This window comes from Etheostoma spectabile, chromosome 9 (genome assembly GCF_008692095.1).
Source record: "Etheostoma spectabile isolate EspeVRDwgs_2016 chromosome 9, UIUC_Espe_1.0, whole genome shotgun sequence".
Lineage (NCBI taxonomy): Eukaryota > Metazoa > Chordata > Actinopteri > Perciformes > Percidae > Etheostoma > Etheostoma spectabile.
This window is the reverse complement of record NC_045741.1, coordinates 33,645,071-33,768,441: the sequence shown is the minus strand read 5'-3', so window position 1 is coordinate 33,768,441 and position 123,371 is coordinate 33,645,071. Positions and strand designations below refer to the sequence as shown.

At 40.2% G+C, this 123,371-nt stretch overlaps 12 protein-coding genes and 1 long non-coding RNA gene across 15 annotated transcripts; 7 read left to right on the top strand and 6 right to left on the bottom strand.

Annotated features, from left to right (window-relative positions):
- Window positions 1-30,171: 30,171 nt before the first annotated feature.
- On the top strand, window positions 30,172-35,644 carry LOC116695358 (butyrophilin subfamily 1 member A1). The gene is made up of 7 exons (XM_032525575.1): window positions 30,172-30,472; window positions 31,595-31,730; window positions 32,208-32,315; window positions 32,705-33,043; window positions 34,000-34,281; window positions 35,189-35,310; window positions 35,498-35,644. The coding sequence occupies exons 3-7, from the start codon at window positions 32,240-32,242 to the stop codon at window positions 35,510-35,512; spliced, it is 834 nt and encodes a 277-aa protein (XP_032381466.1). The 5' UTR covers window positions 30,172-30,472; window positions 31,595-31,730; window positions 32,208-32,239; the 3' UTR covers window positions 35,513-35,644.
- Window positions 32,204-32,828, bottom strand: LOC116695385 (uncharacterized). The gene is made up of 2 exons (XR_004333447.1): window positions 32,574-32,828; window positions 32,204-32,304 (listed from the first exon to the last, which is right to left on the bottom strand). It is a non-coding gene; the product is annotated as an uncharacterized LOC116695385 (long non-coding RNA).
- Window positions 35,645-38,851: 3,207 nt separating the features above from the next.
- Window positions 38,852-43,133, bottom strand: LOC116695353 (low affinity immunoglobulin gamma Fc region receptor II). Its single transcript, XM_032525567.1, has 8 exons — window positions 43,099-43,133; window positions 42,309-42,368; window positions 41,758-42,021; window positions 41,431-41,679; window positions 41,250-41,294; window positions 40,192-40,296; window positions 39,115-39,192; window positions 38,852-38,984 (listed from the first exon to the last, which is right to left on the bottom strand). Exons 1-8 carry the CDS (start codon window positions 43,127-43,129, stop codon window positions 38,878-38,880), a joined length of 939 nt encoding a protein of 312 aa, XP_032381458.1. The 5' UTR covers window positions 43,130-43,133; the 3' UTR covers window positions 38,852-38,877.
- A 1,754-nt stretch (window positions 43,134-44,887) lies between these two features.
- Window positions 44,888-48,242, top strand: LOC116696245 (butyrophilin subfamily 1 member A1). The gene is made up of 5 exons (XM_032527076.1): window positions 44,888-44,907; window positions 45,427-45,544; window positions 47,208-47,549; window positions 47,785-48,053; window positions 48,156-48,242. The coding sequence occupies exons 2-5, from the start codon at window positions 45,433-45,435 to the stop codon at window positions 48,240-48,242; spliced, it is 810 nt and encodes a 269-aa protein (XP_032382967.1). The 5' UTR covers window positions 44,888-44,907; window positions 45,427-45,432.
- Window positions 48,243-49,258: 1,016 nt separating this feature from the next.
- Window positions 49,259-50,927, top strand: LOC116695351 (myb-like protein X). Of its 3 annotated transcripts, XM_032525565.1 has the most exons (3): window positions 49,259-49,439; window positions 49,710-49,915; window positions 50,201-50,927. In XM_032525565.1, exons 1-3 carry the CDS (start codon window positions 49,264-49,266, stop codon window positions 50,761-50,763), a joined length of 945 nt encoding a protein of 314 aa, XP_032381456.1. In that variant the 5' UTR covers window positions 49,259-49,263; the 3' UTR covers window positions 50,764-50,927. The 3 variants fall into 3 exon arrangements, with proteins under 3 accessions (XP_032381456.1, XP_032381455.1, XP_032381453.1); XM_032525564.1 differs by having other exon boundaries at window positions 49,259-49,910; window positions 50,196-50,927; XM_032525562.1 differs by having other exon boundaries at window positions 49,259-49,915.
- Window positions 50,928-52,432: 1,505 nt separating this feature from the next.
- LOC116696244 (lamin-L(I)) lies at window positions 52,433-65,517 on the bottom strand. The gene is made up of 16 exons (XM_032527074.1): window positions 65,484-65,517; window positions 65,096-65,198; window positions 63,808-64,149; window positions 62,757-63,050; window positions 62,079-62,198; window positions 61,655-61,773; window positions 60,780-60,887; window positions 60,394-60,543; window positions 58,646-58,762; window positions 58,272-58,427; window positions 58,073-58,180; window positions 57,658-57,777; window positions 57,229-57,321; window positions 56,812-56,919; window positions 56,441-56,560; window positions 52,433-52,873 (listed from the first exon to the last, which is right to left on the bottom strand). Exons 1-16 carry the CDS (start codon window positions 65,502-65,504, stop codon window positions 52,820-52,822), a joined length of 2,133 nt encoding a protein of 710 aa, XP_032382965.1. The 5' UTR covers window positions 65,505-65,517; the 3' UTR covers window positions 52,433-52,819.
- Window positions 65,518-66,866: 1,349 nt separating this feature from the next.
- On the top strand, window positions 66,867-69,367 carry LOC116696243 (sialoadhesin). The gene is made up of 6 exons (XM_032527073.1): window positions 66,867-66,897; window positions 66,999-67,043; window positions 67,325-67,579; window positions 67,755-68,000; window positions 68,889-69,134; window positions 69,214-69,367. The coding sequence occupies exons 1-6, from the start codon at window positions 66,867-66,869 to the stop codon at window positions 69,360-69,362; spliced, it is 972 nt and encodes a 323-aa protein (XP_032382964.1). The 3' UTR covers window positions 69,363-69,367.
- Window positions 69,368-72,917: 3,550 nt separating this feature from the next.
- Window positions 72,918-75,721, top strand: LOC116695354 (butyrophilin subfamily 3 member A2-like). Its single transcript, XM_032525568.1, has 5 exons — window positions 72,918-73,014; window positions 73,871-74,206; window positions 74,688-74,972; window positions 75,074-75,205; window positions 75,524-75,721. The coding sequence occupies exons 1-5, from the start codon at window positions 72,921-72,923 to the stop codon at window positions 75,697-75,699; spliced, it is 1,023 nt and encodes a 340-aa protein (XP_032381459.1). The 5' UTR covers window positions 72,918-72,920; the 3' UTR covers window positions 75,700-75,721.
- A 196-nt stretch (window positions 75,722-75,917) lies between these two features.
- Window positions 75,918-82,800, top strand: LOC116696242 (lamin-L(I)). The gene is made up of 12 exons (XM_032527072.1): window positions 75,918-75,950; window positions 76,413-76,520; window positions 76,755-76,904; window positions 77,958-78,065; window positions 78,339-78,455; window positions 78,674-78,829; window positions 78,921-79,028; window positions 79,325-79,444; window positions 79,747-79,839; window positions 80,149-80,256; window positions 80,517-80,636; window positions 82,547-82,800. Exons 1-12 carry the CDS (start codon window positions 75,918-75,920, stop codon window positions 82,715-82,717), a joined length of 1,392 nt encoding a protein of 463 aa, XP_032382963.1. The 3' UTR covers window positions 82,718-82,800.
- A 4,644-nt stretch (window positions 82,801-87,444) lies between these two features.
- Window positions 87,445-97,916, bottom strand: LOC116695355 (butyrophilin-like protein 1). The gene is given in 7 exon segments (XM_032525569.1): window positions 87,445-88,041; window positions 88,143-88,262; window positions 88,354-88,641; window positions 89,856-89,996; window positions 89,999-90,196; window positions 90,613-90,709; window positions 97,832-97,916. Coding segments are annotated over 6 exon segments (993 nt in total). The 5' UTR covers window positions 90,701-90,709; window positions 97,832-97,916; the 3' UTR covers window positions 87,445-87,883.
- Window positions 93,797-96,765, bottom strand: LOC116695350 (butyrophilin subfamily 3 member A2-like). The gene is given in 6 exon segments (XM_032525561.1): window positions 93,797-94,451; window positions 94,571-94,690; window positions 94,782-95,069; window positions 95,515-95,607; window positions 95,610-95,855; window positions 96,653-96,765. Coding segments are annotated over 6 exon segments (1,353 nt in total). The 5' UTR covers window positions 96,741-96,765; the 3' UTR covers window positions 93,797-93,933.
- A 1,187-nt stretch (window positions 97,917-99,103) lies between the features above and the next one.
- LOC116696241 (coiled-coil domain-containing protein 18-like) lies at window positions 99,104-107,536 on the bottom strand. Its single transcript, XM_032527071.1, has 7 exons — window positions 107,518-107,536; window positions 104,727-105,149; window positions 102,045-102,146; window positions 101,704-101,840; window positions 101,276-101,393; window positions 100,472-100,585; window positions 99,104-99,540 (listed from the first exon to the last, which is right to left on the bottom strand). Exons 1-7 carry the CDS (start codon window positions 107,534-107,536, stop codon window positions 99,137-99,139), a joined length of 1,317 nt encoding a protein of 438 aa, XP_032382962.1. The 3' UTR covers window positions 99,104-99,136.
- A 2,366-nt stretch (window positions 107,537-109,902) lies between these two features.
- On the top strand, window positions 109,903-117,962 carry LOC116695352 (uncharacterized). The gene is made up of 9 exons (XM_032525566.1): window positions 109,903-110,087; window positions 110,196-110,258; window positions 111,068-111,337; window positions 112,247-112,669; window positions 112,843-112,905; window positions 114,236-114,292; window positions 114,450-114,524; window positions 115,142-115,217; window positions 116,493-117,962. The coding sequence occupies exons 1-9, from the start codon at window positions 110,069-110,071 to the stop codon at window positions 116,509-116,511; spliced, it is 1,065 nt and encodes a 354-aa protein (XP_032381457.1). The 5' UTR covers window positions 109,903-110,068; the 3' UTR covers window positions 116,512-117,962.
- Window positions 117,963-123,371: the final 5,409 nt, after the last annotated feature.

Genomic DNA, 123,371 nt, shown 5'->3' with positions numbered 1-123,371 from the left:
TTCAAAGTTCCTTGTGTGGCTCATTCTTTAATTTCAGTACATATTTATTTAGGAAACTAAAGAAATAGATAATAGCTCTGTTTACGTGGTGTTTTTTGCGACGTGCAAATGTTCCAAACCAAGTTCCTGACAGAGTCACCGTCACTGTGGCTGGAGCTTAGCGCTGAAATAGACTATTGCAATCCTTTGAACCAGTCACTAAGAGTTTTTCTCCATCTAGAATTAAAAAACTAAAAAAAAAAAAAAACTAAAATGATCACAATTCTACTTTGTGTTCACTGTCAGGACATATGGAAAAAAAATAGGTTTAATGCAGTGACTGGTTAATTTTAAACAAGCTTTTGTGCAATAACCATGAATCAGGGCTGCAAAATGTCAAACTACCTCAAGCTCACCCGGTTCTTTCATGGTACTACCGGAGCTACCTCTGCTAAAGTATCAGAAATTCAACACTACAAGAATACATTTGCTGAGGCCCCTTTTAGTCCATGACCCACCACATATCAATTAATTACCAAAGAAAGTACAGGACAACAAATTGCACAAAAATATTTTGTATTAAAAGCCAGGTACACTACAAGCATAATTCATGAACGGAAACAAGAAAAAAGGTTTAAGACGACATGTCTGTAAGATTCTAAGGTTTGTAGTGCACCAGGTCCTCTACACATCAAAATACATTTGTATTATTTCTCAATACCAAATTCCATGTAAGTTATCAAAGTACATTGTTAAGTAGGGCAGGGTATCAAATGATATAATTATCTTGTTACAAACTCTGATTGAAAAAGTAACTGCCTTATTTTGTGTATATGCAGTAATAGCCAACAATGCATAGATTAACATAGTTGGTGCTTTCCATAATTAGTTGGTCACAAACATGTCAGCAAGTGGATTAGAATATGATAAAACATGCATTTCTTTAAGTCCTAAAAGTAATGTCAAACATTCTACATGGGCTAGATGACCATCATTTTAACACATTTTTCATATTTCATGATGTTAACCAGTTCTTCCAAAGATCCAACTTGACATTGCGTAGTACTTCCAAGAACTCCTGAGGCTTGAACCTGATCTTTAACACCAGCACAGGTCTAGAGCCAGTTCCAGTTGGAATGTGTAGTTACAGTTATGGGAGGGCCATCATTTACAGTCTGAAAACAGCTGTTGAAGTCCTAAACAACATCTCCATGTGCTCCATACGTCCAAGACAATGTAGAGAATCTTGAGGCTGTTCCTTTTCCAAAAAAAACAGGAGGTAGGCTAAGCAGGACCAGTTTTCTGAGGTCTTCATGGTTTCCCCGCTTCTAAAAAAGAGAAACAGACAAATGAATACCAAGAAATCCAGTTGGATTGTGTCTGACTCAAAGTGCACATTTGTTTTCATGTGCACAAGACGAACTAAACGTGCATCAAAAATATGTATCAGCCCATGAAATCCTGGTCACTTGAAATTCAAAATTCACACTTTACAACATATTTTTAACAATTTAAGTGTCCATATTAAAAAAAAATAAAATCACCTTTCCTGGGATTCTGTTTTTTTTGTCTTTGGTGCTTCCACATGCATAAAATGTTTTTAAAAAGCAGTTCAAAATCTCCATGGCAAAGATAGTAAGTAAAAATGTCTCACTCTGCAGCTAAAAGAGACCTAAATACACAGAGTGAAAACGGGATCTGCAGCAATGTGCAGTAAAAAAAAAAAATTACAATTTGAAAATGAAAACCATGGAAACCTATTCTGGTACAACCTCAAATTACATGAACCTGAAAATGAGCAGATTTTGGGTGGGATGGTTTAACATACTAGAAACTACAAACTACTTTAATTACCTTCATTAGGTTGTCAGTAGCATCTGCTGGCTCACTTGTTGCCCTTGGATGTTGAAGGTTGGGGTAACAGGTGAAGCAAAATGATGGCAGCCACGTCAGAGCCTCGTACTAGAGAATGAAAATTAAGTACAGTTACTTAAGGACGAGTTTTTTTTCATGTTTAAACAAGTCATTAAAAGCATACAGAGCAGTTTTTCAAAATCACATTGTGGCCTTTTGGATTGATTCATTTATAAATTGTTTGCACCTTAAAAGGCCACCACTGGTGAGGTAGTGTGGTATGAAAATAATTTAAAGACATGCAACGTGTTGTGCTACCTGCGAAAGTCTTAATTCAAATAAGTGTTTGTATGTGTGTTGCACACACCTTGGTTAAGCGGAGCTGGGGGGGCAGAGGGAGTAGCCAATGGTGACAATCTGCTTCCTAAGTGGAGACTGAAACCAGGAGAGCGCGATGGAGGGCAGAGACCGGAAGGATTCTTCTGTGGTCTTCAACATAGGCCGGACTTCTACGATGAAGGTGAGACCCCTTTGCAAGGCAAACAGCGACGAGACCTAAAGACTGTCAGGATCAGGAGAAACTCTACAGCAGTGGCTTAATAAAGTGACATTGGCAGATTAGGAATATGAAGAGCACTGCAGTTCAAGTACTTAAGACAGCTGCAGCTCAAAAACTTGTGACTGCTGTGGCAAATGGGTGGAGCACTTCTGAGGAGGGTCAAGACGCGGTCATGTAGGCAGGACCCCTCTGGAGGTCGGCACCAGCGCGTTACAGCAGAACAATTACTGGTGTTCATCATTTTCATCAATAACTTTACCTGAGTTTGAAAGCTGTAACTTTGAAGAATTTTACTGGCAATGAACATGAAAGTGGTCTTAGCCTTGGACAAAAGTTTTGAGGCCACATTCAATGAATAAGCAGCAGGAAGTTTGTTTCTTACCGAGAAAGTCCAGATGCCATCTGGTAGACAGGAAATTGGAAAAAGGCAACAAATCTCAAAAAATGATTAAGTCCACATAGGAGAAATAAATCAAGGCAGACTAGGCTCGCTTTGGATGGAAATGGCAATCAAATCCTTCTTGTGAACCAAGAAAGTGACACGACACGCCTGGAGTACAAAGCCTGGATTGAGCACCATCTGGAAAACAAAGATGGGGATCAGACACCACTGGAAGGCCAAAACCAGGGAAAAAACTGACAGCATGAGAATAGGAACCTGTGGGTAACTGGAGATTTTTAGTGCTCAGGAACTGGGGAGCTTTGCAGCTCAGAAAGCAGTGACTGCTGGTCTGAAGCAGGTCTAGAAGGTCAATAGGGTGCAACCAAATCCCTGGCAAGAATATTACAGTATTAGTCTGGATGAGGCTCAAGGGTCAATGACAGACAAGACTGCTCTGGAGTTCCATGACGTAGGAGATACCTCTGATGTTTACCAATATGGGCAGGACTCATAGTGCTCAGTAATAGACGCAGGAAATCTCAGGAGTACAGAAAGGGTGATTAGACCATTCTGGAGGACAAATGGAACCCATTGGGAAGACAATGGGTCTTACCGAAGATCTTACCGAAGGGGCTACAACGATACCTCACTGGAAGGTGGCCACAGAAACATAACTTAATCAAGGACAACCTATGGACTTATTATGTGGAATGGCAGTAGACAGAACCAGGGAAACTGAGACTGCTGGAGCACAGAAAGTATTAATTGTCACAGCTACAACTCAGAAATAGTAGCAGTAGTGGCTCAGGAACTTTCAAGCATTGCAGCTAAGGAACTTATGATTGCTTTGGCAGATAAGAGATTATTTGACAGGTAAAGTCACTATACAGGATCAAGAGATGAGGTCAAACTGGACCATAATGGAGATTTGCATCGGAAAACAATCCCTCTGGTGGTTGGTGATGGAGGGACCTATCTGGAGGAGAAAGGAGGTGATGAGACCACACTGTAAGGTAGGGACTAAGATGGGACACCACTGAAATGCAGCCACAAAAATAAACCGTATTAGAAGGCAGCCACAGAGACGCAAACCCAGATCAGGTACTGATGACAGCTGGAGCTCAGAAACCTGTGATAGCTTTAATTTGGAACTTGTAACAGCATCGACTCAGGAACTGGGGAGTGTTGCGGCCAAAGGGGGACTTGACTATTGCTGCCACAAAACCTGTCGGACAGGCAGGACGACAATTAGATGGGTGGAGCACCTCTGGAGCAGGATCAAGTTTCAACAACGTAGAAAAGATCGCTCTGATGGTCTTTGACATAGGTCAGATCCTCTGTGGTGGGGGACAGAGGAGTGATCATTTTTGAGGACAAAGGCAATAATGAAACCCCTTCAGACGTGAAGGCGGTGGTTAGAGTCTCCTGTAAGGTGTCCAAGACATTTCCATAGAAGGCAGCCACAGAGACATGACCCCACTCAACGACAGCCTGAGGACTTGAGATCAGGAATGGCAGCCAGTGGAACCAGAAAAACCAACTGATGACAGCTGCAACTCAGGAACTGATGATTCTATTATATCACAAACTGGGGAGCACTGCACCACTACCCACATGAGGAGACCCGGTGGGATTTCATTTCAGGAATGGTAGCCATGGAAACGATAGCTGGAGCACAGAAACTGATATAGTAAAAAAACTTGGGACAGCGGTGTCTTAGGAACTTGGGAATGCTGCGGCTGAGCAGATCTTGAGGGTTGCTAGGGGGCCATAAAATCTCAGGCAGGACAAAAGATAGAAAATAGAACACCTATGGTTGAGGATATAGGTTAAGCAAAGTAGACAGATTTGCTCTGAAGGTCTGATGTAGGAAGGATTCCTTTGTTGGTTTACGACTGGCTGGAACCCTCTGCAGGACAAATTGTTATGAGATTGTTATGTTACCCCTCTAGAGGACAAATGGCAGTGATTAAAGCCCCATGTAAGGTGGCCACACATACTTAACCTCACTGGAAGGCGACAGAGATACTTACCCACTTAAAGACCGACTGGAGACTTGAGATCAGGAATCACATCCAGTGGAACAAGGAATAAGGGAGAAAGTTGGAGCACAGGAACTGATGACAGCTGCAGCTGAGGAACTGAAGGATGCTGCTAAGGAAGTTTTGATGGCAGCGCCTCAGGAACAATAAGGAGAACAGGCAGGAGGACGAGCACATGGTAGAGCATCTTTATTAATAACTAGGGTTGCCAAAAAACCTCTGTAGGACGGGCAGGACAATGGTCAGATGGGTGGAGCACCTATGGAGAAAGATAAGGTTTCAACAAGGTAAAAAGGATCGCTCTGGAGGTCTGGGATGTAGTTCAGATCCTCTGATGGTCAGAGAAAGAGGTGTGATCCTCTGGATCAGAATGATAATGGAACCCCTCCGGAGGACAAAAGCAGTGACGAGACCCTCCTGGAAGATGTCCACCAAGACATTACTTCACAAGAAAGCGGCCACCGAGATAAGACCCCACTCATGGACAGCCTGTAGAATTCAGATCAGGAATGGCAGCCAGTGGAACAAAGTAAAAAAGAAACAGGAACTGATGACAGCTGCAGCTCAAGACCTTGTGACAGCTGCAAATCAGGAAGAGATGATTGCAATGCATCTCGAACTTTTGACAGTAGCAGCTCACGAACTGAGGATCACTGCACCACTACCCACTTGAGAGCCAGGGGATTTTCATATCAGGAATGGTAGCCATGGAAACAAGAGACAGCTGTAGCACAGGAACAGATGATGGCTGTAGCTCAGAAAATTGACAGCAGCATCTCAGGAACTTGTGACTGCTGCAGCTGAGCAGGTCTTGAGGGTTGCTAGGGTGCCACAAAATCTTAGGCGGGACAAAAGATAGATGTAGAACACCGATGGTTGAGGATATAGGTTCAGCAACGTAGACAGGTTTGCTCTGAAGGTCTGATGTAGGGAGGATTCCTTTGTTGGTTTACGACTGGCTGTAACCCTCTGAAAGACAAATGGCAGTGATTAGAGCCCAATGTAAGGTGGCCACAAATACTTAACCTCACTGAAAGGCGACAGATACTGACCCACTCAAAGACAGACTGGAGACTTGAGATCAGGAATCACATCCAGTGGAACCAGGACTAAGGGAGAAAGTTGGAGCACAGGAACTGATGACTGCTGCAGCTGAGGAACTGAAGGATGCTGCTAAGGAATTTTTTATGGCAGCGCCTCAGGAACAATAAGGAGAACAGGCAGGAGGACGATCACATTGACAGAGCACCTTTACAAATGACTAGGGTTGCCACAAAACCTTTGTAGGACAGGTAGGACAATGGTCAGATGGGTGGAGGACCTATGACGGAAGATCAGGTTTCAGCAAGGAATAAAGGATTGCTCTGGAGGTCTTTGATGTAGTAAAGCTCCTCTGATGGTCAGGGAAAGAGGTGTGATCCCTCTGAATGACAAAGATAATGGAACCCTCCAGAGGACAAAGACTGACGAGAACCTCCTGGAAGATGTTTACCAAGACATTACCTCACAAGAAAGCAGCCACAGAGATGTGACCCCCCCCCCAAGGACAGCCTGTGGACTTGAGATCAGGAATGACAGCCTGTGGAACCTAGTAAGAAAGAAACCAAACTGATGACAGCTGCAGCTGAAGACCTTGGGACAGTTGCAACTCAGGAAGAGATGATTGCAATGAATCTGGAATTGTGACAGTAGCAGCTCAAAAACTGAGGATCACTGCAACACTACCCACTTGAGAGCCAGGGGATTTTCATATCAGGAATGGTAGCCATGGAAACAAGAGAGCTGTAGCACAGGAACAGATGATGGCTCAGTTCAGAAAATTGACAGCAGCCTCTCAGGAACTTGTGACTGCTGCGGCTGAGCAGGTATTGAGGGTTGCTAGGGTGCCACAAAATCTCAGGTGGGACAAAAAGATAAATGTACAACATCTATGGTTGAGGATGTAGGTTCAGCAACATAGACAGGTTTGCTCTGAAGGTCTGATGTAGGGAGGATTCCTTTGTTTACGACTTGCTGGAACCCTCTGCAGGACAAAGGGTTATGTGACCCCTCTAGAGGACAAATGGCAGTGATTAGAGCCCAATGTAAGGTGGCCACAAATACTTAACCTCACTGGAAGGCGACAGATACTTACCCACTCAAAGACAGACTGTGGACTTAAGATCAGGATTGGCAGCCAGTGGAACCAAGTAAAAAAGAAACAGGAACTGATAACAGCTGCAGCTAAAGACCTTGGGACAGCTGCCACTCAGCAAGAGACCATTGCAGCGAATCTGGAACCTTTGACAGTAGCAGCTCACAAACTGGGGATCACTTTACCACTACCCACTTGAGAGCCAGGGAGATATCAGATCAGAAATGGTAGCCATGGAAACAAGATACAGCTGTAGCACAGGAACAAGTTTCAGCTTTGTGGAAGGGATCCCTCTGGGGGTCTGTAATGTAGGTAAGATCCTCTGGGGGTCAGGAACAGAGGATTAATCTATGTTGAGGACAAAGGCAATAAAAGGAACCCCTCTGGAAGATGAAGGCTGTGACGAGAACCTCCTGCAACGTGTTTGCCAGACATTAACTCACCAGAAGGCAGCCACAGAGATGTGACCCCACTCAATGAAAGCCTAGGAACTTGAGATTAAGAATGGCAGCCAGTGGACCCAGGAAAACAGGAACTGATGACAGCTGCAACTCAGGAACAGGACCCCACTGCAACAAAGCTATTTAGACTGGATAGATGGCAGCCAGTATAACCAGGTAAAAAGCAGACAGCTGGAGAACAGGAACCTGTGGGGTTTGATTATTATCAGTGTTCAGGAACTACAGAGTGTGCAGCTCAGAAACCAAGGAACGCTGCAGCTCAGGAACTTGCGACAGCTGAGGAAGTAGTAACAGCAGCAGCTTAGGAACTGGGGAGCGTTGCAGCTCAGAAAGTTTTCACTACTGTTCTAAAGTTGGTCTAGAAAGTGACTAGGGTTCAACGAAAGCTCTGGCAGGAATATAACAGTCCCTCTGATGGCATCAGAAAAGGCTGGTGACGAGAACTTACCCGAACCGTGACAATGTTAACAGACAACCCACCTTAAGAACAGCTTGGGGACTCATGATCTGGAATGGCAGCCGGTGGAACCCGGGACAGAGACAACTGGAGCACCGGAACGGTTGATTGTGACCGCTACAGATCAGCAAGTAGTATGAGCAGTGGCTCAGGAACTTTGAAGCATTTCAGCTAAGGAAGTTAGGATTGCTTTGGCAGATAATGGACAGACAGGTAAAGCAGCTTTAGAGGATCAAGCACTGGACCGCACTGAGATTGGCATCGTAGAAAGATTCCTCCGGTGGTTGGCGACAGAGGAAGGACACCTTTAGAGGACAAGGGAGGTGACGAAACCACACTTAGGGCAGCAACTAAGATGGGACACCAATGAAGGCAGCACCACAAACTTAATCTCATTAGAAGGCTGCCACGGGATATGAGATCAGGTACGGTTGACAGATGCAGCAAACCTTTGATAGCTGCAATTTGGAGCTTGTGACAACAGTAACTCCGGAAGTGTGGAGCATTGCGGCTAAAGGACGAAGTGTATAGGGTTGCCACAAAACCTCTGTAGGACCAAATCAGATGGGTGGAGAATCTCTGGAGTAGGATCATGTTTCAGCGATGTGGAAAGGATCGCTCGAGGACAAGAGGAATAATGGAACCCCTCTGGAGGATTAAGGCTTTGACGAAAACCTCCTGGAATATTTCCACCAAGACATCTCACTGGAAGGCAGAAACATGACCCACTCTTGGACAGCCTGGGGATTTCAGATCAGGAATGGTAGCCATGGAAACAAAAGTCAGCTGTAGCACAGTTACAGATGATGGCTGTAGTTTAGAAACTTGAGAAAGCAGCGGCTGAGAAATAAGGTAGCATCCGGCTCAGGAACTTGTGATTGCTGTGGCCAAGGGACTGAGCAGGTCTGGAGGAGGGTTGCCACAAAATCTAAGAAAAGTAAAATAGATGGAACACCTATGGGTAAGGATCATGGTTCAGCAACAGTCAGGATTGCTCTGAAGGCCTGATGTAGGAAGGATTTTTTGTTGATGCCCGGCAGGAACCCTTTAAAAAGACAAATTGTGATGTGACCCCTCTGAAAAACAAAAGCAGTTATTAGACTGCAATGAAAGGTGGCCACAAAGACTTAAACTCACTGGAAGGCAGCAACAGATACTTACCCACTCAAAGACAGACTGGAGACTTGAGACCAGAAATCTCAGCCGGTGGAACCAGGAATAAGGGAGAAAGCTGGAGCACAAAAACTGATGACAGCTGCAGCTGAGGAACTGGTGGATGCTGCTTAGGAATTTAACAGCCGCAGTGCTGGGGAGCATTACTAAGGAATGTGACAGTGGCAGCTCTGGAACTTGGGACAGCACCATCTCTTGAAGCATTTCAGCTGAGGAAATAATGATTGCTACAGCTGATTAGTGAAGCAGGTCGGGAGGGTTACCTGAGTTCTACACAACCTCTCAAGGACAGGCAGGAGGATGATCAGATGGGCGGTGAAGTTCTGATGCAGTATCAGGGCGTAGGCAATGTAGGCAGTCTCGTGAAATTCCCAGCTTAACTCATGCCATTTATGTTCAGACAGTAGTACCCAGGTGTCATTCATACATTACCTGTATCAGGCAGAGGAGTTTCACTTGGTGTCCTCATTGATAATGTAGGCTTAGATAGGTGTATGATGAAAAGGAGCTTCTCATCCAGCAAAGGCCATATAGAAAGTAAACATTTTGTCTGTGGCACACTTAAGTTTAAAGACACCTTCAGGAAGACAGGAACTTCAGAGAGTTGGGGAAGACACTGTACAATAACAGTTCAACCGTACTGGTCTACCTTATTCTCAGTTGAGAATTAAATGCTTCTGTTAAGGCCAAGTCTCCAGAACTTTCTTCAGATAAGTAAATTTACTTACTGCTCATGAGTTTTTCCTTAATAGGCAGGAACCATCTGAACAAGGAAGATAGCGGTAAGACACCACGAGGAAAAGCCGTTGAAGTCACTCGAAACATTTGGAAACAAAGATGGCGCCTCACTGTAAGGTGATAAAAAGGGCCCTAAACACGGGCATAAAGAGACGGGACCCCAATCAAGGACAGGTTGCGGTGATCATGAAGAGAAGGAACTAGAGAAACAGGAGACAGCACAGGAACAGATGACGGCAACAGCTTAGAAACCTGTGATAATTAGCTCATAATAAAAGAAAAAATGGGTCCAGAGGAAATCAGGCAAAACACTGCAGAAAAAGACGTAATCCAAATCTAGCAAGAACTAGACATGACACTTTGGGAGAAAAATGACAAGGAATTGATCTCTTCATTGCACTCATGCCTCTATATTGTTTCTGTTTAGAGTATGTATATATTGTGTATATATTAGTGTGTATATTTCTGTTTCGGTTGATATGTATGTATAAGCACAGTGTGAGTAACAATGCTCCAAAGACAAATTCCTCGTATGTGTCCTCATACCTGGCGAATAAAGCCGATTCTGAAAGAAAGACTAAATGGGGGGGGTACAGAGGGATTAGACATGGGTGAAATTAGTCAGGGTTAAACAGACATTCACAAAGGGACAAAAGAGAAAGTAAAATACATTACACATGAGGTTTGTATGATAAAATGTAAACATCCGTGAAAGTCCGGACGGTTGGTTTGGGTTGCAGACATATATCAGAGGATTGAAAGTTCTGGAAATTAGATTTTCCAATTAGTAATGAGGTTTAATGCATGAAGTCATTTGTAGTTTAGTAAGAGTGACTTGACTGTGATGCAGGAATTTAACCAGGTTAGGTGGGGGTGATTTGTTGCCAGGGCTTGGTGTAAATGTAAACCCTGGCAGCTCATCCTCAGATAATGCAAACCCAATCTTGGACATCAACTCAATTTGATTTAAAGTGTCAAAGACAATGAGTTGTCTCAGGACACTTTACAGATACAGTACATCTAGACCAGCAATACCCCCTTGAGAGCAAGCATTTGGTGAAACAGTGGCAAGGAAAAACTTATTTTTAGAAGGCAGAATTTAAAGGCAAACCCTGGCTATTGGTGGGCAGCTATGTGAAAGAAAAACAAGAGGAGCAACATTCTGCATTATTTTTGCTCACCCAAGCGCAGAGCGGTTTTACCACAGATTTGTAGGCGGCTTAATAGCAGGACCTCGTGCAGGACCATGGCAAACAATCCAGGTGCCACCACAATCCAAAGAGATCTGTGAGGTGAGAAAGCACAAGGACTCTGGGGTAGAAGCTCAGTTAGTAACATGCATTCATGGCACACAGATGGATTAGGAAAGGAAGAGAGAGGATCTCCGTTTCTCATAAGAAGTCTCCAGTAGTCTAAACCTATAGCCGCATAACTAAAGTCTGGTCCCAGGCAAACCTGAACCAGCATTAACTCAATCAGTAGATCTCATTTTGAGAACCACTTCAATAAATATTAAAATATTAAGTATTTTTAATACTGGACTGATGGCTATACCATGAATCAATTTTTGATTGGATGAACTATAATTTGCCTAAAACTTTGTATTTTTTTCTGATTGATGCTTGTGTACATCAGACGTTACTCAACAGTTACTCACTACTTGAGTAGTATTTTCATCAAGCACTTTACTCTTACTCAATTATTTGGATGACTACTTTTACTTGACTACAATTTTTGGCTACTCTACCCACCTCTATTAAATATAGATCTATACTTGTGCCGTTACTGTACCTTCATGGCCGCAGAGGATCCCTAGAAACAATAGACAGAATGCATGGTAAAATAGCGAAGACATGTTAGACAATCTTGCAATAAATTTGATCATGTCGACCATGATACAATGAATTAAATCACAATAGACATGCATGTAGGAGCTCACTACCATAAAATATACTACACAGCAAAAAATAATTGTCTGGTCACTTTTAACTTCAGTTATGTTATGTAAGCATATGCAAATATTTGCATTAACATTGAAAGATTTAACTAAAACAATTTTCACAGACGTGACAAACCGAAATGTAATGTGGACTTGAACAAATGCGTAGCTCTTAGTGTCTGGTGTGGCCACCAACTGCAGTGAGTACTGCAGTGCATCTCCTTATGGCGGCCATGTTGCAGACAGAGACGTGGCACAAGGGCCTTGATTTAGAGAGAGAAAGATTGATAGAAGCAAAAGGTAGGCACGGTGGATAAAAGGCAACTTTGTCTAAAATGAGATGAAGTAAAATGATAATGGCACTTACCATTTGTAGATCTTTCTGGAAAGGAAAAGTTATTGCACAGCTACTGATCCAAGCCTATTACATAGTCAAGGCTCATCGACCGTGATAGAGATATATAATTTATCATTAATTCACCTGCTATACATCACGGTCATACCGATACTGTCAGCTATTCTACATTGACTATCATGTACAGTTTATATTGATACTCAAGGGTTATTAGAGTCTATATTTTGCGGGAAATCATGAAAAAATCTATTCAATTCATTTCCCATTTTGTAAACCAAAATCATTACATTTACTATGCATTTAACTATGCAACGTCATTTACTTACACTTTAGATTCAGTCAGAGATGTAACCTCTAAGTTTTTTTCTTTGACTATCTGCTTGCTTTAATTTATTCAATCTATTTGATCCGTAGAACACAGTCCACACCCACACACCCCGTCCGTCTGCCCGTCCACACCCACACACTGTGGAAATAAAAAAGAAATTAAGAACCAAAAACAACTCACACTGATCATAAAAAACTTAAGTTAAAAAAAGTTATATCGAGTATGAAAACTCTTGTTCATTACATTTTACTTCATAATTGCAACCGCATGGGTTGTATTTATTGTTGCAAAACTTGTTCTGTATATAGTTTGTTACCATGATCTGAAGCTCAATGCTGATGCCGTCATGGAAATAGTTTTCTAATCAGCAATAAATATAACAATTTCTGATCAACCCATATCACATGCTTAAAATAACACTTGTTAAAGCCCCACCCATATTAAGACAACCTGACCAACTTCCGGGTTAAATCCTGTCCAGTTCTGGGTTAGGCCCAGTCCCAATACAGATACTTCATATGGTAAACAGATACAGATAATGCTGTACTCTCTCATCCGTAATATCAATACAATTTGAAGTCACCCAAGTGGCATAGATTTTGTTAGTACTAACGTCTTCAATATTCTGTATGTTTTATGTACTGTATATAATGTTTGGTAATTCTGGAGCACCTAACATGAACTATATAAAAAAGTGTGTGGTAATAACAGGTGGTGTGGTTATATTTTTTTCTAGAATTCATAACTACACATTGAAACAAATTTTTATTGTTTCACATCGTTCTATTGCTGGGTTGCATTCTGGAGAAAGGCACTAGAAAATGTCACTATGTTGCACTGCAAATTAATGTACATCTGACAAACGGTTTTGATTTGAGAAAGAAAACAGTGGCCAAGTTGGACTGACAGCAAAAAGCAACCAGTAGGTGCAACCCCAAAATTGTAAAATTTCAAAGTGTTGTCAAGTATCTTCAAGCTGTGCGACATGCACAAATGACAACAATTCCATAATCAGCATATTTCTTACCCATCCATCTTCATCCACTTAGCCGGTATCGTGTCGCGGGGCAGCAGCTCCATCATGGGACCAAAACTTCCCTTACCCGAGCCACATCAACCAGCTCAGACTGGGGGCGTTCCCAGGCCAGGCTGGAGATATAAGCCGTCCACCTAGTCCTGGGTCTTCCGAGGCCTCCTCCCAGCTGGACGTCCATCTATCTAGTCCTGGGTCTTCCGAGGTCTCCTCCCAGCTGGACGTCCATCCATCTAGTCCTGGGTCTTCAGAGGCCTCCTCCCAGCTGGATGTCCCTCCACCTAGTCCTGGGTCTTCCGAGGCCTCCTCACAGCTGGTTGTCCCTCCACCTTGTCCTGGGTCTTCCAAGGCCTCCTCCCAGCCGGACGTCCATCATCTAGTCCTGGGTCTTCCGAGGCCTCCTCCCAGCCGGACGTCCATCCATCTAGTCCTGGGTCTTCCGAGGCCTCCTCCCAGCTGGATGTCCCTCCACCTAGTCCTGGGTCTTCCGAGGCCTCCTCCCAGCTGGACGTCCATCCACCGAGTCCTGGGTCTTCAAGTGCTTCCTCCCAGCTGGACGTCCATCCATCTAGTCCTGGGTCTTCCGAGGCCTCCTCCCAGCTGGACGTCCCTCCACCTAGTCCTGGGTCTTCCGGGGCCTCCTCCCAGCTGGACGTCCCTCCACCTAGTCCTGGGTCTTCCGAGGCCTCCTCCCAGCCGGACGTCCATCCATCTAGTCCTGGGTCTTCCGAGGCCTCCTCCCAGCTGGACGTCCCTCCACCGAGTCCTGGGTCTTCAAGTGCTTCCTCCCAGCTGGACGTCCATCCATCTAGTCCTGGGTCTTCCGAGGCCTCCTCCCAGCTGGACGTCCCTCCACCTAGTCCTGGGTCTTCCGGGGCCTCCTCCCAGCTGGACGTCCCTCCACCTAGTCCTGGGTCTTCTGAGGCCATTTTTGTGGACCTAATTCATCTTTCTATCCTTAAATGACATTCTAAAAAACAATATTACTGTGTTTTATTGTTAATAATTGAGTAATTGACTGTCACAATTGAAGACTGGAGCGCAAAACTTTGCAGAAATAAAATTAAACTGACAACCGCAAACAAACAGTGGTTTCTGGGTTGAAAAGTAATTATTTCTACAATGTCACCAACGCGTTGTCCATTAGCGCAACGAGTGTTACTATAGAGTTGTCAAGAATCATGAAGCTAATTAAAATGCACAAATGGCACGTCTTTTCAATAACGGCCTACATCAGACGTGGCACAGTGGCCATAATAAATAGATCGAAAAAGTGAGGGGGTCAAATTAAAACGATATTTAACATAAAAATGGCACATTGCTTGCCATGTACTAGCCACAAACAAAATGATTTGTAGCATTATGTTAGCATGGTTACACCTTGTTCACAATGACGTTAGATTTCACAAGTAAACGTTGTCTCGTAATACACTAACAAATTAAATTCCCATGCCATAAATAAAACACTCTTCTATATGGACCTATATCTTAATTTATTAAATCTTGCGGTTTTTAAAACCTTGGCTAAACCAGTATGGTGCGGAAGCGTAGTCTCTCGTAATAACTTCAGAATAACTACATCCCCTGCCATACATGTACCATTGTATGATTATAAACAGCAACTTTGAGTAAATTGTTTTACTTTAGTGTTTTAAACTTACTTTATCTACTATTACATTGCAATCTGGAATAAAGCAGGTAAGAAGTTCACCATTTGTGCTGATAAAGTTGTGTATGTGAGGAAAAACTAGATTAAGATGAAATATTAAGACATGTTGCAGACAGAGACGTGGTGCAAGGGCCATGATAGAGAGAGACAGATTGATAAAAGCAAAAGGTAGGCACAGAGGATAAAAGGCAACTTTGTCTAAAGTAAAATGATAATGGTACTTACATTCGTAGATCTTTCTGAAAAGGAAAAGTTATTGCACAGCTACTGATCCAAGCCTGGACTTGGAGCAAAAAGTAACCAGTAAGTGCAACCTAAAAATTGTATCTTCAAGTGGTTACACATGCACAAATGACACAACATTTCTATATCAGCATGTATCTTACCCATCCATCTTTCATCAGCTTATAAGATATCGGTAGCAGGGGCAGCAGCTCCATCAGGGGACCCCAAACTTCACTTCCTAGCCACATCAACCAGCTCAGACTGGGGGATCCCGAGGCGTTCCCAGTCCAGGTTGGAGATCCCTCCACCTAGTCCTGGGTCTTCCGTGGCCTCCTCCCAGCTTGACGTGCCTGGAACACCTCCCTAGGGAGACGCCCAGGAGGCATCCTTACCAGATGCCCGAACCACCTCAACTGGCATGTATCTAAAGCAAGTTATTGCACCACTACTGAGTCAAGCTTCTTACATAGTCTTGACATGATGAGCAGGATACATCATTCAGCCATGTTACATACTGTTTTGCTGATATAACCTATTCAGCATAGTTTCTCATGTACAGTTTATATTGATGTTCGTGGAATTCATACGGTTGTATGGTTTATTTTTTCAAGAAATAACTCATTAACAGTCAATTTGGTGTTACTTAAAATTTGTGTGGCTCCAATTCATCTTTCTATCCTTAAACATTCTAAAAAAACATTACTGTGTTGTATTGTTAACAATTGCGTAATTGACTGTCACAATTGAAGACTGGAGTGCAAAACTTCACAAAATTAAAATTAAACCGACAACCGCAAACAAAGGTTTCTGGGTTGAAAAGCAATTATTTCAATTAGCTCTGCAATGGTACCAACGCTTAGTCCATCAGTGCAACGGGGGGTACTTTCAGTGTCCAGGATCATGAAGCTAATTAAAATGCACAAATGGCACGTTGTTTCTGTAACGGCCTACATCAGACATGGCACAGTGGCCATAATAGAAAGATTGATCGAAAAAGCAATGGGGCAAATAAAGACAACATTTTTAAAAATAGAATGGCACATTGCCATTTACTTGCCAAAAACAAAGTGATTTGTAGCATTATGTTGGCATAGTCATACATAGTTCACTTAGAAGTTAGATTTCTGCAGTAAACTTGCAACTCGTAATGCACCAACAAATCAAATTCCCCTGCCATTATTAAAACATTCTGTATGGGCCTACATCTTTATTTGATTAAATCTTGCGGTTTTTTAAAACCTTTGCATAACCAGTGTGGTGTGGAAGCGTAGTCTCTCATAATAACTTCAGAAAAACTATATGCCCTGCCATACATGTACCATTGTAGGATTATAAACCGTAACTATGATTACATTGTTTTACTTTAGTGTTTTTAACTTTATCTACTTTAACATTCCAATCTGGAGTAAAGCAGGTAAGAATTTCACCGTTTGTGCTGTGAAAGTTGTAAATGTGAGGAAATATTAAGACATGGCGGCCATGTTGCAGACAGAGAGACGTGGCACAAGGGCCGTGATAGAGAGAGAAAGATTGATAAAAGAAGCGAAAGTGCAGCAGCAATAAAACCGCAACTTTAAAATGAGATGAAAATGGTACTTACATTCGTAGTTCTTGCTTAAAAGGAAAAGTTATTGCACAGCTACTGATCCAAGCCTTTTACATAGATAGTCAAGGCTCAGCCATGATAGAGATATATCATTAATTCACCTGCTATACATCACTGTCATACTGATACTATCAGTTATTCTACATAGACCATCATGTACAGTTTATATTGATAGTCATGGGTTTTTACAGTTTATATTTTGCAGGAAATAATGAAAAATCAGTTAATTCACTTTAATTTTTTAAACCAAATTCATTATTACATTTACTACGCATTTAACTATGCAACATCATTTACTTACACATTGGATTCAGTCAGAAATATAACCTCTAAGTAACTTGAGAAAAAATAAATCCCCCTTCCATACGCACAATCATATATGTTATACACAGTTTAACTATGATTAAATTCTTATTGTTTTACTTTAGCGTTGTTAGGTTGCAATCAAGAGCAAAGCAGGTAGGAATTTTACTATTTATATGGTGTAGGATTGTGCATGCAAGAAGAAAACTACGTTAAGATGAAAAACTGGCATGGCCATGCTGTAAACAGACATTGCACACGTGCCATGATAGAGAGATGGATTAAAGAGAAAGGTGGGGGGGGCGGCCAACCAGAAACAAAATTGTATCTTACCTTTGTAGATCTTCTGAATCCGCTCCGGTAAAAATGCAATCGATTTAAGTAACAGCGCGATGGGACTGAGGATGAGCCGATCTGCTCTATAAACAGTACTAACAGCGTTAACATTGTAAAGCGGTGCAAAATGGACCAATGACACGGATCCAGACTGGCCTACATCGTAGTTTTTTCCATCTTACTCCGCTCTTAAAACCCCGGAAAAACAACTATGTTGGCATAGCTGCGCATTGTTGTACACTTAAAGTTAGATTGGTGCAGAATCGTAGTCTCTTGTAATCACTTTAGACAAATCCCGGCAATATATCATTGCACACTTTTCTATATCAGCCAGGGTTTTAAAAGAGGAACAAGTTAAAACAAAGTAACCCTTTGTTTTTTTTAACACCAGTATGTTCGAACGGCTACGCATCAACGTTTCCTTCAACTTTGTAAATGTAAATGTGCTGTATTTATATAGTGCTTTTCTAGTCTTAATTACTCAAAGTGCTTTTCACGTCATTCAGGAAACATTCACCATCACACACATTCATACACTGTGGCCGAGGCTGTCGTACAAGGTGCCACCTGCTCATCAGATAAACACACACACCCATTCACACTCGATGCGCAGCATTGGGGCAACTCTAGGTTCAGTGTCTTGCCCAAGGACACCTCAACATGGCACTGCAGGGCCAGGAATTGAACCACCAACCTTCCAATTGGCAGGCAACCGCTCTACCACTGAGCCAAAGCCGCCCCTTTGGCTTCAGGCAGAAACATAGCATCTCTTAACATAAGAATTAAATCCTTCTGAAATACAGATACCATTGAATATGATTTTACATAATTTAATCTGAGTTGTTTTACCAATTTATGTATTGTTAGGTTTTAATCTACAGCAAAGCAGCTAAGAATTTCACTATTTGTACTGCGTAGGATTGTGCACGTGAGGAAAGACTAGATTAAGTGTAAACATGGCAAAGCGGTCATGTTGTAAAGAGAATGATATCGAGAGATAGACGTTGCACATGGGCCATAATAGAGAAATCAAAGTGAAAGTAGGCACGGCGGCCAACCACATGAACTGTAAATTTAAATGAAAATGGTACTCACCATTCGTAGATCTTTCTGAAAAGGAAAAGTTATTTCACAGCTACTGATCCAAGCTTATGTCACTGTTGCAATATCTTGAACTCTTAATTAATGTCAACGTGAAAAAAATCCGCTCTCGGGTAAAAAATGCAATCAAAGCAACAGCGCAATGGGACTAACAAATTGCCGATCTACATTAGACAGTACTAGAGTTATAAAGCATCGTTAAGTGGTGCAACATGCACAAATGGCGCGGCTATAGACAAGCTTACAGTTCAATGTTATCTTTAGCTAAAACTCCAGCAAAACGTTGGCATGGCTACGCACCGTTGTACAAGATATTAGATTAGATAGAGCAGAAACGTAGTCTATCATAGCAAATCGAATAATCAAATCCCCCTGCCAACATTTAAGATTGTATAGTTTTGGATATTGGCCTAGATCTTTTGTTTTTATTTCACTTAGTAGTTAACCCAGAGAAAACCAGAATATTAGCATGGCTACGCATTGTCGTTCGCTTACACTTTAGATCCAGGCAGGAACATAGTATCTCTTATCATATGAATTAAATCCCTTTGTAATACAGATACCATCGTATATAGTCATAAACAATTCATTACTGATTAAAATGTTTTACTTTAGTATTTGTACACTTAATCTATTTTCAGTTTGTAATCGAGTGCAAAGCAGCAAAGAATTTCACTTTTTGTACGGTATAGGATTGTGCATGCGAGGAAAATCTCTTAAGATGAAACATTACGGCACGGCGGCCATGTTGTAAAAACAGACTTTGCACACGGGCCATGATAGAGAGAAAGTGAAAGGCAGGCGCGGCGGCCAACCACAAAAACAACTTTGTGTAAATTAAAATGAAAATGGTACTCACCATTCGTAGATCTTTCTGAAAAGGAAAAGTTATTACACAGCTACTGATCCAAGCCTATTCCATAGTCTGGGCTCGGCGGCCATGATAGAGAGACATGTTATTAATTCACCTGCCATACATCACTGTCAAACTGATGTCAGCTATTCTACATAGACTACAGTTTATAGTGATACATTTATTAAACTCAGTGGTTATATATTGTTTATTTGTTGCAAGAAATCACAACTACTCATACAAATGTAACTACTCATTGTTCCACTTTATTTTCTAAACCAAATACATCTTACTACATTTAGGAGTCGTTATAAAGGAAGCCACAACAATCTCCCTCATCTTGTACTACGATTGTCTACGTGAAAAACCATTCACTCTTAAAGGACATGGCACAGCAGCAGAGTACAGACAGCTAAAGTAACCAGAGACCTTAATAGTGATACAGGTAGGCACGGCGGCCATCCAGAAACAGTAGAAATAAAAAAATAAAGTCGCACCTTACCTTTGTAGATCCTCCAAATCCGCTCTCTGGTGAAAATGAAATAGATTTAAGTAACAGCGCGATGGGACTAACGAATAGCCGATCTTCGTTATAGACAGTACCAACAGCGTTGTCAAGCATCGTAAAGCGGTGTAACTTTACAAATGGCGCGGAGCCAGACTGACTTACAATTTAGTTTTGGTTTGGTAAACTTCCACTAAAACTATGCTGGCATGGTTAAGGTACATTTGCACAGAAATGTAGTCTAGTAGTAAGTTAAGAATCTAACCCCCCTGCCCTACATTTCAGACTGTATAATTTTGTATTTAGTTTTACATCTTGTTATCTTACTCTGCTCTTAAAACCCAGACAGAAACACTACGTTAGCATGGCTACGTATGGTGGTTTGCTTAGACTTTTGATCCAGACAGAAACATCAAATTAAATCCCTCTGCAATACAGACACCATTGTATTTGGTTATAAATAGTTCAAACTGATTAAATTGTCTTTAGTAATATTAAACTTCCAAGAATGATGGCATGGCTACGAATCGTATGCCTAGACGTTAAATTGGTGCGGAAACGTCTCTCGTAATCACGCAAGAAAAATCTAATCCCGTCGTTAATGTAACTTGGCACACTCTTCTGTATCGGCCTACACCTTATTTATTTTTCATGTTACTCCACTCTTAAAACCTCGGCAAAACCAGTATGTTGCTTGGACACCTATTGTCCAGTTAATGACTTTAGATTCTGACAGCAACGTAGACTCTTAATAACTTAAATCAAATTTCCCTGCCATACATATAGTTTACTGGTTCTAAATGGTTTATTATATTGTTTCTTTTATACTTAGTGTTTTTAAACCTAATTTTACATTGTTCGGTTGCAATCTAGAGCAAAACACGTACGAATTTCACCATTGGTGATTGTAAATGCACAGGGGGAATTTGATTAAGCTTTGCAATATGCAATGGCTGCCATGTTGTATAGAGAGACAGGAGTGGCACACGGGCCGTGATGTAGACAGGAGTGGCACACGGGCCGTGATCTAGACAGGAGTGGCACACGGGCCGTGATCTAGACAGGAGTGGCACACGGGCCGTGATCTAGACAGGAGTGGCACACGGGCCATGATGTAGACAGAGCAATCAAAAATAAAAAACAAGGCATGCACAGCAGATGTACCATAAATACCTTCAAAAATAAAAATGTACTCACCATTCGTGGATCTTTCTGAAAAGGAAAAGTTATTGCACAGCTACTGATCCAAGCCCATTACATAGTCGGGGCTCGGCGGCCATGATGGAGAGACATGTTATTAATTCACTTGCCGTACATCACTGTCAAACTGATGTCAGCTATTCTACATAGACTGTCATGTACAGTTTATATTCATACATTTGTTAAACTCAGGGGTTATACTTTTTTTTAATTTAGCGGGAAATCCTAACTACTCATTGAAAAAAGATTTTAAACTGTATGGACTGTAAAAGGGCATGGCACAGCAGCAGAGTTTTACAGACAGCTAAAGTAACCAAAGGGGCGGCTGTGGCTCAGGGGTAGAGCGGTTGCCTGCCAATTGGAAGGTTTATGGTTCAATTCCTGGCCCTGCAGTGCCATGTTGAGGTGTCCTTGGGTAAGACCCTGAACCCCGAGTTGCCCCCGATGCTGCACATCGGAGTGGCAATGTGTGTGAGTGTTTATCTGATGAGCAGGTAGCACCTTGTATGGCAGCCTCGGCCACAGTTTATGAATGGGTGTGAATGGTTCTTGTGTGATGTAAAAAGCACTTTCAGTAGTTAAGACTAGAAAAGCGCTATATAAATACAGCACATTTAGATCCTCTAAAAATGGGTAAAAATGCAATCGATTTAAGTAACAGCGCAATGGGACTAACGAATAGCAGCTCTAGGTTAGACAGTACTAACAGCACTGTCAAGCACTGTCAAACATGCACAAATGGCACAGCTTCAGACAGACTACATTTTAGTATTTTCATTTAAAACCTTGGCAAAACAATTATGTTGGCACGGCTACGCACCGTTGTGCAATTAAAGATGTTAGAGTCACGCAGAAACAGTCTTGTAATATAGAATCAAATGCCCCTGCCTTACTGTATTTTGTATATAGGCCTAGATCTTAGTTTGTCTTATTTTGCTCTTAAAACCCAGACAAAACCAGAATGTTAGCATGGCGACGCATTGTCGTTCTTTTAGACTTTAGATCCAGGCAGAAACCCATTATCTCTTAACATAAGAATTGAATCCCTCTGCAATACAGATACCATTGTATAGGGTTATAATGGTTCAATCTAACTGAAAAAAATGTTTTAGTATTTGTATTTCACTATTTATAATGTGTAGGATTGTGCATGTGAGGAACGACTAGATTAAGACTAAACATTATGGCACGGTGGCCATGTTGTAAAAACAGACACTCAATATAACATGGCATTTTTTTTCTGTATCGGCCTACACCTTATTTTGTTTCTTATTCAGCTTTTAAAACCTCGGCAAAACCAGTATGTTGCTTTTAATACTTGTGGTTCAGTTAATGACTTTAGATTCTGGCAGAAATGTTGACTCTTAATAACTTTAATCAAATTTCCCTACCATACATATATTTACTGGTTCTAAATAGTTAAATGTTATATCGTTTCTTTTTTACTTAGTGTTTGTAAACTTAATTTTATATTGTTCGGTTGCAATCTAGAGCAAAACACGAACGAATTTCACCATTAGTGATCGTAAATGCACAGGGGGAATTTGAGGTTAAGCAATATGCAATGGCTGCCATGTTGTATAGAGAGACAGGAGTGGCACACGGGCCGTGATCTAGACAGGAGTGGCACACGGGCCGTGATGTAAACAGGAGTGGCACACGGGCCGTGATCTAGACAGGAGTGGCACACGGGCCATGATCTAGACAGGAGTGGCACACGGGCCGTGATGTAGACAGCAGTGGCACACGGGCCGTGATCTAGACAGGAGTGGCACACGGGCCGTGATCTAGAGATGATCAAAGTCAAAGGTAGGCGCGGCGGCCAACCACAAAAACAACTTTGTAAATTAAAATGGTACTCACCATTCGTAGATCTTTCTGAAAAGGAAAAGTTATTACACAGCTACTGATCCAAGCCTATTACATAGTCGGGGCTCGGCGGCCATGATAGAGAGACATGTTATTAATTCACCTGCCATACATCACTGTCAAAATTATGTCAGCTATTCTACATAGACTATCATGTACAGTTTATAGTCATACATTTGTTACTCAGTGGTTGTGTTTTATATTTTATGGGAACTCATAACTTTGATTAATTCTTTAAATTTTCTAAACAAATTCATCTTACTACATTTAGGTTACATTACAGAGGAAGCAACAAAAATCTCCTTATATCTTTTACTATGTATTAATGTCTACGTGATTAAAACCAATTGACTTTAAGAGGGCATGGCCCAGCAGCAGAGGCCATCATAGCAGTGATACAGGTAGGCACGGCGGCCAATCAGAAACAGTGGAAATAACAAAAACAGATCCAGACAGGCCTACTTGTTTTTTTTGCTAAAACCTTGGCAAAACATGATGGCATTGCTACGCCTCATACTATTAAAGACGTTAGATTTGCACAGAAATGTAGTCTCTCGTAATAAAGAATCCAAGGCCCCTGTACTACATATAGGACTGTATCAGTTTGTATTTTGGACTACATCTTAGTACTCTGCTCTTAAAACCCAGAGAAAACTAGTACGTCAGCATGGCTATGCATTGTTGTTCCCTTAGACTTTATGTTCAAGCAAAAACAGTATCTTTTAACATAAAAATTAAATCTCTCTGCAATACGGACACCATTGTATATTATAAATAGTTCCAACTGGTTAAAATTGTTTTAACTTAATTTCTTTGGTTGAGCAAAGCAGCTCAGAACTTTAAAATTTGTACTTTGTAGGATTGTTCATGCGAGAAAAAACTAGATTAAGATGAAACATGGCAAGGCGGCCATGTTGTAAACAGACAATGCACACGGACCATGATAGAGCGGTATAGATAGATCAAAGTCAAAGGTAGGCGCGGCGGCCAACAGCAAAAACAACTTTGTAAATTAAAATGGTACTCACCATTCGTAGATCTTTCTGAAAAGGAAAAGTTATTACACAGCTACTGATCCAAGTCTATTACATAGTCGGGGCTCGGCGGCCATGATAGAGAGACATGTTATTAATTCACCTGTCATACATCACTGTCAAACTGATGTCAGCTATTCTACATAGACTATCACGTACAGTTTATGTTGATAAATTTTTAAACTCAGTGGTTAGATATGGTTCATATGTTGAGGGAAATCATAACTTCATCAAAAATTGATTGTGTTCCACTTTATTTTGTAAACCAAACTCATCTTACTAGATTTAAGTTGCAATATAGAAGAAGCCACGACAATGTCACTATATCTTGTACCATGGATTGTCTACGTGATAAAAACATTGACTGTTAAAGGGCATGGCCCAGCAGCAGAGTACAGACAGCTAAAGTAACCAGAGGCCATAATAATAGTAATACAGGTAGGCACGGCGGCCATCCAGAAACACTAGAAATAAAGTTGCATCTTAACTTTGTAGATCGTCCAAATCTGCTCTCAGGTAAAGTTGCAATCGATTTAAGGAACAGCGCGATGGGACTAACGAATAGTCGATCTTCGTTATAGACAGTACTAAGCGTTAGCAAACAAAGTGGTGCAACATGCACAAATGGCGCGGCTTCAGACAGGACTACATCTTAGTTTTTGTAGCTAAAGCCTCGGCTAAACAAGTATTTTTGCATGGCTATGCACCGTATTACAAGTTGTTAGATTCGCACAGAAACGTAAATAAATAATCAAATCCCCTGTCCTACATTTAAGATTGTATAATTTGTTAAATTGGACTAGATCTTTTGTTTTTACTTACTCCGCTCTTAAAGCCCAGAGAAAACCAGTATGTTAGCATGACTACGCATTGTCGTTCGCTTAGACTTTAGATCCAGGCAGAAACACAGTATCTCTTAACATTAGAAACCTTAAATCCCTCTGAAATACAGATACCATTGTATGTTAAATAGTTCAATCCAACTGATTAAATTGTTTTACTTTTAACTTAATTTATCTAATGTTTTGCAAAGCACCTAGGAATTTCACAGTTTGTACGGTGAAGGATTGTGCATGCAAGGAAAAACTAGATTCAGATTAAACATTATGGCACGGCGGCCATGTTGTAAACAGACGTTGCACAGGTAGGCACGGCGGCCAACCAGAAACAGAAATAAAAAATAGTTGCATCTCATCTTTGTAGATCCTCCAAATCCACTCTTGGATAAAAATGCAATCGATTTAAGTAACAGCGCAATGAGACTAATGAATAGCTGCTCTGCTCTAAAGACAGGACTAGAGTTATCACGCATCATAAAGTGGTGCAACATGCACAAATTGCACAGCTCCCGATTGGCCTACATCTTAGTTTTTATCTTACTCTGCTCTTAAAACCCAGACAACAGTTTTCAGCATGGCTACGCATTGTTATTTTAGACTTTAGATTCAGGCAGAAACATAGCATCTCTTTAAGAATTAAATCCCTGTAAAAATACAGATACCATTGTATATTGGTATGAACTGTTCAATCTAACTGATTCAATTGTTTCGGTTAACTTACATGTATCTAACGTTGAGCAAAGCAGCCAAGAATTTCACAATTTGTACTCATGCGAGAAAAAACTAGATTAAGATTAAACATTAAGGCACGGCGGCCATGTTGTAACCAGACGTTGCACAGGTAGGCACGGCGGCCATGACAGTACCAACAGCTTAGTCAAGCATCGTAAAGAGGTGCAACATGCAGAAATGGCACGGCTCCAGACTGGCATTTTTTTTTTTTATCTTACTTATTTTTTAAAACACTGACAACACCATTATGTTGGCATAGCTGCGCATCGTTTTACACTTTAAACGTTAGATTGGCGCAGAAACATAGCGTCTTTTAATATTAGAATTAAATCCCTCATTAACATGCCATTGTTTACCGTTAGTTTTAACTGATTAAATGGTTTCATTTTAGTATTTGTAAACTTAATTCATTTATTTTTAGGATGTAATCTAGAGCAAAGCAGCTAAGAATTTCACAATTTGTACTTTTTAGGATTTTGCATGCGAGGAACAACTAGATTAGGATTTAACATGGCACGACGGCATTGTTGTAGAGAATGATTTAGAGAGAAAGACAGATGTGGCACACGGGCCATGATAGAGATAGATGGATCAAAGCGAAAGGCAGGCACGGCGGCCAACCAGAAAAACAGTAGAAATATAAAAAATAAAGTCGCATCTTACCTTTGTGGATCCTCCAAATTCGCTCTCGGGTACAAATGAAATCGATTTAAGTAACAGCGTTGTCAAGCATCGTAAAGCGGGTCAACATGCACAAATGGCGTGGCTCCAGACTGAACTACATTTTAGTTTTTTTTTTTTTTAATCTTACTCCGCTTTTTAAACCTTAGTAAAAACCACCATGTTGGCATAGCTGTGCATCGTTGTACACTTTAAGATGTTAGATTGGTGTAAAAACGTAGCCTCTCGTAATATCATTGCATACTTTCTATATCAGCCTACATCTTTGTTCTCTTACTCCAATCTTAAAACCCAGACAAAAACATTTTTTTAGCATGGCTACGCATTGTTTGCTTAGACTTTAGATCCAGACAAACAAATTAAATCCCTCTGCAGTACAATGCCATTTTATATGGTTATACATAGTTCAAACTATTAACTTTTTTTTAGTAATTTTAAACTTAATTCATCTGTCAGATAAATTAGATGCCAGCCAGAAACAGAAATTAAAAAAAAGTCGCATCTTACCTTTGTAGATCTTCTAAATCCTCTCGGGTAAAAATGCAATCGATTTAAGTAACGACGCGATGGGACTAACGAATAGCCGATCTTCGTTATAGACAGTACCAACAGCGTTGAGCTTCGTAAAGTGGTGCAACATGCACAAGTGGCGCGGATCCGGACTGACCTACATTTTGGTTGCTTTGCTCTTAGAACCCTGGCAAATAAATTTTGTTGGCATGGCTACGAATCGGACGTTTAGACGTTAAATTGGTCCAGAAACCAAGTCTCTCGCAATAAAAGAAAAATCAAATCCCCTTTCATTAATATGACATGGCACAGTTTTCTGCATCGGCCAACACTTTATTTTTTTCTTACTCCGCTCTTAAAACCTCGGCAAAACCAGTATGTTAGCATGGATTAGCATGGTCGTTCAGTTAATGACTTTAGATTCTGACAAACGTAGACTCTTATTATCTTTAATCAAATTTTCCCTGCCATACATATCGTTTAATTGTTCCAGATAGTTTAATGCAATTAAATTTACTTTTACTTTGTGTTTTTAAAGTTAATTTATACATTGTTCGGTTGCAATCTAGAGCATAACACAAGAATTTTATCATTTTTAACGTTTATGATCATAAATTTAGTTAATTATTATCGTAAATGCGCGCGGGGGGGGGAGAATAGATTGAGATTAAACAATATAACATGGCTGCCATGTTGTACAGAGAGATGTGGCACACGGGCCGTGATCTAGACAGGAGTGGCACACGGGCCGTGATCTAGACAGGAGTGGCACACGGGCCGTGATCTAGACAGGAGTGGCACACGGGCCGGGATCTAGACAGGAGTGGCACACGGGCCTTGATCTAGACAGGAGTGGCACACGGGCCGTGATCTAGACAGGAGTGGCACACGGGCCTTGATCTAGACAGGAGTGGCACACGGGCCGGGATCTAGACAGGAGTGGCACACGGGCCGGGATCTAGACAGGAGTGGCACACGGGCCGGGATCTAGACAGGAGTGGCACACGGGCCGTGATGTAGACAGCAGTGGCACACGGGCCATGATCTAGACAGGAGTGGCACACGGGCCGTGATGTAGACAGGAGTGGCACACGGGCCGTGATCTAGACAGGAGTGGCACACGGGCCATGATGTAGACAGATCGATCACAAATAAAAAAAAAGGACATGCACGGACGTTTGAAAAATATCTTGGTCTGAAACCAAAATGAAAATGGTACTCACCATTCGTAGATCTTTCTGAAAAGGAAAGTTATTGCACAGCTGCTGATCCAAGCCTATGCCATAATTTATCATTAATTCACCTGCCATACATCACTTATTTTTTGTCAGCTATCCTGCATAGACTATTATGTACAGTTAGTATTGATCCATCATGTTATCATATGAAATATATGATAAAATGATGACATCACTACAAGTTGTACTGATCTGATTGGAGATTGACTGATGTGACACAGTGACAGACATAAAGAAATAGTTTAGTCCAAATACAGTTTTTAAAAAAAAAAAGGCTGTCACTGCTGGTGTGTGTTAGTCATCAGGGAAATTAATCCAATAAGTGAAGATTTTAAGTGAATTCCTGATAACTTACAGGCAGGTACTGGGAGGCATGCAGCAAACACACAGGTGCTGTTCCAGTGGCTTCACCAGAGTCCTGAAACCAGGTGGAACAGCACCTTGGACAAACAGAGATCCCCTGCAGGGAACCTGAATATGTCCAGCTGGGCTAATCAGGGCAAATGGGAAGCAGGTGAGGAGGGGGGCGGGGAAGGTCTGTCAGGGGGAAGTGGCTAGAGGGAGGTACAGAGAAGCAGAATCTCAACATGTGCTCATCTGCTTACTCTGGCAAATGTACATGAAAGTGAAAACATAAATAAAAATACAACTTTATATTAACCCTTGTATGGTATTCGGGTCAAATTGACCCGTTTCAGATTTTTACAAGAAGAAAAATGGTCCAAGTTCCATGTTTTCTACCTAAAACCAGCGTCCTTTCCTTATTTCCTGTGATTAACATGTATTCCTGACTCAGAACATTATTCTGGATATGACACTCATGTTGTTTCCATAGTGGATTTTTAACATGAATAATAACCTTATGATGAAAAACTAACCCCACTTCCATGTTTAATAGTGTGCTAGTAGAGACTGATGCATTCCCTAAACATAGATGTTATCTCAGAAATTGAGTATTAATTAATTGAATATTTGTTAAGTAAAATTTTATTTCAGAATTGTTTTTTTAAAACACCAAAAAAGTCACGGGTGAAGGAGGGTAATCTGTTTCAGCACCATTCAGTGGTCCTATGTGTGTGTGTGTGTGTGTGTGTATGTGTGTGTGTGTGTGTGTGTGTATGTGTGGACAACTTTCTAAATTTGACAACACAGAATTTAGAAAAAAATAGAGAAATGTGCTACAAGTAGCAAACATAAAAAATATATTTATGTTACTATTTCCAGAGTATGCAGACATAGTCAAAGTTAATAAAAGCATTTATTAGTTTTAGCACACGTGTCACACTGTAGAATTTACATTGACTGTTGTAAATACTGGTGTGAAAGACTGTAAAGACAGTACAGTCAGTGGTATGCAAATACTGTACATGAAACACTAAATACACAAAGTCATAACACTTTAGTCTGATTAATTGATTCGTCTGTTATATATTGGCACAGTTGACATAAGATATTACTAACTGGCCATCTTTGGACTTAGACTTCTCTTTATCAATCCTTTTGGGATGACTCTCGCAAGGGAATTTCCAGCATCCGTTTTAGCAAGAAAAGAAAAATGACGGACTAAAGATAAGCAAAATAGCATTAATAATAATAATAATAATAAGAAGAAGAACAATAAGAACATTTGTCAATAATAAGACATAAAAAGACATTTACCATAAATTATGAGTAGAAAGTGTCAGTGTTGAGCCAAGTGTTGAAGTTTGTTTAATAATAATAATAATAATAATAATTTATTTGACAGGGACAGTGTACATTAATCAACATTGCTGTAAATGCACCAGAATTAGCCAAAAGGCTATTTTTCATCCGTTGTCCCTGGACAGATCTTAAAATTGTCTCCCTAAAAAACAACAACAATAAGAAAATGACAGTCAACAATACAAATAAAAAAGTAGTAAAACAGATAAAACTCTTTACAACACGTTGATAAATACAGTGCACAAATGTAATACAGACAGTAGGGGAAATAAAAATAAAAAAGATACTACACAATAGAGACACAAGTTGCAGCACGGTTGGGTAGATGCATGAGATTTCAAACTGTGTAATCAGCATATTTTCCCAGACATACTGTATGTGGTTTAGCGGGCTCTGTGATCCTGGAGAGTCCTGTCCTCCTCGTGATGGAGGGGGAAGCGGTGACTCTGAGCTGCAGACCGAAGCAGACGTCCACCAGTCTCACCACTCAGTTCTTCAAAGATGGTCACTTCATGGAGAACAGCGTTACAGGAGTCATGACCATCCACAGTGTGTCCAAGTCTCTCAACGGACTCTACGGACTCAGAATCTCTGGAGTTGGAGACTCACTAGAGAGCTGGCTGGCTATCAGAGGTGAGACATGACATTTTAAAACACATCAAAAGATGGTGTGTACCTCTAAGTATTACAAATGACCACTTGTTACTGATTTCGACCTGCTAAATGGCAACTGTTGAATGTTAATTGAGGAATGGACATATGTTTAAGTACCACATTGATTTCAACAAGCATTGTTTTTCCACTGCATCATGTCTCATATGCAACACATTGCATTATCTCTCCAGCAGCTGATGAAGAGCCTTATACTGAGTTACAAGATAAATCCTAAGAGGCTTTGTACCCTACGTCAAGTGCTATGTTTTTAGGCTTGATACAAGTATTACTTGAAACTGATTCCAGCTATGTGACATTGCTAAGATTTGGTTTAAAATGTAGTTACAAAAAGCTTAAACTCTTACAAACCTGAAAACCTTGGCCTTAGTATCTGATGCATAGTTTAAACCAATTTTATTTAAAAATGATGTTTTGACTGATGTCTGAGGATTTCCTAAAGCTAACATCTTTTTTGAAAATTGGTAAACTAAGTAACTGACAAAATAAATGGATCTAATATGTTTGAACCCTCATAACCCTCCCTCGGGTCAAATTGACCCGTTTTCCTATATCAATGTTCTTTTTAATTCCCCAAAATAACATGATTGATTCCAACGCTCTTTGCCAAGTACACATCTCTACTTTCATTAATTTTGGGTCTTATTATATTTTATAGCATTGTAAAACAAATGGAAGTGTTGTTGAAATAGTATTGAGTAAAAGTTGACATATTCCAGTCTGTGATTATCATCAACATCCATTCCTTTAATTTTAGTCTCAATAATTCCTAATTTCTGCTTTTCTAACTCCAACATTAGGTACAACTTCCTATAAATGAGGTTTATTGACCATAAATTCCAAAAATAACTGTAAAACGTCAAATGACAAAAAAAAAGATGGGAAAAAAAGTATCAAAAGTGTTAAAAAAAGGAACAAAAACGTAAGAAAGAGATAAAAACATTGATTAAAACCGTCAACAAATTTGTGGATTTTCAATTTTGACGGGAAGACAACACGAGGGTTGAGTATTATATTAAAATCAACAAGCATGTATTTCAAAACATTCAAATGCACCACATACTGTGCACCACATCTGTCCAGGAGCTGATTCTACCTTTGGTATAACCAAAACTTCAGCATGGCATGAAAGACTGTATGGAAATATTTAGTGAGACATGAGAGCTGCCAGTTGACGGAGTCTACACATAAGCTGAGGACTCTTTTTGAACTACAACAGGTATGTTGTAATAACCTACACCACCCAGACCTGAGCTATAGTAGACGTGCATCTATCTGTGATTGATTTAAACAGATATTCTTACAATATTAGTTATTTAAGAGTTTGTCACTGAACTGTAAGCAGCTGTTGCTCTTTACTGTTTAAGTCTACTGTTGTTCTACTGAGAGTTGGTTACTGCGCATTTAAAAATGCATATATTTGTCCATTACTTTGCAATATTATGTTTATTTAAACTTGTTCTTGACAATGTTGTCATTGAACCACAAAAGGAAATACTGTAGTTGCAAACACTGCAGATCTTCAAGCTGCACATTGCATTAAAACAAACCGTTATTTAAGTTAAACCTGAACATTACACATTCTTTCATCTTATTTTGTGAATGTAAAGTGAGGCTGAGGGACGTTAAATATTTCATTACTTTGTGAGTCACACTGTTTTATTATTTGTACATTTACATTTAACATATGATTTAGCTTTCAGAAGCCCAGGATGTCTCACCTGAAAGATGGACCAGGTCTTAAGTCTTCACACAGTTCTCTTACTGGTGGTGTTTGTCCTTCTCTCAGCACCCTGTTTTGAAGGTAACATGTACACAAAGACATTAGCAACAGCTAAATGAAGGCAAAAGAACATGTGATCATTTCAGTGTAACATGTAACATGAGCGGAAACATACTGTCATTTTACATTTCTGTGAGGAAAAAGTCACTTTTTTAGATCAACTTTGTCTGGAAAGCACAAGCTTCCTGGATTTCTTCAACTGTCACATGCAAATTTTAACAGTTTTGTGGCTCTAACTGCAGTAATGTTTAACGACACATTTTATCATTATCTACTCACCTTTTACTAAGCAGCAGTCGGATGTCAAAGTCCACTGAGCTTTTAGAGATCCTCAGAAAGGATTTTAGTCACAGATATCGCAAAAACCACAACACGCTGCTCGAGTTGAAACAGATGGGTATCTTCCTCAGGTCTGGTGCATGTAGTCGGTCCGTCTCGGCCAATAACGGCAACCGTTGGGGATGAAACCGTTCTGCCATGCCACCTGGAGCCTGCCACGGCCGCTTCAGGCATGACCGTAGAGTGGGCGCGACCGGACCTGGACCCCAGGTTTGTCCATGTGTGGCGTGACGGTGTGGAACTGGAGAGTAAAACCCACCCGTCATACAAGAGAAGAACGTCGGTGTTCCCTGACAAGCTGAAGCTCGGAGACGTTTCACTGAATCTCTCCAAAGTGAAACTTTCTGATGGGGGGACGTATAAATGCTTCATTCCAGGACACGGTTACTCGTTAATTCAGCTTGTTGTGGGTAAGAACATGTTTTATATTGATCCACTAAATTATCCCAGTTATCTGGTTTTGTTTATTTCTTGCAGTACTAGTAAGATATATGTGACTGTCTCAATGAAATCTTTACATACTGGTGGGACACTACCTTAAATAGGTTTTTTGTCTGGAGACGAGAGAGTGCTGTAACACCTTAGCATGGATCAGATAGCAGGCAAATTATGTCCGATGTAAAAGCATTTGCAAAAGTGCAGTATACTGTCTCCGTTATGAGTTCAATAATAATTTAATAATAACAATAATACGTGTGAATGTGTATCGATGACTATGTTTACATGCACATATTACGTGTTTGCCCTTATTCCAAAAAAGACAATATTCAAACTAAGCTGTTTAGATGGCTAATGAGAATGTATATTTAAATATTCCTGTTCACATGCAGCCGTAAAAGCAGGTTTTTTCCACTGGTGGTGGACGTACGAACACGAAAAGCTTGGCGTTATGTCATTTGTGCCTAAACCTTCAAAAACCTGTTGATGTCCAAGTCTTCATAATGTTTGAATGTAGCTGTAAATGTGTTTCATCTTTTTTTCTTTTGGCCATGCATCTGAACCGCAGCCTTGTAAAGTGTTGGCTGGTTGGTTTGTGTAAAACAACCATCGCAATGCACAGAGCTGACCGTGAGCTAGAAACAGGCAGGAGGCCACAAACTGGAGCAAACTGCAGTAAAAACCCTTATTGAGACACATATTTTAAATGTACAGTGTGCATGTCCCAAAAATTTATGATAACTTCAAGTAATACCAGCATAGCACAAGTCTTAATCTGTTAAATTCGTAAAAAGGCCTTATACGACATATCCAAACGTAATATGCTGTGATAATAGTGGAATATTTCTGTGCACATAAAGGTAGTCAATAACTCTGTATGTACATGTATGCTTGTTCCATTTCATGTTGTTCCTCTCTTTATTTTAAGGTGCTGTTAGCTCACCTTTCATAGTGAGTATCAGCAGATCCTCCAGTGGCGTTGCTCTGCAGTGTGAGTCTGGAGGCTGGTACCCAGAGCCTGAGGTGTCGTGGCTGGACGCTGAGGGAAACCTCCTCTCTGCTGGACCTACAGAGACCGTCAGAGGTCCTGATGATCTCTACACTGTCAGCAGCACAGTGACTGTGGAGAAGAGACCCAGCAACAGATTCACCTGTAGAGTCCAGCAGAAGGACACCAACCAGACCAGAGAGACACACATTCAGATTGCAGGTACAAATACGAAAGGGCTGAAGCCCCCACTAGCAACCCCCTTTACAGACAAGAATAACAATTAGCTATACTTTACGAGTCGTGGGTCTGTACATATAAAGTTTGTTCTTAGGTTGGTGCTAGAGGAAAGTAGTAAGAAAATGACTGTGCTTAAAGAGGGTGGCTCATTCATTACTATGTGACTTTTTACAAGAAAATGAATCAGGTTTTCTCGAGTGTATTCCGATAATAAAAAGGACTTGAATTTGCTGCAAAGCTCTACCTTGTACCTAAATGGACTGGTTTGTCCTAATTGGGGCGTAAGGACGCTGAATACATGTAATGGAAGTCTGCCTATTTTATGTGATATTAAACCAGATGGTGACAAAAGAGAAATGGTCAAAGGGTCACCAAAGTCCCTCTAATCCTCCTGGGGACCATGAGTAACTGCAACAGATTCTACAATAGTTTTTGAGATTATTTTACTTACCTTGCAGGGCAGCTAGATGCTCCTGATATCACAAGATCAGACAAGAATCCATCTAGTCAAGCTTCAAGCAGTGCGTTTGTTTCCAGTGTCCAGTGAAGGATCTACTGGAAGCTAGGACTATGGTTTAAGTGTGATGGCCACAGTTTGTTTTAAACAACAATGGCAGAAGTGATGATTTATCCTATTATCTGCCAGATCATTTTTGAGGGTGCCTGCCCTTTACCCAACAGCTTCCAATGACTTAGATGGTTCTGTGTGACAAACCGTCTCCCTAACCCTAACCATGGGCTAATCCTAGTCAGAGCTGCCCAGGACTGTGTTGGCTGTTAATGACTCAAATATTTTCTAATTTAATTAAATACTCACTTTGATAGTTCTTAATAACTGATGTGCAGTTTGACGTAAGTGACGATTGGTTTCTGTGTTTTATCATTTCAGCTGATTTCTTCACGGTGCCACCGAGTTCACCTGTTCGGGTCAACATTGGTGTTATTGCTTTGGTCATTTTCATTCTGTGTGGTCTGGCAGGTGCCTTTGCTTGGTGGAAATGGAAAACATCAGTGAGTTGTTAATTTATTGATTTCACATTTGCAACCCTGCCTTTTTGTTCATGTTCCATAGTAGTTTAGAGAAAGTATGTCACGGTATTCAAAGTTTAATAAAAGGGCATGTAAGTACTGTTTAAGCTCTCTGAGCACTCCATGAACTATGACTTTTAACTCAAATTTCTTTCCTGTGTGCACACAGAGGCAAACCCTGTAACTCAAGTCTGGGATGGAACCGTCACGGAAATGAAGGACAAGAAGAGTTGGTTATAAAAATGTATAGGTCATTGTTCAAGCAAGTACTACACTGAGGTACTTGACCTTCTTCCTGCGATTGTAACTTACCATCGCATACAAAATGGCCGTACATGATATTCAAACAGGTGTATTTATGCTGTGTTTATTCTGCAGAAGCTTTGTCATTCTTAAATGTAGACACAGTCACAGGTATTATATTGGAGACACTCAAGTGAATAAAAACTACTCTGTACAGACTGTGTGGGTTCAAAACACAAAATTAATTTACGTCACATTTGAGAGCTGTCATATTTATATATTCCCAGTGCAGTAGAGACCTACTAATAGACCTGCTTATAGACCTGCTTATTCAAACTCATTTTATTTAAGAAGGAAATTCAGGGGGTTTTCTACATCTGCTGGGTTCACGCTAGATTTCAGGTTAACTAATGGGTAAACACTGTGAATAGATTACAATATTTAAAAGGGTTTTGAATGGGTGTGATCTCCATTTTTTTCATGCATGGGCAAAAAAACTAAACAGCACCAGTGTGATGCAGTGGGGCACCAACCTGTAGAAAGTGGTTTAGCATGTAGGGAACCCTGTGTACAGTGGGGTTTGAAAGTTTGGGCATCCCAGGTAAAGATTTGTATTAATGTGCATAGAAAAGTTTGAAAAATCTCCAAAAGGCATCAAATGACAGATTAGACATTCATATAATGTGTCATAAAAAGTTAGATTTTATTTCCGTTATTTACGCTTTAACTTAAGGGGCCAGTACAAGGCTTTAACTCTGCAGGGGGCCCAAACTTTTGCAGACGCCATGTTTTTGTTTTCTGTTATTTTGAAAGTGTAAATAAAATCTAACTTGTCATTTTGTCATTTTGGAGATGCTTTGAAAAGCCATTTAATGTTTATAGTATCCCATTCTGAAAACACGTGTGAAAAAGTCACAGGTTCCATGTAAATTATTTGTAAAAATGTACTTTAGTAATACCAAACACACCTCAGATATCAACATAACCATACATAACATTATAAGACAAAGTACAACCTTATTTTGAAATGACAGGTGATGCTATTTGTAATGCAGTCTATTCTTCCACATTGCTTAGTTTTCAAATACTTCATGGTTTTAATTTCTTTACTGAATTTATTACTAAAAACTGACAAAATTGTTACCAAGTTGCAGTTTTCTTAGCTTTAAGTTTTACAAATAGTGACAGATACAAAGTACAAATGCATTGCTTTCATTTCCAAATGTTTGATCCAGCAGAGAGATTACAACACAAAGAACAAATACTACTCCGAATCCGAATCCGAATCAGAATCAGAAATACTTTATTGATCCCCGAAGGGAAATTCTGTACAGTAGCACCAGTAGTAAGAAGACAGAGACGGAGCACTGCAACAGGCAGCATGCATGTTAGCGAATGCACACTCTTCACTTCAGATGCATCAGAATCAGAATCAGAATCAGAATCAGCTTTATAACAACACAATGCACAGGACAACACACAGTAGGCTACATGTGGTCACATGAAGGGATTTTTTGAGGTGACTTGGGAGGATGGAAAAAACAAAAAAAGGTTAGAGAGGCAGTCAGTTGGAAGCGGGGAGGGGTAGGACGGGGCATGTATGGTGTGGAGTAAGATAAGGAGTGTGTGTATGTGAAGTATGAGGCGTCAGACGGTCTATGTTGTTACAGAAAGTTCAGTTCAGATCGGCCTTGTCCTTGAGATTGACCCCGTACTCAACAAAATATATGTTGTATACTGGAGAGAACCAAGTCCACTACTAAATACTGTACCAAAGGTTCCAGCAGAGTGTATTTGATGTCTCTAAACTTTCTTGTACATATAGCATGCTGTCAGCAGTTTCTCCCTCTCCTTTAGTAAGGTGTTTCTTCCTCAGTAATCTGTCAGACACAGAAACCACATCATTAAATGATGTTTATGTACAAGATGGTGCATTAACCCTCACGTTGTCCTTGGGTCAAATTTGACCCGTTTTCAGTTATTTATTTATTTTTGGCAGAAAAAAATGGGGCCGTCGAAACAAGCGCTGAAAATGTCAACAATAAAAATATCAAAAAACTTTGGCAAAAACATCACAAAAAGCACCCACAACATTGAAAAAGTGACAAAATGTTGTTGTTTTTCATGGTTGATGGGAAAACAACACAAGGGTTAAAGAGTATCTAAATCCCAGCTGCAGGCTGAAGTGGCCAAACAGTGGAATTACAACTTCTGCGTCTGTCACGTGATGCCATGGAGAAAGAGACGTCTGTGAATCAGTGGATTCATTTTTTCAAGCGTCACCCCATCAGTTGACTCATTTCAGATAGTTGCTTTAACTTCACAATGAGCATTAGGTTACCTTCTCTGTCTTTCTTGGCCTATGTGTCGGTAATATAAAAGTCTGGCGTATTTGATTAAAATTAAATATAAAGCCAGCGTTACTGTGAGCCCTACCTCCTCAGCTGTCTGGATTAAATCATATTCGGGCTCCTGGTCTGTAAAAGGTGGGTCTGCTACTGCTGACGGCGCTGCTGTAAATGTGAAGCTGAAGACTCGTGGTTCTGGAAATATGGAAACAATTGAAATTGTCGTAGCCTTTGGTAAGATGTGTTCATCGTAGTGAGCAACATTTTAAAAACTCTGACATGTTTTGGGTCGTTGGCTCTGTCCCGTTACTGTTCTTGTAACCCTGAGGAAAGGTGATGGTGTCTCAGGGTTGTCCAAAACAACCCATGTCCCAATAATGACCCGACCCAAACAGAGTCTGTGGTAAATAATTAAATAATAAATAAATTACTAAATTACCATCACCGGTAAAAGTGGAGTGAAAAGACAGAGGCAAAGGTTCATCATTATCTGAAAAAAAGAGACACAAAGTTAAAAGTTAAAGACATATTACATTGAACCAGAGCTGTGGTACTCGAGTCCGGGCTTGAGACTGTTTTTCTATGGTCTCTGACTTGTCTCTGACTCGCTAGTATTTGGACTCGGACTTGTCTCGGTCTCAGCCACTGGTCTTGCCAAATATGGCTTTTGGTCTGGACCGAGTCCAGGTGTCTTTATGATGTTGATAATAATATTGGAGGGAAAGAGAAACCCAAAATGATTGTCTTCATACTGTCATGCATGAGACCTTTTTAAAGTCCTGGACTTGGTCTTGACTCGGACTCAAACCTTTTTGGACTCAGTCTTGTCTTGGACTCGACTAGTCATGGTCTTGCACTTGTCTTGGACTCGACAAAGGTGGTCTTGACCACAGCCCTGAACTATAGCATGGTTCACCTTTAAATAAACACCGGTTGGGTTTGAGCTAATGTCAGAATGCTACTTTGGTCCTGTGGTGGACTGCAGGGGTTGAGGGGCCCTCTTACATTTGTCTGTCTGTGGTTTTGTGCTTCGGTTTGTGTCGAGGCTCAAATTATCAGCGGCATCTGCAGCGTCAAAAACACCACACAGTTAGTTGATGTGACTTTGTAAAAAAAGAGGTTCTCATACATTTCTGGTCCCAACATGTTCCTGAACTTTAAATGCAGACGGATGAATGGTTTAGCAGTTAGTTACCCTTCTTTTTCTTCTTGTCTCTTTGGACGACAGCGTACAGGTCCTTGTTTGGATCACTCAACATGACCTCCAATAAGACTGAAACATGAAAGACGTTTATCATCATTCACGGGGCTATTTCAGCAGAATTATGTTGTAGAATAATTTCAGTGAGGTAGGTAGGCCGACATGTATATGCAGGTATTCACTGGAAAAATAGGCATGGCATCCAATATATAAACACACATAGACATAGAGTACAGAAGGAGATGGGGGGAACACCAGTGGGTATTCAGGAGTATGTAATAAGTGAGTTTTCCTTTTTCCTGTGTTATGGTACACAGCCTATTACATAAATATTTAAACCATGCTTCCCATTTCTAATCTGGAAATGTTGGCAAATTACCGCTAATCAACAGTTATTTATTTTTCTTCTTTTAGGAAAGTTACCAGATACGGTGAAGCCCGGAGAGGCCAGCGCTGTGACGTCCAGTAAGACCTGAACACACCACGCCACACCTCATGTACTGTAGTCTTTAATCAGAATCAGAATCAGATCAGAATCAGAATCAGCTTCATTCGCCAGGTATAAGGACACACATGAGGAATGTGACTTAGGTTGGACCATATAATGTATAGAAATATGTGTGTTTGCGTGCATGTGTGGGTGTGTGTCTGTGTGTGTTTGTGTGTGTGTGTGTATCATATACTTCTTCATAAATGACTTCCAATTAGGAGTGCCCTGATCCTGATCCGAGTCCTTTGATACCACCAGATAGGCCAATGTGGTACTTAAATGTAGTCCTCTAAAATATGCACTTAATATTTTTCACAAGCTCCTTGATCTAAATGTTGAGGGTCCTGGGAACTGCAACAACACTCCACTACAGAGTGGTATGTCTTTTAGATTATAAACAACTTGTGTCAGAGGACAGACCCCGGCTGCAGAGAGCCTGAACCCAAACCCGACCCCCCAAACAGCCAAGTTTTCTTGTGGCCTGTTGACATTAACAACATCTGATACATCCCGCGTAACCCATTCAATCAACAGAATCTGCCAAACCTTTGTTTTGTGTGTATTAATTATAATTTTAGTACCTAGGTGTTTCTTCCAGGAAAGTAGTCCGATCACCAACAGCTGCAGGAACAACACGACAGAGACAGCGGTCCAGAGCAGGACGTAGTACTGGTGGGAAACCATCTCTGGAAGGACGACAGAAAGGACTTTCTTTAACAAAATGCTCTGGTTTTATCAAACAATACCATATTGAAGATATTGCAGTTTATGTTGGAAACGTTCTGGTGACAACTTCTCACATTGCAGCTTTATGGAATTAGATTTAAAAAGGCATGCTTCTTAACCCCTTATCTTTTATTCTTCTATCTTTAAGACTGTTTAAATCAATGTATCCCACACTATTTAACAGTATCCTATACATTCTGTACCATTTGATCTAATGGAAACATTTTAAATGTCTTTTGCATCATTTTATACACGTTTCCCTACAAGGTTTGCCTGACATATTTAGGGTTTAGAGCAGTGATCTTCACTGAGGGGTCCGGGACCCCTAGTGGATCCTAAGATTCTGTGCAGGGGGAACTCCAAATTATTGTCAATTTTTGAAAAGTTTTTTTCAAAAATTAAAATGTCTTAACAGGAATCCAACATATTATTAGCAAAAATAAATCTGCACTGATGATAGGCTTGGTGGACTAGAGGTCAGGTAGTCACTAGGGCCCTCCATGGATACCGTTCATCCCTAAGGAGTCACTGTGCCACATAACGATGAGTCATAAAATCATGCCAACAATCATTATTTTAATAGCTTAGTATTCCATGCAATAAAACATGTGTAAAAAGGCAACTTCATTTCATACAATATATGAAGTATGGGGTCCCTGTTCCATTTCTCTTTCAGTTAAGGGGTCCTTGGCTTAAAAAAATGTTGAAGACCCCTTCAAGACCCCTTCAAGACCCCTGGTTTAGAGATTCCACAATTAATTGATCAATGGATTTTTGCAGCCCTAGTTCCGTGTCTAAAGACAAAATTGCTCATACTAGATGATTGTCGCTTTACGTTTTGGGTTGCCTGCTCTGAATGTGAACCTTTGGTCAAATACTATTATGATCCTGGTAAACTTTAGTTTTACCTTACCTGTTCTGTCTGCGCGGTGCGTCACTGAGCCAGTATACTTCTCTTCTAGGATTTAAAATAAAGTTCTGGGAGTTCAATTTAGCAGTTTGTTCATGTGTGTAGTTAACTGAATGATATGTCTGAAAGGCTGAGATATATATATATATATATATATATATATATAATTATTTTTTCCATTTACCTATGACAGCCAGCCGACTCTCTGGGGATTCTCCAGCTCCAGGGATGTTGCACTTGTAGCGGCCTTCATGAGACTTGAAAACACTTTCAATAGTCAGGTTTCCTGTAGGACTGCTCCCGACGAGGCGGCCATCTTTATAGAAATTGGTGATGCGACTGGAGAAGGGAGTCATCTTGGTTCTACATCTCAGAGTCACAGCATCTCCCTCCATCACAGGAAGAGCAGGACTCTCCAGGACCACAGAACCAGCTGAACAACGTTACAAGATGATTAGAAGCAGAATAAATGCTAAACCTTAGGGATGATATCTGCCCCCAATCAACCTACCGGTGACAGTGATGTTGACAGTGTTGCTTCTCTGTCCTCCTCCAGCTTCACACCAGTATTCTCCGCTATCCGATGGAAAGGCAAAGTCAATGGTGCAGGTCACTGTTGACGTCACTGAGCCATTTGAACGCGTTGACATTGATTCCTCGATGGTTCTCACTCTGCACCCAGCCGAGACATTAAACCCCTCACAGGTGAAATGCACAGACTCGTATTCAAAGAGCTGCAGTCTGGTTGGAACGATACGAAAAGCTGCGTCTGAAACTGAAAAATGGAGAACGCAATTAAGGAAGAACTTGGTTCCCAGACAGATACAAGGTGCATTCTATAGTAAGAGGAAAATAAAAAAAATAATTGAAAAATCTACAGCTAAAGAAGACCTTGTCTATGCCATAGATGTATTATAAGAACTGGATGCAGCATCAAAGACAGAGCCCCATTTACTTCTATCAGAGATGCTCGGTAGTGCATGAAGCCATCATGGAGCCAAAAATGACCCGGGTTAGGGTTCAGGGTTTAGGGTTGGGTTGGGAACAGGTATCGGTACTTACCAGGGGTCTGAGGGTAACCATGCTGAATATGGGCAACCAGCAACATCAACACATCCATCCCTAGACACACAGAAGCGGATAGCTATGTGAAAAGATGCTTTTACTATATGTAGAATTAATATTCAATCACTACTCAGTCATTTGAAATTGTTGTCTTGTTAAAATGTTAAAAACACTTTAACCCTCATGTTGTCCTCGGGTCAAATTTGACCTGTTTTCAGTTTTGTTATCACAAAAAATGGGCCTTCGAAATAAGCGCTGAAAATGTCAACATTAAAAATATCAAAAAAAACTTTGGAAGAAACACCAAAAACATCAAGAAAAGTACCCACAACATTGAAAAAGTGACAAAAATGATAATGTTGTCATGGTTGACGGGAAGACAACACAAGGGATAAACCAACATAACTCATCTCAGCTCATTGATATTCTATTATGGTTTTATTGAAGAACACTTAAAAAACATATACTAAAATAATAATTGTAATTTAAAAAAAAACAGGATTGTTACACCTATTTCCAAACTTATTTGAATATGAATGCAGATAATGTTGGTGCCTCAACAAATATAGATGAAATACAAACACTAGGCTCTGTGCTCAAACCCCATTCCTAAAGTGGAACTCCTTTAAGTCCACATGTATAGATGGATCCAGACATCCTACACACAAATAGACATATGTTTTCAAAATTTATCTCCACAACATTCATGCTGCTGTCCTTTTTATTCCTATTTTGTGTTACTGGTAGAGCAACAAGAAATGGGGAAACAGACACATGGCGTACTCACACAGTGTGATGCAGAGAGCTGGGACCTCCATGGTGTCTGGCTGCTGACTGAGCAACAGGCGGGTTCAAAGCTAAAAACAGCCTAATGCCGTTGAGAACTTCCTCTTCCTGTGCACACGATGTCTGGTGTTAAGCAAACGCTGGCTCTTGTTTTTAAAACACTTCGCTGAGGCAGATGGACTCTACAACAATACACCATCTCATCTTAGTCACCACTCACTTGTAGTGCGCTTCATACTTTAGTTTGCTTTGAGTTCAGTAGCACCCTGCAGCTATAATCACATGGAGACATTTAAACAGCCAAGGACTGGATAGCATATTAAAAAAATCCCAATCATAGGCCTCCAGATGCCTCAAAGTTTTCTAAGTTAGCTTCTAAGACGGACTGATTTTCCCCAAAAAATAAAATTGTGCCCTGTAAATAATTTGACATATGTACTGTATATACATATATATATATATATATATATATATATATATATATATATATATATATATATATATATATACATATATTATATGGTCACTTAAAAGTAAACTCATTCTCATCAACAGGGTCATTTGAACTTGTACAATTTGAACTTTTGTAAAAAGTTAGGCAACAAAGCCTAACTTTTGCACAAATTAGAACAATTTGCATGATGACCTAGACAGTTACAGGTCATATGAAGACCAGTCACATGACAGCACTTTTCTCTGCACTACCTATACTTTATATTTTTGACTTTATATTTTTGATATTTTTGATATTTTATGTTCTTATATCTTATATATTTTTTTTATATTTTTGTGTCAACACTGTAAAGGTTTTGCTTCAATCTCATTGCACAGGTACTGTGAACTTGTGTATAATGACAATAAAGGCTTTCTATTCTATTCTATTCTATTCTATTCTATTCTATTCTATTCTATTCTAGGTTTAGCAGCATTAAGCCAACCAAAGCACATATTCATTCAATCCAACTCATTCAGTAGGTGTATAGTAGGTCTACATGAGATATCTCAGTCTGGACCAAAGTAAAGGACCGGCAGACGCTCCCCTGCTGCTAGAATTTCTAGAACATGAGACGATAAAGGAGTTCTGATTGGATGGTTCACACCACAGTTAAGAGTGGGCGGAGGGATTTAAGGACCTAGAATGCAACTTTGCATGTAAGTAGGTCAGGTTTCTTCCTGTATGACCTTTTGCTGAACTCCATTAATGTGAGATACGTGTGAACATTCATAAGAAGTCCTTTGCTGCCCCCTGCAGACTTTATATCTGTTGTCGTTGCTCCTGTTCCAGTGACTTCAGATGTGTTTCCTGCTGTATTATTATGGCGATGAGCTACCTGGCAACTGGATCAAAGTTCAATCTCTTATTTATACATGTAACTTAATATTAGAGACACTAAATGCAAGTTGGAAATCAGCTAAAGGCCACAGCACAGAGCCAGTGTGCTCATTCCAAACGTACGGCTGTGACAGGTGAATTTAGCAGATTGAAATGTTCTTGGCAGTGGGAAGTTATAGTTATAGTTATATAGTTATAGTTATAGTTTTATAGTTATAGTTAGTTATAGTATTTCTAGTGAATATTTAACTGCTGCCGCCAAAGAAGCAGCATGGTTTTAGAGGCGTTTTCATCCTGAAGAAAACTATATCTGAGCACCTGGAAGTCTGGGTGTAAGAAAGTATTAATACATCAACCTTTTTTATGACTACAGGTAGAAGTGGATTTGATAGGCTGAGCAGAGGGACGCCAGCCCTGCAGCTGAGACGGAGACGTTATTAGTTTGTGCAGCTCGCTGACTGAGAAAGCCCGCTAAAGGTGAGACTTCCTTCCTAAATTAAACTCTATTTGCTATGAATTGATTTTCAACTCGACTTCTTCCCTTTCCCGGAGTCTTGTGCTCTCTCGCCCCTCTCCTCTCTCTCTCCTCCTATCGCTTCCTGCAGCTGGTTCTGGATCTAGATCCGGGGTTGGAGTAACATGCTGCCTCCATGTTCCTGCTCCACACCCTCTGCTGCAGTTCTCCATGTCTCTGTCTGATACAAAAGCAAAGCTTGTTGTCACATCTGGTCCCTGTTTAACTCTTTTTTCCAATAGCCTGGGCAGTTGGACTCGTGCACTCATAACTGTACAGAAAAAAACTGCTTCAAACAAAGGATTCTTATCTTTAAAGGAATTAAATAAATAATAGCTGTGAAGGAAATACAGAACAGACCTAATCTCGGACTGTTTAAAAAGATATCCTCATTTGACATGATATGTTCATTAGGCAACATCATAAAAGACTTCCACATGATATTTCTGTGAATATATTTTGTGGTTTATTTCAGTTCCCAGGTCTGCATGATGCCCCCCCAGACGGACAGACCGTCCTACAAATCTCCCCCCGTTGTTTGCAGCACGTTGATTCTCCATTACGCTGTTGCCCTTCTTCTCCTGACACACTCGCATCAAGGTAACGTACACGTAAACATGATTATGAAAGGTTATTAATTCGGAATATAATACAAAACTGCCAGTAACTACGATGTCAGTAATTAAAGTACAGTGTCAACAAAAACAGAAAATTAGATTGATTTATAAATTGACTGAACATGTAATTAAAGACAAAAGAAGTCTTACAAAAAAGAGTAATATTACACAAAATAGAAAGCATACAGATATATAACTACACTTGAAAAAAATGAAAAATAAGAGGACACAAATTGTTCCAAAAATACTTAACAAGAGTCCATTTTAACATAGGGGGGTGTATACGTATGCCCCCTGTTTACATATTTTATTTACTTATGATACTATGATATTATATATGATTCATTCACAAAGAACATTGGTGTCTTAAAAGGTTGGATTTTCCAAAATATTTTGAATGAAGGCATTAAGATCAATTTCCAAAAGATGTTTTTTATTATTGTTGTTACTGCTGCACAATGTTCAGACATTTACCCTGAGCCATAGTGTCAGCAACAACCTCCCTGTGGAGATGAACTCAGTGGTCAAAGTGAAAGTGGAAAGGTTTCTCGTTTGTTTGACTGATATGGTTTATTTGACTTTATCAGGCCAGTTAGATAACGCGGTGATAATAGATAAGGTCTGGGGTTATAGTGAGAGTTTATCATTAACCCGTGCCTGTGTGTTGATGTGTCTATTTTTAACCATGGCTTGAGTGATTGGAGTATCAGTGTGTTTGCCGGTGGGTCCACAGCTTCACTTACTGGTTTATAGCGCATTGACCGGTGTTGTGTATAAATCACATGGGACGATTGGTGACGGTTGGGGGGGGGGGGGGGGGATCCCACCAACAGTCCTATACATTGGCTCTTTCAATAACACTTTTATTCCTGCAAAAACGCTCTTTCCTCTCATTAAACTATCACTGAATAAAGATTTAACCCTGGTGTTGTCTTCACCTCCGGGACCCTCTCGTGTCCCTCAAATCAAACTGACCCGGGACTTATTTGGGGTTTTAAAAACAATTCTGAAATTAATCTATTAACTAATATTGTCTTTATCTCAATTTCCAACAGCTGAGATAACATCTATTTTTAGGGAATGCATCAGTCTCTACTAGCACACTATTAAACATGGAGGTGGGGTTAGTTTTGTGTCATAAGTTAAAATTCATGTTAAAAATCCACTATGGAAACAACATAAGTGTCATATCCAGAATAATGTTCTGAGTCAGGAATACATGTTTATTACAGGAAATAAGGAAAGACGCTGATTTCAGGTACAAAAGTTGTCCCATTTTTCTTCTTGTAAAAATTTGAAATGCGTCAATATTTCTAACCATGTGAGTACTATTTAAGGGGGCCAGTGTTTAAACCCAAACCATAAAGTTAACTATTTATTATCATTACTAGTCTTTTTGATGTCTAAGCTTAACGGTCTTCACTTTATGTTGGTCTCCTTTTATTGGCTAAACTCAACTATAACTATGCAATCATGTGACCCTTAATGTCTTAAGATATATAAGTTTTCATACAATATCATCTGAACCCAGTTAATGAGAATATGGTGACTTGTTGAACATCATCAACATGTTGGCAGCTGTTACCACAGTAGGAATTGTAAAAAAAAAATTAAATACATAAATATTGGATTTATATATTCCCCAGGTCAGTCTCAGGCGATTGGTCAACCTCAGCCAATAGCGGCATTGGTCGGCAATGACATCACTTTGCCATGCCATGTGAGACCGGCCACGGATGCCGTTAACCAGATGGTGGAGTGGTCAAGACCGGACCTGAACCCCAGGTTTGTCCATGTGAGGCGTTCCGGGGACGACCGACTGGTTGACCAGAATCCGTCCTACGTGGGAAGAACATCGATGTCCATCGATGGACTGAGACAGGGAGATGCTTCGCTGACGCTCTCCAGACTGGAGCTCTCTGATGAAGGAACGTACAGATGCTTCATTCCAGGGTTGACAACAGAATCCAGTGTTCAGCTTGTTGTTGGTAAGTGAACATACCTGTTGATGGAGTATCCTCAATTTAGAATTATACATCCGATTAATCATCTAGGTAAGGTTTTTATACATTATTTTTAAGTTGTAGGGTTTGGTACTTATTCATTAACCCTATGATTTCTGGTCTGGCCTATGGACTAACAGTGCAAAGCTGCTCTTCTTGTGTCCTTGCAGTCAATATAGACAACTGTATGATAAACTCATCTGACTTTTTCCTTCCATAGTATCATCCCCTGTCATCAAGATAACCGAACTCAACAGCGGCGTGCTGCAGTGTGAGTCTGAGGGCTGGTACCCAGAGCCTGAGGTGTCGTGGCTGGACGCTGAGGGAAACCTCCTCTCTGCTGGACCTACAGAGACCGTCAGAGGTCCTGATGATCTCTACACTGTCAGCAGCAGAGTGACTGTGGAGAAGAGACCCAGCAACAGATTCACCTGTAGAGTCCAGCAGAAGGACACCAACCAGACCAGAGAGACACACATTTATTTCCAGGTTGATATGAGTTATTTATTTACAAAATGATCACTCTTACTTTTAAACAACTGATGTCTAGTTTAATTAAATGCAATGCTGTTTTGTATTTCATCTCTTCAGATGATTTCTTCACGGATCCATCTGGTTCTGGTTCTGGTTCTGGTTCGACTACTGTCATCATCGGGTTGGTTGTTGGTGTTCTGTTGATTCTCGCGGTTGCCCTTGCTGTGTGGAAATGGAGATCAAGCAAAACCAGTAAGTCAGGGAACTGCTGTTATAAGCCTGAGATGGTTATAGTGGCTAAAAGACAAGGTTTTACCATAGAAGCTCTGAAAGTGAAGCCAATGTGAAAGCTGCATTCTATCTAATTCAGTCAGTTTTTTGGAAGTCTATGAGAAAATGATCAACTTATCAATTGATTTATTACCTCAGAAAAACATTTGCATAACTAGTTTATGGTTTCAATCGCTAGTTTCAAGTCTTCTTCAATACAGCAGGATGTTAGTTTGGTAAATTCTTTTAAAATAGACGATAAAGCAGGAGATGCTATAGTACCTGTCAATCAGGACAGAGGCTTAGCAATGCTAACCATGCTAACACCATGCATTAGTTTTATAGACTGTGAATTTTACACCTTTTTTCCTTTTTACAGAACATTTGAAATTTTTTGTCTTGGTAAAATGTAAATTTAAGTATTTATTGACATATTTAATATCCTCCTATAGCAGTGTTTATTGTGTTCAGCCTTTCCAATGCAAAATATGTTGCAGCTTCTCATGCCCTTGCTGTGCTTTTGCAGCAAATGTCTTTTCATACTATCCATCTTTACACTAGCACACACACATGTACAGTGTATGTGTGTGTAACTACGTCACTGTTTCTGCACACAGAGACCAGGAAGCAGCAGGAGGACGAAGAAACACCGCGAGAAGGAGAGAACTCTACAAGAAATGATTCAGAAAAGAAGTGTCTGATAGAAAGAGAATCAGAAGAAATAGAAACAATTAATAATCAGAACAAGAAGGAGGACGGAAATACCACTTCATGTTTAGGTGAAGGAACAAAACGTTCATATCAAACAGAGGAGGGAACTCTCCAGGAGAAGACAGAAGGAGAAACAAGCAATATTCTCAACCAGAGACAGGAACTATGTGCAGATGCTAAAACAGAGGAAGAGAGCAAATCAATAACTGTAGAAACAGCAGCTTCAGGTCCAACTCAGAGTCTGATGGATGGACATGGACAACAGCAGCAGGACACGGCAGAAGACGCAAATAATGAGACTGAAAAGGAAGAAAAAGAAGAGGACATCAAATCTGCTGAAGACAAAGCATCAAGTCAGGGTCCATCTGACGACAGAAGACAACCCAATGATCCATCAGCAAGAGGAGGGAAGCAGAATGAATCTGAATTGATAACTGGACAAAAAGACACCCCATGTCCAGCAGAGAGTGGACACAAAGTAAAGAATGGAGACAGGAGAGATGGAGGGGGGAACCCAACTCCTCTTCCTCCTGCTAAACCAGATCGGCTCTTTAGAACCGAACCACAGAAGGATTTGAACAAAAGAAATGAAGACAACAAAACAGAATCTACAAATAACCGAGCAGCAGGTCCAACTGAGGGACAAACACCACACCAGGATGGACCAGCTGTAGGAGGGACAAATAATACATCAGACCAGACAGGAGGACCAACAGGGACGAGTGACGACACTCCAGCAGAGAGAAGAAGACAGGAAGAACAAAAAGAGGAAGGAGGAAAGAGTCTGATGGAAGGAGACGGACAACAACAGCTGGTAGGACAAGAAGCAAGCAATGATACAGTAGAAACAGTAGAAAATAAAACCCAAACTGAGGAAAACAAAGCAGCAGCTCAGAATCCAAGTGATGGGAAAACACAACACGGTGATCCATCAGCAGGAGAGGAAAAGATAACTGATGAAAAAGACACTGTAGAAACAGCAGCTGATCCAGCAGAGGTAGAAACACAGATAGAGCCAGCAGAGAGGACAACGTCTGTAAATACTGACACAGCAACTCAGAGTGTAATGGATGGACATGGACAACAGCAGCAGGACACGGCAGCAGATGCAATTCATGATACTGAAAAGGAAGAAAAAGAAGAGGACATCAAATCTACTAAAGACAAAGCATCAAGTCAGGGTCCAACTGACGACAAAACACAACACAACGATCCATCAGTAGGAGGAGGAAAGCAGAATGATTCTGAATTGATAACTGGACAAAAAGACACTCCATTTCCAGCAGAGAGTGGACACAGAGGAAAGAATGGAGACAAGAGAGAGGGAGGGGAGAAGACAACGCCTCTGTCTTCAGTTAAACCAGATCTGCTCCATAATACAGAAGAACAGATTAAATCAGATCAGCCCCAATCAGATATAGAGAGTGATGTGGCGACAAAAGAAAAAGAGACAGATAAAGCAGGACATCTCCATCAGACAGAGGGAGAAACACAGGAAAAGCAGTGTGGTGAAGAACAGCCAGAGAAGCAGGAGATGGGAGATGGCGAGGAAGGCACATCATCTACACATAGAAAAAGAGAACATCATCTAGAAACAGTGAGTACAGGAAAGAGAGAGAATGAGACTCCATCTGAGACAGAAGAAACAGGAAGAGAACCAAAGAGTGATCAAGATAGCAAAAAACAGAGAGTCACAGAGAAACGACAAAAATCTAAACCCCACAGGAGTGGAAGGAGAAAATGATCCGAATAAAAGAGATGGTTGTAAGTCTTCTTCTCCAAGGGGCGCCCCAGATCCTCAGCATGAGACAAAGGGACAAACAGACCAAGACTGAAGACTGACTGTGGAGTGAAAATCAGAAAAAAAGTAATTCAAAGCCGCAGAAAAGGAGACAGCAGTGACAAATCCGGAGAAAGAGATGAAAAAATATAGAGAATGACGGCCTACAAACGGCATAAATAGGCAGGATGTTTGTTTTTTGTAGTAAGAATTGTTTGCCAGTTGCTTACATTAAATGTTAAAAAGTTCATGTGGTGTCTGAAGCGGGATGCTGGATGATGTGTTGATAAGGAGTCCGCTTGACACTGTCTTTGATTTTAAAGGTTTATTATTTCAAAGATTTTCAGCATTGATTTAAAAGTTCTGCAGAAGCTTGGAGAGCGACCTAGCCCCATGAACACTCAACCGAGCATTGTCTTTATAGGGTAGGATGTTTAGACGACATGTTAGGTAACCTAGAAAGTCATAGGGTGGAAAAAGTCAGAGTTAACAGAAGGGGGCCCCAAAGTTACCATAAAGTTCCTTGAACATATCCAATCACAGCTCTCCACATAGCACACCCCTTCCAAAGACCACTCCACATGGATGTAAACCATCGACCCTTTGCATTAATTTTCAATTCAATTTTATATATAGTATCACTTCATAACAAGAGTTATCTGGAGACACTTTACAGATAGAGCAGGTCTAGACCACACTCCAGAATTTGCAAGGACCCAACAGTTCTAGTAGTTTCCTCCAGAGCAAGCAACAGGGCCACAGTGCAGAGGAAAAACTTCCTTTTAGGCAGAAACCTGGGACAGACCCAGACCCAGACCCAGACCCAGGCTCTTGAAGTGCATGACAGTGCTGCAGACCAGAACCTGGAGCAACTGTTTACGTCATTAGATACTACATACAAGTTTAATTAGTGAATGCATGTGTTTGTGGGCGGGGCTACATGGGCGTGGTAATGTGGGCTGGTGTGGCTACAGTGCCAGGGTTGAATTTATGCCCCAGTCCACCCTTGACTTTCATTAAAAAAACAATTTAGAACAGTGATTAATGTGAAAAACCGCCAGCTTCCGTCTTTTACTGTTTTGCTTACTATTTTAAAAATGTATTTTTTTGGTATTCAGCTAATTAAGGAAAAATTCAAATAATAATCTTATTTGATAATTTCTGTAGATATAATAAAAGAATGTACAAATATCATTCTGTAATTGCTAAATTGTATATATTCATAACAATTAACAATTAAAAATAAAAAACCTGGAAAGAACATATTTCTTTCTCTCTTTCTCTTTATTACAGAAAATGGAGCAGGAGTGAAAATGTAAATAAAGAGGATTAAAAGATTTGTCAGCAAAACTCATTTTAAAAAAAAAGTAGGAGAATGTACAAATATCACTTTGTAAATAAAACATAATATGTTTATATGTTGCAAGTTGTATCTTACAGAAAAAAAAAAAAAAAAACTGGAAGTTGATATTTCTGAATCAGAAATCAGCATCTGAACTGAAATATCAAACATGTATTTAAATGTATTTATTTATTGCAGAAAATGGAGTAGGGAAGTATATACTGACAGTATGAATTGAATTACAAACAATACAAAACACAAACACAGACACAGACATGAAATCATTAAACATGCATAAGTAACAGTAGCTCACATTTTGATTTTGACATTCATTAATTTCCCCCTTTGTCTTTGTCTTGTGTTCAATATTTGACATTTCAAAGTGATTGTGTGTCGTTATAATGAAGAGAATGTTTTCATTAAAATGTGATTGGACATAAAACATTTTTTTTCAGGGCAATGCATTATGATAAAACATAAATTGATCTAAAGTGCTGCAGTTCGAACACATTTTGAGCAAAACCTTTTGCAAATTGTAAAATGCACCACAAAATCCAAACGGTGATCATGATGGATTTGATGTTCCCAGAACAGGTCTCACTCATTTAGTTGATTCCAAATCTAATTCTCTACAGGGATAAAAGTCACCATGTTTCAGATGAATATGACTTGATGTTTTCATGTCAGCACATCAGAATTCATCTTTCCATCAACTGTCCTCGTGTCCATTTCCTGTTGGAGACAGAGAAAGCAGAATGGTGAGAGTTATGCTGTTGTCCTGTAGCTGAAAGAGAAACAGGTTGTGTTGGTTAATAACTACTCTATATGGCCAAATGGATGTGGACCACCACACCAGGTTTGGGAACATGATGATGATCAGATCTGGCTCCCAGTCTACATTAGAGGTCTCCTTCTACTCTGTTCTAAGGAACCGAGACCTGACATGGGTTTGGGTTTAAAGTGAATAGTTATGAATCAGAGTGTTCTTATTTTCAGTTCTGATCACAAAGAATGTCATAAAAACAATGATCTTTTATCTGTTGTCCAGGTAGCTGTAGATGTACGTGCAGGAGGTAAAGATATATTTTATTTTTAATCTAATGTTATCTTCAGGTCTGATCTGATTGTGTGTCTCTGTGTTCTGGATCAGGCTCTTCTTTTTCTTTCATTTTTATTAACTGATGCATGTTGGTTGCATGTGTCCATTTCAGAACTCTTTGGACAGGAAGATCTCACCGTTAGCATTTCAGTTAGTCCCAAGTTCAAGTTCTTCCAAACCAAATTTACCTAAAAACCCCATTTCTTTTTAGAGCTGGCTTTGTGCACATTGAAACAGGAAAGAGTCTGTTTCCAGGTTGGAAGAACACTGTTGTCTAACATATCATTAGATGCTGCAGTATTAAGGTTTCCCTTCATTGGAACTAACAGCTTTGACAAACATGAAAATAAAATCCAGATGGAGATACACTAGAGTATGCAGACAGGGGTGTGTCCGCATACTTTTGGCCATATAGTGTGTTTGTCCAGGTGTGTGACGAGAGGTGATGTCAGACCTCTCCAGTGTAGCTGTAGAGGGAGACCAGCAGTTGGTCTCCAGAGTCCCAGTGTTTCTCTCTCCACTTCACCTGGTCAGGGGAGAGGTTGTTTCACTGATCAGATAAATAAAGACTAACTCTACTTCACAAATGTCTTCACGTAGGATAGAGTCATTCTACTCCTACTGAGTTATTACACAAATTGAGAAATTTGAACAAACTCACAGTGAGAGTATGTCCAGCCTTGAGATCATCAACACTGGAAAATGTGTGTATGATGGGTTTTCTGTTGTTGACTCGTATGTGTAACTCCCAGCCATCCAGTACTTGGTCCTGTGGGAGAGAATTGTTAATGAGAAGAGGAATGAGACAAAGAGACACTGACACATCACCACAGGTAGTCATAGTGTAACAGCATGTGATTCTAATTGTTAGAAAAGCTTGTAGTTATATTGGCTCAACAATTCACTCCAAAATGTTAAATTCCTTTGATCACATTCACCATCTTCTACTATCTGTTTGGCCACATTTCATGTTGGGGTTTGTGTGTTTGTTTTGTTTTGTTGTCAGTTTTCTGTAACCGGCCTTTCCCATGCTCGACCTTTCCTAGGCCGGCTTTAAGCAGGTCATTAGCTAAGTATGAATGTCCCATTTAGAATACTACTGGATACACTTAGTTAATGCAGGGCTGCCAACTCTCACGCATTGGCCGTGAGACACACGCATTTGACTGGTTTCACACGCGCACACGCCACACCCCCGATTTCTCACGCTTGGTCTAATTTCTGAAAGAGGATTTTATCTATAGATCTAGCTGTTGAGCCGCTCGTGATCGACTAGTTGTGCTTTCAGAGACTGTGGGGGGTTCAAGAGCGCTCCCTGTCTGGGGAAGTTTCGAATTGTCGCATACTGAGAAGATTTTTTTTCACGAGCCATCCCAGGTGCGTTTCCCCGGCTTCAGGTCTGAGCTCTGAGGATCACAGACCGTCCGTCGCTTCGTGTCCACTCTCTGTAACAATAGAGGTGAGCAGCGCGGCTGGTGGACCCGCTCTGCTGGGGGGGCAGTGACGCGTTGCATCCGTGCGTAGACCTCCGATGAAGAGCAGCGTACAGCCTCCTCTAAACTCTGTCAGAGACCAGAGACCCAAATGGGCCTCTGAGTCTGTGCGACGGTCTGAGTGAGATCCACCATATCAGCGGAGCAATGACATGCACAGCAGACTATATTAATACAACTCTCCACATCTCGGACAACAGAGATGGGAGGAGTTATATTTTGAATGTGCATAAAGTTGTAAATATGAGCAGAAATCTGATGAAACACATCGGAGCTATACTATACTATATATAAAAACTATATATACTATACTATATATACTATACTATATATACGATACTGCAACGTTGGGCCACTATTGTGCTTCTCTAACCTCGGTGCATCTCTAAATGTAACTGTAAATAATTAATTTGATGTTTTTTTAAAATGAACAAAAAGTATTTATTTTCCCAAAAAGTAAATCCAGTAAGTGGGGCCCAGAGGACGAGGGCCAAACATTACTGAGCCTTGGCACAAAGGTTAAAGGATTAGAATCTATGTAACTCAATGGTTCTTATTCTAATTTCAGTGCTCTTAGTTGATCCCTCAACATTAATTTAACTTTGGGTCCCTGGTCCCTACACCAGGGACCCCTGGACCTGTTCTCCACAGACCCAAATCTTCTCAGCTGTTGCTGACATATGCTACTGTCTCTTCATGTGGTTCATTATGTTTGGCACATTGTGTGGGTCAGTTCTTATATCAGAAGAAGTTAATAATGTAAATGCTGAATGCCCTAAACCTGTTGATACTACAACAATGCAAAGGTTCTTAACCCTACAGTTTTGCACATATCATGTAAGACTTGATTTCTCCATTTTTTTTGCAAAAAAAACTCTCCAGAAAGTGCCATTTAATGGTTTATTTTTCAATTTTTTTTCCTGGGGGGGCATACCCCCAGACCCCCTAGTGAGAGCCCCATGCCCCCAGACATATAAGAAATCGCAATTTAAACCCTGAAGGATAAAGACCCAAAGAAATTGTTTTTTATACTGTTTACTTGAATGTTATGTTTGTCTGTGGACCAAATTGGTTAAAATGTCTTGTCACCGTGGGATAGAGGGAAACGCAATTTCGATTTCTTTGTATGTTTTTGACATGTGAAGAAATTGACAATAAAGCTGACTTTGACTTTGTACGCGGCAAAATATGGGTTGGCCCCCCCAAATCTCACTCCAAGGTTTTGGGAAAAGTTGGCAGCCCTGCTAATGTATAGCTACAAAACATACTACATTACCACGTTGCGTGTGTTGCGAAGACGGACATATTTGCCGTCTGGGTCCACCTCATCCACAATTACATGTTCCTTAGCTGAGTCCTGATTGGTCTGGTGACTGAGCTGCTCTTGGGACTTCTCAGGTTCAAGACTTTTGCTTGCCTCCAGCTGAGAGATACACAACACACACACACACATATATATATATCTATATATATATATATATTAAACATATACTAAACAATATGTTTGATACCTATCAAAGTCAAAATCCTTGTCTATGTAAGTATACTTGGCCAATATATCTGATTCATTGGAACTACGGGACCTTGACCAAACCCAGAGTAGCAGACCCAGAATGAAAGTACACTAAAATGTGTGGACAGGTGTGAGACATACTTTTGGTCCTATAGTGCATTTATTACTGTGTGAGTTCTGAGGTGACGTCAGACCTCTCCATTCTTGCTGTAGAGAGAGACCAGCAGATGTTCTCCGGTGCCCCAGGGGTTCTGGTTCCTCCACAACAGGTCTGTGGGGGGATTATCATTGGCAAGGCAACCTGAAGCCCAGATCTGAAAAGAGAAAACCTCACAGATTCATCATATAACTCACGACTAACTACAAGTTAAAATGTCTTAAATGAAAAGTAAAAGGTTTCAGGTTGGACTAGGACTGGCTCGATGCAGAGCTAAAACACAGCATGGAAGAAACAATAAGAGTTCTTTTCTATGGTTGAAGCTTTGATTGATGATGATTTCATGTAGGGTTAGAGGGAGAGAACGACAACAGAGAAGAATTCAACAAACGGTCAGGAAAAACTCACAGTGACAGTCTCTCCAGCCTTGAGTATGAATGAATAGAAAAATCTGAACATGCTGGGTTTTCTGTTGTTGATCTGTAAATGTAATTCCCAGCCTTCCAGTGGTTTGTCCTGCAGTATGGAAAGAGAGAGGGAAAGGAGGAAGAGACACTTAATATATGTTCAAGTTTAACATTGATCATCTTCCCAAAACATATTAAGCGTATAACAAAGAGTAGTTTGTCCAGTATGTGACTCAGTTTGCTAGAAGTCTTTGTGGTTTTATTGGGTCACGGATCACAAACTGAATTTAAAGTTTAAACTCAGATAGTAACTGTATGAAAAAAGTGTATATGGATACTCTTTGTTAATGTACAGCTCTAAAACGTAAAATGAGCATCTAGTACACACACAGAGTCCAGCCTCACACAACAGTATTACCTTGTTGGACTTATTGGTGAGACGGACATATTTGCCCTCCGGGTCGACCTCATTCACAATGATGCGCCCCTCTGAAATTTTGCGCGCCTCTAGCTGATAGAGACAACACACACACACACACACACACACACACATACACACATACACATACACACACACACACACACACACATTAGACTTGCCCTCTAACACGATTTCTCCAGATAACAGACTGAGAGATGGACATTCATCTTTCAGCAGTAGTTTACAGTCTGACAGAGAACTGGAGCACATCTAAACCGACCAAACCAGAAAAACAGACCCAGAAAGAAAGTGTTGACAGGTGTGTGTGTGTGTGTGTGTGTGTGTGTGTGTGTCCACATAATTTTGACTAAATTCTGTATTTCTCAACTTATGACTTAACATGTGTGATGTGAGGTGACGTCAGACCTCTCCATTCTTTCTGTAGAGAGAGACCAGCAGCTGTTCTCCAGTGCCCCAGGGGTTCTGGTTCCTCCACACCAGGTCTGTGGCGGTATCATTATTGACACCACAACCTGAAGCCCAGATCTGAAAAAGAGCAAATTTCACAGAGTCATCATACATCTAACCACTACAAGTCAAAGTTTCAGTCACTGAAATAAAAATAAAAATGCTTCAGGTTTCATGGCATTGCCAAAACACAGCATAGAATTAAAATATAGCAATAAAATAAGTTTTCAGAGCTTATTTTACTGTTATGTTGTGTTTGATGCTTTGGCAGCCTGGTCACGCTAAGTCCTCATAGGGTTAGAGGGAGAATTGGATCAATAGGCATTTATAAAAAAAGAGAAGAATTCAACAAGCACATGTTTGAAAAACTCACCTTGATAGTCTCTCCAGCCTTGAGTTTCAATGAGTTCCGAAATGTGTAAATGATGGGTTTTTTGTTGTTGACGTGTAAATATAATTCCCAGTCTTTCATTTGTTGATCCTGCAGGAGACGTAAGATGAGACAAAGAGACAGTCATTAAATTAATATCTTACGAAACATTGAAGTGTTCAGCCACACCCACCAGCATTACCGTTCTGGACTTGTTGCAGAGACGGACATATTTGCCCTCCGGGTCGACCTCATCCACCATGATGTGTCCTCTGTCTGAGTCCTGACTGGTCACACAGGTGTCATTCTCCTGCTGGTTCTGAGAGGTCCCAAGCTGAAACATTTTGCTTGCCTCTAGCTTTAATAGAGAGATAAAATCAGATTTTAGAAGTGAAACAAACAAGAGAGGTCAAGAAGCCACCGGCCTGCACATTGGACCAACCCCCAATGTGAGTTTAACTCTAAAAGCATACAACAACGTACCAATGCAAATCGAACTTCCACTGAAGTGTGTGGACAGGTGTGTGTGTGTGTCCATATGTTGTATTTCTCAACTTATGTGAGGGGAAGTCAGACCTCTCCAGTTTTGCTGTAGAGGTAGACCAGCAGATGTTCTCTGGTGCCCCAGGAGGTTTTGGTAGACCACACCAGGTTGGCGTTGTCACGCTTTACACCGCTCAGTCGATCCCAGATCTGAAAAGAAAGAAAATTTCACAGGTTCACCATAAAAAAATGAGACATTTGACGATGAAACCCTCCACTTTTCACAAGTCATGTCACTTGAATAAAAAGAAACGTTTTCAGGTTCCGTTGTAGTACCACAACATAGAAGCATATAAGGAACCTAACTAAACTGGATCTCAGTTATGTTTCAAGCTTTGTGAGCCTGATATGATTTTCAGTCACACAAAGTCTCCATGCAAGGGAAGAGGGAGACTTAGATTAAAGAAGAAAGAACTTACAGTGACAGTCTTTCCAGCCTCGATTTTAGATGTGTTCTTGAATTGGTATTTGATAGGTTTTCTGTTGTTGACGTGTAAATGTAATTCCCATTCTCCCAGTGGCTGTTCCTGCAGGAGCAAAAATACGTAAATGCATTTATTTATTTATTTATTTATATATTACACTTTTCAAGTTGTTAAGACTACTCAAAGCAGTTTTACAGGTACAATTCATACAAAGATAAATAAACTGGGGGCCGAGGCTGCCATATAAGGTGACACTTTAACACGGACTCGAGGGATGGAACCACTGATCTTCCAATTTGTAGACCAGCACTCTACCACCTGAGCCACAGCCGCCCCGATTAGATTTATCATCACATTAGTCTATATATCAACCACATTACACTTCTGGGGGTGTTCAGGTGCTGCCGGAAATGCCTGGATGTCTGTCCCATTCCTCTGTCTCTGTGTTGGCGTTTTAACCTCCGGTGAAATCTGAGGACTATAGTTACCTGGTCCTCAGATCTCTGGAGGGTAAATCCAGACAGCTAGCTAGACTATCTGTCCAATCTGAGGACTATGGTTCTCTGGTCCTCAGATCTCTGCAGGGTAAATCCAGACAGCTAGCTAGACTATCTGTCCAATCTGAGGACTATGGTTACCTGGTCCTCAGGTCTCTGCAGGGTAAATCCAGACAGCTAGCTAGACTATCTGTCCAATCTGAGGACTATGGTTCTCTGGTCCTCAGATCTCTGCAGGGTAAATCCAGACAGCTAGCTAGACTATCTGTCCAATCTGAGGACTATGGTTACCTGGTCCTCAGATCTCTGCAGGGTAAATCCAGACAGCTAGCTAGACTATCTGTCCAATCTGAGGACTATGGTTACCTGGTCCTCAGATCTCTGCAGGGTAAATCCAGACAGCTAGCTAGACTATCTGTCCAATATGAGGACTATGGTTACCTGGTCCTCAGATCTCTGCAGGGTAAATCCAGACCGCTAGCTAGCCTATCTGTCCCATCAGAGTTTTCTGTTGACAACTAAAACTTCTATTGATCGTACACATGTTCCACCAAGACAAGTTCCTTCCTGAGACTATTTAGCAGAGGAAACATAAAGACCGCCCAAGACGATTGTGATTGGCTTAAAGAAATGCCAACACACCAGAGCACGTTGTTCTTCTATCCCGGAAGGCTATGTGGACTAGCCGGACCCTCTTCCATTCTGAGGATGAAGGTCTGGCAATGCAAGACTATGTTCACATTGGCCATATTAAAAACCTCCTGAGTTTCTAGTCAGTTTGTGATTTTATTTCATGAATGCGGAGTAATGCATGAGCTCACACACCGATGCAGAGTCCAGCCTCACACACCAGCATTACCTGATTGGACTTGTTGCTGAGACGGACATAAGTTCCCTTCAGATTGATCTCCTCCACAGTGATGCGTCCCGTGTCCCAGTCCTGACTGGTTGGGCTGGTCCGGCTGTAATCCTGTGACGTACTCTGGGAACTTACATGGTCTTGTCCTTTCTGAAACAGACAAAACACACACAGAGAAAAAAACTGGCTTGCTGAGGGTCTACACCATAGAAATAAAGAAATCAGTACAAGACCACTGTCCATGGGTGTTTGAATGGGTAAAATGAAGCCTATGGGCGATAGAGGTTTAAATGTTTTATAAGTACAACTAAACTAAACATAAAGCAGTGAAACTGAAAAAGGTGGATAAAAAGAAAGAAGTAATGTGTTAAGGTACAAATAAGAACCTCCTTGTTTATGTCTTCCAGCTGTGTCAGGTCTGGTTCCTCAGCTCCATCTTTCTTCTGCTGCTCTTTTTGGCTCTGTGTCAGCTTGGGAAATATATTCTTTTCAAACTGAGAGACAGAGAAGAGATATGAATAGCAGTTCAATAAGAGACCTGTTGCTTTTAAATCATTTAACTGTAATGTGAGTGAACACAGTGACTAATATGAATATCAAAAACCATGTCAAACAGCCATAAAGAGGAATACAGTCCATTCATTCTCACTCACCATCACTAGAAGGTTTATGCAAATTATACAATACACAGGGTGGCATCCTGATTGATCTCAGAGATTATTATTACACTTATATCAGGATTACTTACTGAAGACGTGGACTGAGAAGATTTTTCCTTTGACTGGCAGGAAGCAGAAAGAGGTAAAGAGACATGTTGTATTAAAGTAAATCAGTAAATATACAGCAATAAGATGCATGAATCAGACTCAAAAGTACTTTAGATCTGGGTCCTGTTTCCTAAAATAGCAATAAATAAAAGTAAAATAAAATAAAATCCAGAGATTCATTTCATTTCATTTACACATGTTCCTGCATGTCGTCCTTCATCCTCTGATTTCTTGTCTTCAGAGCCTGCTGAACTTATTTCTTATCCGATGTTGCCCGTGTATTTCAGGCTATCTCTCTCTTCTGTAATTCTAATCTCTTCTTGTTCGCTTTCCTCCTCACCTCTGTCCATCTGAACTGTGCCTCTTCTGTCCCGTCGGTTAAAGCTGCTCTTCTTGCTTTCTTTGGAAACCCAGATCCTGCTCTGATCAAACTTTATTTACCTGATCTTGTTTTTTATTCCCTTTACTAAAAGTAACTTCCTGTTTCTACTTACAGGTTTTCTCTCATTTTCTCCCTTTCCTTTCAAAGGCTTCCTTTCGTCTTCACTGATGATTTCAGTTGTGTTCTTCTCTTCTCTACTAATAGCTTCAGACGTAGTGCTTCTCTTGGTCTCTGTGTTAAACATAATAAAGTTCAAGTTTAAGACCTTTATTTGTCCCTGAGGGGCGATTCATTTTTAAAGTATACATTTACATTTATTTTGAGACTTTTGAGTCCATCAAGTATTAAATAAATATCACTGATAGCAAAAAAAGTACTGCTACATTTTTTTTGTATTCCACAACCAATGTGATACCGGTGTTTTAATCAAACAATTTATTTTTAGAAACAATTACACAATTCATATCACTAGTCCCCTTACAACCTGCAATAATAACTTAAGATTTACAAAATATTGCAACTTATTTGTGACTTACTGATTTTGTTTTGTCTCCAATTCCACACAGAAAAGAGAAGTAACAGGATGCAAACAGCCAAACTAACAGCCAAACCAGTGATGGTGGAAGAAGAACTGCACTGGACCTCAAAGAAATCATCTGAAATCATAAATAACACAATAACCAACACATCCTGATACCTACACGACATTAAAGGTCCATTTCCAAAGACTCGCAAAACGGCTTTACTGCAGCATGGTGGCGGTTTGATCATGTAGCTGTAGTCATGTGACTGTTCTGTTTGAACATAACGACCACAGTGTTAAATGCGTAGTAAACATGACATTGAAGTAGTCCAGGCAGCAAATTCACTTAGTTATGGTTAGATAAACATCAGTGATTGGAGAACACTGTAACGTGTAAAATTACAACAATGAGGCTGCATTGTGACGGTGTAGCGTCTCAGGTCCATAAAACTCTGTTAATATTAGAATGACACTGACTTTTAGTGTCACATGGGACACAAACCCCTGAGTAACAGTCCTGTGTTTGATGACCCATCTCGATGCAGATTTTGAGCTCTTATACTTTGTCACTTCACTCTTGTTTGCTCTAATGATTGTCATAATAGGAAAGTAATTCTCGGATGTTATAAGCTGCTGGAATAACATATTTATTTAAACTGGTTCATAGCTATCATCTATTAAATCATGTTACTTGTAACATGAGGATTTGTGTCTCTGGTCTGGTTGGTGTCCTTCTGCTGGACTCTACAGGTGAATCTGTTGCTGGGTCTCTTCTCCACAGTCACTCTGCTGCTGACAGTGTAGAGATCATCAGGACCTCTGACGGTCTCTGTAGGTCCAGCAGAGAGGAGGTTTCCCTCAGCGTCCAGCCACGACACCTCAGGCTCTGGGTACCAGCCTCCAGACTCACACTGCAGCACCGCTCCTCCTTTGTCTCGGTCAGTCCCCGCTAACCTGATGACTGGTGAGGAGACAGCACCTGACACTGAACAACAGGAAACATGCAGAACAGTAAGGTCAGTGGAAGAAAACCTTTGTCGGACAGTAATTACCAATCTTCAATTTGTTAAAATTAAGAAAGTTAACTGATTATGGAAATGTGGGTGCAATTGCAAAATAGTTCAAATAAGAAATTCACATTTCCCAATACTGTATACATCAAAATGTTCATAGGACTAAAAAAAAAATCATCTGCAAATGTCTAAAGTTTGGCAAGACTTATGATTACATTAGGTTTAGTATGAATTGTCAGCTTTAATCCATTTAATTCATCTCCATTGTCCATAACCTTTTTAGAAAGACTTTTAGGAGCTCCACATTAGCATGTTGATGAAACTATAGATGTCATTGTCAATGTTCCATTTCTTAAAGCTTCATAAAGTTGGCTGTTTGAAGTTACCAGCATCAGCCTTTTAATCATTGCTACTTTATTTGTCCTTTATTTTAAATTGAAGCCGGTTCATGTCTTTGTAAGTGAGCTTTTAAAATCCGAAGGGATCAAATGTCTGACAAGTATTCTGCCAATAATGAAATCGTGAGTTAAATAATAGTAAATAATTAAATGATGAAATGTAGTATGTTGACACATATGATGTTGGTACCCATGCATGACACTGACTGCTTGTCAGCTCTCCAGGTACTTGTTCTGCGACTTCAATAAATAAATGACAGTGGTGTTGGTTGTACAATTCACAGCCTACACCAAACATAACCATGAACAAACATGAACTGTGTCTACTTACCAACAACAAGCTTAACAGAAGACTGTTTATGCAGTAGTGGCATGCCACATGCATATGTTCCCTGGTCAGAGGGTTGTACATTCGAGAGTTTCAGTGAAATGTTTCCTCTCTTCAGTTCATCAATAAACAAAGATGCTCTTCCTTTGTAAAATGGATTTCTTGCCTTTACAAGGTCCTGACCATTACGCCACACATAGACTAATCCGGGGTCAAGGTCAGATCTCGTCCACTCCAACGTCTCTGCAGTGACGTCCTCTGCAGGTTCCAGGTGACATGGTAAAATGACGTTATCGCCAACTAGGGCCACTACTGCCTGAGGGGGACCAAGTAACAGAGACTGACCTGGAAGGAAATAGAAAGGTTTATCCATTTGTACGAAGCAGCTATCAAGACACTATTTTAATATTACAAACTATTCATCTTAAGAGTAAATTAAAGGTCGGTCATAGCAGCAGTGTTTGCCAGACATCAAAGAGTAAACTAAGAGGAGGCTGACCAACATAGTCTCACTCCCAGCGTGACAAAAAACAACATTTTGTTCAGGTTTGTTTCTTCGACATTAGTCACTGATGCTTAAAATTTCCTGTAGTTACAATATCTAACCACACGATGATATGGGTCAATTATTCCTTCAATCTGATACGACCCACAGGACCCATTTCAGTCCCTATATGTAAACCAGAAACAGTTATGGTTATAAATATGTTAGTTACGTAGTGAAACAGTCAGAATCAGGTTAGAATCAGACGTTACAGTATACATATACTGTGTGTGCATCCACTACAATCGGTACCCCAAATATAAACCTGTCATCTACTACAGACCTAGCTTAGCCATTGTTCTTCATTTTAGGATTGCCCAACCCCTCCCTTAAGAAAAGACCTCATGGGGCCAACCTGCACCCACTCTCCCTGACTAAGTTGGTAGCCCATGAAACCTGCCCAAAGGCCTATGTCAAATAATGAAGTAAGACACTAAAACAATAACCTACAACATTACATTGAAATTAAGAATTAAGCAGACATCAAACAGTGTTAATTTTGGGAACAGGGCCTAGTGAAAAGGGAAACAAGCAGCCTTATCGCAGAGCTTTTTTAGTGAGAGGACAGTTAAATTATTTTACATGCTGGTGTGTATGCCACTGACACTTTCTGGACATCAGGCTCTGGTGTTTGAGCTTCAACTCTTCAACTCAACGGAAATACTTAATATTTTCCTTCAGAGGAACGTGTTTGAATAACTGTAGTAATATCCTTTGAGAACAGGACTGTATTTGTGTGTGAGTTACCTCTAGAGGACTGAGTCAGGAAAAGACAGAAAACCAGTACACTGAGGGGTCTGAGTGGAGCCTGAAGGGACCGTCCTTCTGTCTGGGGAATCATTCTGCAGCTCTAAAAATCAACCAGTGATACACTGTATTATACAAGCTTTTGTATGGTTTTTAGGTACAACAGGTAATTTAACCATTCTTATGAAAACTATTATTTTACCTCCACTACTACTTTTGTCATGAGACGGAACATCGATAAACTGTGGCAAACTTTGACTGACACAAAGGCCACAAAATAGACGTAACACTCAAAGACAAAACGTGTATTTGTGATCTAAATGCAGAGTTACGATTATTCTAGTTGAAACATTTAGAGTAGGCAAGAACACATTTGAAGACGACGTACCTGCTGCACGGTGTCGGCCATTTCATCAGACTGCACAGCTATAAAGTCTGTCAATTATTAATAGGCTGTGAACTTAAATCTTCCAAAAATCAAATTTCAGATTGGCAGAAGACAAAGGGCACCATGGGTGATATTTGATTTAGCTGTTAATTAAATGGATAAAAGTCTAAAGCTGCATCAAGTCAATTCATTCATCAGTTAAACTTAGAACACAGTATGGTGATTGGTTCTGCTTTCTTAAGCTGAGTTTCAGTCTCTCTGTGAACTTTGAGCCTGTTTTTAGTTTACTTACTACTCCTATAAAATGTTACAGCTCCAATCAAAACCTTCAGGGACGATAACATTGTTTCCTTGTTCTAACAATTTAGGCAACGGGAGATTGTTATGTCTGTTATTTTACAGCAGGGGGCAGAACATAATTAATTTCTCAGGTTTGTCTGATTGAAGCCAAGCTGAATCTATATTACTCTCTTGTTAATGCTGACTGGAGCTTTACCTTTCCATTACTGCCTGCAAAACAAAACGTACAATATATGGAGCAGCATGGAGGCCCAATGGTTAGCACTGTGGCCTCACTGCAAGAAGGTAGAGGGTTCAAATCCTGGTATTCCCGGACCTTTGTGTGTGTGCGTGTGCGTTTCTCCAGGTACTCTGGTTTTCCCCCCCTCTAAAAACATGCCAAGCTGATGTGTGGTGACCGTGAGGCGAGACTGTCCCATTTTAAAATCTCACACAATATAAGAAATCAGCAAATTTAATTTGACTATTTCAATTGTTACTTTAATTGACAAGTGGAACTATGCATAATTCTCTACACTGGGATGTGATGCACAGTGCAGTGAACGTAACAAATGTACTGATTTGATCCAAATCCCAATCTCTTTCTAAACCTGAGTCATTGTGTTGCCTAACCCTAACCCAACTGCAACGGTTTCCCAACCCAAACAACAATTTTACATTTAGGTACAGTATGTGGTTGGAAAACACTCCTATGGGTCATTTTAGTGGGAAGGAACAACCAACATAATTTTGTTGTATGGCATTGTGCATTGTAGCTCCCCATAGTTAACAAAAAACTCCAAGCAAGAGGTTTTGGTTGGCATGATGTTGATCATTGTCTATGAAAAAGGTTTCAATGGTCGCGCTATATGTACATTCAGGTGCAGTTGCTCTTGACTTCTTCTAGAAGACGTGCTTTTGCGGTTCATGGTCGAGTCGTTAACCGCGGGACTCACGCCACTGCTGTGTGTTGAAGCCACAGTGAGTCTGGCCCCAGCCTCTGCATCGTCATCGGAAATAAACTGCACAGGAAGAGGAAGTTTCTCTACGTAGATCTTCAGCTGTGTCTCAGTCTGATACTCAGACTCTCAGCAGCTAGTCAGCATGGAGGTCCCAGCTCTGGGCTTCAGACCGCGTGAGTACTGACTCTGAGGTTTACGTTTTACATACTGTATATACTGTGTGTGAATATGAGTCAGTGGATGATAAACAACATTTTTCTCTGGTTTTCTCCAGTGATGCTTGTCTTTTTCCTGCTTGGTGCACATGTTCAGGACACTGGTGAGTCTCAGTCAATGCTAAAGATTCACAATTACTTTTGTATAGTAGTTTTTTGTTCATTAAAAATGAAGGTAACTCTTTAGATCCACATGAAATTTAAAAGAAACGATCAAAACTATGGTCTCCTTAAAGTTATTACATTTTTGTTAATGAATCTAAATTTGAATTGCTTGACTTTAGTTTCAAATTAACATCCACATTGAGAGGGAATACATTGATTTGTCTTGATATTGTGCTGTGTAATATAGATGTTTGCAGTAATGTGTGTTTCTCTGCCTCAGACGGAGCATTTGGTATCGTTCCAAACAGACTCCAGGTCTTTGAATACGAGTCCGTCTCTTTCCACTGTGAGGGTCTCGATGGCTCCGCTCAGCTGAGAGGGATCAGGAGCTCTGAGGAGTTCATATCAGCGTGTGATGAGAGGGCGCCGGTACTATCTTGCACTATCCAAAGAGCCTATCGAGCAGACAGCGGAGAATACTGGTGTGTGACTGAGGGAGGAGAGAGAAGCTCAAGCGTCAACATCTCTGTCACTGGTACGTTTAAGTTTCTGGAGAAAATCATGAAATTGATACGATGATCTTTTGATACAAATGATTTAGAGAAAATTTTTAAAGAAGATGTTAACTGATATCATTGATGTAAAATTCCCCTTCTTAATCCCACAAAGTGAGCAATCAAGTGTACTTCATAAAAACCAGTGTTTTCCAGCTGGATCAGTGGTCCTGGAGAGTCCTACTCGTCCTGCGATGGAGGGAGAGTCTGTGACTCTGAGCTGCAGAAACAAGACGGCTTCTTCCAACCTCACCGCTAATTTCTATAAAGATGGCCGCCTCATCAGGAGCAGCTCAACGGGAATCATGACCCTCACCAGTGTGTCCAAGTCTGATGAAGGACTCTACATGTGCAGCATCTCTGGAGCTGGAAAATCCCCACAGAGCTGGCTGGCTGTCAGAGGTGAGATATTCATGTTTAAAGGCAGAGTACATAACTTTAGATTAGATCAATTATCTGCAGGGCAATTGCTCAATTATCTAAGCCCCCGCTATGGTTTCCTGGTTAAACGGCTTTGAGATATGTTTTCTCTTGTTTGGTGGGTGTGCCTCTTGTCTATTGGCTGTCTCACAGGTGATGCCCAATCAGCAGGGACGTGTCTGGAAACCCATGGTAATAAAAAGGCCAACAGGGGGTTCAACACACCACCATTTCAGTTTTTTTTTAAACGTGTTCGTGTTCCTGAGCCGATTAGGTGGTCAAAGGTCAAAGTTCAAGGCTACTGTGACCTCACAAAACACATGTTATAATTCAAGAATTTATACACTTATGACAACATTTAACACAGATGTCTAACAGGATAAAATGGTGAAGCGATGACATTATAATTTTCCGTTACTCAACACCTTTACTCAGGAACAGGAGGGGAGACATTTGTATTGAAGATAAATTTGGTGACATTAATCATGCCACTGCTGTAGGAAACTCAGGGTCACACAGAATAACTGATACTCATGTATAAACACAACTGATGAATACAGACCACACAGACTATCCTGTAAATTACTAACATTAATAATGGAATTATAACAAAGCCAGATATCAAGATGTGCAATCAGCATTGGCTGTAAGACTCTCTCACACAGAAAAGGTAAAAAAAAACACAGAAGTAACAATGCATGATTTCTAAAAGTCCAGATGTAGGGTTTCACAATATGTGGTCTGAGTTTATTTTAGACTCTACAGATGCTGCTGATGATTTCAGCTTCTCAGACAAAAACCACATGAGATAACGTATTCTGTGTATTTCATACCATTTTCAGAAAAACCTATCAAACCTGTGTTTTCCAGCTGGTTCAGTGATCCTGGAGAGTCCGGTCCTTCCTGTGAAAGAAGGAAACATCGTGACTCTGAGCTGCAGAAACAAGACGACGTCTTCCAACCTTACTGCTGATTTCTATAAAGATGGCCGCCTCATCAGCAGCAGCTCTACAGGAATCATGACCATCCACAGTGTGTCCAAGTCTGATGAAGGACTCTACATGTGTAGCATCTCTGGAGCTGGAGAATCCCCACAGAGCTGGCTGGCTGTCAGGGGTAAAACTTCTTTTAAACTGAAATAGCTAAATTAGCATGCCTGCAGTGTGATGATCATCACGTTGTCTTGTGTTTGCAGCACCTCACAGAGAGACGTGTCCCTCCTCAGATGACTTCATTTACGTCCTCCTCGTCCTAAGGACTGTGTTCACCATAGTGATGGTGGCTCTGCTGCTGCTGCTGGTGGGACTGCTGCATTCTGGGAAGCTCAGAGTCAAACACAAGTAACTGATACTGTGAGACCAGACGTCCCCGGTTTCAGGGGACAATCCCTGGTTTTGGTGACCTGTCCCCGGCTGGATCTGTCCCCGGAAATGTCCCCGGTTTTCACTGTGACTGTCAGACCCGAAATTGGAACGAAAGAAAGAAAACACTGACCAAACGGAGCCGATCGTTGCTCCAGAGCCAGCACTGCTTAGAGCTCAGAGATTATTTACATGGAGTCTGGTGGGTTTAGAGAACGCAATTTCCTGGACTTTTATGTTTTAAAAAAAGGATCTTAATCTTTAACAGAAAGATCGACCTCCTTAGAAATCCTTCCCATGATGTTATCAGACACTTAGAATATTAATCTGAGTCTGTCAGAAGTAAAACGAGGACTTTATGAACGTTAATACAAGCTGGACAATTATCTTATTAACTTCCATTGTAGCTTGTTTCTCTGCTGCCGACTGCAGTGATCTTGTCTAATACTGCATCAATGTTGAAGGAAAATATTTCTTCAATAATATTGTATCCGATACTCGATGAGCTGTTGCAGAAACAAGCCTAAAGCAAAAAAAACTAAAGCTGTCAGATAAATGTAGTTCAGTAAACATAACAACATTATGAAACATTGGGACTTTCAATCTTGAAATATTAGAACTTTAGTCTTGAAATATTAGGACTTTCTATCATGAAATATTCGCCTCTGAGGTGTAGTGGAGTGGAGAAAGAAGTAGCGGGGGGTGGGGCTCTAGGTCCAGTGTCCCCTTTTTAAGTTTTACAAAATTAAAAACATAATGTGCTTTGGAGGTATATATTTTGCTTTTGAGCTGAAAATGTCCCCGGATTTTGTCTGAGAAATCTGGTCACCTTAGTAAAGGTAAAGGTAGTTTGGACGTCAACGTAATGGAGCTGAGAACATCCCATCATGCTTTGGGTCAGAGAAAGCTGGAAGGTCAAAGAAGATGCAATTTAAAAAGTGATCTTTGAACTTTGTGTCAATACTCTTTAAACGTTACACTTTCTCACACAGAAAACAGGTTAGAAACCACCGAGAGTCTTTTTAAAGACGAGCTGTCAGTCCTCTCAGTATGTGTTGGTCTGTGATTATTTTAGACTCTACACATGATGCTGATAATTTGAGCTCCTCAGACACAAACCACATGAGGACATGTATGTCGCTAGAAGAGGCGTTCAGGGGCCTCTGTAGAAACAACACATTCAGTTTGATAGAGAAGCTCAAACCACGGGTCAAGGGTGATTAACGTAATTTGGTTTTTGTCTGAAGTGATGGAAGGTTTTACTTGAATACCTTTTTTCCTTTATCATGAAAGGAATTGTAATTTAGTAAAATGTATGACCACCTTTCATTGACAAAACAATTACAATTATTGTTTTGCTTACTATTTAAAAAATTTTTTTTAGTTTTCAGGCAACTGAGGAAAAATACAAATAATCATCTTATTTGTTAATTTCGGTAGATAGAATAAAAGTATACACAAATATCACTCTGTAATACTTTACATACATATACATGTATAAAGTGTGTATTTTCATTATAATGTGGCAGTTAAACCACATTGATCTCACTGTGTCTCGCTGTTGCAGCAGTTTGATCTCATACATCATAACTGTCTGTATTAATATATAGATTACATATAGATGGTCTTTTAACCCACATACATGTGAAGTGACTGTGACAATACAAGAATGTAACTGACACCGATCAAACTCCAAGGAAGAGGAACTTTTGAGTTGACTTGAATCAGTTTATTCAACAATAGTTCCGTCTTGCATGTCACCTGACAAAGATCTGTTTCACACATTCTTAGGTGTATAAAATTATCGAATTTTACTTTTTGTGCATTTTTTATTTATAAGAATTCACAAATTCTTTTATTTGCTGTTAAATCTATATGATGTCTTTTTATTTGCTGTTTCTACAGTGTACGTATGTGAATGGAGCCACTCGTTGTTAGAAGGACTCCCTTTAAAACATCTAACATGCTTGGTTTGAGTTGTACTCAAAACGCTGCCATATATAGGCTGGAAACCAATTATTGAAGACAGGAGTGTGTAGGTGCAATTCTTTTACATTTTGGTTGTGTTAAGCTTTATTGTCTGATTTCACTGGAAACAAAGACACTCCTGTTGCTGAATTAAAAAAAGCTCTGACTGCACTCTGTCATTACCAGTTTTTTTAGGGTAAATATTTCCGGTTATACAATGGTCTGCGTGAATACTCAATTCTGCTTGGTTGCAGGAGGTCCATGAAAACAGTAATGTAGGAAACCTACTAAAGGAGTTTCGGTGAATCTGAATGCGCTACATTAAAGCAAAAAGCAAACGTGGATCTGTTATTTCCAACCCGTCTTCTGAACACCACAGGATGGCGCTAACACAAAAGCTGCAAGACGTTAGTTACATTGCCCCTCTGGACTGACTTGGTTTCCCAGCGAATAGCGTTATCTCTTATCCCGTACCCTGTTTATTGCAATAGATTATTTTATAACCAGTTGGCATCTGAGTCCAAAGTTAACTTGTTCATGAACAAAGACACTCAGTGAAACTCAGCTCAGCTTTTAAAAAAACATCTTTATGTACATTTTTACCTCAACTTAAACTTCAATTTTCTACCAGTTTTAAAATGTTGTTAGTCAGTGTATGAACTAGAGGTCGGCGTTAGTGTGCCACTAACAAGACAAGCTGCGTATTAATGTTGTAATGGATCAACCAGTCTTAGAAAAGGTCTGTCAATCAGTCACAGACCTCAGCCACGTAGTCAGGTGATGTGATTGAAACACGGAACATTCAACAGGTATGTGGTCTTTTTCAAACATTTAATATAAAATACATCAAAACAAGTGGGTCTGCATTCTGTCTTGTGGTCCTTCTCAACCACAACTTTATTAAAATTCAAAAGCACTCTCAATTATAACTTAATGGTTTTGGAGCGTTGGCATGTTACTTAAACTGGACACCTGTTGTATATTACATCAAACTGAGTCAGAGAGTCTTTATTGTGTTTAAATATACGTGAAATAGTAGCTACAAAATTAAAACTAAACTATTAAATGAGCTTCAAGTTTCAAAACCCGCATTCACTATGGAATGCTTTGAAGAAATATAATGGGATTTTAACAGAACGATGCACGACAGACTCACGCAGGAGAACAAACTGTGGGACAGGAGTGAAAGTAAAATGTCATGACAGTGGAAATATTTGTAGAGTTGTCATTATGGAGGAAAGAATGATGGAAAAGCAACGGTGTTCTAACAGATGCACTTTGTGAGAGGATGAAACTTAAGAAAAAATATAAATATGAATGCATGGAAGTAATATTTAAAGAACTGGTCAGCATCAGAAGATTTGTAAACAGATTATGTGTAACCTACTGTAGAGTGCAGAAAACGGAGGTAAAGGTTTAGTTTCCAAATCCGTAATGTTCACTTTCTCACTCAGATTGACTTCTTTCTTTATTACTTTAAATTATTTTTGGCAAATGTTTTACTTAAAAGTAATTAATGCAAAGTCATTTCTCCCTGGACATTAACACTGTGATCACTTGTTCCAGCTCCACGATGCTTTTCCACACAGATGGAAAGCACCTGAAACCTCGTCCCAGGATGCTCCGGGTTTGGGTTTTCACTCTGCTCCTGATAACCTTCTGCAGAGGTAACTTACACACACAGGTCATAGGTCACTGTTAGGTCACCAATACGTCACTACTATGGCGTGAGCACCACAGCTTTCATCTTCCCCATCTATGTCTACGTCTACTATCAACAAAGGCTTGGACTCTAACAAAAATGAATCCCAATAATGTTATTGGTCTGAAGACAATTAAAAAGGGTTCCTCTTTGTTTTTTTCATACACTGTCAAAAAGGTATTGATGAAAAACAATAACCTGTGACACTGCCACTTTTATGATGAAACAAAAATATTCTATTATTAGCACTTTGTCTTATTCATAGTGCTGTGCCGATTTGGGCTGTGCATGCAGCATTCTAGAAAACTTAACAATACACCCGCCAAGAGTGAAGTAGATCGGATAAACAGTTTATTTAAAATAGGGACAGATTCTATAACAAAGACATTATATTACATATCTCAAAACAACATCAAAACCTTTATAGCTATTGCTTTTTTCTAATGCATGTCCCTAGAAGGACTTTTTCTCCGTATTCAAGTACATAAAGTAGTTAATAATACAAGACAGATCCATGTCTGGGTGGTGGGTTTTCCAAAGCAGATCTTACAGTTCCCTATAGTGCTGTTTCTAGTGGCCTGTGATGGTTGTTCCATGTCACAGAGAGCCTGAGGAGTTTGTTCATGGAAGCACCTCCAGATGAGATGTAGTTGTCGAGTCCTGATATGTTCAGATCTCTCAGGACGTGACAATGATGTGATCTGGTTGGCCTTTTGCCCAATATTCTCAAGATATGCGGACAACAAACAGACATACAGAGATTCCTTCCTTTATAGTTAGATGTACTTCCTTTAGAAACATAAAAACATCTGTCTTTCCAGGTCAATCTCAGCTGATTGGCTCTTCAATAGTAGCAACACTTGGTAAGGACGTGGTTTTGCCGTGTCACCTGGAGCCTGCCGAAGACGCTGCTGACTTGACGTTGGAGTGGACGAGGCCTGACCTCAACCCCAGATTTGTCCATGTGTGGCGCTTTGGGCAAGAACTTGCGAGTAAAAAACACAAATCCTTCGAAGGAAGAACATCGCTGTTTGTTGATGAGCTGATGTTCGGAAACATTTCACTGAAACTGTCCAGAGTGAAACTCACTGATCGGGGAAGATACAGATGTTTTATTCCAGCCCTGGACAAGCAGTCTTTTGTTCAACTACATGTTGGTAAGTGCACGTTTCACGCAATCTTCACACCTCCAGTAACCACACATTCTCATTCTGAAGTCGTTGAATACTGACGATTGGTCAGTGTCTCTCAGCATCGGATACCAACGCAAAAGGCACCTTTAGCATCTGTATGGGACTCACTGGGCAGAGACCATGGCGCTGTGACAACGATAGCGAGTAGTATGAAATATATATATATATATATATATAATATTGGAATTAACTGAAAGCCCCCTGTGTCTGACTCTGACGCTAAAGAGAGTTTTTATGTCAGTATCTAATGCCAAAGGCTCCTGACCAAGCGTCGGTTTTTGACGCATTGGGAGTGAGACACTGTTGCCAGTAAAGAATTTTAGTAGGATTAACATTTGGTTTGAGCACTGTTCATTCCTAACGCACCATTGAAAGCATAGAATTCAACACTTGTGTCAGATATTCACACAGCACTGCCGGTTGTTTTCCTTTTGCTGATTATCAGGTGCTGTCTCCTCCCCGGTCATCAGGTTAGCGGGGACTGACCGAGACAAAGGAGGAGCGGTGCTGCAGTGTGAGTCTGGAGGCTGGTACCCAGAGCCTGAGGTGTCGTGGCTGGACGCTGAGGGAAACCTCCTCTCTGCTGGACCTACTGAGACCGTCAGAGGTCCTGATCTCTACACCGTCAGCAGCAGAGTGACTGTGGAGAAGAGACCCAGCAACAGATTCACCTGTAGAGTCCAGCAGAAGATCACCAACCAGACCAGAGAGACAGAAATCCTCATTTCAGGTTAACATGAGCATTTATTATACAGGTTACCATTTTAGTTTCAAATACCTGAGCTCCAGTTTTCTAAAAATGTCATGATATTCTGTGTTTTCTTATTTCAGATGATTTCTTTGACCACCTGTCCGGTTCTTCTTCCACCATCACCGGTTTGGCTGTTAGTTTGGCTGTTTTAGTCATCCTGTTTGTCCTGTTACTTCTCTTTTCTGTGTGGAATTGGAGACAAAACATAATCAGTAAGTCACAAATAAGTTGCAATATTTTGTAAATCTTAAGTTCTTATTGCAGATTGCTAGGGGACTAGTGATATGAATTGTGTAATTGTTTCTAAAAATAAATAGTTTGATTAAAAACACCAGAATCACATTGGTTGTGGAATGCAAAAAACATGTAGCAGTACTTTTTTTTGCAATCGGTGACATTTATTTAATACTTGATAGACTCAAAAGTCTCAAAATAAATGTAAATGTTATGTAAATGTATACTTTAAAAATGAATTGCCCCTCAGGGACAAATAAAGGTCTTAAACTTGAACTTTATTATGTTTAACACAGAGACCAAGAGAAGCACTACGTCTGAAGCTATTAGTAGAGAAGAGAAGAACACAACTGAAATCATCAGTGAAGACGAAAGGAAGCCTTTGAAAGGAAAGGGAGAAAATGAGAGAAAACCTGTAAGTAGAAACAGGAAGTTACTATTAGTAAAGGGAATAAAAAACAAGATCAGGTAAATAAAGTTTGATTAGAGCAGGATCTGGGTTTCCAAAGAAAGCAAGAAGAGCAGCTTTAACCGACGGGACAGAAGAGGCACAGTTCAGATGGACAGAGGTGAGGAGGAAACCAAACAAGAAGAGATTAGAATTACAGAAGAGAGAGACCAGCCTGAAATACACGGGCAACATCGGATAAGAAATAAGTTCAGCAGGCTCTGAAGACAAGAAATCAGAGGATGAAGGATGACATGCAGGCTAAGAACAAGGAGGTCATTCTCTCTGCATTTTATTTTACTTTACTATTACTTTTATTTATTGTTATTTTAGGAAACAGGACCCAGATCTAAAGTACTTTTGAGTCTGATTCATGCATCTTATTGCTGTATATTTACTGATTTACTTTAATACAACATGTCTCTTTACCTCTTTCTGCTTCCTGCCAGTCAAAGGAAAAATCTTCTCAGTCCACGTCTTCAGTAAGTAATCCTGATACAAGTGTAATAATACTCTCTGAGATCAATCAGGATGCCTCCCTGTGTATTGTATAATTTACATAAAACTTCTAGTGATGGTGAATGAGAATGAATGAACTGTGTTCCTCTTTATGGCTGTATCATTGTTTTTGATATTCATATTAGTCACTGTGTTCACTCACATTACAGTTAAATGATTTTAAAAGCAACAGGTCTCTTATTGTACTGCTATTCATATCTCTCTTCTCTGTCTCTCAGTTTAAAAAGAACATATTTTCCAATCCGAGGCAGAGCCGAAAAGAGCAGCAGGAGAAAGATGGAGCTAAGAAACAAGACCTGACACAGCTGGAAGACATAAACAAGGAGGTTCTTATTTGTACCTTAACACATTACTTCTTTCTTTTTATCCACCTTTTTCAGTTTCACTGCTTTATGTTTAGTTTAGTTGTACTTATAAAACATTTAAACCTCTATCAACCATGAGCCTCATTTTACCCATTCAAACACCCAGGGAGTGGTCTTGTACTGATTTCTTCATTTCTATGGTGTAGACCCTCAGCAAGCCAGTTTTTTTCTCTCTGTGTGTTTTGTCTGTTTCAGAAAGTACAAGACCATGTAAGTTCCCAGAGTACGTCCCAGGATTACAGCCGGACCAGCCCAACCAGTCAGGACTGGGACACGGGACGCATCATAGTGGAGGAGGTCGATCTGAAGGGAACATATGTCCGTCTCAGCAACAAGTCCAATCAGGTAATGCTGGTGTGTGAGGCTGGACTCTGCATCGGTGTGTGAGCTCATACATTACTCTACATTAATGAAATAAAATCACAAACTGACTAGAAACTCAGGAGGTTTTTAATATGGTCAATGTAAACATAGTCTTGCATTGCCAGATCTTCCTCCACAGCACTATAGAAGAAGGTCCAGCTAGTCCACACAGCCTTCCGGGATGGGAGAACAACGTGCTCTGGTGTATTGGCATTTCTTTGAGCCAATCACAATCGTCTTGGGAGGTCTTTATGTTTCCTCTGCTAAATAGTCTCAGGAAGGAACTTGTTTCGGTGGAACATGTGTACGATCAACAGTAGTTTTAGTTGTCAACAGAAAACTCGGATTGGACAGATAGTCTAGCTAGCTGTCTGGATTTACCCTGCAGAGACCTGAGGACCAGGTAACCATAGTCCTCAGATTGGACAGATAGTCTAGCTAGCTGTCTGGATTTACCCTGCAGAGACCTGAGGACCAGGTAACCATAGTCCTCAGATTGGACAGATAGTCTAGCTAGCTGTCTGGATTTACCCTGCAGAGATCTGAGGACCAGAGAACCATAGTCCTCAGATTGGACAGATAGTCTAGCTAGCTGTCTGGATTTACCCTGCAGAGACCTGAGGACCAGGTAACCAGAGTCCTCAGAAATCCACCGGAGGTTAGAACGCCAACACAGAGACAGAGGAAGGGGACGGACATCCAGCCTAAAAATTAGGGATCTCCGGTGGGATTTCCGGCAGTACCTGAACAACCCCAGAAGTGTAATGTGGTTGATATGTAGACTAATGTGATGATAAATCCAATCGGGGCGGCTGTGGCTCAGGTGGTAGAGCTCTGGTCTACAAATTGGAAGATCAGTGGTTCCATCCCTCGAGTCTATGTTAAAGTGTCGCCTTGTATGGCAGCCTCTGCCCCCAGTTTATGAATCTTTGTATGAATTGTACCTGTAAAACCGCTTTGCGTAGTCTCAACAACTAGGAAAGTGTAATATATAAATAAATAAAGTAAAGCATTTACATGTTTTTGCTCCTGCAGGACCAACCACTGGGAGAATGGGAATTACATTTACATGTCAACAACAGAAAACCTATCAAATACAAATTCAAGAACACATCTAAACTCGAGGCTGGAAAGACTGTCACTGTAAGTTCTTTCTTCTTTAATCTAAGTCTCCCTCTTCCCTTGCATGGAGACTTTGTGTGACTGAAAATTATATCAGGCTCACAAAGCTTGAAACATAACTGAGATCCAGTTTAGTTAGGTTCCTTATATGCTTCTATGTTGTGGTACTACAACGAAACCTGAAAACGTTTCTTTTTATTCAAGTGACAGACATGACTTGTGAAAAGTGGAGGGTTTCATCTTCAAATGTCTTATATTTTTGTGGTGAATCTGTGAAATTTTCTTTCTTTTCAGATCTGGGATCGAGAGAGCGGTGTAAAGCCTGACAACGCCAACCTGGTGTGGTCTACCAAAACCTCCTGGGGCACCAGAGAACATCTGCTGGTCTACCTCTACAGCAAAACTGGAGAGGTCTGACTTCCCCTCACATAAGTTGAGAAATACAATATATGGACACACACACACACCTGTCCACACACTTTATTGGAAGCTTGGTTTGCATTGGTACGTTGTTGTATGCTTTTAGAGTTAAACTCACATTGGGGGTTGGTCCAATGTGCAGGCCGGTGGCTTCTTGACCTCTCTTGTTTGTTTCACTTCTAAAATCTGATTTTATCTCTCTATTAAAGCTAGAGGCAAGCAAAATGTTTCAGCTTGGGGACTCTCAGAACCAGCAGGAGAATGACACCTGTGTGACCAGTCAGGACTCAGACAGAGGACACATCATGGTGGATGAGGTCGACCCGGAGGGCAAATATGTCCGTCTCTGCAACAAGTCCAGAACGGTAATGCTGTTGGGTGTGGCTGAACACTTCAATGTTTCGTAAGATATTAATTTAATGACTGTCTCTTTGTCTCATCTTATGTTTCCTGCAGGATCAACAAATGAAAGACTGGGAATTATATTTACACGTCAACAACAAAAAACCCATCATTTACACATTTCGTAACTTATTGAAACTCAAGGCTGGAAAAACTATCAAGGTGAGTTTTTCAAACATGTGCTTGTTGAATTCTTCTCTTTTTTTATAAATGCCTATTGATCCAATTCTCCCTCTAACCCTATGAGGACTTAGCGTGACCAGGCTGCCAAAGCATCAAACACAACATAACAGTAAAATAAGCTCTGAAAACTTATTTTATTGCTATATTTTAATTCTATGCTGTGTTTTGGCAATGCCATGAAACCTGAACATTTCTTTTTATTTCAGTGACTGAAACTTTGACTTGTAGTTAGTGGTCAGTTGCATGATGAATCTGTGACATTCGCTCTTTTTCAGATCTGGGCTTCAGGTTGTGGTGTCAATAATGATACCTCCACTGACCTGGTGTGGAGGAACCAGAACCCCTGGGGCACTGGACAACAGCTGCTGGTCTCTCTCTACAGCAAGACTGGAGAGGTCTGACGTCACATCACATCACACATGTTAAGTCATAAGTTGAGAAATACAGAATATAGTCAAAATTATGTGGACACACACACACACACACCTGTCAACACTTTCTTTCTGGGTCTGTCTTTCTGGTTTGGTCGGTTTAGATGTGCTCCAGTTCTCTGTCAGACTGTAAACTACTGCTGAAAGATTAATGTCCATCTCTCAGTCTGTTATCTGGAGAAATCGTGTTAGAGGGCAAGTCTAATGTGTATGTGTGTGTGTGTGTGTGTGTGTGTGTGTGTGTGTGTGTGTGTTGTCTCTATCAGCTAGAGGCGCGCAAAATTTCAGAGGGGCGCATCATTGTGAATGAGGTCGACCCGGAGGGCAAATATGTCCGTCTCACCAATAAGTCCAACAAGGTAATACTGTTGTGTGTGGCTGAATTCTGTGTGCGTACGAGATGCTCATTTTACGTTTTAGAGCTGTACATTAACAAAGAGTATCCATGTACACTTTGTTCATACAGTTACTATCTGAGTTTAAACTTTAAATTCAGTTTGTGATCCGTGACCCAATAAAACCACAAAGACTTCTAGGAAACCGAGTCACATACTGGACAAACTACTCTTTGTTATACACTTGATATGTTTTGGGAAGATGATCAATGTTAAATATGAACATATATTAAGTGTCTCATCCTCCTTTCCCACTCTCTTTCCATACTGCAGGACAAACCACTGGAAGGCTGGGAATTACATTTACAGATCAACAACAGAAAACCCAGCATGTTCAGATTTTTCTATTCATTCATACTCACGGCTGGAGAGACTGTCACTGTGAGTTTTTCCTGATTGTTTGTTAAATTCTTCTCTGTTGTTCTCTCCCTCTAACCCTACATGAAATCATCATCAATCAAAGCTTCAACAATAAATTTCAATAGAAAGGAACTCTTATTGTTTCTTCCATGCTGTGTTTTAGCTCTGCATCGAGCCAGTCCTAGTCCAACCTGAAACCTTTTACTTTTCATTAAGATGACATTTTAACTTGTGGTTAGTCATGAGTTATATGATCAATCTGTGAGGTTTGCTGTTTTCAGATCTGGGCTTCAGGTTGCCGTATCAATAATGATACCTCCACTGACCTGGAGTGGAGGAACCAGAAACCCTGGGGCACTGGAGAACATCTGCTGGTCTCTCTCTACAGCTTCAATGGAGAGGTCTGACGTCACCTCAGAACTCACACAATAACAAATGCACTATAGGACCAAAAGTATGTCTCACACCTGTCCACTCTGTTTCTCTGGGTTTGGTTAAGATCCCGTAGTTCCAATGAATCAGATATATTGGCCAAGTATACTTATGTACATAGACAAGGATTTTGACTTTGGTAAGTGTCAAATTGACACCTACCAAATATATATATATATATATATATATATATATATACTAGAGCTGGGCAGCGATTAAAAGTTTTAATCGCGATTAAAACCCAATGAATCACGATTAATCGCAAAATGAAATAATTAATTCAAAAGTAGTGTATATAGTGCAATTTTATTTTAAATGTTCTACCATATGAATGAAAGTGCCGTAAAATGTGTTCTGCAAAAACTTACCATTATTTGTTTATAAAGTAGCAGTTAAACAAAACATTTAGTGTACATCTCAACTTGGGGTGGCAGTAGCCCAGTCCATAGGGGAGTTGGGTTGGGAACCGGAGGGTCACTGGTTCAAGTCCCTCGTTTGGACCAAAAAGTAGGGAGTGTGGATTGGTGGCTGGAGAGATGCCACTGGACACTGCCAGGTGCTGTTGAGCAAGGCACCGTACCCCCCCACCTGCTCAGGGCGCTGGTTCAGCTGGCAGCCTACTCACTCTGACATCTCTCCATTAGTGCATGTATAGATCCTGAGCGTGTGTGTGTGTAGTTCAGGACTGTGTGTGGTTACTTACAAAGTGTGGACACAGAGTGGGAATTGTAATTTCCCCATTGGGGATTAATAAACAGATTAAAAAAAAAAAAAAAAACATAATGTATTTATCATGTCCAGAGTTGAATTCCATCTGGTTGGAACGTCTTGCATCAGCGACTCCTTCTGTCCATGTTCTTCTGTTGTTGCTCTAACCCTGCAGCACACACAACTTTTCTGCACTTTGCAAGGACACTGTCCAACGCGCTGTTAAGCAGAGACACTGAGGGACACTGTCCAACGAGTTGTAAAGCAGAGACACTGTGACAGAACGCTGGAGACACAAAGCAGGGGACAGGATCAGAAGGCAGAAGGCTCGCAGCAGCGATCAGATTTCGTATCTATTCGTACTATCTGTCCTAACTGCGGGAACTTTATTTGACACATTCCCCTGCTGTGCAACTTCAATATAGTGTCCCGCGCATGTCTCAGCATAATGTCTCTCCTCTGTTTTCATTACAGCCAGAGCATGTGAATGCAGCGCCCACTTTTCATCAGTATAATGCACTGGAACTCCGAGATAATTATGGTTACCCATTGAGTCCAGTAGTCCCCAGTAAGAGCAACAGCGAGCGCATATTGTTGCGTTGTCGCTTTTGCAATCCTCTCCTTTTCATACAACTCGTGTATTCTAATTGTGATGGTGCATGTTGAGGGAATCTCATACCCGCCGTCGTTGTGATTCTCAGACCGATGTCCTCCACAACCCCACTGGGCCTGCAGTCGGTAGCTATCCACGTCGCTATGGAATTTGTTAGCGTCTCTTGCCTTTGTTTATCTAAACTTACCCACACGCTGCATCTAACGTAGTCCACCCCCCCCCCCCACGCTGCATCTAAGGTAGTCAGCCGAAGCCTCGCACCACTGTGTGTTTTGTTGAATGATTTGCTGGTACCAACTGTCAAGGTGATATTTCAGACTGGAAGTACTCCAGTGATAAGAAAATTCAACTTTGCAGTAATTACAAAGCCTGTGAGCGACAAACTTTTACAATAATAAAGAAATAATGAAAACTGCGTTAACGCGCGATAACAAAATTTTCGGCGTTAATTATTTAATTAGTTAACGTGATAATAACGCGTTAACTTGCCCAGCCCTAATATATACATATAAATATGTGTGTGTGTGTGTGTGTGTGTGTGTGTTGTATATCTCTCAGCTGGAGGCAAGCACAAGTCCTGAACCTGAGAAGTCCCAGGAGCAGCTCAGTCACCAGACCAATCAGGACTCAGCAAAGGGACACGTCATCGTGGATGAAGTCGACCCAGAGGGCAAATATGTCCGTCTTCAAAACACACGCACCGAGGTAATGTTGTTAATGTGTGGATGAACACTGTGTGATTACTATGTGACAGAGATAGTATGTTTTATAGCTCTCCATTAACTAAGTGTGTCCAGTAGTTTTCTAAATGGGACATTCATACTTAGCTAATGACCTGCTTAAAGCCGGCCTAGGAAAGGTCGAGCATGGGAAAGCTTTTTTATTTACTTATTAAATTTATACCTCCTTATTCTTTATTGAAATGTCTTGTAGGTTGGTGGAAATTCAATTTCCTTGCGGGAGTCATCCTAAAAGGATCAATAAAGAGAAGTCTAAAGAAAACTGACAACAAACCACAACAAACACACAAACCCCAACATGAATTGTGGCCAAACATAATGTAGATCATTGTGAATATGATCAAATTTGATGAATATTGAATTTTGCTGCTACCAAAGTGAATGGATGAGTCAATATAACCACTAACATTTCTAACAATTAGAATCACATGCTGTTACACTATGACTTCCTGTGGTGATGTGTCAGTGTCTCTTTGTCTCATTCCTCTTCTCATTAACAATTCTCTCCCACAGGACCAAGTACTGGATGGCTGGGAGTTACACATACGAGTCAACAACAGAAAACCCATCATACACACATTTTCCAGTGTTGATGATCTCAAGGCTGGACATACTCTCACTGTGAGTTTGTTCAAATTTCTCAATTTGTGTTTGTCACATTTTACCTCTAATCCTACTTGAAGACATTTGTGAAGTAGAGTTAGTCTTTATTTATCTGATCAGTGAAACAACCTCTCCCCTGACCAGGTGAAGTGGAGAGAGAAACACTGGGACTCTGGAGACCAACTGCTGGTCTCCCTCTACAGCTACACTGGAGAGGTCTGACATCACCTCTCGTCACACACCTGGACAAACACACTATATGGCCAAAAGTATGCGGACACACACCTGTCTGCATACTTTAGTGTATCTCCATCTGGATTTTATTTTCATGTTTGGTCAAAGCTGTTAGTTCCAATGAAGGGAAACCTTAATACTGCAGCATCTAATGATACGTTAGACAACAGTGTTCTTCCACTACCTGGAAACAGACTCTTTCCTGTTTCAATGTGCACAAAGCCAGCTCTAAAAAGAAATGGGGTTTTTAGGTAAATTTGGTTTGGAAGAACTGAAACTGAAGAACTGTGAGCTCTTCCTGTCCAAAGAGTTCTGAAATGGACACATGCAACCAACATGCATGAGTTAATTTAAAAAAAGAAAAAGAAAAGCCTGATCCAGAACACAGAGACACACAATCAGATCAGACCTGAAGGTAACATTAGATTAAAGATAAAATATTTCTTTACCTCCTGCACGTACATCTACAGCCGACTGGACAACAGATAGAAGATCATTATTTTTCATGATGTTCTTTGTAAGAAATAAAACTAAGTACACTCTGATTCATAACTATTCACTTTAAACCCAAACCCATGTCAGGTCTCAGGTCCTTAGAACGGAGTGGAAGAAGACTTCTAATGTAGACTGGGAGCCAGATCTGATCATCATCATGTTCCCAAACCTGGTGTGGTGGTCCACATCCATTTGGCCATATAGAGTAGTTATTAACCAACACAACCTGTTTCTCTTTCAGCTACAGGACAACAGCATAACTCTCACATTCTGCTTTCTCTGTCTCCAACAGGAAATGGACACGAAGACAGTTGATGGACAGATGAATTCTGATGTGCTGACATGAAAACATCGAGTCACACACATCTGAAACATGGTGACTTTTATCTCTGTACAGAATTTGATTTGGAATCAACTAAATGAGTGAGACCTGTTCTGTGAACATCAAATCTATCATTATCACCGTTTGGATTTTGTGGTGCATTGATTTGCAAAATATTTGGTTCATAATGAGGTGGAAATGGCAGCGATGAAACTCAGTTTTATGTGTTTTTGTAAAGCATAGGTTTTGTTTTATTGCTACATCCGTTTTACTGAAAACACTTTTCATAATTAAGGCACGATATAACTTTCAATCTCAGAACTCAACTGGTTTAAAGACAAATGGTTAAATGAATTAATGTCACAATCAAAATGGGAGCTGCTGTAATTTATTCTCTGTGTTTACTGATTTAATGTTTGCGTTAAATGTCTCCTCTGGAACACACTAAATTATTTCAGGAAGACCTAACTTTTAATTGATGCTCTCCTAAATCAGTTCAGCTGTTATCCTAATAAATGTATATTTTATCATGCTGTGTATAACATATGTGTCTCTCCTGATTGAAATGTATCTCAGTGTAAATCCTTTCAGGAAGACCCCTGCTTTAAACCATCTGTTTCTCCCTTTGCTACCAACTGTGCAACCCCTCACCCCCCCCTTCCACCTCAAGTCCTCTACTCCATCTGACCGGTCCAGAGCCTCCTTCGGTCTGGTCTTCAGGCTCCTTCATCATCACCACCGGTGTCTAGTATCTATCGGGGGGGTCTGATGGTTCTCCACCCCTATATATAGATATATTAAATATTTGTATAGCGATGGAGTCTAATCATTTTATTGAGCTGCAAAATAAACCTCATTTGCATATCTGCCAACATGTCTCTCCTGACTGAAATACACATCGACAGGAGTCAAATCTGTTTTATCTTCACACTAAAGCTATTTTTAGTTATTGTTCTATTTTAATGTATACTGTCAATGTAGAATACCCTACTCCATTTTATTTAATAAAGAGATGAAAAGATTTTCGTATGCTGAGTTCTGTATTTTATTATTTTTTGTAATATCTGCTTGGAGAAATATCATCTTTCTGGTTGTTGTTTTGTCCTGTAGGTTACAACGTTACAGTCTGAAGAAAACATATTTTGCATTTACAGAGTGATGTTTTTGACAGTCTTTTATTTTTTGCCATATTAGTTGTGCAGACCAATCTTTCAAACCTTTTAACGTACAGTACATTTTCTACTTTATTAACAAATACAATTAGGCTGTGTATTATTATGTGTACTTTTGCTCAATTGCTTGTTTACACAGTAAGCACTAAGCTCGTAGAATTAAATGAGGAAGTCATAAAAAAAGAAAAAAAATATCAAAATATAAAATTAAATTGTTCCTCTCTGTGTTTTTTTCTTTCTGGGACGCGTTCCATTGTCTCAGTTTATTGTTTGTAATTGTTTTTTTGAATATATACAAAAAAATGTGATCACAACCAAAATTCAATCGTGAACCGGTTGAATTGAGATCGCGAACGATTTTTCATGCAGGCATAGCTATGTGTACTTTTTATAGATTTTACGTGAAATATAAGAAACTTGCAAATTGCAATAAGTTATTAAAGGGGCAATGCTTTTATTCTATTTACTTGATTTTATTTCAAACAAATTTATATTGTATGTACATATGTACACAAATATACACACACACATATACACACACACATGTATGCTCACATACAAAAAAAAATTCTGTTTTTGTTTTTAAGTGCAAGGAAGTAACCTGTTCAGTGTTTAAAGAGTGAAATGTTTGTAAGATTTGAAGTAAAAAAGTCAGTTTTGTTGTGTGAAACTACAACATAATGGTGAGTAAAATGTAAAGTTTGAATGACACCCACACAGGATTCAACAAAAGCCACACAAAGTCCCCAAATAATCCAAAAAGGTCCCGAGGGGGGGGGGGGGGGGAAGCTGAGAAAAAACATGGAACGACGGCAGGGGAAAACTCACGGGGAAAAGAGGTACAGGCTCGGGACGACACGTAGAAATACACAAGGTAACGATAGGCAGGGACGCAGGGGGGAAACATCAGGTAAACACAGGAGACACAGGAAGTAGAACTAAAGACAGGATGAGACAAAAACCAGCCTTCAAAATAAAACAGGAAACAGAACCGTTACTCAGGGGAACACAGGACAGGACCAACAACCCCAGACCAAGGAGGGAACACGGAGAAGGAAAAAAAAACAGGATAAAAAACCCAAAACCATAAAATTTTTACTGTATTAACAGAAACGTTTCATCCTACAGACGCAGCAACCACCTGCTGCAGGGAGGAGTTTCTTTTCTGCTCAAACTTCAAATTCTTTACTCCGATTCAATTAACTTTTTTGAAAAACCAAACAACAAATTTAGAAAACTAAATATACAAATGTTTACAGGAGTAGTTTTACTTGGAGTACAACGTGAGTGTTGGAAAACATCAGATCAGAACATACAGTATGCAGCATTTCATCATTCTGTCTTGTTTTTTAACACTTCAAAAAAATATATGGGAAAGCTTCACTCATCTGAACATGTTAAATCTATTTTAAGATCTGCATAACATGGAGATAAATATATTCTTCACATCTGACATTGTGTTTTGTCTGAACTGGATGACTGTTTTTAATGATACGATGTTTGGTTATACGTCGGCTAGAACAATAATGAAGTTGAAGTAATTTGGCATAGTGCTGCTATATATATCTGTTGGTCTAGTTAATATTAAATATATTACTCATGGTGAAACTGAAACCTGATTTTGAACAGACGATGAAACAGCAAAGATGATTCATTATCTACAGCAAACTGTTGGCCCAACCTGTTCAAACACACTCACACAATGAGAAGAAATTGACAGATGAAAACAGACAAGCGTGTATTAAAAACCAAAAAACATAGTCAGTAAAAAAAATCGTAACAACAAAAAAAGATGCAAACAAAAAAACATCTACAGATATGTCACCTACTAACTTTTTTGTTTTAATCCTCTGTAGCTTCATCACCAAGTGACACCTGTCACATTGTCACATTGTCATGTGATGATACATGATTTATGTAAAGGTTTCGGTTTATAGCCTTTTTAATAATTAAGATTGAGTAAACCACTCCCTCCTCTCTCGGAGTCAAGGTTCCTCTAAATGTCCTCCGTCTGGTCCAGGTGTTTCTTTATTTGCTCCTTGTGGTTTTGTTTTGTTTGGATTCATTTCATATGTCTTCTTCATCAGTCTCTCTGTGTCCATTCCCAGTTTTTGAAGTTCTCTCCTTCTCTCCTCCAGGTTCCAGCTGTTCTTTCCTATGATGTCTCTGAGTTTTAAGTATCCCTGAGCTTTGATAGCTGTTTTATCTCCCTCCTTCTCTGATACTTCTCTCTCCACTGATTTAATCTTCTCATCATTCTCCTTTGCCTGTTTCTCTGCTTTCTCCATTTGGTCACTGAGCTGTTTCTTCAGTTCCTGTCCCAGTTCAGTCAGGTATCTAAAACCTGTGTCATGTCTTTATCTTTATTCTGTGACTCCTCTTTTATTTTCTTGATTTCTTCCATGAGCTCCTCCCTGCTTCCTCCTGCTTCCATCAAACCCTGCTGCTCTCTGGTCTTCTCTTCCTCTCTGGTTTTATTCTTGCTCTCTGTGTTGAAACAGAAGCAGTGTTGTACATTTGTTATACTGTGTGGTATCATGTTATAGAACCATGAAAATAAGCAATAGAAACTCAAATATTTCTCTCACCTGTTCTGTTCTGTCTCCATTTCCAGACACTGTGACCAACTGTGAGAACAAACATGAGGCCCAACATCACGCTGAAGGCAACAGCTGCACTACAGCTGGATGGAGACACAAAGAAATCCTCTGGAATAATAAAAGAGAAAACAATATTCATAGAAAACAAGACGCTGATGTTTGACAGAAAGGAAGCTGAAACCTGTGAAAGGTTTTCTACCTGGAACATGAATGTGTGTCTCTCTGGTCTGGTTGGTGTCCTTCTGCTGGACTCTACAGGTGAATCTGTTGCTGGGTCTCTTCTCCACAGTCACTCTGCTGATGACAGTGTAGAGATCATCAGGACCTCTGACGGTCTCTGTAGGTCCAGCAGAGAGGAGGTTTCCATCAGCGTCCAGCCACGACACCTCAGGCTCTGGGTACCAGCCTCCAGACCTGCAGTCTATCATCACTCCGCTGGTGGCCTGGTGGAGGCCTGCTAGACTGGTGGCAGGTGAGGAGGCAGCACCTAATGATGAGACACATCAAACAGAAACTATTGGATGATGTGCAGCATCCTTTATACCTCAATCTTCACATCTGTGTGCAGATATCGTACACTGCTAAGTTAGAAGAGTTCTACACGTAGAACCAGAGATGGGAAGTAACGAAGTACAAATACTTTGTTACTGTACTCAAGTAGATCTTTCAGATATTTTTACTTTGCTATTTATTTTTGTGCCGACTTTTTACTTTTTAACAAGAATATCGGTACTTTCCACTCCTTACATTTCACAAAATTGGCTCGTTACTTTAGTTTCAAATAATTTCACTGGAGTTATTGTTATTATTTTCACCAATACCAAATTCAATCTAATTGGATGGGAATACATGTTGCACTTGACGCACCACTACAAGACCACTCTACAGATTCAGCGGCTGTCATTTGCAGCAAATCATCGCAGCTTGATAGCGGTCCCAGAGATTCAGCAGACAAGCAGCAAGACATTTCCCATCATCCTCGGCCTTATCTGAGAGACATATTTGAGATAGTAGGCGTCAATGACTCCTGGCCAAAGTGCTGGGGAACTTTTTCAATAATGTCTGTTTAGTAATTCATATTTTATCCTTTATTTTATTTCCAGAAGCCATATCTGAGCACACACACATACATGTAGATCCCTTTAAATGTTAAGGGGAAGATTAAAACAGAGAAACTGGATCTGTGAATTCTCACAGAATCACAGCTGAATTCATATCTTGCTACTCAGTCTGAATCTCATTAACCTGGAGTCCCAGTCTCTGTCTCAGTAATCATATTATGGGATGTTTTGGGCCTATTGGCAGACATCCATTTAAAATGTATCCATTTGCACATAAAGAGCCTTTTTCCATGTCCACTGAAGTTTCTCAGCGTCTCTCTAGTAACATTTGTGTGGTCCAGGTAGCTTTGCATAATAATGGTTGTCATTCAAAAGGGTCATTTTAGATTAGATTAGATAGTACTTTATTTATCCCTCAACGGGGAAATCCACTTTTTACAGCACCAGGTTTTCCACATTAAATATACTTTAAGTCAATTTCCAATCCTCAATTTGTTACTTTTACTTGAGTAAATAAGTTAAATCAGTACTTCTACTTTTACCAGAGTATTTTTAACACAACAATCTGTACTTCTACTTGAGTATGAGAAGTGAGTACTTTTACCATCTCTGCGTAGAAGAGTGTAGTTAGTGAACCTACCAACAAGAAGCTCAACCAGATATTCTGTATTCAGTTTAGGGAAGTAGCATCTGTACGTCCCGCTGTCGGAGGTCTTCACTGAGGACAGTCTCAGGGAAAAGTCTCCGAGCTTCAACTTGTTGATGGACACTGATGCTCTTCCCTGTAGTCCTGGTTTTGGACAGCCAGAAGTTCCTGTCCATCGTGCCATAGAAGGACAAATCTGGGTTCCAAGTCAGGTCTTCTCCACTCCATCGTCATAGTAACACCATCCATCGGAGGTTCCAGTTGACACGGTAAAATGATGTCCTCACCGAGCATCGCCACGACGGGCTGAGGTGGACTTGTCTCCTGAGACTGACCTGGAAGACAGGAGGTCTGTTTTAATACACATCTACCACCGTGAGGTCGAGTATCCACAGTGAACATGACCTGATGACTGCAGCTTCTGGAGCGTCTTTAGAGATTCAGATCCACAAATAGTTCTTGTTTGCATCAAGTTGCACAAATGAACTCAAAGTCCCATAGTTACACAATTTATTCCCACAGGCAGACCATTCCCATTCCCTGTTCATACTTAGGTCAACGAAAGTTAATGCACAAATTAACCACAGGCAACAAATGCTAAATGATGACAATGACTCTGTAGTAAAACTCTTAAATGTGTGTCTGTGTGTATGTGTGTGTGTGTGTGTGTGTGTGTGTGTGTGTGTGTGTGTGTGTGGTGTGTGTGTGGTGTGTGTGTGTGTGTGTGTGTGTGTGTGTGTGTGTGTGGTACCTCCATTAAAGTGGTTTAGGAGTAGTAAGACAGCGATGTGTCTGAAACCACTGACAGGTCTGAGACGTCCATCCTTGATGTGAAGCATCCTGGAGAGCTACAAATTAAAACACATTTTGATGAAATTTGTAGAATTACGGTATTTAAAGCGACATTGTTTTATTAAGTATTAGCAGCATTATTTAGTTGTCCAGGGTCTGAAGTAGTGTGCATTAACAATGATGAACAAAAGATTTGTCTTTCAAACAGTTAATTTAAAGCCCTTCAGACAGGATTAACATTACAGGAGGAGGTGGGAAATGAAATGCACTTTTTTGTTGATTTTCTTTTTTTAAAGCTTATTTTTTTAGGCTTTTCCGCCTTTATTCAACTGGACAGCTAGGGGAGAAAGGGGAGAGAGAGAGAGAGAGAGAGAGAGAGTGGGAAGACATGCAGGAAATCTTTACAGGTTGGATTGGAACCCTGGACCTAAGTATATGCATATGTTCGCCTGCTCTACCCACTGAACCAACACAAGCACAAAATGCACATTTTTTTAGGTTTGCTTCTGTGTCAAATAAATCCAGAGATAGTCGTGCGTACATCCATGGGTACAATGCAAGCAAAACTGCTAATAGCCAACTTTGCGTACTTTAAAATCTAAATAAATATAGGCTACAAAGGAGAAATCCTGTATGCCCTTGTAGCCGACATTAGAACAGCACATTGGATTAGCTTTAGCTCTCCTGATAGCTTTAATCTTTTAGCTCGTCGTATTGGTTCTCAAACAGGTCTATGTCCTGGTGTTTGCATGTTCAGATTAGGAAAACCTTTTTGACCTGCTCCATTTTGTAAAAACAATTCACACTGACCTGATGAAGTAAAGGAGGACAAGCACCTCTTCTTGCGTTAAAAGAACTCAGAGATCCACTTTAAAATGGACGCCACATAAACCAGCCAGCACACTGCAAACCAGGCTGTGTCTGCTGGACTTACAGTCTAACAGGTCCAGGCTGTCAGATGACCCCCATACGCCCCGGACACGATCCACCTCACTGAGCAGGGAGTTAATATTAAAACCACCTCCCCTGAAGGCATCAACCAGTCTGAGTGAGGCATTACAATCTCATACTACTGTTCTGAAGTAGTTCTGAATACCTCCTTTCTTTCTACATTTATATGTGAATATAATAAATAATAACATTTGAGAATCCCACATACCTGTTGTGTGTGTCGTCTGATATCTCAGTAAGATGGGCGCTCAAAGTGACGACTGTGTACTTTGAACCTAAGAGTGTGTATCAAGATGAGGTGTGCTCCCTCTGAAACATGAACAGGGCCCTTAAACGACAGGAAGATGGGTTTTCAACTCAGACATTGTTTGTATTCACCGTCCCTGTTAGGTGCTAGCTGCCGTCTGGGATGAGTCAGGCTTCAGTAATAATCATCACGCAGCAGTTGCGTGTGTATTTGTAGCATACATAACCATTTTGTGTTCAATCCAACTGGCGTTGGTGAGTAGGATTCCCAGGCCCGACTGGCACTCACTCATCCCAGACGGCAGCTATCACCTAACAGGCTCGGCTAAGGAAACTACCCCAGCAATCGCCACTGCCAAAACCCCTACTCACCAACGCCAGTTGGATTGAGCCCAAAATGGTTCTGTATGCTACAAATACACATGGAACTGCTGCGTGATGATTATTACCGAAGCCTGGCTGAACACACTCACTCATCCCAGACGGCAGCTAGCACCAAATAGGGTAGGTTGATTTAAACAATGTCTGAGTTGAAATCCCATCTTGTTAAGGGCCCTGTTCACATTTTAATTGCATTTAGTGTTTGTTAAGAGGCACAAAGGCACTCATTATCTTATGGCCCCATAACTGCTGTTTTAGCTAACTGGGAGCTCTGGGTATTAACTGCTGCAGCTCCGTATTGCGAGCACCGATTCAGTTTGTTTTTTTTTTTTATTTGACAGGTCTCGCATATATAGTTATCAAGATTACCATAGTAAGTGTCTGTAGTTCTCCTTTAAGTATACTGTTAAAGGTCCATCGGTCCATCTACAGCTGTAGGAAATAATTGAAGTTCAGCGTTTACAATTAGAAAACAAAATATAATTCAATGCAACAACATTACAGTAGACGTCAGGAGTTGCAGGCAGCTGCTTTTTATATCAGAGTGAACACCATTGACTGGTTAATATCTAATCGTAGGCCAGTCTCCGTCCATCTGCTTCCTGTAGCACATTTTGCCATTTCATGTTGATTGGAATTTGTTAAAACGCAAACGCTGTCAACATAACTCACTGGAAATCCAAACTATTAACACATGAAATAAAAGAAGAGGGGGCTCAAGTTCTGTCGATGGGTCTCCTGCATCTGCTTCGACAGTTGCCATCCTATCTTTTCTTTTGACTGAGGTGTTAGAGGATACAACTCGCAGTACTGTAACTCGTGGTTTTTTTTCCCGCTCTGCAGAAAGTGAGATGGGGGCGGGGCGTGCACGGCGGCGTGGGCAGGCGCAGTCCCGCCGGTCTGCTCGCGTTCATTGTCAAAACATAAAGGCTCATTAGAAAAGTATCAGGTAGAATCTAATTATTTCACTTCCATTAGACTGTATGAAACTGAGATTCAAAGTAATTCAAAGTCTGCTTGCTTTAAAAAGAAGCTGCAGATTGGACTTTGGACAATTAGTGATTTTATGGTTTTATAAGCAGATAAACCATGACAGCAGTTGGTTACTGGTTTCTACTGTAGTAACAGAAACGTTCATCCTACAGACGCAGCAACCAGCTGCTGCAGGGAGGAGTTTCTTTTCTGCTCAAACTTTCTATTTTTACTCCAATTTGGAAAACAACAATAATGAACAATAATGAAGTTGAAGTAATTTGGCATAGTGCTGCTATGTATCTGTTGGTCTAGTTAATATTAAATACGTGTGTCATGGTGAAACTGAGATCTGATTTGGAACAGCCAATGAAACAGCAAAGTTTATTTTTACATCTACAGCAGACTGTTGGCCCAAACTGTTCAAATACACTCACACTATGAGAACAAGTTGACAGATGAAAACAGACAAACTTGATTTAAAAACAATAGTCAACATAGTCAGTAAAAAAACTGTAACAATACAAAAAACATGCAAACAAAAAAAACATCTACAGATATGTCACCTACTAACATTTTTGTTTTAATGAATCCTCTGTAGCTTCATCACCATGTGACACCTTTCACATTGTCACATTGTGATGTGATGATCCATGATTTATGTAAAGGTTTCGGTTTATAGCCTATTTAATATTTAAGATTGAGTAAACCACTCCCTCCTCTCTCGGAGTCAGGTGTCCTCTAAATGTCCTCCGTCTGGTCCAGGTGTTTCTTTATTTGCTCCTTGTGGTTTTGTTTTGTTTGGATTCATTTTATATGTCTTCTTCATCAGTCTCTCTGTGTCCATTCCCAGTTTTTGAAGTTCTCTCTTTCTCTCCTCCAGGTTCCAGTTGTTCTTTGCTATGATGTCTCTGAGTTTTAAGTATCCCTGAGCTTTGATAGCTGTTTTATCTCCCTCCTTCTCTGATACTTCTCTCTCCACTGATTTAACCTTCTCATCATTCTCCTTCGCCTGTTTCTCTGCTTTCTCCATTTGGTCACTGAGCTGTTTCTTCATTTCCTGTCCCAGTTCATTCAGTGTATCAAAAACCTGTGTCATGTCTTTTTCTTTCTTCTGTGACTCCTCTTTTATTTTCTTGTTTTCTTCCATGAGCCTCTGCTCTCTGCTTCCTCCTGCTTCCATCAAACCCTGCTGCTCTCTGGTCTTCTCTTCCTCTCTGGTTTTATTCTTGGGTTGCTTCTTGTTCTCTGTGTTGAAACAGAAGCAGTGTTGTACATGTGTTATACCGTGTGGTATCATGTTATAAGAACCATAAAACTAAGCAATAGAAACTCCATCTTTATAAAAACTCTAATATTTTGCTCACCGGTTTTGTTCTGTCTCCATTTCCAGACAAAAACGACAACTGTGAAAACAAACATGAGGCCCAACATCACGCTGAAGGCAACAGCTGCTCTACAGCTGGATGGAGACACAAAGAAATCCTCTGGAATAATAAAAGAGAAAACAACATTTATAGAAAACAAGATGTTGATGTTTGACAGAAAGGAAGCTGAAACCTATGAAAGATTTTCTACCTGGAACATGAATGTGTGTCTCTCTGGTCTGGTTGGTGTCCTTCTGCTGGACTCTACAGGTGAATCTGTTGCTGGGTCTCTTCTCCACAGTCACTCTGCTGCTGACAGTGTAGAGATCATCAGGACCTCTGACGGTCTCTGTAGGTCCAGCAGAGAGGAGGTTTCCATCAGCGTCCAGCCACGACACCTCAGGCTCTGGGTACCAGCCTCCAGACCTGCAGTCTATCATCACTCCGCTGGTGGCCTGGTGGAGGCCCGCTAGACTGGTGGCAGGTGAGGAGGCAGCACCTAACCAGAATCAGAAATACTTTATTGATCCCCGAAAGGAAATTCTGTTACAGTTGCACAAAGTATATAAATATCAGAGTAGAAATATGAATAAAGAAATATAAGGAGTGTGGATATGTACGGTACTTACATAGTTAATGGAAATTTAAGATACAGTATTTACATAATTAAGGATTTGTAATGGTGAACAGTTATAATGAATAAATAGTAGCAGCAGAGTATTGCACATTATAATTTAAGCTGATATTATTGCACAAAACAGATAATATTGTCCATTTCAAACTGTCTGTGTGTGAGACACTTTATTAATGATGAGACATATGAAACAGAAATTATTGGATGATGTCCAGCATCCTTTAAACCTCAATCATCACATCAGTGTGCAGATATCGTACAATGCTAAGTTAGAAGAGGTCTACATGAAGAGTGTAGTCAGTCTACCTACCAACAAGAAGCTCAACCAGATATTCTTCATTCAGTTTAGGGAAGTAGCATCTGTACGTCCCGCTGTCGGAGGTCTTCACCGAGGACAGTCTCAGGAAAAGTCTCCGAGCTTCAAATTGTTGATGGACACTGATGCTCTTCCATTGTAGTCCTGGTTTTGGTCCGCCAGAAGTTCCTGACCCTCGTGCCATACAAGGACAAATCTGGGATCCAGGTCAAGTCTTCCCCACTCCATCGTCATAGCAACGGCATCCATCGCAGGTTCCAGTTGACATGGTAAAATGATGTCCTCACCGAGCATCGCCACGACGGGCTGAGGTGGACCTGTCTCCTGAGACTGACCTGGAAGACAGCAGGTCTGTTTTAATACACATCTACCACCGTGAGGTCGAGTATCCACAGTGAACATGACCTGATGACTGCAGCTTCTGGAGCGTCTTTAGAGATTCAGATCTCTTCAGATTTCTTATATGCATCAAGTTGCACGAAGGAACTCAAAGTCCCATAGTTACAGAATGTCAGTGTTTGTAATGCAGCGTTCAGGGGTTTGAAAATGCTGATCACATTCCATCTTAACACTATACATCTTCAAATGTTGTTAATAAGCAGGAAAATATCCTTCCCACAGGAAGACTATTCACATCCACTGTTCGTACTTATGCCTACGAAAGATAATGCACATATGAATTGCTACATAACCCACGTAATTATGAGCCAGCATGTGTAGGTGTGCAAGAATGTCCGCGTAGGCAGGGATGGGTCAAACAAACAGGACTTGTACCCAGGAGACTGCTCTTTATGTCCTGTGTGACACAACAAGTCACCATTGACTTAATTTAACATATTTTTGTCAAGTAACGTACATACTCAACTACTACTACGTGCACAAGTGACATGACAAATATTTTTTGGATCTTTTCCTAGTAGAAGTTTTGTTTCCTTAGGTATGAGCAGCTGTTTTGATTGCTCATGTTGCTCGACATTTGTAGGATATCACAAAAAAATAGTATAGTGCCTTACGTGTGTTTAAGTTTAAGTTAAGTGTGTGTGTGTGTGTGTGTGTGTGTGTGTGTGTGTGTGTGTGTGGTGTGTGTGTGTGTGTGTGTGTGTGTGTGTGTGTGTGTGCGTGTGTGTGTTACCTCCATGACAATGGTTGAGGAGTAGTAAGACTGCGATGTGTCTGAAACCACTGACAGGTCTGAGACCTCCATCCTTGATGTGAAGCATCCTGGAGAGCTACAAATTCAAATTCACTTTTTTAAGGTATTTAAAGCAATATTGTTTTATTAAGTGTTAGCAGCATTATTTAGGTGTCCAGCGTCTGAAGTACTCAGCATTAACAATGAGAACCAATACATTTGTCCGTCAAAATGTTCATTTGAAGCCCTTCAGACAGGACTAACGTTACAGGAGGAGGTGGGAAATTAAATCCAGTGATAGTTGTGCCTACATCCATGGGTACAATGCAAGCAAAACTGCTAATAGCCAACTTTGCGTGCTTTAAAATGTAAATAAATATAGGCTACAAAGAGAAATCCTGTATGCCCTTGTAGCCGCCATTACAACAGCACATTGGATTAGCTTTAGCTCTCCTGATAGCTTTAATCTCTTAGGTCGTCATATTGGTTAAAAATACCATCATAAAGTATTTATATAGCACTTTACAGCAACCAGCAGGTATCCAACGTGCTTAACATCTGAAACCAGGAGTAAAAACACATCATCCAATATAAAGAGTGAACATAGAAAACAGGGAAATCAGAAAAGGGCACAAAGAAACAGGAGAACGAAGTCGTCCCACCACTGCTACTGATTAAAAGCCAGACTCAACAGATTTGGAGTTTAAACTTAAAAAGAGCAACAGTTGTAATAGTGAGACTATCAGGGGGGTAACTCAAACAGGTCTATGTCCCTGTGTTTGCATGTTCAGATTAGGAAAACCATTTTGACCTGCTCCATTTTTAAACAAAATTCACACTGACCTGATGAAGTAACTAGGACAAGCACCTCCCGTTAAAAGAACTCAGAGATCCACTTTAAAATGGACGCCACATAAACCAGCCAGCTCACTGCAAACCAGGCTGCGTCTGCTGGACTTACAGTCTAACAGGTCCAGGCTGTCAGATGACCCCCATACGCCCCGGACACGATCCACCTCACTGAGCAGGGAGTTAATATTAAAACCACCTCCCCTGAAGGCATCAACCAGTCTGAGTGAGGCATAACAACCACATAGTACTTTTCTGGAGGAATACCTCCTTTCTTTCTAAATGTATATGTGAATATAATAAATAATAACATTTGAGAATCCCACATACCTGTTGTGTGTGTCGTCTGATCTCTCAGTAAGATGGGCGCTCAAAGTGACGACTGTGTACTTTGAACCTAAAGGTGCATATCGAGATAAGGTGTGTTCACTCTGCAGCCTTCATATGCAGGTTTTTATGAAAATGAGCTTGTTATATTTGTATACTAGTAAGACTTAAAAGTATCAGCAACTTTGAGAATGCCTTCTTTTATGTAAGTCCATCCACAGATGTAGGAAATCTTCAGTTCAGCGTTTACAATATGTAGAAAACCAACATAAGACGATGCAACAACATCCCAATAGACGCCAGGAGTTCAGGCGGATGGTTTTTATATTAGAGTAATCAATTAACACCGCTGACTGGTTAATATCTATTCGTAGGCCACATTATATAACCTGACCACAGACCAGATGTTACAGAAACAAAAGCAGCACGCGTTCATTGCAAAAAAGCATTTTATTTAGAAAATGTACACACGTTTGTAGAAACAAGATAAGCTAAAACAGAAGTTCTTCCATGGTAACATGTAACAAACTCACATCTCAAACTCAGTCAAGTAAAAGGTTTGTAAAAGTCAAGCATTTTAAAATGTTTTAACGTACAAAAGTATTTTTCTCAAGTAAGCAATGGAGCATGAATCAATCCATCTGTAGTTTTCTATTGAGGGCCGTTCCCTGGTGGACTACAGGAATAATCAAGTTCATACTTTAGACTTTTGGCTTTAACCCTCGTGTTGTCCTCGGGTCAAACTGACCCGTTTCAAAGTGTTTTATATCAGAAATATGGATTTCTTTCAACCAAATTGCCCAAAGATAACATGGATGATTCCATACAACATTCTTCAGGTGACATTAATGATACTTTCATTATATTTTTGGGTGTTTTATTTCATCTTGTAGCATTTGAATTCTTTTTTTTTTATGGTTTCCAAACAGTATCCGGACTAAACTTTGACATCTACCCATCTGAGATCCACTCAACATCCTCTGATCTTAACTATCAGTCAAAATAATTCATAATTTCTGCCTTTTTTATCTAAAAACGTTTGTATAATTTGATATAAATGAGGTTTGTTGACCATGAATTCCAAGAATAAGTGTAAAACCTGTTATTAAACCAGCTCAGGTTTTTCAAAAGAAAGCGCCAAAAGCTGGAAAAGGAAGAGAAATAGTTCAGAAAAAACTACAAAAACTTCTGAAAAGCACAAAAAAAATATTGTTTTTAATTTTGACCTGGAAGGACAAGTTCATGGTTTCTGGGAAGACAACACGAGGGTTGAGTTACACATGTTGACTTTGTTCCCTTGGAGGTACTTCACCCAAAGTCTTCCTCCTTCCTTCGGTGTATTTTGTGAACCTGGATGTCTATTGGCTCCAGGAGTCTCTCGGTGTCCAGCAGCTGTCTCTCATGGTCTTTCTTGGTCTGGTCCAGTTCCCACTGGGCTTGGAGGAGGTCTTCTTTCCGTCTCAGTAGTTCCTCCGGTTTGTCAAAGGTCGCCTCTCGCTGGGTTATCTCCTCCTCCACAGCCTGGAGGTTCTGCTTGTTCCCCTCCCGCTCCGCCTCCACCTCCTCCAGGAACTCTCTGAGCCGACCCCTCAGGTTCTCCAGCTCGGTCTTCACCTCCATCAGGGTGCGGACCAGGTCTTCTCGGTCTTCCTCCGTCTGCAGCGACTCCTTCTGCAGCTGCGTGTTTCTCTTCACCAACTCGGCTTTCTCGCCTTCTCAATAATAGAGATGTCCATGAGGGTTAAGCAAATATTAATTCATATGATAATTGTTTTATCTGATAGCATTTGGTTTGTGACATTTCATATACAGTATATGACAAATGAGACAAAAAATATTAAAAGCATTTTAAATATAAAATGTTTTGGACTAACTACTGATGACAATAAAATATGTGGAATCTCATGAAATATCACTTTAACCCTCATGTTGTCCTCATGTTGTCCTATATCAATGTTCTTTTTAATTCCCCAAAATAACATGATTGATTCCACCCAACGCTCTTTTCTAACTCAAACATTAGGTATAATTTCCTATAAATGGGGTTTATTGACCATAAATTCCAAAAATAACTGTAAAACTGAAGTTAATGAGTCAGCGTTACATAGTGTTAAACGTCAAAAAAGTGACAGACATTGAAAAAAGGGACAAAACCATAAGAAAAAGTTTTTAAAAAATTGATCAAAAGCAACAAAGGGGTTAATTTTCAATTTTGACAGGAAGACAACACAAGGGTTAAATAATATGAAAGATATGTTCACATTTTAAATGATTAACCCTTGATTAGTTTTTATAGCTTATATATGTAAGTAATGCTGCATAACACCATTACAGTGAAGCCTTTGTTGGATATGAAAGTCGGATTCCCATTTGCTGCCATTAAAACAGCCGAAACTCTTCCTGGGGTCCACACACAACCAAACGTAACATGAAAAACAAGACGTATAACACGATAAAAGTCTCGCGAATAAAAACGTGTGTAAGACTGATTTAATGCTGTTTCCAACAATGCTGCTTCAAAATGTATAAAGGAAAAAAAAACAGTAACATGAAAATCGAAGATACAGACATTAAATAGCACAGAAGTTAAAATGGGAATAAAATACATACTAAAACCGACAGATAAACAGAACTGGGACTTACGTTTCCATCTGTACATGCCATAAACGGCTAGAGTTAAACTCAGAGCCATGTCCACCAGGACACCCCCCAGGCTCATGTGCTGAGACACTTTGGAAATGGATTCAACCAAATCAGCTGAAACGAGAGCAGAACCACAAACCATTCACTTTACAACAACAGTCCAACTATCTTCCGGTATGGCTGCTAATTGAGATGGATGTGTTGGTTCTTCAGAGCTTGTTGCGTCTTTGTAAAGCAGATTTTGTTTTCTGCAAACCAAAATGCCCTTTTGCTAAAAGGCTGCCATGTGCAGAACGTCTTGGGTTACGTATGTAACCCTTGTTCCCCTTAGAGGGGAACTCGAACTGCGTCGGTTGCAACACTATGGGAAACATCTATAGTGTCGTGACCGACGCAGTTTGAGTTCCCCTCGAAGGGGAACGTCTTGGGTTACGTATGTAACCCTTGTTCCCCGAGATAAGGAAACAAGACACTGCGTCGGTTACGACACTATAGGCGTTTCCCATAGTGTCGTAACCGACGCAGTTCGAGTTCCCCTCAACGGGGAACCATGCTTTACTAATGCAAAACTCTTATTTAGGCTTGTGTAGTAACTACAAATGTAATTAAGCCAGATTTGGAAATGTAAGAAATGCGACATTTAGCTAATCAAAAAACATCAATTCTCAAATGTTAGAAGTTGACTTAAAAATTCTATATTGCACATTACGGGGGAATTTAAGACCGATAATACGAACAGTGAACATAAGAGTGCATGTAACAGATACTGCTGCTACTACTGACTCCAGAATAAGTGTTAGTTACCTCCACAGGTGTGTATGAGCAGGAGGATGAAGACGGTGTCGAGGGGCATCGATCCACTGACGGCCTTGAATGCAGGTTCAAAGAACGGTCCATCTGTCATGTTCAGCTTTGTGGATTTCTAAAAAAAATAAGAAATGAACGAGCTGCAAATCCCAGAAAGACTGAGAAATATTGAAGAAAAAAGTGGAATTGATGTAAGATGCAAAACAGTCACGACACAAAGTAAGTAGAGAGTTTAAATGAAATGCATCAAAGGTCCCCGGCAGGGCACACGCCTCTGTTCAGTCATAAACATTGAGATGTTTGTCAAATTTGCTTTCTTTTGCAACTTTTTAGCAAAAAAGGAATTTGGGCATTGTCTTTACAACGTATAGGAATTCAGTTCATATAAAACATATACAAACATATGTTAAATCCCTCTCTGTTACCTTTGTACATTGTGGTTTCTCCTCCTCCTGTTCCATCACTGTATTGGACACATGTTCCCCTTCATTTTCCTTCTGTGACGGTTGAATCAGTGCATTTGTCTCTGTGTTGTCCATTTTATCATCTTTTGGGAAATAGTCTAAAATCAAACAGCACACAGCAGCATTGTAATGAAACAGACAACATCATATTTATGTGGGTAAATAAAACATAACAGCAGCGATGAGACATTTACTCGAGCCTTTCACTCCGAAGAGCAACATAAACCACGCAGTACAACACAACCAGACTTCCATAATGTGATCACAAGTATTTAATATATGTGTGTCAAACTATGACTTACAATTCACTGTCGAGAACAAGGCTACAGCAGTAGCAAGGACCCCAGAGACGGGAGGACGCATGGCAGGGACACAGTAGGACGCACTGGAGGACACACACTCAGCTGGAAAGATAACACACAACACAATGTGGGACTTAAAGTCACTCAGAGAAACACTACAACTTACATGACTATGGGTTAAGAGCAGGGCTGTAGTCAAGACCACCTTAGTCGAGTCCAAGACAAGTCCAAGACCAGGACTAGTCGAGTCCAAGACAAGCCCAAGACCAGGACTAGTTGAGTCCAAATCAAGACAGAGTCCAAAGGGGTTTGAGTCTGAGTCAAGACCGAGTCCAAAGAGATTTGAGTCCAAGATAAGACAGAGTCCAAAAGGTTTTGCTTTTGAGACAAGACCGAGTCCAAAGAGGTTTGAGTCTGAGTCAAGACCGAGTCCAGGACAGAATAAAGGTCTTATGCATGACAGTATCAAGACAATCATTTTGGGTTTCACTTTCTCTCCAATATTATTATCAACATAATAAAGACACCTGGACTCAGTCCAGACCTAAAGACATATTGGGCAAGACCAGTGGCCAAGACCGAGACAAGTCCGAGACCGTATAAAAACGGTCTCGAGTCCGGACTCGAGTACCACAGCCCTGGTTAATAGTAATGTTTCTGTGATCATAAAACTGAAACAGCTTTCCGCTGCAGACAGCGTGCACGCTGTTTAATCAACAACATCATTGGGCATTTTTCTAGACAGTAATATTTAGATTGGAAACAGATTTTTTTGTACAACTTCAATAGAATGAGCTACGTAAGTATGTAGAAGAGATGAATCTACAAAAGCTTCCCTACCCACTCACTGCGTCACGGTCTCCTGGGCGATCACAGTCCTTAAATAAAATACCTCGGACTTTGATCCCAGGCAACTGTGATCAGATAAGGTGTGTTCACTGGGGATTTTCCAGACTTTGTGCTGCAGCTTTTACATAAATAATAATCATCATTGACCGCATTAAGCCTGTCTCACCTTGCAGCAACAAGTCACTCATTACTCCCGTTTTATTAACTCCCTGCTGGCCGCCTCCCACTGTTAATACTGGTTTAAAATGTTAATTTTTGACTTACTGGGCGATGCTTGATCTGCCTCGGAGCCCTCGGTCCAGACATAGACCTCCGGTCTTTATAGCAGGGATTTTAATGTAGCTGAGCTTGGATTTGGAGCGGCATCTCACAAAGTCTCTGAAAAACAATCTTTCTAACCCTCCTTTTGTCCTCTGGGTCACATTTCACCCATTTTTAAAAAGTTTCTAAATCAGAAATTTGGGTTTCCTTCAACTAAATTGTAAAAAAAACAAAATAACGTGAATGGTTCCGTACGACGCTCCTCACAAGTTAATTAACTGATTAGTTCTCTATTTTCATTGAATTTGAGTGCTTTATTTAATTTATATTATTGTAAGAAAAGAAAAAACACTGAAAAAAGTGACAGAAATATAGAGAAAATCGACAAAAACGTCCAAAGAAATGAAGAAATAATTGACAAAGACATTGTAAAAAGTGAGAATGAACTTCAAGAAAAGTTACAAAACATCAAAAAGTGACAAAAAAATGTTGGAAAAAGTTTCAAAAACTTCAGAACAACAACAGAAATGTCCAAAAATAAACAAAGTATGTGGACACAGTGTAAAGGGGCAATCCTTTTATTCTATTTACTTGATTTGAACAATTTATATTTAAAATAAAAGTATATATATGTACACACACATACATACAGTACATACATACATACTGTACATACATATATATATATATATATATATATATATATATATATATATATATATATATATATGTGCTCACATACAAAACAATCCACTTTTATTTTGAAGTGCAAGGAAGTAACCTGTTCAGTGCTTTTGTTGTCTTAAAGAGTGAAATGTTTGTAAGATGTGAAATAAAAAAGTCAGTTTTGTTGTGTGAAACTACAACATAATGGTAAGTAAAATGTTAAGTTTGAATGACACCCACACAGGATTCAACAAAAGCCACACAAAGTCCCCAAATAATCCAAAAAGGTCCGGGGGGGGGAAGCGGAGCAAAACCTGGGAACGACGGCGGGGCATAACTCACGGGGAAAAGAGGTACAGACTCGGGAAAACACGTAAAAATACACAAGGTAACGAGAGGCAGGGACGCAGGTGGGAAACATCAGGTAAACACAGGAGACACAGGAAGTAGAACTAAAGACACTCAGGGGAACGCCAGACCGGGGGGGGGGGAACAGGATAAAAAAAACATTAATTAATTATTTATTAACACTGACACTGTAGTAACAGAAAAGTTTCATCCTACAGACGCAGCAACCAGCTGCTGCAGGGAGGAGTTTCTTTTACTGCTCTAACTTTCTAATTTTTACTCCAAATGGATTAACTTTTTGAAAATCCAAACCACAAATTTAAAAAACTAAATACAACAAATGTTTACGAGAGTACTTGGAGTACAACGTGATCAGAACATACAGTGTGCAGCATTTCAAAAAGAGCCAATAGCTAGAAAAAGTGAGAAATAAATCAGAAAAAGCAACAAAAAACATTGGAAAAGCACAAAAAAAATATTCATTTTCAATTTTGACCTGGAAGGACAAGTTCATGGTTTCTGGGAAGACAACACGAGGGTTAAGTTACACATGTTGACTTTGTTTCCTCAGGGGTACTTTCCGAAAGTCCTCCTCCTTCCTTTGGTGTATTTTGTTGACCTGGAGGTCTATTGGCTCCAGGAGTCTCTCGGTGTCCAGCAGCTGTCTCTCGTTGTCTTTCTTGGTCTGGTCCAGTTCCCACTGGGCTCGGAGCAGGTCTTCTTTCCGTCTCAGTAGTTCCTCCGGTTTGTCAAAGGTCGCCTCTCGCTGGGTTATCTCCTCCTCCACCGCCTGGAGGTTCTGCTTGTTCTTCTCCCGCTCCGCCTCCACCTCCTCCAGGAACTCTCTGAGCCGACCCCTCAGGTTCTCCAGCTCGGTCTTCACCTCCATCAGGGTGCGGACCAGGTCTTCTCGATCTTCCTCCGTCTGCAGCGACTCCTTCTGCAGCTGCGTGTTTATCTTCACCAACTCGGCTTTCTCGCCTTCTCAATAGTAGAAATAGAAATGTCCGTGAGGGTTAAGCAAATATTTATTCATATGATAATTGTTTTATCTGATAGCATTTGGCTCGTGACATTTCATGTATAAGACAACAAATATTTTATACATTTTAAATATAAAAGTTTTTGGACTGATGACAATAAAACATGTGAAATCTCATGAAATATCACTTTAACCCTCATGTCGCCCTCATGTTGTCCTCATGTTGTCCTCATGTTGTCCTCATGTTGTCCTCATGTCGTCCCCATGTTGTCCTATATCAATGTTCTTTTTAATTCCCCAAAATAACATGATTGATTCCAACGCTCTTTGCCAAGTACAAGTCTCTACTTTCATTAATTTTGGGTCTTATTCTATTTTATAGCATTGTAAAACAAATGGAAGTGTTGTTGAAATAGTGTTGAGTAAAAGTTGACATATTCCAGTCTGTGATTATCATCAACATCCATTCCTTTAATTTTAGTCTCAATAATTCCTAATTTCTGCTTTTCTAACTCAAACATTAGGTATAATTTCCTATAAATGAGCTTTATTGATCATAAATTCCAAAAATAACTGTAAAACTAAAGTTAATAAGTTAGTGTTATGTAGTGTTGAAAACATAAAAAAAAGTGACAAACATTAAAAAATAATGAGGGTTATTGACCATGGATTCCAAAAATTAGTGTAAAAACTAAAAACTAAAAAAAAGTCTGGAAAAAGGGACAAATATAAATTTTTGTCCCTTTTTTGACCCGGGAGGACAACACAAGGGTTGACGTTTTTCTTTTTCTTTTCAAATGCTATGAAACTGAATAAAAACAGCCCAAATTCAATGAAAGTAATCATTAAATTTACCAAAGATCATCCATGCATCCATGTTATTTTGGTTGAAAGAAAATTCTGATATAAAATAAACGTTGAAAATGGGTCAAATTTTACCCCAAGGACAACACAAGGGTTAAGAAAATACTTTTTCACATCATCAAATGTAGCAGAGAGTCGGTGTTTCGCGGTACAACGTGTTATTGCCGTAACCATTAACACGCCGGGACTTACTTTTACATTTACGCCAGACAACGAGGACCAGTAGAGCACCAAGAACCAGACCAGCAGAGACACACACCGCAGCCATGGGAACACACTGAGAGGTAAAACCACCTGGGAGGGAGAGAGAGACGTGTTAAACTCATGTTGTCCTCATGTTGTCCTCATGTTGTCCTCATGTCGTCCTCATGTCGTCTTCATGTCGTCCTCATGTCGTCCTCATGTTGTCCTCATGTTGTCTTCATGTTGTCCTCATGTCGTCCTCATGTTGTCTTCATGTTGTCCCCATGTTGTCCTCATGTTGTCCTCATGTTGTCCTCATGTTGTCTTCATGTTGTCCTCATGTCGTCCTCATGTTGTCTTCATGTTGTCCCCATGTTGTCCTCATGTTGTCCTCATGTTTTCCTCATGTTGTCTTCATGTTTTCCTCATGTTGTCCTCGTGTTGTCCTCATGGTGTCCTCATGTCGTCCTCATGTCGTCATCATGTTTTCCTCATGTTGTCTTCATGTTGTCTTCATGTTGTCTTCATGTTGCCCTCATGTTGTCCCCATGTCGTCCTCATGTCGTCCTCATGTCGTCCTCATGTTGCCCTCATGTTGCCCTCATGTTGTCTTCATGTTGTCTTCATAATGTCCTCATGTTGTCCTCATGTTGTCCCCATGTTGTCCTCATGTTGTCCTATATCAATGTTCTTTTTAATTCCCCAAAATAACATGATTGATTCCAACGCTCTTTGCCAAGTACAAATCTCTACTTTCATTAATTTTGGGTCTTATTCAATTTTATAGCATTGTAAAACAAATGGAAGTGTTTTTGAAATAGTGTAAAAAAAAAAGTAAAAGTAAAAGTTGACATATTCCAGTCTGTGATTATCATCAACATCCATTCCTTTAATTTTAGTCTCAATAATTCCTAATTTCTGCTTTTCTAACTCAATTATCAGGTATAATTTCCCATAAATGAGCTTTATTGACCATAAATAACTCAAACTAAAGTAAATAAGTTAGTGTTACATAGTGTTGAAAACACTATGTAACCGTGAAAAAAAGCATCTTAAGTGTTGAACAAAGGAACAAAAACATGAGAAAAAGTTAAAAACATTGATAAAAGCGTCAAAAAAAGTGTTGATTTTCAATTTCGAAGGGGACACAACACGAGGGTTGACCTCATTTGGTTCAACAACACTCATTAAATCAATTTGAAATGTATCCGAATAAGGAATCCACAAAATACGGTTGGCTAAAAGAAGGCGTTACGACAGGCAGAGGAAAATGTTTTATGTGTTAGTTTTATCACAAAAACAACTAACTAAAGTACTCACTTTGCATCAGATCAGACATCTGGATCGCTGGAAAATGATTTTCTGGAAACAAGCAACAAGATGTAATAAAAGGAACAGATCATGTGGCAAAAAGCAAAACATCTTGATTGTTAACCAGTCAATAATAAAGTAAAGTTGAATCTTAACCTTACTTTATTGCATTTTGTATCTTTTTATGCCACTTAAACCTTTCAACCCTCCTGGTGTCTTCAGGTCTGACATGACTCCTTTCCAAAAGTTTCCATATCAGAAATTTGGGTTTCTTTCAAACAAAATGTCCAAAAAAGTAACGAGGATGGTTCCCAACAACGCTCCTCACACGTTAAATTAATAATCAGTTCACTGCTTTCATGGAATTTGGGTGTTTTTTTTTCCAATTTTATAGCATTTGGAGAGGAAAAACAATTGGTAAAAGTGTAAAAAAGTGTAAAAAAAAGAGAGAAAAATGTCAAATTATGTAAGAAAAATGTCAAAAAATGGGAAAAAAGCCACAAAAATGTTAAGAGGGTCGACCAAAACGTCGATTAAAAAACATTCAAAAATGAAAAGTTCCAGGTCGCTGGGAAGACAACACAAGGCTTGAGAAAATAACTACAATTGAGGCACTATAGCCACTTGTGATGGCAACCCTGATTTTAATTTACAAATAAGCAATGATGAATGTTTAACAGTTAAAAGATAACAACAAAATGAATGTTATAATAGCGTACCTGTCGTATGTGTTAGCTCCACTCGGGGGTGCAGTCATCAAACTCCTCAAGTCAAATGATTTGTCCTTTTGGTCGACTGTTAGCACGCACAGGTAGGTCGTAATTCAAAGTGCTTTACACAAAACAGTTAAAAAATAAAAACTGATGAACACAATAACAGTTAAAGTGCAGTATGAGAAATTAAACATTAAAGAAACGATGAGGTGTGCTCACTCTGCAGATCGGGCTGTTGGAGGTTCTACTGTGTATTCACCATGATTACAGTTCAGTCCGAGGACTCTTGTTCTACATGTCGTTGGACCACAGCAGAACGTAGTCAGAGTCTGGGGGTCTAGACTCCGACCTCATCACACCCCACAGCTGTGTTTCCATTAGCAACGGCCTAACACGGGGCAGGAGAGGTCACGGGACACACTGACTAGAATGTCCTGCCACCAGGAAACACACTGAGCTGAACATTAACACACCAAACTACGTTTGAGTTTCAAGTTTAACTTGTGTGCTTATCACGATTTGCAGTCATGTGAAATGTCCTCCTACAGGTGTAATTACAGGCCGCTGGCACAATATAAACAGAGCACTTACTTCTACTACTACTGGCTCTTTGTAATGTCAGGCAGCCCAGATGTGAAAGTGTCTGAGTGACTGCAGAGGGCAGAGCAGGACTACTTTACTCACTGCAGAGTCCTGCAGGATAGAGGAGACCTTCTCTGTTGTGTAATAAACACGTCCTACTACCCTCAATACAAAGATCATTTCATGCATTGATATCAATCCCTTCAGAAATCTATAAAGTCAAAGTCAAAGTCAAGGTCGGCTTTATTGTCAATTTCTTCTCATGTCAAAACATACAAAGTTCCCCTCTGTCCCACGGTGGAGACAAGACATGTTTAACCCATTAGGTCCACAGACAAACATAACGTTCAAGTAAACAATATAAAAAAGTAAAAATAAGAAGACATATACAATGAGGAAAATATAATGGTGAGGACTGTGTCCAAGTGTTTGAGCAAGACGTTAAGTCTCAGTCTCCCTTAAGGGGAGGGAGGGAGGCAGCCATACTATATTTAGTCTTTAGTCACATGGAACAGCTGTTTTTTATACATGTTTTATTATATTTTAGAATAAAACCCCAGTGACTCAGAATTCAAGACTCAATACCAATCAGAACAAATGTGACCATGTTTTTTCTTATTATACTAAACACAGTCTTTTGGCACAAAGGGTTAATACGTCAGTGTTGAGTCTGTCTCTGAGGACGGACGTTTCTAATGTTTGACCCTCGTGTTGTCCTCCTGTCCACCAGGAATTCAGGTCAAAAGTTTAAAAAAACATACTTAATTTATTTGACATTGTACCTGAAAAAAAGAAGAAGAAGGAATTATGGATTATCTTGACTGATAGGGTCAGGATACGTTATGAAACCATTTCAAAATGTCTTTCAAACGTTATAAAATTGAATAAAACACCCCAAATTCAATTGCTTGAACCAATTGTGCAAAGAATGATGCACGCATAATGTGCATGCATCCATGGTATTCTGGGTAATTTGTAAGAAACTCATATTTCTGATATAAATACATTTAGAAACCGGGTTATTGTGACCCGAGGACATCACAAGGGTTCAGGTTAGCCTCCTGTCTTTGATCTCTAGCACGCACGCTTGTCTGTTTTTAGGAGTGAGATTATTGTCTGCACCATAGCAGTTCTGCCTCACATAGATATTTGTAGATAAACGTTATTAAACCAGAAATAATGCCGACAGGAAGGGGAGGTGCTGATGTACATCATGCATTGTGTTTCAGTCCGTTGGTCAGACAGTCTTCAGACAGGAAGACAGCATGGAGGTCCCAGCTCTCTGTGAGTTCTGAGTCTCTGTATCACTGCTTTACTCAGCTGTCTTTATAGCCAGTGGACATATATCTGTGTTTTATTTGAGACAAACTGTCTCTTTATGTGTCTCTCCAGGGACGGACGTGTTGCTCCTGCTGCTTGTGAGAGTCGACCACTGCTACTCTGCTCAGAAAGCTGGTAAGTTGGGTTTAAATAATCAGCTGGATACTTTGTTTGTGCTTGGCTGTGTGACATTTTGAATAATTATCTTATCTTTGTTTCTTCATTACCTGCTGAACTGTGTCTTTTGTTTATACTGAAGCAACAAAGAGACCAAGAAAGATGAAATATGGAATTATGATATTGCAACCACAGTACTCTGAACAATAGTAGATCAAGTTACCCTGCTAAGAGTACCTTTAAATGTAGATGTCTTAATATGAGGGTCCTGACAGTACCTAGGTAAGGACTACTAGCCAGTCAGAGCAGAGTATGAGGGCCCTGACAGTACCTAGGTAAGGACTACTAGCCAGTCAGGAGCAGAGTATGAGGGCCCTGACAGTACCTAGGTAAGGACTACTAGCCAGTCAGAAGCAGAGTATGAGGGCCCTGACAGTACCTAGGTAAGGACTACTAGCCAGTCAGGAGCAGAGTATGAGGGTCCTGACAGTACCTAGGTAAGGACTACTAGCCAGTCAGAAGCAGAGTATGAGGGCCCTGACAGTACCTAGGTAAGGACTACTAGCCAGTCAGAAGCAGAGTATAAGGCCCTGACAGTACCTAGGTAAGGACTACTAGCCAGTCAGGAGCAGAGTATGAGGGCCCTGACAGTACCTAGGTAAGGACTACTAGCCAGTCAGAATAGTAATTCTATGCTGTTAATACTAATGTAAAACCTTGTCTTGTTTTTGGGGACACTGGTAGTCTAGACCAGCTCCATATGAAAAGTGTCCTGAGATATCTTGAATATCTGATTTGATTCCTGACTTTCTGTGTGTCCATCTCAGATTTTCCGGCGTTTCCTCGCGTTCTTCCAGACAGACTGCAGTTTTTTGAGTACGAGTCTGTCAGTGTGATCTGTCAGGAGTCAGGTGGTGCGACCGAATGGCGAGTGATGAGGAGGCTCAACAACAGAAGTCCAGCAGAGTCTTACACCTGGAACTCGTCAGCACCGTCCCGCACCATCCATCCCACCTTTGAGAGTCAGAGTGGAGCGTACTGGTGTGAAGATGCAGAGGGGAACACGGGCAACGCTCTCAACATCTCCATCGTCCATCGTACGTCTAGAAATAATCAAGAGTGTTTGGTTTCTTTGAAGCAGTGACACAGTCAACTCAATTTAGCATTTCGTATAAAGTTGTACAATTCAACAATGGGACATTTTAATGTAAGTCAAGAAACATATTCAGGATGATAGTATGAAGAATTACACGTGTGCTATCTTGGCTGCTAAGTTTGCCACTTAAAAATTACAAGTGTACTTTTTATGATACAGTTTCAAAGTGTGATGTCTAACACTTGAACTAGAAGGCAGCCATGTGGACATCTGGTCCGTGTAACGGGCCGTCCCCAAATTCCTGAGCTGCCTGAAATCCGACTGATCGTCCGAGAGCCGTTTATCAGATAAATGAACACTGCACATCAGACAACTCCTCAGGTAGAAAGTGGTCTGGTTCTAAAATGAGTTGGGGAAGACCACTTCGGGGCAAAAGTAGGACTTCATCTGTACAAGGTCTGCACGGTGTAACCCTCATGTTGTCTTAGGGTCAAATTTGACCCGTTTTCAGTTTTTTCACCACAAAAAATGGGCCGTCGACTTTAAAATAACTTGAAATAACTTGAAATAACTTTGGAAAAAAACATCAAAAAAGCACCCACAATATTGAAAAAGAGACAAAAATGTCAGAAAAAGCGATGATAGTGTTTTGTGGTTGACGGGAAGACAACACAAGGGTTAAATTAAGAGACTCATGGTGATCAACCATGCAATTTAAGTTCCCAAAATTTGATTTATTCATTTCCCCATTAATCAAATACATCTTGAAACGTCTTGTACAAATTAAGGGTTAGTGTTACTTTCAACAATATAATTCCATAATTCATGCCAAATACAGGAATGGTCACTCTCCTCCCTGTTCAGGTTGTTTGCTATTTAATCTAAAACCTGTTTTTATCACCCGGACCAGCTGATTCTGTGATCCTGGAGGTCCCTGCCAGTCCCGTAGCCGAGGGGGACAACGTGAGTCTTTACTGTAGAAAGAAGGATCGTCAATCAAATCACATCGCTGATTTCTACAAAGATGGATCCACGCTCGGGACCCAGTATTTAAGCCAGATGACCCTTCGAAATGTTTCCAAGTCGGATGAAGGACTCTACAAGTGCAGCATCTCCAAAGCTGGGGAGTCACCGCAGAGCTGGCTGACTGTTTTAAAAGGAAGTAAAGGGGACGAAGGCCTGTTTAATAACTCTGCTCCAGCAGCCGACGAAGACACCGGTCCTTCCGGTCGCCCCCCCAGTCTGCCCATCCTGGTCTGGATTGGTGTCGGTGTTTCAGTGGGGGCTCTGATCCTGTTGGTGATGGGACTTCTTCTCAGTAGGAAACACAGAGGTACAGCAACACCGTCTCCCAGAAAGCACATCTACATATTTATTCAGTAAATGACTGGATTGATTCACGTCTCTGGTCTCTGGTTCTTTACCTCCTCTTCTCTTCATTCTCTACGAGTTCCTGTTTCTTTCTAGTTTTTCTACTGATGGCATTTGGTCTTTTCTGTCCTCCAGTGTTTGGCTGTTTGTCGTCTAATAAACCAGAACCAGGATCGCACTCCCCCGCTGATCCCACAGGTGAGATGAAGCCAAGATGTAACATGGCAGACGTCAAATGCAAAATATTAACAAGTTAACCCTTGTGTCGTCTGTTGTGTTTATGAACTCACTCATAAACCGTTGTCCAGTCAACAATGAACTTGTGTTTGACTTTATTGAACGAGCAACATCATGTGCGTCTTACATGTGCTTTTTTACCTCGCTAGTTCTAAATCTTCTCATGTAGTTTACCTTGTGTCTGTAAACCAGTATGTCCATCTAGTGGCCATACCAGGAACTATCATTGAATGCATTCTGCATATCAACACATCGTCTTCCCGTCAAAATTGAAAACCAACACTTTTGTTGATGCTTTATATCAATGTTTTTTTTAATTTTTCTTACGTTTTGTCCCTTTTTTCAACACTTTTGTCCCTTTTTTTTAACCTTATCAACACTACGTAACAATAATTAACTTTAGTTTTACAGTTATTTTTGGGAATTTATGGTCAATAAACCTCATTTATAGGAAATTATACCTAATGTTTGAGTTAGAAAAGCAGAAATTAGGAATTATTGAGACTAAAATTAAAGGAATGGATGTTGATGATAATCACAGACTGGAATATGTCAACTTTTACTCAACACTATTTCAACAACACTTCACTTTGTTTTACAATGCTATAAAATAGAATAAGACCCAAAATTAATGAAAGTAGAGATTTGTACTTGGCAAAGAGCGTTGGAATCAATCATGTTATTTTGGGGAATTAAAAAGAACATTGATATAGGACAACATGAGGACAACATGAGGACAATATGAGGACAACATGAGGACAATATGAGGACAACATGAGGACAACATGAGGACAACATGAGGGTTAATATATTGACTGCATGCTAACAAACTCCCTTTACAGTCTTATAGCTTCAATTTCCTGGTTATAAACTATTCTTTCCATTTCTCTTTTAGCTTCAACTCTTTCAGACACTTGTTTGCGATGTAATACGTCGTCTGGTGTGCACCTGGGCACCGTTCTTGCTGATGTGTGATGTGTTAATCCTTTGTCTTGTACTGCTTTACTGGCACTTTCTTTTAAAGAACAATGAGGACCACGATGGAAATAAGTCCTGGACGTCATTGTGTTTTTGTCCTTCATTGTATTAGATGTCTTTTCCTGTGTGAGGCGTTCTTAATGCAATTAAATAAATCACATCAAAATGAGGCCTCTGGAATTTAAGTTCAGTCTTATATTGTAAGCCTACATGCCATGCTACATGCTACACACTGTATATGAAAGATTGTATGCCCGTTATTATTACGTTTTTCAGTTAAAATACAGCATTAATGTCTGTTTTCCTTTTTCAGATTCAAATCAACATCATGCAACATACGCTGTTGTCAAAAAACATAGAAGAGAGAAAGGTACGTTATGTTATATTGCTTCTACTTTTGTTTTAATCACGTCATATTTTAAGTGGTATAATGCTATAGGTGCAGTATACAGTTAACCCCTTTAATTATTAATAATTAACCAGTTTAACGATGGAAACAGCTGTGAGAAAGTGTGTGTTTCTTTCAGTGTGTGATGGCGACCGTGCCGGGGATCTGGATCTTGTGACATATGCTGCTGTTAAAAAACCAAGGAAGAAGAAAGGTAGTTTTTATATTATGTCACTTTTGCTTTACTGTGGTGCAACGTGTTTTATCTTCAGCAATATAGACATAGAATATTCAACACCCCGTTCAAGGAAGAACTAAATTACTAATTAATAGTTGTAAGTTTTGAACTTTTACAACTTTTCCATTCTCTCTGCAACGTAAATGTCACTAGTGTTAAGAAGTGATGCATTTAAAACTGCAATACTAGCCCTACATATCTTTAGATGTGTGTTTTCACACACTGCATTTCCTTATAAATAGGTACTGAATGGTTTCAGGTGACCCTGTCAGTAATAAACCACACATGGAAACCACAGACTGAAACAAAGCGCCGTCTCAGCAGCTTTAATATAGTCTGCAGTACCAGAGGCGCTGTGGTTTTATATTGTAAGATGGAAAGTTTTAAAGAAGACCCATGAACACACCAAACAGCACAATATGACCAACAGCTGTGTGTACCGTCTCTGGGACCTTTAAGGGAGACATAACCTGAAAGCAGTCTGCATCAGACCACAACAATGCCTTATAACATGTTTTTTGATGCCATTTTAAAGTTGTACAAACCATCTCACAGTAAATCCTGTGTCCCGTCGTGTCTGTTCTCCCAAACAGAGCCGAGCGGGTCCGGAGCTGCTTCCCACCGCTGTCTGACGGACGACAGTGTCCCCTATTCTACAATCAGCTACAGGTAAGGCTGAAGAACATGCACTCAACTGGGTTCAAACCACCAGGTTACCATAGCAACGCCAGGATGAGGATGTGAGAGTTCAGGGAAAACTTCCCGAAATCAATCAGGTTTTACAAAGAGGAACTGGAATATGTTGACCTGATAGATAGATAGATAGATAGATAGATAGATAGATAGATAGATAGATAGTTAGATAGATAGAGAGATAGATAGATAGATAGATAGATAGATAGATAGATAGATAGATAGATAGTTAGATAGATATGTAGATAGATAGATAGATAGAGAGAGAGATAGATAGATAGATAGATAGATAGATAGATAGATAGATAGATAGATAGATAGATAGATAGATAGTTAGATAGATATGTATATAGATAGAGAGATAGATAGATAGATAGATAGATAGATAGATAGATAGTTAGATAGATATGTATATAGATAGAGAGATAGATAGATAGATAGATAGATAGATAGATAGATAGATAGATAGATAGATAGATAGATAGATAGATAGATAGATAGATAGATAGATAGATAGATAGATAGATAGATAGATAGATAGATAGATAGATAGATAGATAGATAGATAGATAGATGATAGATAGATAGATAGATAGATAGATAGATAGATAGATAGATAGATAGATAGATAGATAGATAGATAGATAGATAGATGATACATAGATAGATACTTTATCCAACCTCTTGTTGTCGTTCATGCTGCTGTTTTACTTACAGGATCTTGTTGTCTTGCTCTCACTATTGTAGAGTTTTAGACAAACTCTTTGGTATCTTAACAAATACAATTTAAAATATCTTAACTAACCTTCTAACTGATCCCTTGACTTACCTCGAGCGCCACCATGGAATTAAATTTGTTTTTGTTTTTCAGTAAAATATTGCGACAACTATTTGGAGGATTGCCACAAAATTTGGTTTAGAGATCCACTTTTTATTCAAAAAATGCAGTGTCGAATTATTTGGTTCATGACCAGAACATCTGCAAAACTAATTCCCATCAGCCTCAGCTGCACTTCACTGCCAATTAACAGACATGAGCATGCTAACATGATAAATTAACATGATGATCATATTCTACATATGCAGCAGCATGTTAGCATTGTCACTGTTAGCATGCTGCGTAGGACGGAGGCTCCAGCGAGGACATTCTTGTCTTTTTGACGACCCATGACGTAGATGAGGTCAAATCAAAGCTCACATCACTTACGTGCTACCCTATGTGACCTTTTCTTCATCCTGTGTGTTTTACAGGCCACATGCACCCGACTGAAGCACCGAGGGGGGGGGCCGTTCAGAGGTCTACTTCTGTATTTCAGTTAGGAAGTCGTACTGTAAAGTCACACACTTTTGAAATCCATTACAAAGAACATTTGGTGTATTTGGTGTTATCAATACTCAAAATTTAATCATAAACTAATTTCAATTTAAAAGCATATCTTCCAAGTTTTTAAAACCAGCAGTGAATTCACAGAAACAAAGATTATATTGAAGTGGTGAAACAAAACCTGCCACTGTTGTTCCTCTTCATGAGATACACATTTCTTTAATGTTGTTGTATTTCTAGAATGAATCTTTACATTAAATGAAAACTATAATCGTATTACAGATGTTGAAGGAGATGAATCTCTTAGGAAAATTCAGTTGAGTTGTAATGAGCAGAGTGCATTTACAGAAAAAGTAGCAGCTTACTGAAAACAAAAGTTTAAAACAAAAAATTAAAATTTAAGAAAACATAAGCAAGCCGACAGTGTGGTGTGTGTGTGTGTGTGTGTGTGTGTGTGTGTGTGTGTGTGTGTGTGTGTGTGCTACGTGACCTAGTTCACACTCAGACACAGAACACACAGGACATTGTCTAAAAACCTTAAAGTAATCTCCCCTTCTTTCTTTTTGGTGTTTGCACCACTTTCAAATACATAGCCGATGGTTTAAGTATAACATTCCTTAAGTGTTTTTGTCTTTTGCATTTATTTATCCTTCATAGCACTGGCAGAATACACTCTTAAAGTGTCCTTCAAACTTTAATTTTTGCATACTTGGATAAGGTGTTTTATTGTTTTACCTCAGTATCTGTTATGTTCTTACTGAGTGGATATGAGCGTTTTGCACCAAAACACCTCTCATGGTTTTAAACATTGTCATGAGACGGTTGAACATAGCAGGCGAACAGTGGACGGAAAATTGTGGTCTAGCATTTAGCTGCTCCAGTTCACGTCTGCATAGGAGGACGACAGCGTACGTGGCCTCATGCAGGTGGTGTGACAGGTCTCGCCTCCACCTTGCTCTTACCTTTAATAAACTTTGGTTAAGACATTTGTAAAATGAGTCCCTCGTCCCCCTATCAGGACGCTGTATGAGGCTTGTGATAAGGGGATGTTAAAAGTGATGCTCGGGGGGGGGGGGGGTTTGTGTCGGAGGCTTTGCTGCTTTTTTTTCTTGGTAAAACATCAGGCCTACACTGTCTCCCTCAGACGATGAGCATCGCATAAGATAATGACAATTAAATGTTCAAGTGTAATTTACACTTTGTAACGATTTGGTAAAACTTTGAGTGTAAGCTAAAACGTTGGTGCCTCCTGAACTTGGAACCACGACCTGTCTCTACATTCCCACAGTTGAACTGTAGTTGACCAGGGCGTGGGGAGAGATCAGCAGAGATGGAGGATTACGCACGGTCAATGTGAAGCAACTCCTAAATTTATTGAAGAAACGCCAGGCAAAATTCAGAGTGGCTAATAATAATTCATGATAATAATTTGAAGTTGAATAGGCCCAGGCATTAAGGTATGTAACCCCCCCCCCTACCTTTTAACTGCTACATATATTTTTGTCATTGTTGCTGTACCAATATCTGATCTGCTGATTGTTGAATAATAAAAAACGTAAGAACCCAAGACAGAGCTCTGGTGTGCACCTCATTTCTCGGGTCCGGCGGACCAAGGACCAGGAGTTTCAACCAGACCTCGTTAAGCCCCCGAGGTGAGTATCAGCCAAACTCACACTACGGCTTCCCACCCCTGACTATAGAAACACACGCCATTATTCAAGAAGAGGGGTCTTAGATACCGTGTGTGCGTTGGTTGATCTGTGTGTGCAGGTGTAGAGATGTGCATGAGGGAGGGGGTTTTCAGGCCGAGGGAGGCAGATGATGTTGGAGGCTCGAAAACTGCATCACACAGGCTAGTGGATGTCAAATTAGGAGGAAGCCCCCCCCCCCCCCCCTAGCTTACTTCTTTGGATAGGAAGCCAGGGGTCTATGGGCAGAGGACCAAACAAGTTTATTAGGACCAGTTGCTTTAATAAGGGGTACGAGCCCGCCAAAAAAAAGCTGTGATGACTCTGGCGTCAGTTTTGACTCTTTTTAAAGGTGCCGGTCCTGCCGCTTGGGGGGTCTGAACAGCAACGCTGGATGATGCGTCGAAAGAAAGCCGCCTCGACACTGTTTCTCGATTATGAAGATTATCATATCAAAGATTCAGCGTCAATTTACAAGCTCTGCAGAAAGCTCGGAGAGTCAGATGAACACACTCTCGCTTTCAACACCTTAGACATTCATTATGTAGGATATGTTTAAGTCACACGTTAGATAACATGTAGGATTTGCTGCGTGGTGATCCAAAAATCACATCCAAGTTATCACTTTTTAGCCCAAACATCCTTTCCGAAGTTCACTCCAACTCGAGACCAAAATACAATGTAAATCAACAGTATGTAATTTGAACAGAACCTGATTCAAGTTACAAATCATTAGATATTACACACTGCAAAACTCAGCGAGGCGGGCTGTGTCTCTCTCTCTCTCTCTCGCTTTCTCTCTATCAGAAGTTTACAGAAGATCACATCCCGTTTGACATCAGGAAAAGGTTTCCGTTCTTTAAAAGTTCAGCAGTGAAAGTAAGGTTTTAGTTTTAGATCCTCTGCGACGTCCCCCCATCAGAGGGAGGAGTCAGCTGGAGATGAGGAAGCACGGCGTTAACTTCTGCTCCCACACAGGGTCGAAAAAACGTGGGAATAAATAGAAATACTTTTTACGTAACGACATTCAAGGCAAGGTCAGAGAAGGTGAACAAAACAACAAAGGGAAATTAAATCAGTCACTATATCACCATAGTAACGCTCTGCTGATGCTGTATGATAATGAGTTGATGCTTGACCCTCGTGTTGTCTTCCTGTCAAAATTGAAAATCAACACTTTAGTTGACGCTTTCTATCGATGTTTTTAACTTTTTCTTATGGTTTTTGTTCCTTTTGATGCTTTTTTTTCTCCATTTCTGTCAAAGTTTAGTCCGGATACTGTTTTAAAACCATAAAAAAAAAAGAATTCAAATGTTATAAGATTAAATAACACACCCCAAAAATTCAATGAAAGTAATCATTAATTTTACCTGAAGAATGTTGTATGGAATCATCCATGTTATTGTTGGCCAATATGGTTGAAAGAAATCTAACATTTCTGACATAAAACACATTGAAATGGGTCAGTTTGACCAGAGGACAACACAAGGGTTAACTAAAAGCGTTTGTATAATTTGATATAAATGAGGTTAGTTGACCATGAATTCCAAGAAGAAGCGAAAAACCTTTTATTAAACCAGCTCAGGTTTTTAAAAAAGCACCGAAAGCTGGAAAAAGTGGCAAATAAATCAGAAAAAATGACAAAAAAATTGGAAAAGCACACAAAAAAAATCAATTTGGACCTGGAAGGGCAAGGTCATAGTTAACGGGAAGACAACACGAGGGTTAAAATACACCATAGTCCTTATTAATATGCTGCAGCACACAAGGTACATGTAGGTTTATGATGGACAGACTAAAAGAGCTTTAAAGAATCCCACGTCTGAACCAATCAGAGGCCTCAAGGACTGAAAAGGCTAATTTTAGGGTTAGGGTTAGGGTTGGGGTTGGGATTAGGGTTAGGGTTAGGGGGTTAGGGTTAGGGTTAGGGGGGGTTAGGGGTGGGTTAGGGTTAGGGTTAGGGTTAGGGGGTTAGGGTTAGGGGGTTAGTGTTAGGGTTGGGGTTAGGTTTAGGGTTAGGGGGTTAGGGTTAGTGTTAGGGGTTAGGGTTGGGGTTAGGGTTAGGGTTTAAGGTTAGGGGGTTAGGGTTAGGGGGTTAGGGTTAGGATTAGGATTAGGGGTTTTCCCTCTCCCTTGTGTGTTTTTATTTGTTTTGCCTTCTTTCTGTCCTGTGCTGAGGGGGTGTGTTGCTCCTGGCTCTCTCTCCCTCTTCAACAGGACACCTGTGGGGGCCTACACACCTGAAGCAGATCCAGCTCCTGTCTTAAACCCCGGCGTTCCACTCAGTCTCTGCCAGATCGTCTCTTCTCCCCCATTGGTAACGCTCGCCACGGCCAGCCCTGGTGGTTTTTGCTTGATTGGGTTCCTAAGCGTTTTTTTGCTCCTGCTTTAGGTCCCTGCTTCAGTCCTGGAAGCCCAGTCTGCCTGCACCAGCCTAAATGTTGTGTTTTTTGGACCTGCCTCCCACCTGGCTGCTCAGTCCCAGAGGACTTCTTTGCACCCTTTTTCCATTGTAGTCAATAAATCTCTCTTCCTGTCTCCCAACCTTTCCTCTGTGTCTGCTCCTGATTCTACTAGCAGCCTAATAGTTTTGATCAAACTGCTTATTTCAAGTGGCCGGGTTGGCTCAGTGGTAGAGCACCTGCACATATACTGAAAGGTTTGTACCTCAATGCAGAGGTCAAGGGTTCAAATCTAACCTGTGATAATTTCCTGCATGCCCCCCCCCCCCCCACCTAACTGTCCTGTCACAAATTAAAGGTGGAAATAAAGGCTTGTTTCAAGAGCATTAGTAACTTGTTTGTAAGAGATGTGTCATATTGTCCACTAGGTGTCCCCAATGTGCTTTGGGTTATGTGATGTTCCTTTGGAGTTTTTTGCCAGGTAATGATGGGTTGCTAGTCGGAGAACCATTAATGCTTTTCTGACAACTATGCTACGCTAGGTGCAGCTCATTTAATTTTATTCTAATTTCTAATTTCTGCTTTAATACTCAAACATAGGTATCATTTCCTAAACTTTATTGACCATAAGGTATAAAGTTAATAAGTTAGGGTGTTGAAAATTTTTAAAAAGTGACAAAAATTGAAAAGAAAAGGGACAAACACGTAAGAAAAGTTAAAGACATTGTCAAAATTGAAAATCCACACTTTTGACAGGAAGACAACACGAGGGTTAACTGTTAAATCTGGACTTTTGATAGATTTTATTAGTTGGACTCTAAATACAGAATGTGTATCCTTTAAAGAGGTCGGTGCACGCAGAATGCTGTCACAATGAAATCTGGTGTTTTTCCACAGTGATGTTTAATAGAAATGCATCTGTAAGACGTTGAATTTTTACACTCATTAAAACCAAAATGCAAATAAAAACGCTGGAACATGAATGCGGAAATGGACAGATCTGTACATAGAACAGGAACCAGCTCCGGCCCCAATGACCTCAGATAGTTGCCCTGTTCTGATATTCTAAAGCAGGGATCTTCGGTCCGGGACCCTTTGTGGATCCTAAGAGTCACTGCAAGGGGCCACCGACTTTCTATTTTTTTATTTTTTTAAATCCAAAACGCAAAAGATGTCTAAAAACGTACATAATGTCAGGTGTAGAGACGTGAGGACCCAGACGCAGTAAGAAGCAGGCAGCAGAATGAGGTGTAGTCCAAGGGTTTATTGCATTAAGGAGTTCATGAATAACCAAATAAAAAGGCAAAAACACCGTCCAAAAAACAACTCCAAAATCCAAAAATCCAAAGAGGTCCAGGGGTAAAAGGTCAGCTGGAGACAGGAAACAAAAACAGGGACAAACTCACAGGGAAACCCAGGGAACAGGAACAGACGAGGGAAACTTCTTCTGGACCAGACAGACCAACAAACGCCCACAAACACTAAACAATGTGACAAGAGACAAAGGGAACACAAGGGTTAAATACAAGAGGTAACCAGGTAACGAGGAACAGGTGAGACGTCAGGTGAATCACATTAGGACGGGGCGGGACAATCAGACAGGCACAAAGCAAAGCTAGACAAGACAGGAAACCAGGAAACCATACTGTCAAAATAAAACAGGAAGCAGAACATGCAGACACTTACCGGGGGAAACACAAGGCAGAGACTACCACACAAGACCGGGGAGGAAACTAAGACACAAACACGAGGAGACAAGGCAGGACCAAAAACCACAGAAGAAGAAAAAGAAACCAAGGCAACCACCCAGACCATCACACATAAACATGGGGCTTAATAGCAAAGAGAAATCGGTCTATGTGGGATTTTATTTAGACAACATTCATGTAAGGCAGCCATCCACAGTTACATTTTAGAATTAAGTGTGCTACATGTAAAAGATTAAAACTAATTTATAAATATATATGATTACGTTTACTGTATTGTATATATTTTAATACCTCAGTATTGTATGCACCATAAAAGGTAAAGCGTGTGTAGGCTATATGCCGCCCTCCATGTTATTATAGGCCCAGTTTAATGTGCAACTCACTTTTATACAATATTAATAGGGGTCCCTGCTTCGTCTCTCTTTCAGCAAAAGGGTCCTTACCCCAAAAAAACGTTGAAGACCCCTGTTCTAAGACATAAAGACAGAAAAACAGCTTCTTGTTTCTGGTTGCTCCTCTGTCTGACTGTCAGGCGGCTCTTCCTCTCTCTATCAAAGTCATCGCCCATGTCAACGTTGTGCCAGTGTCAACTTTTGATTTACTTTTTTAAATGATTAAAAACACAGCAAGAAGGCAGTATTATGAAAGTCAAAGAAATGAATCCGAAACTCCCTCTAAAAGCTTTGCTGATAAAGAGTTAGCTGCATTAGGAGGGAAGCCAACTTAACCCTCGTGTTGTCCTCGGGTCAAACTGACACATTTCAAAGTGTTTAATTCAGAAATATGGATTTCTTCCAACCAAATTGCCTCAAAAAAACATGGATGATTCCATACAACATTACTTTCAAAGAAGGTTTTGTTTGTTTTATTTAATCTTATAGCATTTGAATTTTTTTTTTTTTTTTAATGGTTTCAAAACAGTATCCGGACTAAACTTTGACATCTACCCGTCTGAGATCCACTCAACATCCTCTGGTCTTAATGATAATTCATAATTTATATCTTTT

Coding starts and splice junctions, on each gene's coding strand:
- LOC116695358 (XM_032525575.1), top strand. CDS start 32,240: ATGGACCAGGTCTTAAGTCTTCACACAGTTCTCTTACTGGTGGTGTTT. Junction 32,316..32,704: donor CTCAGCACCCTGTTTTGAAG/GTAACATGTACA, acceptor TATCTTCCTCAG/GTCTGGTGCATGTAGTCGGT. Junction 34,282..35,188: donor GACACACATTCAGATTGCAG/GTACAAATACGA, acceptor TTATCATTTCAG/CTGATTTCTTCACGGTGCCA.
- LOC116695353 (XM_032525567.1), bottom strand. CDS start 43,129: ATGGAGGTCCCAGCTCTCTGCATCACACTGT. Junction 39,193..40,191: donor TTCCTGGAAGAAACACCTAG/GTACTAAAATTA, acceptor TTCATGTTTCAG/TCTTATTGGAGGTCATGTTG. Junction 38,985..39,114: donor AGACAAGAAGAAAAAGAAGG/GTAACTAACTGC, acceptor TTGACGCTGCAG/ATGCCGCTGATAATTTGAGC.
- LOC116696245 (XM_032527076.1), top strand. CDS start 45,433: ATGATGCCCCCCCAGACGGACAGACCGTCCTACAAATCTCCCCCCGTT. Junction 45,545..47,207: donor CCTGACACACTCGCATCAAG/GTAACGTACACG, acceptor TATATTCCCCAG/GTCAGTCTCAGGCGATTGGT. Junction 47,550..47,784: donor CAGTGTTCAGCTTGTTGTTG/GTAAGTGAACAT, acceptor TTCCTTCCATAG/TATCATCCCCTGTCATCAAG.
- LOC116695351 (XM_032525564.1), top strand. CDS start 49,264: ATGGATGGACATGGACAACAGCAGCAGGACACGGCAGAAGACGCAAAT. Junction 49,911..50,195: donor GAGGAAAACAAAGCAGCAGC/TCAGAATCCAAG, acceptor CAAAGCATCAAG/TCAGGGTCCAACTGACGACA.
- LOC116696244 (XM_032527074.1), bottom strand. CDS start 65,504: ATGGCCGACACCGTGCAGCAG. Junction 62,199..62,756: donor CACAAATCCTCATGTTACAA/GTAACATGATTT, acceptor TTATGATTTCAG/ATGATTTCTTTGAGGTCCAG. Junction 60,888..61,654: donor GAGAAAATGAGAGAAAACCT/GTAAGTAGAAAC, acceptor TCTGTCTCTCAG/TTTGAAAAGAATATATTTCC.
- LOC116696243 (XM_032527073.1), top strand. CDS start 66,867: ATGGAGGTCCCAGCTCTGGGCTTCAGACCGC. Junction 68,001..68,888: donor GAGCTGGCTGGCTGTCAGAG/GTGAGATATTCA, acceptor TGTGTTTTCCAG/CTGGTTCAGTGATCCTGGAG. Junction 69,135..69,213: donor GAGCTGGCTGGCTGTCAGGG/GTAAAACTTCTT, acceptor TTGTGTTTGCAG/CACCTCACAGAGAGACGTGT.
- LOC116695354 (XM_032525568.1), top strand. CDS start 72,921: ATGCTTTTCCACACAGATGGAAAGCACCTGAAACCTCGTCCCAGGATG. Junction 73,015..73,870: donor CCTGATAACCTTCTGCAGAG/GTAACTTACACA, acceptor CTGTCTTTCCAG/GTCAATCTCAGCTGATTGGC. Junction 74,207..74,687: donor TTTTGTTCAACTACATGTTG/GTAAGTGCACGT, acceptor GCTGATTATCAG/GTGCTGTCTCCTCCCCGGTC.
- LOC116696242 (XM_032527072.1), top strand. CDS start 75,918: ATGAAGGATGACATGCAGGCTAAGAACAAGGAG. Junction 80,257..80,516: donor CGGCTGGAGAGACTGTCACT/GTGAGTTTTTCC, acceptor TGCTGTTTTCAG/ATCTGGGCTTCAGGTTGCCG. Junction 80,637..82,546: donor TCTACAGCTTCAATGGAGAG/GTCTGACGTCAC, acceptor TATATCTCTCAG/CTGGAGGCAAGCACAAGTCC.
- LOC116696241 (XM_032527071.1), bottom strand. Junction 101,841..102,044: donor CTTGTTCTCGACAGTGAATT/GTAAGTCATAGT, acceptor GTTTGATTTTAG/ACTATTTCCCAAAAGATGAT. Junction 100,586..101,275: donor GCTCATACACACCTGTGGAG/GTAACTAACACT, acceptor CTCTCGTTTCAG/CTGATTTGGTTGAATCCATT.
- LOC116695352 (XM_032525566.1), top strand. Junction 110,259..111,067: donor CTACTCTGCTCAGAAAGCTG/GTAAGTTGGGTT, acceptor TGTCCATCTCAG/ATTTTCCGGCGTTTCCTCGC. Junction 112,670..112,842: donor TCTCAGTAGGAAACACAGAG/GTACAGCAACAC, acceptor TCTGTCCTCCAG/TGTTTGGCTGTTTGTCGTCT.